This window comes from Diadema antillarum, unplaced genomic scaffold (assembly GCF_040938485.1).
Source record: "Diadema antillarum isolate AM-2024a unplaced genomic scaffold, OU_Dant_1.0 seq00000269_RagTag, whole genome shotgun sequence".
Lineage (NCBI taxonomy): Eukaryota > Metazoa > Echinodermata > Echinoidea > Diadematoida > Diadematidae > Diadema > Diadema antillarum.
The window spans coordinates 1155211-1299389 of NW_027271305.1; the positions used below are offsets into that span (position 1 = coordinate 1155211).

The 144179-nt window shown below is 38.4% G+C and overlaps 2 protein-coding genes across 2 annotated transcripts; both read left to right on the forward strand.

Annotated features, from left to right (window-relative positions):
* The first annotated feature begins 22282 nt into the window (after positions 1 to 22282).
* On the forward strand, positions 22283 to 91409 carry LOC139729900 (probable gamma-butyrobetaine dioxygenase). Its single transcript, XM_071640821.1, has 8 exons — positions 22283 to 22903; positions 26321 to 26631; positions 45189 to 45294; positions 46388 to 46590; positions 47289 to 47455; positions 48868 to 49015; positions 90381 to 90903; positions 91338 to 91409. Exons 1-8 carry the CDS (start codon positions 22283 to 22285, stop codon positions 91407 to 91409), a joined length of 2151 nt encoding a protein of 716 aa, XP_071496922.1.
* A 1045-nt stretch (positions 91410 to 92454) lies between these two features.
* On the forward strand, positions 92455 to 102290 carry LOC139729901 (gamma-butyrobetaine dioxygenase-like). The gene is made up of 5 exons (XM_071640823.1): positions 92455 to 92765; positions 98187 to 98292; positions 99748 to 99950; positions 100659 to 100855; positions 102232 to 102290. Exons 1-5 carry the CDS (start codon positions 92455 to 92457, stop codon positions 102288 to 102290), a joined length of 876 nt encoding a protein of 291 aa, XP_071496924.1.
* Positions 102291 to 144179: the final 41889 nt, after the last annotated feature.

The following is a 144179-nucleotide window of genomic DNA, read 5'->3' on the forward strand; positions in this document are numbered from 1 at the left end:
TGGCGGGTGCATGACACCCTGTAGATATGATTGGTTATGACGTGGAAGTGTCGCTGAAGTAGAGAGATGAAGGTCAGCTTAAATTGGTAAAAAGATGAAAATAATGTGCACATAATTCGAATATTGGTAGCACTGGCGTAGCCAGGGGGGGGGGGGGGGGGCGATGGGGGCGATCGCCCCCCCTAAGATTTGGACCGGGGATTTGGGAGGCGGAAAAAAAAAATGCGTGTATACTGTATATGCATGCACATGAAGCGGGTCTCCTTTGCAACCTTTCATCAAATAAGATATTTTTTTAATATTTCACTCAAAGTGTGCACCAGATCGTTGAATTTCAATTCAAAATATGCAAAATCTCTCGTGCTTGGGAGGGGGATACCCCCTCCCAAACCCTCCCCCTCTATGCCTCTTTCCCTAGCTTAGTACACTTTTTAGATTTACAAAAAATTATGAATAATTCTGAGTGCACAAGACTTATCACTTATATTCCGAAAACTCAAGGTTCCCTCATGTATAAGGGGAACGGGCCTTTTAATCGACCCTTTCCTCCCTCAGCCCCCCCCCCCCCAATCAGTTTTTGTGTGTGTGTGTGTGTGTGTGTGTGTGATTTCCCAAATGGTGATTCCATCAAAAATGCGTAGATGAGATATCTCAATTTCAACCTTAAAAAGGCAAAAGCTCGATCGGAAGGGAAGGGTGGGGATAACACTCGCCCACGCCTTCTCCCTGCTCCCCCGCCCCTCCCCCTTCCACCATGCATAGAAGTATAGACTGTTGCTACACCCAGATCGCTTTATTTCAATTCTAAAAACGCAAAAGCTCCGCGAGCGGGAGGAGGAATCCCCCTTCCTCTATATATACCTCACTAGACTTTATACATACACACAGATGGTGCACATTCGGAATAAGAGCTAAATTCCGTGATTTTATCACTTCGATGAAAAAGTATTGCACCAAAAATTTGCAACAGATCGCTGAATTTCAGGTCTGAAAACGCAAAGTCACCTTCGTGTGGGAGGGGATATGCCCCTATCTACACCCTCGTGTGCATGCTTTTTCTGTTTGACTGCTGAACAGACGGTGTTCATGATATTCAGTGTAAGAATTAATACAAGAAGATTATTTAAATGATACTATTTTATAGGCAAATTGTTCAATAATAATATACACTAAATTATACTGCAACCTTAAACAAGTGGGACTGTTTCATCACGTTAAAACACGCAAAAACATGCATCAAATTGCACCATTTGCAACATCGAAATGCAAAAAGTTCTCACCGTGGGAGGGGGGACATCCCCTCCCCTCCCCCCTCGCTCGCTCTGCTCGCTCGGGTTCAGTCGCGTTCATGATATTCAGTGAAAAGAATTGATACAAAAAGTGTATTTAAATTATACCATTATATAGGCAAATTGTTCAATGATAATCTACATCAAAATATACTGCAACCTTAAACAAGTGGGACTGTTTCAACTCGTTAAAACACGCAAAAACATGCATCAAATTGCCCCAATTGCAACATCAAAATGCAAAAAGTTCTCACCGTGGGAGGGGGACACCCCCTCCCACACCCTCCCCTCCCCCTTCACTCGCTCCACTCGCTCGGGTTCAGTCGCGTTCATGATATTCAGTGAAAAGAATTAATACAAGAAGTGTATTTAACGTATACCATTTTATAGGCAAGTTGTTCAATGATAATCTACATCAAAATATACTGCAACCTTAAACAAGTGGGACTGTTTCACGTCGATAAAACGCGCAAAAACATGCATCAAATTGCACCATTTGCAACATCGAAATGCAAAAAGTTCTCACCGTGGGAGGGGGGACACCCCCTCCCCTCCCCCCTCCCTGGCTCTGCTCGCTCGGGTTCAGTCGCGTTCATGATATTCAGTGAAAAGAATTGATACAAAAAGTGTATCTAAATTAAACCATTATATAGGCAAATTGTTCAATGATAATCTACATCAAAATATACTGCAACCTTAAACAAGTGGGACTGTTTCAACTCGTTAAAACACGCAAAAACATGCATCAAATTGCACCATTTGCAACATCAAAATGCAAAAAGTTCTCACCGTGGGAGGGGGGACACCCCCCTCCCACACCCTCCCCTCCCCCTTCACTCGCTCCACTCGCTCGGGTTCAGTCGCGTTCATGATATTCAGTGAAAAGAATTAATACAAGAAGTGTATTTAACGTATACCATTTTATAGGCAAATTGTTCAATAATAATCTACACTAAAATATACTGCAACCCTAAACAAGTGGGACTGTTTCACGTCGATAAAACGCGCAAAAACATGCATCTAATTGCACCATTTGCAATATCAAAATGCAAAAAGTTCTTACCGTGGGAGGGGGACACCCCCTCCCACACCCTCCCCTCCACTCTCGCTCGCTCCGCTCGCTCGGGTTCAGTCGCGTTCATGATATTCAGTGAAAAGAAGTAATACAAGAAGTGTATTTAAATTATACCATATTATAGGCAAATTATTCAATGATAATCTACATCAAAATATACTGCAACCTTAAACAAGTGGGACTGTTTCAACTCGTTAAAACACGCAAAAACATGCATCAAATTGCACCATTTGCAACATCAAAATACAAAAAGTTCTCACCATGGGAGGGGGACACCCCCCTCCCACACCCTCCCCTCCCCCTTCACTCGCTCCGCTCTCTCGGGTTCAGTCGCGTTCATGATATTCAGTGAAAAGAGTTAATACAAGAAGTGTATTTAACTTATAGCATTTTATATGCAAATTGTTCAATAATAATCTACATCAAAATAAACTGCTGCCTTAAACAAGTGGGACTGTTTCACGTCTATATAACGCGCAGAAACATGCATCAAATTGCACCATTTACAACATCAAAATGCAAAAAGTTCTTACCGTGGGAGGGGGGACACCCCCCTCCCACACCCTCCCCCCTCGCTCGCTCCGCTCGCTCGGGCTCGATCGCTTCGCTCCCTCGCAGACTAACCGCCCCCCCTAAGATGAAATCCTGGCTACGCCGTTGATTGGTAGTTATACACTTCATGATAATTTCGGGTTAGCACAGAACCCGGAGGTAAACGGAAGCAGTGTAATTGAAGACAAGTGTTATAACCGCGGTAAACCGTCGTGCGTGCAGGCTGGTCATCTCAGGATCAGCACTACGGTGGTGTGAACCAAAATAGTGTTGCGCTTGATAGCAGATAGTGTATTGTCAGGGATAACGAATTGATAGTGAAGCTGGTATAATTATTGTGAACAAGTGTCAAGCCAAAATTACAGGTGGAACCGGACCAAGACAGGGTCCCGTTCACATGGTTGTCGAATATAAGAGTATTGTAATTTAATTTATCTCACTCAGAATTTTGATTTTGCATTTTATGTTGGTCACAACTCCTTGATTTCAGTCCTGTAAATATTCCACAAATGCTTATATTAAATTGTACATTAAAGTGAATGGCACGAGTGTGATTGAGTATTATTTGAGTCCGCCCATGTGACAATCATCATCACAACTACCACATCATCGTCTCCATCACCATCACCTTCATCACAACTACCACCATCATCGTCTCCATCACCATCACCATCACCATCACCATCATCACAACTACCACCATCATCGTCTCCATCACCATCACCTTCATCACAACTACCACCATCATCGTCTCCATCACCATCACCATCACCATCACCATCATCACAACTACCACCATCATCGTCTCCGTCACCATCACCTTCATCACAGCCACCACCATCATCATCATAACCACCACTGAATAAGTTCAGATCTAGCACAGACTTCATTTCAACCTTTCATTCTCGTTCACTATAGGTGTTTATGTATAATGTCTGTAGGTTTGTGGGTTGACTAGCATTCCTTCGAGACTTAAACTCATATGATGCATCTCATGGGTTGTACGCGTCTTAAATGAGTGCCATTTCATGCTTGTATGTCGTCTTACCTACTATGTAACACTTCAAGATTTTAAGTTTAATATCAGTCACATGCTTTCGAAGACATCATTGCAAAATGAGCAGTTCCGCAGATAGTAACGTTACATTTAAGCAAATTTACATAATTCACTTTTACTGCTAAATCACCAGATATTTGTTCTAAGTCACAATCACGTTACAACATATTCATTCTTCCCAGGATTTTATGATATAGAAAGGAATGAATACAATTAAGCAAAAAAAAAGTTACCATGGTAACTTAAAGAGGTTGATTAGTAAAGTTATAAGATAAGGAAATGAGAAAAATGAATGTCTTAAGGCAAAAAGTTTGCTCAAATGTAAGATATTTCAAGGAAATCGTTACACTAATTTAAATGTACGATTCATGAAAAATGTTTCAGGAAATATTTCTAACAGTTCTACCCATAGTTAACTTTGTTTATTTGGTCGTATGTTTCAGCTAGATCCCAAAAGCGTACCATTTTGTCCAGAGTAACTCCAAGGTCTTTTCGCCCCTTTGTAATGGATGAAAGGGGATGGCTAGTAACCGATCAGTGGGAATCAATTGGAATGCTGAGGGATGATTGTTCCAATCCTTGTGGAATTCATCTAAGGGTACATTATATATCTACTGTTGTGTGAAATTATTTACTTCAGAATGGTGTCATATTCAAGTAATGTGCAGATTAATGCCCCGTCACTGACCAGGCATGCTAACCTGGAAACATTAAACTGCACATTACTTGAATATGAGACCATTCTGAAGCAAATAATTTTCACACAACAATATATATATAATGTACTCTTAAATAAATCCGACAAGGATTGGAACAATCATCCTCCAGCATTCCCACTGATTCCCACTGATCAGGTACTAGCCATCCCCTTTAAATATCACATGACCAACATGACCACATGACCACAAATTTTGAACTGTCTAGTTTCTACAATTCCCTTTAAATAAAATCTACACTTATTTTGTCTAAACAAAAAGAAGATCGTGCACTGTCAACAAAATTCAGAAATTGTTATCTTTGTTGAATTATTGGTGGCCGTTGGCCGCGTTAGATAGGTAGCCATGGCTTTTCTCTAGGGGGATTTTTCAGTGTTTGTATATGGCAGTTGGCCGCTATAAACAGGTGACCGCTAATGCAGGTGTTACTATACATGTACATTGTATTAGATATAAGTTTACCATGTACAATGATATATATTCCCATTACTACAGAACTATATTCTATTCGTCAGAATTCGAGTCCCTGCATGTTGATCGATATAGTATATAACATGGGCATCATAGCATGTAATCATATTCTATAATGTGAAATAATTATTATCATATCGTATATACGCTGTAACGGTAACGTGAAATATGACACAGGTATTTGAATGTATTTTGAGTGATACACAATACATTTCTGTTCACAAGATATTGTTAGTGTGACGACCTGAACACAAAATCAGATAATTCAGGGCAACAAGTTTATACCTCTGGCGCTCCGAAGAGCGTCCGGAATTCTGAGAGGAAATAATAAGAAACCTGTATCATGAGGGGAATGTTAAACATTTCTGTCATGACTTGATGATAATTTTGTTATTGTTGGCTTAAGGGTGAAAGGCAAATTGCGATTGCCTCGCCACAATCAAAGCCTATAATGATTCCTGAATAAACACTCTTAATTCTTTTTTTTTTTAGTGGGAATTTGGAAATAGAGGAGTCTTGCTGTAGTACATCAATGATTTGGTATGCCACCACCGTTGCGGAACAATTATTTAATACGAAAGAAGAAAAAAAAAAACAGCGTGAAAATCAGATAGTTTAGGGAATCAAATCTGTACCCCTGGCGCTCCGAAGAGCGTCCGGAATTCTGAGGGGAAGTAATAAGAAACATGTATCATGACAGCCTACAAATGGAATGTTAAACATTTCTGCCATGACTTGATAATAATTCTGTTAATAGATAATATGCTCATAAACGTCACAATGCAAATGGCGATTGCCTCACCACACCCAGAAGGGGTTTGGTATCTATAATGAATTCGGAATAAACACTAATAATCCTTTTCATTTACTGAGAGAGAGAAAAACAGTGAAAATGAAAAGATAATCTTGCTGGAAGAGCATTTGATACTAAGATATTTTTATTGTCACACTCAGGATCCCATCAAAACGCATGTTTTCAAGCTGCAGGTGTTTAGTTTGTCACTCTACTACCAGAAATTTATGTTGGAAATAAAATTTCATCTACAAATCGACCAATGGCCAAACCTCAGTTTACTGTCGCCTCACATCACTCTAAAGTATGTCCCGCAAAAATTACAATCAGATTTTCGCACTGACAACACCCGGTATGATTAAAATGTCTAAATGCTACTTCAAGGTCTTAAAATATAACATCTTAGCTCTATTTTGCAGAAAACTCCGATAAATTTGGTGAAGGGGTCACAGAGAAATGTGGATTGTTGTAAAGCATGTCATGAGTCTGATTCTTCCAAGTTTAGCACTTCGATGCTCTTGTGTGTGGATACAATAGACAAAACTTGGAGGGAAGAGATTCCTGACATCCTCTACAAAATTCCTCATTTCTCTTTGACCAGTGAAGCAAATCGAATGGGGTTTTCTGTAAGATGTGGGCTATGAGTTATAGTTTCATACCCTCAATTTGTATTTAGATTGATTCACTATTTTTAAAGATATCATTGCGGAGCTCTCGTATTTTTTTTTTGGGGGGGGGGACATACGGTACTGTCGCCTGGCACACTATGCACATAGAAGAATATCAACCATATTTTTGTCATTTTCATTCAAATCACATTACCATGCAAGATTTGAGGCAGCAGGCGCTTACGTTTATTTCTCTCTTGCCAGAAATACTGTGTTTGAAATCTCATTTCATTGGTTTACATACACCATTATGACCAAGCCTCACTCTACTGCCGCCTCTTTTTTTTAATCCTCAACACAATCATACACATGGGAATACAATTGATACTAAGATATTCTCCTTTTTTACATGCTCAGATCACATCACAATACATGCGTTAATGCTGCTTGTGGGTGAAATCTGTCACTCCATTACCAAATATGAGAGAAATAAAATCGTATCTGTAAATCTACCAATACGACCAAACCTCACTCTACTGGTTGCCTCACATTGCTCTGCTGTAGCCTCGTTTTTTAATCTCATTATAGAACGCACGTTGTTTAAGGAAGCCTTAACACTACTTTATCATTCGCTATTCTCAAATCTTCGAATATCAAGTAAAACCCATCTTAATTTAAGAACAAAATAAGACCGAAGCTCATTCTATTCTTGCCACACCTCGTTCTACAGTGGCCTCAATTTTCTGCCTGTATAGGTCCCTACTACTATACAATGCACGCATATTATTCCAAAATTGCACCTCAAAGGTCAGTGGCGGATGCAGAGGGGAGCGCACTGGGCGCGCGCCTCACCTCCCCCTATATTTTTAGTTAAAACAAAAGAAATAAAAAGAAAAACTGGGGGAGGGGTACGTGCGTACGCCCCCGGCTTTTTTTTTTTTGTAAAGGTGCCCCTTCTTTACGGAATTCCTGGATCCGCCCCTTATATGGCCTATATGTTTTACTGTTTTTAATGATTTTTATCTGCACGGTAGTCATGATAATTATTGAAGGACAAGTCTACCTTTATAAATATGTGAATTGAGATAGTGCAGCAATATTAGGAAAACACATGATACATGAAAGTTTGAGTAAAATCGGACAATTTGTTCAAAAGTTATGCATTTTTGAAGTTTCTGTTCCGCGATCGGTGGATGTCAAGACTACGACAGCTTGTGATGTCTATGTGTGAATGATGTAAAGAAAATAAAATAAATTCGACATATTTTCACTTTTCTAGCATAACACAAGAGCACATGACTTGCCTCTTTCAGAAGGCAGGGGAGTACTATTACCTTTAACATTATTATGTCACTTATGTCACGGAACATTATGTTCCGCTATCCCTTTTCTTCTGTTCCTTGGATCATTGCCTTGTGCACTCGAACACACTCTGCTTGGTTCTCGCTGAAACTCGAGTTCAGTCTTGCCATTCATCCCTTATATTTTAGATGATGCGAATTGGAAACTTCGCTTTCAGTTCACTAAATAACGACGAATTTTTTGAAATGTTTCATCAAGATTCAGTATCAAACACAATCAATGACTCCCAAAATGATGAGTATCCTGCTGTTTATGATTTCGATTTCTGTGAAACAGATGTAAAATTTGATGAGGATGATAATGAACGATATTTAAGCTCCAAGTGTTATACTATGAATCAATTCAAATCTTTAACCGGACTCACCGATTGTTTTTCATTATTGCATTTGAACATAAGGAGTTTGAACAAGAATTTTGATAAATTCTGTTGTTTTCTGAATAATACTCATGACATATCTTTTTCTGTAATAGGTCTAACTGAAACCTGGATTACTCAGGATTCTGCTTCCGCATATTCTCTTCCAGGCTATGATTTTATAGAGAATAGTAGACGCGATAGAATGGTCGGAGGTGTTGGTTTATACGTTAAACAAAACCTTGATTACGTTATACAAAAAGATTTAATTTGTATGAACGGAATCGTTGAATCATTATGTGTTGAAATTAAGGTCGCCCATGCCAAAAACATACCTGTATTTATAATGTATAGACCTCCTAATTGTAACACCCAAGATTTGTTGGATTATTTGCAATTTCTATTCCATAATCCAATATTTCAGAATAAAGACTGTTATATCATGGGAGATTTCAATATAGATTTATCTAAGTTTCAAACAATGAATACTGCTCAATCTTTTCTTGATATTATGATGTCCACATCTTTTTTACTCCTTATAACCAAACCAACTCGAGTAACCAATCACTCGGCAACTCTTATTGATAATATATTTTGTAATATTAACCCCTTACCGGTCTCCGGTATCATCCTTTCAGATTTATCAGATCATTATCCTATTTTAACTCACATACCCCTTCAGAAAAAAAATCACCATAAACGACCCCGTGTCAACTTTCCGGAAGGTGACACCTGGAAATATAGAGAGGTTGCAAAATGTCCTCGGTAATGTGGATTGGTCTTTTGTATATAATACCGAAAACACAAATGAGGCTTATGACTTGTTTATGAGTACTTTAATTTCGGTTATGGATAAGCATGTTCCTGTTGTTAAAAAGAAATCCAGAAATTATAAAAGATCCCCTAGACTTCCATGGGTATCTGAGTCCTTACTGCGATCAATCAATCGAAAGAATAATTTGTATTATGCTGACAAAATTAAACGTACCCAGCAATCTCATGATAAATACACTTCATAATTGTAAAAACGTCCTCACACAAACATTACGTTATGAGAAACGGAAATATTTCACCACTCAGATAAGTTTGTTTAAACATGATATCCAAAATACTTGGAAAGTTATGAATAAGGCTATCAACAAAAATAAGGACAAACCCCGTAATACATCAATCAAACATGGTGATGTATTTGTTAATGTTTCCTCAATAGTTGATATTTTCAACCAGTATTTTTCACAAATAGGAAGTAATCTTGCCCAAAATATTCCACATAGTCATCTGAATTTTCAAGATTACTTAGAAGTCCCCAATCCAAGCTCATTGTTTTTCGTGCCTTTGCATAGAAATGAATTATATAGTTCAGAATTTGAAAAATAAAAAAGCTCTGGATATGACGGCATTGATAATGTCCGTTTAAAAAGTATCATTGATTATATTGTTGATCCACTTATAATATGTATTTAATTTGTCTATAGGTAATGGTGTTGTTCCTGAGGCTACACTGTTAGAACGCTGTTTAAAATTTCGTTGTTTAAAATATTGTTGTTTAAAATTTTAAACAATGTTGTTTAAATATAGAAAATTGGAGCTTGATTGCCTTAAACAGCGGTTGTTTAAAAACAATTCGGAATGATTGTCCAAACAATTAAACATCGTTGTTTAGAAATTGATGGGCAAACGTCATGTGAGAGTCATGAACCAATCAGAGCGCCTGCATAATCCTATTGTATCCTTCGTCGCAATCGATCGGTCGCCGCCGGGCGCCGCGGCCACCTACCGCGCGACTCACACACACACACGTACATCACACGTTTATGTACGTATAGCTAGCATACAGCTCATACGCGGCTATTCATCATGATGGACGGCGGTGTCGATGACTGCAATGCAGCTATATGGAGTCACGAACATTCTCAGCAAATGGGGTCTAGCTATAGAAGAACTTTGCCAGTCATTCCAAGGTATTTATTTATTTAACTGATAGTTACATCGCTTCATGCCCATCTGTAATTTGCATGATGTATGAAGCCATAGTCACGGCTCACGCTTTGGGTTCTTGGCCGGGCTGCGCTACGCCTCGCCTTTATGCATGTAACGTTAGATCTAAGAAACTGTTAATGTACGTTAAGTTAGGTCGTCTGTACCGGTACGTACATTATGTTTTTCAACCAACTCGTGCTTGTATAAACACTTGCATAATTCAATCCTTACATACATTTTCAAAACTTCACATAAAATACGAATTTCTTTTACAAAAACTAATCTCTAAATCAGCGTACGGAATATTCCCATTGTTGACACAGTACAGTAGCCTATTCGTTGTACAGTATTCCCGGTTCTAACTTCTAAGTTGTAACAGGCACCGTATCACATCCAGGCCTGATCACATCATGCACAATTATATAGGCGCAGTGTCCGAGTTCGATGATGTAGAAATCTAACACAACTAACAAGTTAGTTAGGCATAGGGTCTAACGTGACGGTTAGGGCCTATCTAGCTAGGCAATGCTAGGGCCTAGTCAAGGGCTAGGGCCTATATTTTAGACTGCTAGTGCTAACTAAGACTAAGTTCAATTACACAATGACATGTCTCGATCATTTCCTATGAATCCTACCTCATAATTTAGAACTTATGGTCGGCTGTATGATAGCCCTACTACATCGACCACCCTCTTGTAATAGACCGACCGTGTATTAATTGGCGCACTGAACGCTTAGTACGCACTTCACTGCACGCAAAGCACATAAAAATGGATTGGCTTTGACTGTTGAGGATGGTGTGGGAAAACGCGAAAATTCACCGTTCATTAACAAAGTTAATGGTTTTAATCAAGGACAAAATTTCGAATGATTTTCACCGAATCGTAATGTAATGTCTATGGAAGTTTCTAAAAAGCTTCGTACAACACGGTGTTCAATACAACTCAGTTTGCGTGCATTGTCAATGCAAAAACAGCGGTCGATCACAATAAGGAGCGTTACCGTGGGGAGCTGAAACGAGGCCATGCAAGTTCGACGGCGATATTTTTGCACTGAAACTTCGAATCGAAGAGGGAACAAAGGCATTTGATAGCCTAGCTCTGGATTTTCTCAATCATGTAGGTCAAGTTTTTTGCATGAATTTTAGTAGTGTTAAATATTCTTATCAAGCAAATAAACATTAGGCGGTCGATGAGTAGTAGGTCCAGCCGTACAACCAAAATCTACTGTAAACATAACGAACCCCCTAAAATCCAATACTAAAGTGCAAGTTAAGTTCTGCTACTTTTGCTGGAGCAATTCATTCTTTACTGAGCATCATTGCCATCAATGATGCTCGATGAATTAAGGTCTACGTAAACTTTTAGTAGAAAAAAAGGCCTAGAACCCCTATAGAAAATGAAGATAAAGACAGAAAACAGATTGTGGTGTTTTTAACGCACAATATAGTCTATGCACCACACGTAAACTTAATGCCTGTAGTAATAATATACCACCTTAGTAGAGTTCTATTTGTTTCGTGTAGGTAGGTGGTTGGAACCAATTTTTGGCACTTTTGTCACTTTCAAATAAGTTTCTATGCAAAGATTAGGAGCTTTCTTCTCAGTCTGTCAAGATTTCCATGCCAAACGAAGCACATTGTGCAAATTCACACAAACTTGTGAGAAAAATGTAATAGAATGAACATTTTTGCAGAAGCTAATGATCATGCATAATTCACTCCATCATTTATGTTTTTGTTATTAACATGAGTATTATATTTTTTTCCATTTGGTTTATAGCATTCTGTCTGGGCCACCCTTAATATGATTACAAGTGCAATCTTGTTCCCTAATTTGTACAGATGAAGCAAGACTTCAGCCAGGAGATCATGGCTGAAGACAGGATGTTTGCAGCATGGCCATGTATGCTGACAAAGTACTCTACTATGGGGAATCAAGATGTCCATCGTAGCAAACGCTGCTTATTCGTCACACGGGTGACACCGATGGCCTTTCCCAAGGTACATTTTAAATAGTATTGCTCTGTGTAGAGATTCTAATCTACAGCCCCAGACCACCCTTTCCTTTTTTGCATTTGAGTTGAGGTGAATTTATTAACATTATGAACAAAATACTTACAGTATGAACATGACTATAAAAAAAAAAAAAATTGTTAGACCGATAAATTCATTCAATGCTTGTTAATTAATTTCTAAGACTTTTGCAAAAACTTGCAAAAACTGAAGTGGATCTGTAATTTCAAAGCCAATATCAAAGAGATCATCCGGGCTCTTGATGACTCTGCTTTGTCCATCATTCAACTTGCATGTCATGTTCCCGTATTTGGTTTTGTTGCCGATTCGACATCATGAGCTTCCTTGGCATTTATCATGCACTGATCGAGTGACACATTGCATGCCTTTAGATCTTCATTGATGTACACACTTTTCATGTTCTCTTTTCCTTTCAGACTAGAATGCCCAGAATACAGTTTGTTTCTTTTGTTTGCAATAAAGTGGACTTTGATCTGCCTGCTCTTTCCTTCTTGCCTTTTCCCCAAGATGATGATAAGATCATGAAGATGAGATGTCCTCTTTCCAAATGTCTAAGCCAACTTCCTTGGCAACATTTGACTCGCCCTCAGTAAGCTCTTCCTCTGTCTCCTCAGCCCCCTCTGGCAGGTCAGTCAGGCAGAGATTGTCCCTCCTTAGCTCATGTTGGACCTCGTCCTGCTGGAACTGAATCCTCAAGAGATGACATGTGGATTCAGAACATCTTTAATTGTGCTCATACAAACTTCTTTCGCTCCTTGTATCACATGCGGTAGTGCAGCTTTAATGACTGTAACTACAGCTTGGACAATTATTTGGGGGAGGCTGTCTCCTGCCCCTCTCTCACATTGTAGCACCCCACGGCCCCACAGTTCATGTACACTGAAACTTCTGGACGGTTTGTCCTTGCCTCCTTCATCTACCATTCCCCTTTTCTTCTCCACTGCCTGATCAACTCACATGATAATCAAGCTTTTGTCATTATAAGATAACATTAACAGAGAAGTCTTTTATGAACTATTAAAGTTTTTGCATTCTTTTTCCTACTACTTGAAATAAAAATCACTGGACCTTGAACATCCCTTGCTCTTGCTAATCTAATTAAGATATATGCATATCAACTGATCTTGCCTTATGCACTGCCAGAATATGACATGAACCTCCTGCAAAAGCCCAAATGTCATTCATATTGCAATAGTCTTTGTTAAGCACTTAACAGTAGTGCAAGATTATTCTTATTAAGGCACTGGCTGTCAACACCATTCAACTTTCTTTCATTCAAGTTCATGGTAACTCTGATTGCTGCTTTGTAGAATAGCATGATGATTATTACAACATTATAATTCTAATGCTTGGCCTTACAAGTTTGGCTCTACTCATCCACAATTACTTGCCCGTCTTGGTAGTAAATGCCGTTGCCAGAATCAGTCCCTCATTCAAAATGTGTAGTATTTTCTACAATACCCTCCAAACAACTTTAAAACAGCCCCCCCCCCCCCCCCACAGTTAGTAATCCTGGTTGCAATCAAGTACAATATAAGTACATAAGCTAGCATCTGAATATGAGCTGATACTTGTCAGCATTTCTCTTTATCAGCCTTGATTGTGTTAATATTTTTAAAGGGTATATTTGTACTTATCATTCAAAATACTCCCCCTGTGTCATACATTTTGCTCCACAGAGGAAAAAGAGACGCTTGCATTCAGCATGCTGCCGCTAGTTTGCCGAGGCTGGACTGCGAGGGTGTGGGGCAAGTGCTCCTTTCAGGAGTCGTTGGAGTTATTCTATGACTTTCAACCTGTAAGTACCTAACTGTTCGGAGGCTAATCTTCTAAAACAAGTGATGTGTTGCCCTCTTATTAAAATAATGAGATGGACTTTGACATTGCAATACAAAATATAAAAATCATCAAGCTGTGGTCCATAGTTACAGAAATTCCCAGTTTATGCTGTTTCATTTGTTAGTTTAGTCCATGGATTCTACATATTTATGCAAATTTACTATGTTGCTAATGTATGCTGTGAATCACAATAATTTTTTTTTTAATGAAAAAAAAAAAATCTTATATTACATAGTCAACATACATATTTACTTTATTTTGTGCCTGACTGCTCAATCACACACTTGTCCAATATCAATATGTCCTTTTCATTTTGATAAAAAGGGGAAAAAAATTCGCATGAAATGCAAAATTGGTCCCAAATGTCGCCAATAAGGAATATTCCATTTATCAATAAATATTGCACTTGACCTATGGTATCATTATATTCAGCAAGATGCTGGAAATATATCACATACCACTCATATACATCCAATGTGATACAGGGTGTCTCTCCCCCCCCCCCCCCCATACCAAAAAGAACAAAGACCTCGCATACTCCTTAATGTTCCTACAATGTAAGTGGACAAAGTTGTTATACTACTAGTATTGGAAAGAGTAACTTACCCAAAATAATGAAATGCAATTCAGAAGTAGTTTTTGTTTGATAATACTTTTTGCCTGGGCTTGCCAGCAATAAAATTAATTGCCTTTCAGAAGTTCCCATAGGCCACACAGTTGAAAATTCATTCAGCCAGGTCATGGTTAGCCCTTGCAAGAATAGAAAATGTAATACATGGATGTTATATACTACATAAAATACCCAATTTAGGGTATATGTTTGCAAATGAAATGTTGCAGAATTTGGCCAGGCACTTTATTATGAACTCTACCTTGAACATTGGAGAGGTGTGGGAAATATATCTGTTCTGATGGACTTCATTATACCAATGCCTCAACCCAACACTTCTGCGTAGATTATTTCAAGATTTTATCGAGATGTATATAATGCATATTTCTTTTCCACTTCCATTTCATTTTACAGGAGGGCACAGACCTGGCTTTCTACATTGGACAAATTGACAGGAAGCAGAGACCACAGCCCTTCATCTTGCTGATGGGAGGATCCTGGAAGAAGCCACTGCAAACCTTTGTCATTAGGAAGTTACACGACGCGAAGACCGAGAATACGAGGAAGCGATCACCTGTGACAGTCCCCGTACTCTGACTCCCGTCCCCATATCTATGCAGTTTCGCTTTCCTGTACAGAACGGAGGCATGAGGACAAGATCGCTGAATGGTTGGCTGACTGGCTGGCTCACTCCTGCCCAGCATCGGGACCGAACGCTATTTTGGCCAATTACCGTACTCGTTTTCCCCCGGACGGGACGTTCCTCGGATTTGATCATGTGCAGAAGCAAATTTCGCACACGACATGCTTAACTCCAGGCCGCGTTGTGCTTGCGAAAACTCCCTATTGTAGAGAGACAGGGATTCTTGTTTCCAACTTTGACAAAGGCTGTGGACTGTGCATTCAAAGTGCATTATGTCCTAGATGTAGAGTACCAGGCTCAATGTTTTGCTGCCTGGCAGTTCTTGGAGACAGTTGTGTACAAAATGCCTGGTAAAGTGACGTCCAATTCTGTGAAAGAGATCAGGACATACCTGAACTCTTCAAATCAGGAAGATTAGATGCGTAGAATGAGATTTTCATGGTCATCAGAAGTTTAATTGACAAAGTTGACTTTTAGGTCATTCGTCAAAGCAAAGGTTTGGTATCTATATTTCATTTGTTTATAACTCAGTAAGTAATGGATACATGTCACATGGAAAGATCAAAGGTCATGAGAAGATTGTTCTATTAGTGGGTAATGTTGGCCCTTGAAAACTTGTGATAAAGATGGGCTAGAAATGAATTAAAAAAGGTATTTTGCATAGTAGTCACTTAATGAAATATTGGGCAAGATCTTCACAGGTTTATACTGAAGCATGACAGTCAATTTTCAGAAATATAGCAATTGTGAAATTAAAACCTCATATCTGTTGAGCATAATGGAGGTGACACTCTGTACTGAATGTGGCCTTCATAAAATTCAAGATGAACTGTTTCGTAGAATGTATATTTCCATTATGAATTTATTTCATTGTATATAGAGTAATCTTCATTACTGCCATCTCTATCACAGGAGTGACAGAGATGATCTTTGCTGGACAGATGTGCTGTACAATGCACATCCCAGTTATGAAAAAAAAAAACTGTATGTGTTGGTAGCAGGTATGACTTCTCAAATTACACCAGTAAACAGGAGTAAGTTTCATTATAATTACAATGTACTGTATATGTTATTTGGTCTGTTCAGATATGCTGAATATAGGTATGGAGTAGAATTTTCACAAGAGATAAAACTTATTTCTTAATGTGAATGGTTTCTCCATCTGCAGTATATTTACAGTCATCATTGTACTGTCAAGGAAATATAATCTAATAACCCCTGACTTACAATTGCAGATGTTCCCCAAAAGCATTGCAACTGAAATGATTCAAAATGTTGTTACATCAAATTGAACATTGCTAAAAATGATCTAGTTAATAGAGAAGCTGTGTAGTGCAATACCTTCAGTAATATTTTCTTAGTGGGGCAACAAAGTACAGTATTGGGACAGAAAAGCAAATCCTTAGAGGGCCATTCCCTTATGCTTCGCTTATGAGATTTCCAAGCGCATGTAATAGTGACAAACACTTCAAGAACAAAGTCAGTGGTTCTAAGAAAATCAGATAATTATTCCAGGAAATAAGACTCATTCAAGATTTATCTTGTCTTATCAGGGTATGATCACTATAAAACTGGATAATGTGTCTGTAAGGTGTGCATTGGACTGTAAAAGCATTCTGAAAAATTACATTCTCTGTGTACTGTTCATTCAGTTAGCCCTTTTGGACCCATCTGAGGGCAACTGATGGTTCCCATGCACCCACACAATATGAGAAATGAAGCAACAAAATATTCAATGTGGCACAGGTATAGATAAGCTCAAGCTGAACACATCCATGTTATGCATAATAATTAATTCTTTAATTATTTCATGTTTCAAATTCAATTTGCCATTGCAGTTTAGTTGAAATATTGTGAAATGTGATTTTTACGGCATTAAGCGCCCCATTTGTATGTAAGTGGTATCAAAATGTACATTTGACAATACACTAAGCTTTAGATGAGTCGAGGTCAATTCAGCTGGGAAATCACTTAACTCAAGCATAACAAAAGCTCATGATTTTTCCTCTGCAGTCAAACTGCATATTTTTACTAAATCCGCGCAAGTCGACACGTTTGTCTCGGTTCTCGAGAACTTCGACTTATCAAAGGTTAACTGTATAAGAAGAATTGTTACTCTGTATATATTCTGAAAATGGATGAGACAATTCTTGATTGGCTCAATTTGTTATTTGTAATAAGTTTGCACATCGATGGACAGATTGACCGATTGAAGGTTTTCTAATGATACGCTGTCAGTGATGTAGACAGTGAAAATGTGCTGAAATATATAATTGGCCAAAAAAATAAACATTTGTGTTATTGTGCTTATATACAAGTGAGTTGTACAGTAATATGTGATTACGAACTGTTTAAATTCTAAACATGAATATTTAATATTTGTTTTAAACAACCCAGTTGTATAAAATTACTTTTAAACAACCCGGTTGTATAAAATGACTTTTAAACAACAGTTGTTTAGAGTTTTAAACAACTTTTTTTAAACAACTCAGTTGTATAAAATTACATTTAAACAACAGTTGTTTAGACTTTTAAACAACTTTTTTTAAACAACCCAGTTGTATAAAATGACTTTTAAACAACAGTTGTTTAAATTTTTAAACAACTTTTTTAAACAACCCCAGTTGTTTAAATTTCTTTTAAACAACAGTTGTTTAGAATTTTTAAACAACAAAGGGTTAAAACTTTAAACAACTACGTGTTGTTTAATTTTTAAACAACAGTTGAGCGATTCACCGGTTAACTTGTGGTTGTTTAAAATTTTAAACAACCTTGTTGATTTTTTTCTAACAGTGTATGAAAGTCTCCAAAGTAATTCCCGTCCATAAAAAGGGGGAAAGGGAAGATGTCTCCAATTATAGACCAATATCCCTGCTAACCTCTGTTTCGAAAATATTAGAAAGGGTTGTTTACACCAGGCTTTTGAAGTTCTTAGACACCCATAAAATTATTTCTGATTATCAATTCGGATTTCGGCAAAAGCATTGCACATCTCATGCAATCCTTACCTTCCTTGATAGGGTTTCAAAAGCGATAGACACATTTCATCATACTATTGGAGTTTTCCTGGACCTTTCCAAGGCCTTTGACACCACAGACCACAGCATACTACTTCACAAATTATCACATTATGGTATAAGAGGAAAGGCCTTGGAGTGGTTCAGGAGTTACCTTACTAATCGAAAACAGTTTGTATTTATCAACGGACATGCATCGACTACACAAAATGTTAACTGTGGTGTTCCTCAAGGAAGCTTACTAGGTCCCCTTTTATTTATTCTCTATGTTAATGATATGTTAAATTCTTCAAACATCCTCTCTTTCTTATTATTTGCGGATGATACCAATGAGTTTCTAACCGATTCTGATTCTGATCGATTAATTGATATTCTAAATAGTGAATTAATGAAGTTACTTCAGTGGATAAGAGCGAACAAATTATCAATAAATTTGCAAAAAACAAAATGAATGTTGTTCAGTAATTCGCTGGAAAATTTACCGAGAAATATTTTCTTGGAAGACACGGTCATAGAAGAAGTTTCCTCCATCAAATTCTTAGGTTTGATCCTGGACAATAAACTTACCTGGGGTTCGCATATTGATTCTGTATGTCGTGTTATTTCAAGGAATATAGGTGTTATAAACAAAGTTAAATTTTATCTTCCCAAAAATGTACTTTTTATGTTATATTCTACTTTGATACTACCTTACTTAAATTATGGGATACTCGCATGGCGAAAAACTTTTTCTACTTATACAGAAAGAATATTATTATTACAGAAAAAAGCTCTTCGTAGCATTTGTCACGAATCGTGGAGAAGTCATACTAATAATTTATTCCACGAAAATAATATTTTGAAAATTCATGATCTTTATCGTTTGCAACTAGGACAATTCCTGTATAAACTCACCAACCATTCTCTCCTCCTTGTGTTTGATTCCATGTTTTTAAAGAGTGAAACTGTTCATGCATATCCAACCCGTCAATCCCATGAATATCATTTGCCTTTGACTAGGACGGTTTTCGCAAAATCTTTATTCTCCTTTTCTGGACCAAAATTCTGGAATTCTCTGGATGATAATATAAAAGAAGCTTTAAGTTTTTATACATTTTCTTTAAAGTTAAAGAATCATCTAAAAACTTCGTACGCAGCATAATTCATTTTTCTTTTTTTACTTTTGATTTTCAAAGTTGTTGATGCTTCGTTATTCTCACTACTCTTTCTTCATCAGCGAGCCCGTGCTTCCGTGCCTCCAGTGCCCTGGTTATGACCCACCATTTTCCTCTCCTCTCCCTTCCCCCCCCCCCCCCTTGTCCACCTCGGACTTACTACCTTCTTCACTACTATATCTTTATATCTTTCTATCCTCTCATCAATTTTTCCTTACAAGAGAGCCGCCATGTGTTTGTTAATGTGCGTCCGTATGTGTGCATGTATGTGTGTATTACTCTGTCTGTCTTTTTTGTTTGTTTGTTTGTTTGTGGGGGTTTTTTGTTTTGTTTTGGTTTTTTTTTTTGCTACCGCTTAGGGAAATTTGTTGTTGTTGTTGTTGTTGTTTTTTGGCATTTTTTTTTCTCTATGAGGGGACTGCATTCTACAATCTCTGCTTTTTAGCAGTCCCCTCCATTTCCAGCAATATCGTTTATGCATTTACCATAGTGACGTGACAGTTATTTGTATCTCTGTTGATAATTTACCTATATTTTTCTTACAATGTTATTCTGTTCATCGCATTGTGGTACTGATTTCATGACTTCTGTGTATATGAGCGTTTGTTTGTATTTTTTATTTGTTTGTTTGGAAGTGAAACAAATCAACTTGAACTTAAAAGTTGAGGGAATGTGTACTTTTGTTTGTTTGTTTTTTTCAAAATATGCAGTGGTCTTCTCATCCAGCAGTGACTGCACAGGAACTGTAAAAATTCATAACTCTTGAACGGATTGTCCAAATTTTCCTCAAATTTTCACTGATCTGTTCCATTGCTGCATTATCTCAATCGCACATGTATAATATACATGTGCGATTGAGATAATGCAGCAATGGAACAGATGAAGGTGAACTTGTCCTTTTATCCCTTTCTTCGTATTCATATTTCATGCGCCATAGTCTTATAGAAGATATTTTGCCGTTGTAATCATTTCCGTTTATGCCTGTCAACTTGTATGATATATCATTAATTATAACAATTAATTCATATGAAGTAGAGTCAAGATGAACTTCCACTGTAATAAAGAAATTCTGCGTAAATAACAGATATCAGTTAGTGTACCTTATTCCCTTTTTTCCATCTTTCTTTTTCGAGCCCATCTCTACCCCCCCCCCCCCCGCCACACACACGTTTAAAAGAAAACAAAATTAAAAACGAAAACATACAGACGCAGAAAAAAAAATCCCCCATCATTCCCTTCAAACGCGACCGCGCCAGCATGCACTCAGTCGCGATTTACTTACCGATCGTGGAGGCGAGCGTAGAAGTCTCACCTCATGTATTCGATTGTTTCAGGAGATGCAGCGGCGCCAACGTGAATAACATTTGATAGATTTGATGTATGCACTTTGGTGGCGAATGAACCCTGCAAAGCATGGTCTACCGTAGTGGAACGCACAAGCATCTCGGCGATGCCGAGTATAACATCAAAGGAGAGCAGTAGTTGTCACTCCTTCTCCAACACTGTATTTACTTTTGTGTGCCCTGACCTTCATGTAGTCTCCATTCATTTCATTTTCATTTTGTGTAACGTGTACAGTACAGTGTATCCTTTGTAATGTTCATTCTGATTTTTGTTTCATGTTTGTGATGTTAATGATATGTATCCTATATTCTTTACCTGGTCGAATAGATAATGATAATAATAATAATAATAATAATAATAATAATAATAATAATAATAATAATAATAAGAATAATTAATAATAATAATAATAATAATAATAATAATAATAATAATAACAACAATAATAATAATAATAATAACACCTCCCTGCTTTCGGGAAGCGTTCTGCAGAATCAGTCAAACTTGGCAGCTGTTTTATTATGATTAACAAAACACATTGCAAAATCCTACCCTTGGCATGTCCGCCATGAATGTTGTTCGTGTGTTCTGATACAATACTAAAAGTGAAATTGCAACGAGATCAGTGATATTGACCTACTACAGCACACATATGGAATATTACAAGTTTTGTGTCACAAAATGGGAAATTACTGAAGTGGACATGCACAAAGTCTTGTCGACACGCGTATAACTGTTGTTCAATGTTGAGACATACAAGTCCTGTACATGTCATCCATCATTACTGTTCATGTTTTGTTTTGTTTTTTCGAAACAATGAGCGAAAATGGGGGAAAATACACTACAAAATCACAATCAACTTGCCAAAATACTTTTGCTTGTATAGTATGTGCATTTCACAAATGAAATTGCTTGAGCGATGTTTTCGCAATACACATAACATTCGCATATAATATTATGTGCATTTCTTGATTTAAGAGATTTATTACTTAGCTTCTGTGCATGTGGTTTTCTTCTTCTTCTTCTTCTTCTTCTTCTTCTTCTTTTTGTATTTCTCTAAGGGCCGTCTTCTTTTTATTCAAGCTGGTTTTCCGCGGTGATACTTAGATCAAAATAGGATAGCATGTTGCGGCACTTTTGGCGGAAACAGGTGCATGAATTTATTAAAGAGGGATGAATGTCCGAATGTGTAGTATAGATGCATGGTGTATACTAGTACCACCAGTACAGTACGCGCGCACTACACAGGGCACCACTGACATCCGTCATTGTATAGTCTCTTCCTCCCTCAAATTGTCAACAGACGCACACTGTGTTACTGTGGTATACTTTTCAATTGTCTTTTGCGTCAGCTTCCACACCAGCCAAACATCCTCAGCAACATGGCCGCATTTTGGGCCTCTCGAGGATTAAAGGAATCATTACGTAACATACCTGCTTTCAAGTTCTCTCGTTTTTCGTCTGCATTGAACATTCGAAGACAAAACAGTCGTTACTTGTCTTCTTCTTGGACTTCGTCCGCTACGAGCTGCGACAATCAGCCGCAGAAATGCCAAACGAGGGTCCTCAATGTTCCAAACTTTAATGGACGTCACAGAGTCGTGTCGGCTTCGCTCGCTTCGGCTTCTCAGAGTTCCTCATGGTCATCCGACGTCCCCTTCTTGACCGAGGAGGAGAAGTCGGTCCTGGACACCACTTTCGCCTCCGAAAGGCTCCTGCATCCACGATGGGGGGAATATTCTGAATTCAGGCTTGCCAATGTCGAATGGTCTGATGTTGGTGACCGGGTTGAAGTAACATGGGCACGGGATGGGCAGAGTGATGGTGAAATAGAGGTTAGCGAGGGTACCGCGAAAAACTCTTTTCCCTACAGCTGGCTGAGAGATAACTGTCGATGTAACGAATGCTTCAACAAGTCTTCCAAGTCTCGAACGGTTAATCTGCAAGGGCTCTTAGCAAGGTGTGGAGTAGAGACGGTGATGCGAAGTGAAGATGGCAAATCAGTAAGTTATCGTATCATCAACAAGTAAATTTATAAACTTAAGTCACACGGAGATGGCTCTACTACCTTACTCAAGTCTCAAGAATCCCTCTTTATAACAAGTCCAGAATTAAAGTGGAATTCCACCCCATGTCTTGATTGGTTGGAATAGATCAGGGAAGTGAAATAAGCGAAGGTCAGAATCGTAGAATTTGAAAAAAAAAAAAACATGTATAGATTTGTATAAAATCAAGTTAGAAGACTCTAAATTTCAAGGTTCAAAATTCATGACACGTCATAATTTCCGAAAGCAATATGATTATGACATTATTGACCAATCTATCTATACATTTCCCCTTGTTAGCTAACAAAGTGAACTATTGCGATCGATCATTCATCGTAAGACGCTCGTCATGTAACTTGCGTCGTGTGATGTCATTTTTTCTCCATTTTCAGCGTCTTCTTGAAAACCCCTCCCGACTGGCTCTGGCTGGGGCCCCAAATGGGCACCAAATGAAGGAATCCTAAAGAAAGAAAGGAAGAAGAAGAAGAAAAAAAAAAACCTTCTTTATCTAGAACAAGGGATAGAGCTGAGGTAGTGCTGTGAACGGGGAGGTGGCTCCCTGCCGTGAAAAATAGGCCTACATTTAACAAGTACAATGGTGACTAGCTTTAAACAAGGTGTTAAAAAACACTTTTGATCCTTAATAGTTCAAAAACTATAAATCAGATAACACTGACATTGACATGAGCAATAGCTCAATCGTGCACAATTTTGCTGGAGGTAATTTGAAAATAAATGCATGAATCAGTTTCATTAAATTCACGATTTATTTTTAAGTTAGGGTTCAGATTTTGCTCTATTTCAACCCTTTGTACAAATTTTGCACAGGGGTCAATAATGGTGAGTGTGTGGCGTATTTTGCGGTTCTGTTGCAAACATACTTCTAATTCAGCGGCTGTAGCGCTAATCATACTGCGGCGCACTAGCAGACTACGCTTCCGTGGCCGTGGCAAACAATCATGTACACTTGTGTTTTTGTTGTTTGTTTTGCTTTATGTATTGCATTGTTTTTAGGCAGACAGTACCGGAAATTATCCTCGTCCTGTGTTTGTTTTTGTTTTGACTAAATCAATAATTAAGTCATGATGATCAGCTATAACTATAATCGACTATTAAGTCTCTTTGTAAAACGGAAACTTACAGTTGATTTAAAGTTAAAGCCGACTTTAAGTTGATCAAAGTTATAGTTGATTTTGCAATCAACGCTAACTCTATCTTGAAAAAACGGGGCCCTCTGTGCAGAAGCCTGATCAGCAGAGCTCTGAAAAGATGGTATTCGTGGCATTCATACAAATTGCAAGTCGATTGTTCCGGGTCATTGTAAGTACACACTCACATACGCATCATTGGCTCCTGTTTAAAGTTCAATTTTGTACAGATGGTTCAATTGGCATAAATCTCGAGCTTAACTTTAGAATTAATCATGGAATTAATGAAACTGATTCAGGATGCTTTCCTATTCAAATCACCTCCAACTGTACACTATGCAGCTATTCTCCTCATGTCAATGACATAGCAGCGTTGATGGACTTTATCAACTTTACTATATAGTTTTCGAACTATTAACGACCAAAAGTGGGAAATGTTTTTTTTTGTGCCATACCTAGTTACTATTTTGTATTTGGTAATTTTGCTGACATCAATGTAATTCTATACTTTGAATTCCATATTTTGAACTCAAGTGAATTTATTCGAAATTTCTGCATTGAATTTGCTTTACAAATGAAATAAATCAAATTCAATCAAGGCAATTCAATTTTATTCACCCAATAAAACAATACAGAAAATTCATTGCGGGATTACTACTAATTAATAACAATAATAGTGATAATAATAACAGTAGGCCTAATACCTTCTTATTTTACGCATGTTATACCTTTAAACCTCTAAGCGCTTTGCAATCATTCTAATAATAACGCTATAGTTACAAGATACTACAAAACAAATTATATAAGAAATAAACAGTAAGTATTCAAATTGAACTCTTTTCCATTATATCTGTATACACTTGGTGGTGTCGGTGTGTAGTGCCTATTTCCATTTGTGCTTGAACCATACTCTGTGTTTCGGGAGAGTCAAAATCTACGACCGTAAAAAAAAAGTGTAACAGACGTCTGCTTGGTGTATACTTGAGATTTCGTAAGTTAGCCAATCAAATTGATAGTGCGATCATTCAATTTTGAGGGTTTGGGCCTTCTATTTTGATCAGCCGAATCTGTATTCAAATCTAATATGTTGCCATTCAAGTTAATATGTGACCCTGAACCTCAAAACAAACAAAAAGTCGCCAGACAGGAATTTTCAGTTAAGACCATATTCTGAAAGAGCAGACTTTAAGCTTTAAAATGATGTATAGCTCAAATCAAATGGACTCTCCTAACCTATCTAAATATTGGAAAGAAAGCACAAACTCAGGAAAAGTGTGAACTGAGAAAAGAGGCTCTGAAGTACAGTGTCTATTCAAGCGCTTAATCTTTACCAAACCGTGCTGGCTGTGCGATGAATGGGACAAAAAACAGGAAGTAAACCACCAGAGTAACAACAATGAAGGCATTATCAAATTAAACTGAAATTAGGCATACATCATTAACACATTCTGTCCATAATTAATGCCAACTCTCAAAGCAGTAGCACTATCCTTTCAAAAGTTATTAGAGTTGAAAGTGAAGAGTGTGGACAAGGTTTTTCAGAAATGAAAAAGGGATTCTAAAGACACACCTAATCACACTATTCTACCAAAAATGTTCGAGATAAACTGCTAAAAAACACACTTTCCTACCCGTTTTATGATACCAAATTTTAGCATGATGTAAAAGAAGACCCGCTCTTTCAGAAAATATGAAAAAGTCAAGTTCGGCTAGGTTGACCCATTTCACTTATTTTCAATCCTTACGCAAAATCAGTGTGTGCGACTTTATGTTCGTTTTGAGGTGCATGGTCACATATAGAAAGTTCTCCAACTTCGCGAAGCGTTCATTCAATATGCATTTAGCGAGAGTCAGGGAGGTATGATTCGAGTCCCGTACATGGCTGCAACGAAGGTACGCCAAATCAAGACACTTCATCTCACTCCACAGTCCTTCACAGGTATTGTGGTTGCTTACCAACAAACACGCATCACTTCCTTATAGCGGCCTCGTAAAAACAGAACAAATCAAATCAAATCAAATCAAATCAAATCAAATCATTTCGATTCAATAAAGAAAATTCCACATTTTTTAGCATAGTGAAAGAGCACTGACTTAACTCTTCCATAGGTTAGGGAGAGTTAACCTATAATAGTATCAGTATAACAAGTCGAGGATGTTGTATTTTTCACAACGAAAAATTCTCATAGACTTAAACCAGTATGCCTTTGTTAACACTGATTTCCAGATGACGATACAATGGAAGGATGGCCATGTAAGCCACTACCCAGCTACCTGGCTTCGTTGCAATGTTTTCTCCGAGTCGGACCCCGACCCCGTTGCCGACATGCCACCTCAGTTGTGGGACGCGGCCACGTGTAGGGACCGAATTCAAATCTTCGACTTCAACAACCTCCTGAGCGACGACCGTGCCCTCTTCGCACTCCTGCGCGAAGTGAAAGGACTTGGAATCGCCATCATCGAAAACGTCCCGCAAAAGGTCCGGCAGATTCATCGTTTGGCGGAGAGATGTGGCTACCTGACCCCTTCCAACTACGGGTACGCCCTTATAATAATCAGCAGGTCCATTCTGTGAAAAGTGCAATTCCGCTTCATGCATAGTAAACTTGAGTAAAAACAAGTAAGAATCAACCTGCATGTGGGACAGAGGTTAATTCATCGAATTTTAGCATGAAAAACGCACGTTCAAGTTTGATGTAATAAACGTATTCACGTTTTTGAAATCAGTATATAAATATGCAAATTTGGTAAGTTAATCTGCCATTGACCGACCATGCACGCATTTATTTTCCATTCCATTACCTTTGTTGAAACAAACCTCAGCAAAAAAAAAAAAAAAAAAAACGTGCATGTTTCACATCATAATGTGTTTGCTAATTGAGAAGTAATGACGTCGGAGTATGGGTGAAAGAGTTTTAGCAAACAAAAGATTAATCATCACCAAAAACCATGGGTTATAACGTTTTCGTTTAAACATCATTCCTCCATACCATATTGCGCATTTATAGTTACAATCAATAACACTGCTCAGCGAAACATTAGAAACTTAAAAATATTCTGAATCTTTAACAAAGTCTTGAAAATCTTGACACACTACTTTCAGTTTGTTTGTTATTCACCATTTGTTCAAATGAAATGATTATGACAAATCAAAAACAACGTTCTCAACATATAGATAAGATTACTTAAAGGGTACTACAAAATAATGAATGTAATTATACGTGTAAACGATAACATTTTTTACTCAATTAAAGACACAGGTGGAGGAGACCGTCATCAGTAAGCAGGTTGTTTGACCGGGATAACGATCTCACTTTGTAACTCTCTCTCTCTCTCTCTCTCTCTCTCTCTTGAGTCTTTTTAGCACTAAAGGAACAAAACACCTAAAGTATAGTCATATAAGTATTATACTCCTGCTAAAACACACATACATATATACACACATACACACACACACACACACACACCCACACACACACATTAACAACGTAAAGGGGTTGTATAGTATTGGTGAAGATGAGGATTGAGCTTTTAACTTTTTGCGAGACACCAAGAACCCAAAAACAAAACTATCGTCATAAAAGGTAGGGCCCACCTTGTATTGGGAATGCTCTGTTTTTGGATATCTCAGCCATTTCAAAACTAATTTTTATTAAATAAACGTTGAATTCCTTTGGGAATTATATATGCGCTTTCATATTTCATAAGAGATTTCTCATTATCTCACCAAACAAACGTTGGAAACCTGAAGTTAGGTCTCAACCAATTCTATATGCGATCCCTTTAAACCTCGAATACATAAAATATGATTAAACCAACGAGGATAACCTAAAGGGAAAATAACTAGACAGAAACGAATACGAGGAGATATAAAGGGGATACCTGAAGAAAGATAAGTTGCCAGAGAAGAAAAGGGATATTCACGGTTTATAGCTGTATTATAATCATTAAGAGGAATATTACCTTATCTGAGAATTTATTGTGAACATAGCATAAAATGAAGAATTGTGCAGTAGACAAGGTATGGTTATGATTTGTAATATGTATTATGGAACTGAATTAGTGAGCTATAATAAATTGTTATTCGGATGATACAATACGTGGAGTTTTTTAAGATGATTTTTTTGTTAAACACTTAAGAAAAACAGTGCGTCCAGGATCATCAGACAGATCCGTAGAGCTTATAATCGACTTATAATATAATGCAATGATGAACTCGGGATTTTCTCAATTATAGTAAATTGTGTAACAGGTGGGATATGAATAGATGCTGTAAGCGTATCTGTAAACATTGCAGGGAGCTGGTTACAATCATGTATACCGCAAACTCATGACCATACATACTCGGCTAGCCCGAGTATGTATTTTTATCATGACTGCTTCTATTAACACTGATTAATTCGGTGCTTGTTCAAGGGGGTATCTCACCGGGCTTCGCGACGTCTCCGCGACGTCTCCAACTATCAGTCGCAGCAGTCGCGGAGACGTCTCCAACATAAAAATGTCTTGCGGTCTCATCACGTCTCTGAGACGAGTTATGGCAGTTGTCAAAAGATTTCAAAATATGAGGGAGCCGTCGCAGGATCACCTGACTTGATCTAGGCAGGATGTCAGTACGCAGATGGTTTACGTGGTTTCTAAAGTAGGTCAAACAGCGTCAAATAAGTCGCGGAGACGTCTCCGCGACCTCTCACCAGTTTTTCTGGTCTTCAGCAGGCCTCGGCGACGTCTCTGAGACGTCTCGGGGACATCGCGGAGACATCGCGGAGACGTCTCAGCAGTCGCGGATATGATTAGTCTCCGCTACCTCTCCGCAACTCATGGAGACGTCCCGGAGACGTCGCGGAGACTTCGTGAAAAATCGAACATGTTTCAATTTCTTGCGACTAATCGGAGACTCTGTAATTTTCAGGAGACGTCTCGGAGACGTCGCGGAGACGTTTCTGCAACTAGCAAAATCTATACAGGGTGACCCAGAAAGAACGGAACGCCTAAGATCTTTAATTTCACCAATATTGTTGCAAATATGTCATTATTTTACATACTATTGGAAAGGCCATTCTTTTTCCAAGACAATGACACCAAGTTCTTTAATTTATCACACCGTCCGCCTCACATTCCACACATTGTGAACGCTACTGGTTCTATGACAAGCCGAATTGTCGCTAGTTTCGGTATCTCTGAGAGTGCAAAATGATCACATTTTGAAAATTGCAAGGGTTGATAAAAATGGTCCTAAAATCATAACGCATTAACCAAAATTCAAGAACTTGGTGTCATTGTCTTGGAAAAAGAATGGCCTTTCCAATAGTATGCAAAATAATCATATATTTGCAACAATATTGCTGAAATTAAAGATCTTAGGTGTTCCGTTCTTTTTGGGCCATCCTGTAGAGAGTCGCGAACTAGTCGCGAACTAGTTTCAAGCCCGGTTAGATACCCCCTTAAGCCAGGCTGACACTTGCACGACTTTTGGCCACGATTTTGTCGTGGCAAGTCGTGACCAAAATTTTGAACAATTCAAAATTCTCGTCCCGACATGGCACGCAGGTCACGACGGGTCTACGCACACTTCACGCCAGTTTACGACTAGTTTGCGCACTGGCACGATTCGAGTCGTGACAATGCGTGTCACAGAATCGTGCAAGTGTCAGCCTGGCTTTAACGTCGATGTGAGGCAATTGTCAGTCAGTTGCGCAGAAACAATTTATTTCATTTTTTTCTTCATTTCAATCTATTTTCATATTTATCACATATATCACAATAAAGTATATTGATACGAAAATTATACAGAACATAATTTAAGATAGAACTTCACCGGAATGTTCAAAAGTTTGTCTTGGTATAAGCACAAGGTCTGTATACATGCGAGTTAAAGCCCAAACAAAGTTTTGGTACGCCTGCAAAAGTTGTCAAATTTCGCTCCCAAATGTGAACGTATGCTTAGGAAATGTGCAGGATAACGATGTCATGACAAGATATTCGACGGGTAACGACGAAAATGCGAAATATTAACCAAAAAGGTTCAGTCTCAGTACTTACCCGAACGGGGTCAGGCTAAACTCGGACTCGGGGATAATTCGGCTTCGCTTTGACGGCGGGATGAGTTGTAATGGTTGTCCCTCTGATTGTACAGTGTTGTCCTATGGGAGCGGCCTGTATAAACTAGCGCTTCGTGTTCTGGCTACTCGCAGTTTGAAGTTTGAAGTTTGAAGTTTGAAGTTTGATTTATTACTCAACGACCCTCATGGGGTATGGGAGTACAATGTCAGTTTAAAATACACAAAATAGAAAAATTCAAATAAGAATTAACATATATACATGTATAATACAAATATATACAAGATATCAACATACTTTTCAAATATAATTTGCATAAAAGTATGTTATAAATAATATACTATACAAATGTAAATCTATCACATGAATTACGAACGATGCAGGCACTGCCTGCTGCAAATAATCATGCAAAGGGTATATAAAATAAACTAAATCAAACGAAATAATTAAGTGCAGTAATTATCTAAAAGAGGACATTATTACCTTACAAAACCTCGAAATGTTTGACAAAGTTTTTTTCTTAGTGGAATTGAACAATTGATCATATTTAAATGTGTTAGGATACTTCCTATAATATTTTTCGAGAAATCTTTTACGTTCTGTCGTAAAGAAGGGACATACAAACAAATAATGAAATTCATCACCAATATCATTTTGAGAACAATAGGTACACAAACGTTCAATTCTTGGAATGTCTTTGTAACGCCCAGACACTATTGGAAGCTTATGATTAAGGCAACGAAAACGTGTTAAAGATTTCCTATCATTTTCATTAAGACGAATCAGATACTTTTCAAAGCATAATTGCTGCTTAAAAATTCTATAAACAGTGCATTGATTGTTTAACTCAACATCACTGTGCCACTCCTGTTGACTCATATCTTTAATTTTTGTATTTATTATTCTTTTGAATGAAGATAAAGATAGATTACTTGCTTGACTCTTCCACACGTCAGAAAGGCCTAAGCTATCAAGAGTATTCTTTACTTTGAAAATCCAACCCATCTGATTTTTCCCCTTCAAAAAGGAGAAAAATTCAAAGCTATAAATGATGCTTGATAATTTAGCTGATTTCCCGTTTACAAGACGGTACCAGAACATTAGCATTCGACTAGTGACAATTTTTTCTAATTTGTAGTGCCCAAGTTCTCCGTAAGTCATGCAATTGGGAGTTCTCTTGTTCAGACCAAGCAATTCTTTACAGAACTTCAAATAAAACGTTTCAATTTGAATTACATTTTCAAAACCCCAAACCTCACATCCATATAACAGAATTGGTAATATCAATTGATTAAATAGCTCAAGTTGAATATCAACAGGTAGACAAAGAGATGCAATTTTGCTCTTCATGGAGTACATAGCTCTTTGTGCTTGAGTTACTTGTTTATTTATAGCTTTTTTGAAGCTATTGTTATAGTTGAAAATTGTTCCTAAATACACATACTCATCAATTACACTTAAAAGTTCATTGGCAAAATAAAACTTTGGAATATTTCTAACTTTTCCTCTAGAAAAAATAACAACCTTTGTCTTTGTGGTATCAACAGTAAGATGCCACAATTGGCAATAATCAGAAAGTGCGTTAAGAGCATCTTGTATATCATTCGCACTTTCAGGAAGTACAATAGTATCGTCAGCGTACAAAAGAGTGAATAAATTTATATAAACATCCATTTCATTCTCATAAAAGCAATCGTGAATTGATGTAGATAGAGAGCTCAGACAATTGTATCTCTCTTGTAAAAAAGATTCAAAATCATTCAGATACAGTGCAAATAAGATTGGAGACAAATTTTCACCTTGCCTTACTCCTACGTTACTCTGAAAAAAATCGGATTTCTTACCACCATATGAAATACAAGATTTAGCGTTGTCGTATATTTTGACTATAACACCCAATAATTTTCCATCAATCCCGTCTTTCAATAATTTAATCCAAAGCGAACTTCGATCAACTAAATCAAAAGCTTTTTTATAATCCACAAAAGCACAATACAATTTTTTCTTTTTTTGTAAATGCCAATCAATATTTGCGCGCAATGAAAAAATATGATCCATCGTAGAATAACCTGACCGGAAACCGGCTTGAACTTCACCAAGTAGATCATAAGAGTCAATGAACAAAGTAATGCGTTCATTTAGAATAGCAGTGAATAGCTTACCAACACAACTTAAGAGGGTGATACCCCTGTAGTTATCCGTAGCATCAGGTGAGCCTTTACCTTTGAACAAAGGTTTAATCAAGCCTACCACCCAGCTTGAGGGTATTATACCTGTGTCAAGCACTACATTAAACAGCTTGGTAACAAGTTTCAAAAGAGATTTAGAACTATTCTTTAACAATTCATTTAGAATCATATCATCCCCAGGAGCCTTGTCATTTTTAAGACGTTTAAGCTGCTGTATCACTTCAGACTCATCAATTCTTCGATTCAATTCATAATTCATACCAATGCCATAATCAAGTTCTACGACATCAGTATTCGAAGCTTGATTGTTTAAGCTTTTAAAGTGTTCAAAGAAATCTTCTATTGAAATGTTCGAAGGCGCTGTAGTTCCTTTTTTGTTTCTACTTATAATATTCCAGTAATCTTTGGGGTTCTTACTTTTCAAACTCCTTATGTTAGTATGTAAGTCAGCAAAGTATTTTCTTCTCTTTGATCGTACAAAGTTTTTATAACTCTTGCCAATTGTTCTCTTTTCATCCATATAATCTAATCTATTTTCTCGACATTTGTTTTTAATTTGCATGAATTTTTTCCTATATTCTTCGCACTCTTTATCAAACCATGGCTGTGAGCTAGAAAGAGTCGTTTTGCTAATAATTTATGCGATTTACTCTTCATCTCGTGCAGCATTCCAGATGAAGAAGCCGCATTAACATACACTTCTTGCAATAGATTGATCGCTTTGTCGATGTCCTCTTGACCAACATTATCAACATTTATGGATTCGATAAAGGAATCTAATTCGGATATAGCAAAAGCGTTCAAACTATTTACAAACTCAGACTTCCTATCGTTATTCCATTTATTCCTTCTTATTTTTGTGTTATAATTGTTATCATCTTTTTCGGAACTATTGGCCGTTTTGTCAACACTTTTCAAACAAGGAACAGTTGATGACGTTTTTGCATGGATTCTTAAGACGATCGGGCAATGTTTGTCGGACAAGAGTTCATCAAACATATCCACATAAAAATTACTGAGGTTCATAAATAGTTCAGATGAGGCTATTGCGTAGTCAATGGTGCTAACATCTGCACATGTAACGCTACCTTTACCTTTATCAGTAATGGTCCGAGTTGTTACAACGCGCGCATCAAAAACCTCTTTTGCGCGCATGCAAAATTAGTGTGCGCCGATCAAGCACCTCTAAAACAATCAAAGGCGCTTGATAAAAAACAACAAAAACTCCAAAGACCGCGCGTGTCAGCAACTGAGGACCGCGCGCTGTCATTTTTTGTTTTGTTTGTACAGGATTACGTTAGCACGCACTTTCCTGTCCATTCAGTTAGGCCTCATTTGGTATTATGCAGTGCCCAGTAGAATGTGGCGATCACGAACTGCGTGTGAATTGTCTGAAGTAGGGTCGAATTTTTCCCGAGACCGAGTTAGTCTGGAGCCTTCTGGAATAAAAGTCGAATTTCCTACTATTATTATTTTTCTCAAAATACTCCAAACCGACTCATTATTCCGGCAAACCGCGTCAGCCAGGTAAGTTTCTTAGTGGACTCTTTCGATATATTGCAAGAAAAAATGAAATGGTGCTAGACGGGTTCTCAAGCACTTACCGAAACTTAGTTTTCACTATAAACTGAGGTCATAATGCGAAAAATATGATGGGGCCTGCGTAAAAGCAAGCTTGTACAGAGCCGCGCAAGTCCCGTGATAAAATCAGATTAGGGTAAGTATGAGTACAGATATTTTTTTTTTAAGATCATACTATAACCGGGGGATCCGATAGAAACGAACAAAAATCAGATCAAGTGTTTCTAAATAGAATACAGAAAGGTCACATGTTGCAGCTATAACCTTTTACAAGTAAGGACATTGGGAGAACAACGACAGAGATTGTAGGGATTCAAGTGGGTGTGATGGTATAGATGATGGCGTAACAGTTTGACTTAAATACATAAATAGAAGGTGGGCTAATAAGAATAAAAAGGGTCCTAAACCATGCAGGCCGTGTGACCATGATAATAGACAGCTGCCATGCGCAAGAATTCCAACAATCGAGTGTAACAATAAGTACAGTGCTTACGCAACAGGCAGACTGATCAAAACATAATGAATGTACATGTTTAGGATCCCGTCGGACTACTAATAGAAGATAGACAAGGGGGAAATACTGAGCGACAAGTACTATACCATATGCATGTCGTAGCTGCTCAAAAGATATTGTTTTAATTTTCGTTTGGTGCAGCTTATAAGTTCCATGGGAGTTCATTCCAGTACTTAGGCTCAGCGAACATAATGTTGTTTTTTTCGTAAAAAATTGTTCGGGTACGTGGAAAGTGATACGCATAACGTTGGATAATCATGAACTGCATAGTTTCTTGTAAACATTTGGGAAAATACATATGGTAATTGGCCAATTGAAACATGAATAGACAAACGTTGCAACAAAAAAAAAACTCAGGAATTTTCTAAATTTTATTACTCACAAAAAGTTCATACGTGTAGGATAAGTATCCAGCCTGGTTTACAATTCTTATAGCGCGTTTTTGCACAATAAATAGCGAATCGATAAGGTTTTTAGAAGCATTTCCCCACGCCAGAATCCCAAAATTAAGATAAGGGGATATCAAAGTTGAATATGTACTCTGTAGAATATTACATGGAAAATAATATAAAACTAAGTTTGTTTAGAACCCCTGTATTTCCAGCAATAATTCTACTTTATAACCAACATGGGTTCTCAAAGAAAAATCAAATTCAAAAATCTTGTACTATTGACCTGTGACACATCGTATGTTGTAAATTGGTCTTGACAGAGATAGGTAGCACAGGTGGGGAATTACTAAACAAGATATAATGAGTTTTTTTCATGTTTAAGGAGAGTTTGTTTGCAAAAATTCAAGATTGAATAGGGGCCTACAACTATGTTTGCACTTGAACATTGCGGTTTTGCCTTTTGACGTTTGCGGTTTAAGATATGTTTACTGTTAATGTGAGATTTTGATGAGCCTTTCTGGCTTTGTTTCGCGTATGGAAAAGATTTTTTTCTGTAAACAAAGCCAATGTCAGTTTGAATCGGAATAAACCGGTTCTATACATGTGTATCTGAATACAGTATTTTTTTCCCTACGTCCTTGTAATTAAGCATTTCATTGACCTGCTCCCTCTGACTTCACAATGAGTAGGAATTCACGTGTATGGCATGTATGGAATTGTTGGTAGGCGGGGATATACATGTAGATTCCTGCAAGATTTGTGGTTGCCAAGGGTAACCTTTGTGAACAAAGCATGCATAAAATCTGAATACATTACAGAACCGGTCTGTTGTGCTTGGGTATACCCGCTTTTCTCTCGCTCGCCCTCAGTCCGTCTCTCACCTGGGTGCCACAATTCGCATTCATGAATCTTGTTAAGAGAATTTGTGATCGAAATATTTGTGTTGATATCTCCGTCTAGATATTACATTAAACCTGTTTATATGTAATATCTACAGCCAGCATGCATTCGATGTCAATAGCAATTTGAAATGATGGTCTAAGAGAGGATCGGAGGTCAATTCCCAGTTGGTCCGCACTTCACTCGATTCAAAGCGACATGATTGTTCAGCTTGCCCAACATAGCAATTCATGGAATTCGTATTCAAATCAAAGAATGGACCTCTGCATCGACCAGGTGACCAGAATGGTTCGTCAATCAACACTCAGGGGAGCATTCATTTCATTGTTTTGTATCAAGTGCATCACAACAAACTTTTTCTTTTAACATTGCCAAATGCCAGACTCGCTGTCAGGTGGATGTACTGGTAAGCACCATCTAAAGGGATGACATGAATAATTATAACATCACAGATGCTTATCTCACTTAGTCCATGGGCCAAGACCCGAAAAATGGGTTATTGGTACCACCTGAGGTGGCAAAACCTTTTTGGTGTCATTTTGTTTGTCGGGCATAGATATGCTTATCAAGCTATGATAGCATTTCTAAATGAGTAGCTTAGTCATAATAAATGAATGTTTAACCAATTTGGTCTCGCTATTATATCTCTATATTTCTGAATCGAAACTAACCGCTATACAAAGAAGAGCACTTCTTCTGGATGTCCACAGGTGTTCTGTTGTAAACCCGGTGCACTTAGTCTTTATTCAAAGCAGCGAAGGGAATATCCAAAGGGTTATGATGTCCACAGCTGTCACGCGGTGCGCTTAGTCTTTATTCAAGACAACGAAGGGAATATCCAAAGCTTATGATACAGTGTATATCCCTTTATCTAAAATTAACAACAACGACAACAACAAAGAACAATTCCTCGTGAATTTCGCCGTATTTTTTCAATTATTCATCATTTTCCGGTGAAAATGCTACGGTGAAAACGCTAATATCACGCCAATTATCGCTTTATTTCCATCCAACAGTGAAAGATAATGCAAAAACAATGTACCGGCACACTACAATATACATTATGATAAATAATATTGTAAATGAACAGAGTGATTTTTGTTTAAAACTGATGTATTCGTTGAGAGGGTATGAGTTGAGTTTGAGTTTATTTTATTTCACCACGGGTCACTCACTTCAGCCAATGGCTGTTCTTCTGTGAGTCCGCGAAGTAAAAAATATACAATTACAAAATACAACATTTTATACATAGTATAGGAAACGTTAAAAAAGAACAACAAAAATCAAAAACAAACAGACACACAAAAACAAATGATACAAAATCATGCATATTACATAAAGAAAATGGGAATTAAGATACTGAAAAAAAAAATGATTGATGCACAATAGGGAGCTTTAGATTTTAGACGCGCGGACGTTTAAAGGAAAAAAAAACATGTTCTGAGCGTGCGCAGTAGCGCGCGTAAAGTCAATCTATTTTTAGCTTGCGTCGCCTGAGTTTTTCACTACGCGTACTGGGCTATTTTCACGTCCGCACAGTTTGCGACGTAGAGAGCTTCTTCATGCACTGATCATATGGGGGCGCGATTTTATTTTTTATACGTTGCGTCCCAGCGTAATCTAAAGCTACTTTTCCACACGATGCAGGGAGAGGAGAACGTCCAGTGCAAGCGTCAGCTCAAACGTCCGCGCGTCAAAATCTAAAGCTCCGTGATGTTACAGTTCAATGCAAACAATTACTACGTATACAATTTATCCACCTTATTCTTAAATATAATAATAATAATAATAAGGGACATTTATATTGCGCAGCTACTATAATAATATACTCTACTGCGCATTACAAAATGACATGCATACAAGAAATTCAAACAGAAAATACATTACTTCAAGAGATGACTTTTTAATATAGAAAGAGATACACTTTGCTTCACATCATCTGATGAATTATGCCATAGTTTAGCGCCTCGATATGTTACACTACGTTTCTTGAAATTACTTCTTGGGTGTGGAACATCTAGTTTCATTATTCCTTTTCTCAGTATATAAGTAGTCTGCTTAAATGGAAATAAATTACATAATTGTTACAACGGGTTACAAATAAACTGAATTAATAACAGCGGGTTGAATTGACTTATGTGTTAGCTTATCCACTGCAGGTCTCCAACCGCCCAAGGTGCATCTTCTCCGCGCACATCCATGGCCATGGATGACGCGCTGTGCGCTGCCTGGCAACGCAGTATGATGCGCGTTGCCAGGATGAGGGATCTATCCACTACAATATAATTTGTGGCATGGTATGGTAGGTGTTCAACCCACCGACCGGGTCCATAACGACCGACCACGCATTATAATGGCATTGCGCGTACAGACAGAAAATGTACGCATGGGACTACGCGCAACGGTGTTCGATTCTTCACTGGGCTACGCTACCGAGTAAAATGTGGCGAAAACAACTAAGTATTCCCTCTAAATTACCGAAATTTAGCAAAATCGAATAAGGTTTATCGTGTAACTACATATAACTAGGCCTACCTTTGCTGACTCGTTGTTAGATGTAGAGTATCCTTCCGTAATAAATTTGACGATTTTGACCGCAAAATTGTCACCGCCGCTTGTACGATCGTGCACACACGTTACACATACACATGACAAACATTTTGTCGCCCGCTACGACCGTACGAGTTGATGCAGAAACGAGAAATGAATGTGAAAAAACAAACCGACTCATCTAATTTATTTCAATTACGATGAAAAGTTTCCTAATAAAAATCAAGTCAAATTCATCAAACAGTCCTTCAAAAGTAATATCGAAGGATTCAAAATATATTCAAATATTATTGGGGAAAAAATGACGGCTAGAAAAAAAACAGCGGCCTGTCGAAAAAACGCATTTAAGTGCCCTTTATGCGTATTGTCAGGGTGGTCGGTAGAAATGAGCAGGGCAACTGAGTGCGGAAAAAATGACACCCCACGCGTTCGAAGCCGCCATCTAACAGCGCGTACCTCAGATCGCATTTTCAGTGCGCGCTTGAGAATCCGCAGTATTTTCTCCACACGTGAGTAAAATTTCAGGCAAATTGTGAGATTTTTCACGTTTCTATTGATAGAAAAACGTTAGGTGTCCGGTATTATGAACACCCAACCATACTATTTACAATTCTATACATTACATACAATAACTGTTTATCACTTCTTTCAGTAAATGTATCAATCTTTAACTTTAAATTTTGTCTGTATCAAATCAAATAATGCTTCACTTGAAAATCTCCCATTTTACATTCATAGAAACTCTTAGTGCCCTATTTAATAATTTCTGAATTTTATCAATGCGTATTTTCCCCGCGTTTCCCCAAATTATAATACAGTAATCAATTCTACTTTGAATAATGATTTTATGAAAAATCAATGCCATTTGCTCTGTTATACAGGGTCGAATTCTTTTTAACAAGTATAAAAGAGTTTGTAATTTTCTATGCAATGAATCGATTTGATTTGTCCACTCTAGATATTGATCAATTTGCACACCCAGATACTTACAATTTGAAACACGAATTATAGGGTAGCATAAATACAGTATAGATAATCCCTTTTACTAGGAACTTTAGATATGATAACGGTACATTGTTTTGTTTTGTTTTTCTTTTTAGCAGTGTTTACCAGAATATTGTTAATCAGGCAAAAACAATAAACAAACAAAAAAAAAAAAAAACACACACAGACACGGAAACAATTGTCACATAATAAACTAGTCCATGGGCCAAGACCCGAAAAATGGGTTATTGGTACCACCTGAGGTGGCAAGTTCTATATGTTGTGCATTTTGAAATGGCATATATCTATCTAGGATTATATTTTGCTATGATAGCATTTCGAGAGTAGTAGCTTAGTCATAGATTTCAGCCATTAACCCGACCAAAACCAAATATTTTTGACGCTCTTTCACCAAAGACAGGTCGAGTGTGACCTTTGATAATTTCAAGGTTTTTAAACCAATTCCTCTGAAATTTGGCACACTATATTCAGCATATGATGCTCTAAAAAAGGACACCATCAAAATTTCACCGGTTATATTAAAACAGAAGCACAGTGAAAAGTAACAACTCACCTTGATCTCCGGGACGACTTCCATTCGTACTTCCAGCTGGTGATGGAGTTGCGTGGCATCAGATCTCTCTTTCTTTCTTCTCACCCCCTTCTTTTGTCTCTTTGACCTTTTCATTGTCCTGTCAATGTGTTCTTAATTTCTGCTACAATACTGCGTCTTTACATTATGTGACTATTGTTTCCGTGTCTGTGTGTGTGTATGTGTGTGTGTGTGTGTGTGTTTTGCCTGATTAACAACAATATTCTGGTAAACACTGCTCAAAAGAAAAACAAACAAAACAATGTACCGTTATCATATCTAAAGTTCCTAATAAAAGGGATTATCTATACTGTTTTTATTTTTTTTTTTTTGTATTTCTGGATTTTATTGATCAGATCGAAGAACATCGTGCTTTTTCACAGGGTATATGACAAATACATTTTTGAAATCACAAAGCAAAAGTTTGATGGCATTCAATGATAGTAAAACTACCAGGCGTCTGATCCTTTTTTGGACTATAGTCTCTAATACACGTTAACACCAATAGTTCTAGAATCGTATACACAGAAAACGAGGGGAAAAAAATAGGCTTCAATGGAAACACCAAATATTACCAAAGACCAGACAAAACAAAACCAAAGGCGTAAGAACACACACTACAATCTTAAAAAAAAAAACAAAACAAAACAAAACAAAAAACAAAACAAAGGTACTATTCACCTAGCTCATTTATGCACTCTCCGTAACTTCCTTTGTACGATAACATTATTATACACCCAGCCCTGGGCTGAAGATGCGAAGTCTCCTGTCCTTTCTCCCGGCATGGGGGGGGGGGGGGGGGTATTCGACGCAGCAAATCTTTGAGGTGATAATGCAGGACAGAACAATTGTTTCATGAACATAAAATACCGTGAATGCCATGACAAGAGAGAGAGATAGATAGAGAGAGAGAGAGAGAGAGGGAGTGAATTAGAAAAAGTACTGTTTTTATACTACCCTCTCAACAAATACATCAGTTTTAAACAAAAATCACTCTGTTCATTTAGCGCATTAGCGTTTTCACCGTAGCGTTTTCACCGGAAAATGATGAATAATTGAAAAATACGGCAAAATCCACGAGGAACTGCTTTTTCTTTTTTGTTTTTAGATAAAGGGATATACACTGTATCATAAGTTTGGGATATTCTCTTCGCCGTCTTGAATAAAAACTAAGGGCTGTGGACATCATAACCTTTGGATATTCCCTTCGCTGCCTTGAATAAAGACTAAGCTCACCGCGTTTACCACAGAACACCTGTGGACATACAGAAGACAGTGCTCTCTTTGTATACCGGTTAGTCTCGATTCAGAAGTATAGGAATATAACAACGAGACCAAATTGGTTAAAAATTCATCCATTATGACTAAGCTACTCATTTAGAAATGCTATCATAGCTTGATAAGCATATCTATGCCCGACAAACAAAATGACACCCAAAAGATTTTGCCACCTCAGGTGGTACCAATATCTGGCCTGGTCCATGGACAAAGACCCCGTTTACAGTGCGGGATTGGGCCGAGCCGCGGCCGAGCCCGGCCTCAATTGCGGGGCCGAGCCCCGCAATTCTGTCCGTTTACACTGCTGGGCTCGGCACTGGCTTTTCATTCAAACCTTTCAAAATTTTGTCGTAGTGGCGCTTTGCTTGTAAACAAACGCAATTTGGTACAGTCTGGTTTTCAGACTCTTTGCCACGTGGATTCCGTGGCGACGAACTCGCAGTTCGGGCAAAGGCTTTTGCCGAAGGAAAAATCCTGTGCAGGACAAAACCACCTTAAACTATACTTGTTTTCGACGTTGAGGGGGTTAATCTGAATAGCGAAATAGTACGGGCAAAGGGTCTGGAAGCCAGACTAAAATTGGCCGCGCATTTGGCCCAGTTTGCGTTGACACTGAGACCCCGTTTACAGTGCGAGGCTCGGCCGCGGTTCGGCCGCTGCCGAGCCCGCCTTCAATTTAGTGTAAACGAGCAAAAGGCCAAATGCGGGACCAAAATTTGCTTCGCATTTGGCCACGCTCTGGAGGTGGTCTCGGCCTTTTCTCAGCGTAAACGCAAATTGGGCCAAATGCGCGGCCAATTTTAGTGTGGCTTCCAAACCCTCTGCCCGTACTATTTCGTTTTTCAGGATATCAACCCCCTCAACGTCGAAAATTAGTATAGTTTAAGATGGTTTTGTCCTGCAAAGGATTTTTCCTTCGGCAAAGGCCTTTGCCCGAATAATGGGCATTCAGTTGGCAAAGGGTCTGAAAACCAGACTGTACCAAATTGCGTTTGTTTACAAGCAGAGCGCCACTACGACAAAATATTGAAAGCTTTGAATTAAAAGCGCGGCCGAGTCCGGCAGTGTAAACGGACAAAATTGCGGGGCTCGGCCCCGCAATTGAGGCTGGGCTCGGCCGCGGCTCGGCCCAGCCCCGCACTGTAAACGGGGACTGAGAAAAGGCCGGGCTCCAGAGCGTGGCGAAATGCGCGGCCAATTTTGGCCCCGCATTTGGTCTTTTGGGCGTTTACACTGAAATGAAGGAGGGCTCGGCCGCGGCCGAGCCGCGGCCCAGCCCCGCACTGTAAACGGGGTCAAAAGCTACCCTGACACTTGCACGAATTTTGGCTTGCGCCCTGCACCGCATTATGGCGTGCCAGTACGTGGGATTTTGTGGTGCGCAGGCCGAGTTTAGTCATTTCGAATTTACGAATAGTTCAAGAAATGAGTATTCTCAATGAAACTCAGTGATACGTCATGTTTACGACACATTTACGCATTATTTAAGTATTCGTATTCGTTGCCAGGACACCATTTGCAGCATATTTGTCCTTTCATTTTCTAGATCATAAAACTTGCTTCCATTTCCAAGTACATGATTGTATCTAATGATAATAAGAAATTCGACAACATCAAAGAAACATTAAGAAAATGTTTATAATGTAGTGACTATAGGGCTCATTGTTTTTGAGCAACTCCAAATCTTAAAAGGAGAAGGACGCCTGAGAAATGAAGGTGGGTAAAGTTGCAATGATGTTTGCGGGGATGTTTGTTATTCCGAAGATAAGCAAGTCTAAAAATGAAATACGTGCGTTATTCCGAAGATTCGGTAATCCTAATATGAAATAGCATAAAATTGCATCAATTGTCCTGAGTTTTCCTCATTCTAAAGTCTCGTTAATCCGACAATGAAAACGGTTCGTTAACCGAAGGTCATTTAATAATCTGTTAACAATTACTGTTTCTGTTGAGTAGTTATATTCCAGTGGGAAGGGGCTGATCCATCATGACTATATAGGGGAACATGCAGGATCCTTTCAAAAGTAACGATCAATAGGCCCTACATAAATGTGTAATTTTTGGAGGGAAGTCTGCCTTTGAGTTTATTGTTGTTTCGTACAAAAACAATAGTGTGAATCATCCCGATGATAATGTAAGAGAGGAGAAGATGTTATTTTTGTTCATTAGAATTCAGTTATTACAAATTAACATCCCAGGTCGCAAAACAAAATGTGTTTGTATGTTTGTATATATATACATATATGTGTGTGTGCATGTTTTCATTCACTTTTCAAATGCTTAATATCATACTTTATCTAAAAATCTAATGATATCACCGTACTTTGTCACTAATAGAAGTTTTTTTTTTTCACCATAAGAATTGTCAAATGTATGTCATTATCCAGTTTTCAGAATGAACGAACCCTGCATCATTAGGATAAACAAACATTCCGAATATCTACAAAACTACGGTATAACAAAGTGTAATCCTATATTGTTAAGCCCAAACTTGAGTTCACAATCTGGCCTTAGTTTATACATCCTAATCAATTCTTTGCCCTCTTTTTTAACACAATGTGTTTGGAAAAATTCAACAAACAACATTATCGTGTATCCCGAAATGTCCTTCTTTGACCCACCAACTGTCTTCCTTCCCTTGTCTTTGGCCTTTGAACAACTGGTCTTGGACTGCAGAGGTTCTGTCAGAGGATGAGCTGGTTGTTGCCATGATACGAACAGATTGTTATTAATCTGTATTGTGACGACTGCTCTTTATCACTTAAAGGAAAACAGAGTTATAAAAAAAAAAAATTATAAATTCTGAAAGTTTCGGTGCCGCCATCTTTGGACGAGGAGACTATCACAGTTCATATCACATGCATCAATACGGATAACAATATAGAAAACAGGAAGAAAATTCCACATATTTCACTTTTTAGCATTATGAAGAGCATTCTGGCTTACTTCTTTTCAAAAAGTAGAGGAAATAATGTTACCCTTAACCAATGTCAGTAGCTGGTCGATTAAACGTGTACTTTCCAAGAAAAATTAAACCTTTTTCATTAACCCACTGTATAATAGCCTCCTTGTCCAGCAATTACTGCATCGAAATTAAAAAAAAAAATCATGACTTTTGAATTGACAGCCGATTTCCTCAAACTTTGGCTGATATGATCTGTTGATACTGCTACTTTCACTCAATCCAAATTCACATTTGGGTTTTGGTTTCCTTTAACGCGCTTATCATGCGTAGACTATGCGATTGGCATGCGAAAACTATGCGGGAGTATGCGCATTTTACGCGCAAAGAACACGCAAGTTAGTCGTGAACTACTTGCGAATTGGTCGTGATTTATTCGTGACCTGCGTGTCACTAGGTTGATGGGCACGCATTAGTAAGCACTGGTTCGGCTAGTTTGGGCATAGGTTGTGCGTAGTTCAAGAAGGGTTCGCGAAACTTGACTAAACATTTTGTCGTGCCAAAATTTTGAACAGTTCGTAAAATTTTCACGCATTGACGGCATTGGCCAGCATTCTCCCGCAGGTTGCCACGAGTGTTTCTCGCATTGGCACGAAATGATACGTGACAATGCTGAAACCATGCGCAAACCCAAATTCGTGCAAGTGTCAGGGTAGCTTAAGTAGGCGTTTTCACATCAGCCCGATAAAATTCCAAGCTCGAGATATTTCTCGAGATCGCAAATTAGCGCGCTATTTCATTCCATATTCACATCAGCCCGAACATAATCAATTAATTATCCTGCTATTTCGGAAATTTCCCGAGTTGGACTCGAGAAATTTTCTCGATCAATTAGCGCGCTAATTTGTATTCACATTATCAAATAGCGCGCTATTTCGTGATCGGGTTAATTTCCCAAGTCAGAAAATAGCGCGCTATTTCGAAATATCGGGCTGATGTGAAAACGCCTAGTGAATATGAAAACCAACCGGTATCTCAGTACAAATTACCTTTTTCTGCTCATGTGCAGACTGGAGTCCCGAACTTGCTTATTTATTCTGCTATTTGCACAAAAAAGGTGGGGTGTTTTTTTTTTCTCAATGTACACGTACAGGGAGACGTTTCACGTGAAGGCAAAGGTGGACCCGAGTAACATAGCCTACACCTCGAGCTTCCTGAGCAGTCACACCGACCTGACGTATTTCAACGACACATACGATGTGAGTGTCAGCGACTGCATTTTTATTTATAAGAAGAAATGAGAGTATGGTGAGGCAAACTCTACCCCCCCCCCCTTTTCTCTCTCTCTCTCTCTCTCTCTCTCTCTCTCTCTTTATACAAGAAGGGAAATAAAAGAGTAATAAAGGAACAGGGAGGGGGGGGGCTTATGAGATATCAGTCGGAGCGTGATTCTGTTTTGTTTGTGGAATGTCCATGATAGTAGATACTTGATTCGTATCACCACGGACCTACTACACACATGGATTATGAGCGAATGCCTTTCTTTCATCCCATCATCACTGCAGCCACCTAAATATCTGCATCTTGACGAGTACATTCAGATGTTTGGAAAATTTTGATTACCGTAGGCTATATCATACATATTATCATATAATTATTATTACATTAGTTAGATTGGTAATCGTACATTGTCACTGACATAAAAAAAAAAGATGTTTCCCTCATTTTGTTTTGTTTTGTTTGTTTGTGGTTTGTTTGCTTGTTAGTGTGTTTGGGGTTTTTTTTTTTTTTTTTTTGGTTTTTTTTTTTTTTTTTTTGTTTTGTTTTTGTTTTTGTTTTTTGTTTTTTTTTTGGGGGGGGGGGGGGGCTGCAGTGCCTTTTCACATTCCACCGCAATTGAATATATATTCATGATGGGGAGCAGCAAACCTCAAAACTTGACAAATTTTTGGCCACAGAATTGGTAATTACTGAAGTGGACACATAATGGACACGGTAACGTCGCGTAATGTTAACAAATACATGGTCATGTCGTCTATCGCTACTGTCCATATTCATACTCTGAAACAATGTTCGAAAAATGGGACAAATTAAATTACAAATCACAATTAGCCTGACAATATATTTGCTTTCGTATATTTCACCTTGTTTTGTTTTGTTTTTTGTTTTTTGTTTGTTTTCGTCCATGCTGGTGTCGGCGGTTATGATGGGATAAAAGCATCAAAATACAGATCACTAAGATGATGTCATCCCCTCTAGTTTCTAAGATGTTGCTTGCCCATGGCTGTGTCTAAGCTTTTGCGGATTTTAACCACGACATTCGCTGACATTAGCAACGTCTTGTCTCCGCAGATCCAGATGTTACATTGCATTGCCCAGGCGGACGGTGAAGGAGGTGAGAACATGCTCGTCGACGGGTTCAAGATTGCCAACGACCTCCGGCAGAGCGCTCCCAAACTGTTCGACATCCTCACGACAGAAGTGCTAGAGTACCACGATGTTGGGCGCGACGCTGTGGGCGACTTTTTCCAACATTCACGAGTCCGAACCATAAGGTATAGGCCTACATATCTTAAAAGTTGTCGTTGTTGCCGTTGTTGGTATTGTCGTTGTTTTGTTGTTTTTGTTGTTTCATTTGTTGTTGACTTTTAAAGGACAATTTCGTGAATATTACCATTACTCTAAACATCGCACATTACGCGCTTGCCATGGTTGCCAAGTCATATACGATATTATTGTTATTTGTTCTTAAAAGACAGTACAACGTGGTAAACGATTATAAATGTTTTGAAGTCCTAACTATTGGCAATGAATAAAAAGGGAGACAAAACGGGGAGGTTAAATGATTAAGAATCAACAAATAGATTTCCGTTTTAATATTTGTTTTCTTGGGTACATGGATTAATTAAGATCTTTGATACTCTGGAAGGACTTTACAAAATGATTTGTACCAATAACTTTTTGTGTTTATGTTGGAAAAAAGCCCAAGGCAACATCAATAGCGCAATGTAACAAAAAAAGTAGAAGAATACACCAGTTATAAAATGATTCAATGACACTTGCAGTTATATTTAACCTTTTCTATGCCAACGATTCAAATGTGCACAAATCTCACAAATAAATCTGTGGACAGGTATAAATGTGGCACACAGAGGATATATTCTTGTCAACGTTGATAAAGATGATAGAAACAAGATGACCCTCGATCCTCCAGATAATCTGTAATGACCTCTTTTTTACGATTTGGACAAAGACTAAATGACAAGGGCGTTGTCGACAAGATCATATTCAGTGACCACGGGCGGAGTGCAATGCTCCGCATGGACGTGGACAACGTCGTCGCGACGTACGAGGCTCTGGCTTGCTTTGCGGACCTTTTGTATGACCCCGTCAATGTCTTCCGGTATAGGATGAGAGGTGGTAAGTGTCCTTGTGCCACGCGCATTCCAGGTAATTTACTCACGCATTGGTGTCCTCGGGTCTGTTACACTTGGTCATAAAATCAATCCTAAATTCAATTGCGATTGATCTTCCGGACAGTTTTGAGATCAATCAATCCTTATGTATTCGTAATTGTTTCAATAAGCCAGATGGGAACAATATCCTGCGCCCACCTTGCCGCGTTCTGGAATACATCTTGAACGTCGATAAATCCATCACAGCTAGATTTGATCTGAATCTGTCCTAACTTTAGGCTCATTTTTTTTTCCCCGCTGGATGTAAGTCTTGATGTTAGTGAAATAGCTCCCAGGAGCATCAGAGTGGTCTCTGTGCTTCTCACTGATGTATGGTCAAAGGAAACATAATGATACAGCAGAAGAGACCTTATCATACTCCTCATGCTGTGGAAAGACGGTGTAGATGACATTAAGAGAGCCGTGATAAAGAAATTTATTGAAATGGTACAATTACAATATGATGATGATGATAATGGTTAGAAATATATGCGACGCGGTCGTTCAAAGACGACGACTGCTTTGGCCGTTCTCCTCTCTCCCTGCGTCATGTTACAAAGTAGCTTTATTACGCTAGGATGCAGCCTATAAAAATTAGTAAAATGGCGCCCCCATATAAGATCAGTGCATCAATTACTGGTAGCTCTCTGCGGACGGGTGTGAATTCGAGCGGACGCAAAACGGCCCAGAAACAGTGCCCAGAACCGACCGTGCGCGTGCAAACTCAGACGATTTGAGAGGTCGATTTTTATGCAAATTTGCGCATGCGCAGAACACTTTTTTTTCTGATCGTAAACGTCCACGAAAATCTAAAGCTCCCTTATTATAATCTACTCAATATACTTATATATAGATGATGACTGGCGGGGGAGGGAACATACCGAATGTTCTACCCGAAGGGTTTGAAAGGAGGTTATACAATACATGTAGGGGCCTAAGTCCCGAGACGAAGTCGAGGGACTTATAGCCTCCCGAAATAGCATTTCAAACCCTGAAGGTAGAACGTTTGGTTTAACTTTGGTACATGTTCCCGACAACAAAAGTCACCATCTGTTATATTATATGGGTTAGTCAAATGTATAGGCAAGTTTATCCTATCGATTGCGTGAAAAAATGATCGTATCAATCGTTTTGTATCGTTTGTCATTTGTTTGATACGTGAAAATGTTTTACCATGGGAGAACATTACAAAAATGTTCTGCCCATGGGCAAACATAACCAATGTGCCTCCATCGCGTGACTGTGTTTAGCCAAATACTAACCGGTATTTGACTAATCCATTTAATATAATCATCTGTCTATCTGTATACCCATCTGCCTTTTAAGTGCACCTCTCTCCTGGTCTCTCGTATTGCACTCTCTCTTGACCCCCTACAGGTGACATTGTCGTACGGGACAACCATCGGGTGTTGCATGGTCGGGAGGCTTTCACCTTGAAACCCGGCTCTTCTCGCCACTTGGAGGGAGGTTTTTTAGACTGGGATGCCGTCTTGTCAAAGATAAGAGTCCTAGGACAAAGCGTCGAGTAAAATACGTGGTTTATGGCACCTTTTTCTTTGAGATGGGAAAAGTGTGGTGTACCTGTATATAGTTGGTGGCCCGGATACAACAGGCTTCCTCCGGGGGGTGGACTCGTTTTATAGCGAGCTTATGAACGCAAGAAGTGTGTGTGTGTGTGTGTGTGTGTGTGTGTGTGTGTGTGTGTGTGTACGTGTGTTTGTATGTGTGTGTGTGCGTGTGTGTGAGTGTGTGTGTGGTGTTGGTCCGTGAGAGGACCATTACAGCTTGAATGAGACATATTGTAGATGAATGGAAGCGGGTCATATCATATACTCGGCGATGCGAAATGATGAATAAATATTTCCATCTATTTGCACGTATTATAAACTGATGTAAATTCTGATTCATCCAGGTAGCATTCACTTGAAGAAAGAAGAATTTAATCTGGACTCACTGTTTAATTCAGAGAAAGGTTTCACGTCCGATCTTAGACTCTCCATCGGCTCGGTCGTCTGGTGTGATGGCGGAAAGCCCACCGTCTGCGCCGATGGGTAGCGTTCTCGGAATTTAACAGCGAGTCCAGATACAGTGCTTTAAGTTTTGTTTCTTTACTAATTACAAATACGTGTGACTACATTATTAACTTTTGGAAATGAAATAAACGAAATTATATAAAATGAAAATGATCTAAATAAAATCAAAGAAATTATTCGCATTACTGACACCTTTGTTACAATACCATGAACCAATATTTGTTTAATACCTTGGCACAAATAAAAATCCTTGTTTTTATTTTATTTCTTTAGTTTTTGTGGGTATGTGAGTATATTGGGCAGGGTATAGCCTCCCTCTTCCTGTCGGGTCGCATTATTTCCTCGATTGAGGAAACAATGCTCTGTGGTAGGTATATCATGGACGAGAAGTAATGTCCTTGCCGTCCCTGAAACTTCACAAGCCTAGGCCCAAATCATGTGATATTGGCACCGTTTTCTGCGGACTCAGCATTATTTGGTTGGTAGCATGGTTAGTTTTCCTTTTGGTATGGTCTTCACATCAATGTTACTGTAATGTGGTTATCATTATGCATTTACTCACACGCTGTTTATCATTACGTACACATTATTTCATCTTCACATTGCTTGGTCGTGAATGTACTCGCTCATATTTAAGTTCACGTAACATACGTGTTTTAACGAGGTCATGTATCTACAATTTATCAGGCTGCATGCGAGTTAAGTTTTGTTTAGGGATGTATGCTGAACGAATTCGGTTGATGGTTTGTTTGTTTGTTTGTTTTTTGTTTTCACATTCAGATTCAGATTCAGATTCAGATTCATTTATTGTCCATATAGGAAATTCTTCTTGTTGGCATATGGGCATACATATAGGAATATCTGCATACATACATACATACGTACATTCATGTACATGTACACATATAAATAAATACAATTTTCAATATATACACAAACATACAAGCATAATTTATACTCACAATACAGTAAACACATACATCATTACAAATTCATAATTCATCACAATTCATTATTGTTACCGATCAACAACAAAACAAGAGCTTAAAAAACGTGAAGCCCGTCCTTTCCGAGGGAGTGCATATTTTACGTAACCTTTGAACACCCACACATACACACACTCGCACGTACTCCAAAGGATGACACTTCGCGTCGCGCCATTTATGACACATGTACATCACATACAGGTGAAGGCAAACAAACGCATGCGCGCACTCACGAACACAATGTACACACACACACACACACACACACCGTTTGATCAGTCACACCATAACTACTGCAATTATACACATAAGACTGTCAGGAGAGTTTACGTATCCTACATCATGCTCTGACGTCATGCACCATTGAGCATAACGCACCAAAACGTTTTGTCTTTTGCTTTTGCTTTTTGATCGGACCTGAAATGAAGTGATTTGGTAAGTCAAGTGAGGAGCGAAAATTGTTTTAGACAAGATATTCCACTTTTAAAAAACTTAATGCAGAAAAAAAAAATGAATGGATGGAGAAGTATCCTCATCAAAAATGTGTTGAATTGGGATATTGTGTCTGTGTTAAAGATAGCTTGAAAATGCAAGACGTTTTAGTCGGTATGTTTGTTTGTTTGTTTGTTTGTTTGTTTGTTTGTTTGTTTGTTTGTTTCAAGCTTTACATTGCGAAAGAAATAACAACATTCAAACACCAGTCTGGTGCCGTGTGATTTTGTCTCTCGTTTTTATGCAATACATGTGGTACTGTTCTGTCCTGGAAAAAATGGGCTGTAAAGATGTGATTACAAAAACATGAAAGGGTAATTCCACGCTATGACAATGAGCTCACATTGGTTTCTTTAACATTGTATTTCTTGATGGTTCTGAATGGTTTGGGCAGTTACTTTGAACAATACTGTATTCTCGCCTGTAAATCCGTCCCTATATGTCGAACTCGTATACCTTATAGGCCTAGGTGAAATATTCCCATATTTTCCTGATTTTGCAGCAGTGTATATTGTCGGGGGATGGGGGCTGTTATGTGCCCTAGGGGGGTGGGTTGGTTTAGATACCCGAGAGTACTCAAATGAGCGTACCAGTTGACCTGCAGTAATATGCACGTTTATTACCGAAGTAATAAAACAAACAAGAAACCCTGCAAAGAACAAGCAGAGAAAAAACCAACATCATAACACACTTCGTATATGCCATGATAACATCAGCAATGCGTTAGCTTGTTACACTTGGTTCTAACACAATCACAAAAACTCTCAGTTGTTTATCTCAGTCCACGAGAGTTACTGTAAGACTGTAATTAAAACTGTAACTCAATATGCATAGCTCTTCCTCACTATCAGTGATCTATAATAATTCCCATCATGGTTTACAATACCACTGAATCGTACACCATAACTGCTTTATGTTGCATCATCAGTGTCAAATGCATATCAACTCCTTCAAATGAAATGAAAAGTTGAACTACAGCTGTATCACTTCCAAAACATTATCAACTGCTTTCATTTCTTCAGTAGCCTTGTTTAGCATAATCCATACCAAAACTTCTAGTCTGCCAAGTTACACATCACATACTAGCATTATATCATACTAATAATTTGTGTATGAAAACATAAAACAAACTTATTCTCCTCCTACAGATGTTAACCGTTATCAAATCATTATAGAGTCACCTCATTCTCTCAATAAAACCTACACTTGGTTTCAATATACTGGAACCCACATTATTACTGACTAGTAAGCTTAAACGCAACTTGCACAGTCAACAACAAAGTGTAATAATGGACAACATGTTCCACTCCATGAACTTGCATAAATGTGTAAGGAAATTGAAACATATTTATACCCAAAGTCAAACGTCACTTGTCTTCTGAACAGGTCACAACAGCTATCAGCCTCGTGCGATAAGCTGTCTCCTCACTGCTGATACACAGCGGAAGTTATCCTAAATAAAAGAAACATACACACACGAATGGTCCTTATCATGGTGATTTTCAAACCATAGCATTCACACCGCTGTATGTCATCTCATACAACATGGTTCTAAGATTAAATGGCAAATAAGCAACTATGCTCCCAAATGGATAGTGCCTCAACAGGTGGGCAGTTTCATACACATACCGATACCATGGGTCAATGGCTAAGAGGACAATGACTCCGTTCACCTCAACATTTCATCTACTCTATAAAGCCGTAATATGCATTCACATTACTTTTAAACTTCACACACAGTAAGCATAATGCATACATAAATCATGTACCCAACAAAAATATCATTCAAAAAACGAAATACCAGCCTACTTACAGCAGATTTCCTCCACGTGACCTGTGATTGCCTCTCCCCTTCTCTGCAGAGCAAGGTGCAATGCCCCAGACCACCGGAACTGTTTGGCTCAACACTTTCTGTGACTGATCACTCACCAAAATATCACTCCTCCTTCCAGTAAAAATCATATTCCTGGTTATTATTTTCATATTCTGAATAACCTTAACTATAATTTACAAAGCACATGCTCATTCTTTTCTCTCCCATAGCATATCTAACCCTCAACATTAATCAACAAACAGAACTATATTTTGTAACACGTGCAAGTACACATGCCCCAAAGTGGTGAAGTGAAACTAGCTGGGGAGTTAGTAGCATGGGATGGCATTCCCATGGCAACTGTATGCTGCCACTGGCTAGTCCTTATCTCTCTCCAAAAACAACAGAGTGTTTGTTTCCCTGTGTGGCACTCGGTAATAAACCCTATAGGCAAACCGAGCCTGTGCAATATAATACACTTTCTCATCACAAAATTCTGTCCTCTGACATCATCAATGGACCTAGTGGGGATATACAATGTAGTGTATTTTGATGAAAGACAGGCTGAAATCATTATTATGCGCAAGGTATGCTAAGCTCGATTTATGATAAACCTATACGTTCTATAACATAAGATAATTTGTGTTATCATGATGTAAAAACTTACATTTTATGTTAAGAATTTGACGCCTTTTTGTTCAATATGCATGCCATATCAAATACAGCTGTAGGGGGAATTAAAATGCCAGAGTAATCGCAACTCTGGCAATGTAATGATTAAACGAAAATTTCGTGATTGCACGCTTGGAAACCTCTTATTTTGTTGCATGGAAACCTCTTACTTTGTTTTTGTCTAATAATTAGACATGTCATTCCGGAAGAGGTGGGTGACATTCAACTGTGCGTGTTTTCATGTTTCCTGATTATGTGCTATCATGCTCAATTCGATGACCGTGACTTTTATTATTAGCGCCAATTTCATTATTAGCGCCAATTGTTAAATGGACTTTGAATTCATTCTGAAATTTGCTGAGTCAGCGAAACTCACACACACCATCAAAGGGACTATGAAATGCACATACAAGTTGACTTCTATTGATAAATAATTCCCTAAATATCACTTATATGGCCAAATAAATATCCAAGTCAAATTATTTCTTATAATAGTTCTACTATTTTTCTTTAGATTATTTGGATACGCCGGAAAAAAAGCACGTTAGAACAATATTTTGTTATCATCTGTTGATCATTGTTACTGTATAAATCCCAATGATAAACAAATGACAATGAAATGTACGTAGGGGGCTTACCTTTCCCGAGAATAATAATATCTTGCACGTTTACTTTAAAACAAGTACTGTAAGCAATATGCTTTTAGTGTCTTCCTATGTATCAATGATCAAATGCTCCAACGGTGTAAACGATATGCTTTTAGTAACTGTATCAATGATCAAATGCTCCAACGGTGTAAAAGATATGCTTTTAGTATCTACGTATATCAAATGCTCCAATGGAATATAAATGCTATATATAATAGGCACTACGCCATATTGGTAATGGTGGTGCTATTTTGTTTTGTTTTGCTTCAATTTTTGAAATATCTATGGCCTATAATCCTTGCTTTTCGGTGAATTACTCTTTTCCATCGCCGTACGATTATCTATGTTTGCTTTTGTTAAGATTGCAAAATGGGAATTGTTCTTTATTTCCCGCTGAATTATTATCTATACACATATTGGCACAATACATAATGATTTGTACTGTTTAATTGTTTAACAACTGAATTGATGAATATTATTATCACTTTGTATTTTGTATTTCCTTTGGGAATAAAGTATGGTGAATTGAAATGAATTGAATTGATTTGATTTTTGTTTCTATGTAACTAATCATGATTGACAAATGACATTGCATGGAGACATAACAGTCCATAAGTAATCTGAAGAAAAATATTAGAAAATTATCAAAAAATTTGGTAAATAATTAGATACCACTTTGACCACACATGAAATGATGAGAATTTATGAATCATTATGTTGAAAAGTCAACACGCATTTCTATTGCATTATCACTTTAATCCTAATAAGAAAGAAACATACATGCAAACATGTGTAATTATATATATATATATTATGTATATATACTAACAAAAAAAAAGAAAGTAAACACTTTTCAAGTTAACATAATTTTCTCATTGAATATTTTGCTAAGAAATTAATGTACACTGTATTTATACACCATATTGAAGGTAATTTAATGGGCTATCAACCTGCTAGGCCAGTGGAAAGGGAAACTTACGCATGAATGAACACAATCGTTTTTTCTTCCACGGCACGAAGGTAAATACAATGTATTGCAAAAATGAACAAGTTGTTATCCATGCGTAAGTAATCTTCCAAATAACAATGAGAACAAAGGACAAATTTATCAAAGTAAGAAACATTTATTGATTTGCGAAAATAAACTTATTATGATTTCTTTGATTTCTTCGTACCCATAAAGACAAAGAAAGGCTAAAGATAATAGAGGAAAATGGAAAATCTGTCAAATCCAAATTCAAATAACAAGAGAGAAGAACCAGTATTGACCATAATGGTACAAATTTAAGTTATTTTAAATTAGGAAACTTGAAAGTAATATGGGGTTCTTGAATTTGACTGATGAATTCTTTAATTCCTAGATTAAAACGATGAAATAAAGAAATGTTGTCCATTAAGTCACCTTTTGGCTACACTCCCCTTGTCATTTGAAGTTGGAATTGACAGAAAATTCTGATTTTCCCCTTCAGTTCCCCATTTTGTTTTTGTTTGAGGTTATAAAGCGACGCAGGATAGCGAAAGCTTTACTCTTGCTATTTCGTTCATGTCTATCATTGTATTAATCTGGTCTTTTGTTATCATTGTTATCTCGGAGGGCATTTGCACATGAATGACATGTCGATTTTTGCAATTTTTACTTTTGTGCTTTGGAGAACAAAAGCGAATGCGTTCACTCATGTGTAAAGTTTCCCTTTGTACTGACCTGCCACCAGAATATAGAAAATTAAAGTACCTATGATATGGTATAAGATACATTGATTTTTTATCTAAATCTACTACAGGCCCGTAGCCAGGATTTTTCAAGGGGGCTGCGGTCACTAAAAAAACGGACCTTCGGTACCAATACCAATGATGACACACACACACACACACACACACACACACACACACACACAATTATATATATATATATATATATATATATATATATATATATATATTCTTTGGACGACCGAACTACAAAAGTTGTATAAGAATTTGCGCAAATTGTGAATTTTGACTGTTTTAATGACGTTTTAAAGTCTCGAGGAAATTTGTATTTTTGTCTGTTGCATGCAATCACGTTACGGTATTTCATCTAGGAAATAGTAAAAACTCATTTTGCCAGGAAGTTGCAAAGTTTAATTGTGTTCGAGACTCTGCGCGCGTAGCGCGCCGCAAAATTGAGAATAGTGATTTTCTTGGTGTTGTTTTAACTTTTATTTTTTCCATTGTATACCCGCGTTAGCAGGCCTGAAGCCAGGATTTTTAAAGGAAGGGGGGATTGCGTTAATTAACAAAACGGTCCTTTGATACTGTCCCGGGAGGGGTAGCGACAATTAAAAGGTGGACACCATGCTCATACATGGACTTTCAAAATGGCCCCTAAACGAGTAATGATCATATGATTTTTTCGGGCCTTAAAAACAAGTATTCCTTAAATGTTTCCTGCACCCTAAAGAAGTACTTCATCATGATTGAACAATATACCATTTTCCCAAATTTCGGCCTTTTTGATACCCTTTGATTATATACGCTCGTACATCACACTTTCCATCTAATCCGTGAGAAAAAAAAAACGACCCCTATTACGCGTTTTCTTTAGCGAGTATGGTCACGGTGTCCACCTTTCAGTTGGAGTTTTCCATCCCATTGGATGCTGTTTGGAAGATGAAACATTCACTTTACTATACAGTATATCAGCCGTTGGTATGCGAGTTTGTCAAAAACGAAAATATGTAAATAAGAAAATTTTTAAAACAAAATGAATTGTAAATGTGAACCATTTATATTTTGCCTCCTTGTGGTAGGATATTTCCAGCATTTCCGAACTTTCAAATAATCATTTTAGATTTAATAATTATTAAAGGTAGTAGATCCGATTCGCAAACATCTCCAATATCAGTCAAATGTCATATTAACCATCATGCTAAGAAGGTTTTCTTTGTGAAATTTGGAGGTCAGTGAAATTCAAAAATTAAACATCCGTTAGCCATTGGAAGAAGTTGAGTGCAAATTCAGACCTCAGGCTTAATGCTCAGATGTTTTCCTATTTGATTTGATCTGTCTTACTGTGCACACTAAGATAGGGCCTACATACTGGAATGGTTATTTCTTATTTATTAAATTATAGTGGCATATTTGGTTACTAGCTGTCTCTAGGCATTTTCGAATTTGGGCTGCAAAGAGATCCACTACCTTTAAGTTAGAAGAGAGATAAGTAAATAATGATGAAATAAACAAACAAACAAGAATGAGTTTCTTTTGTAATACTATCTGACAAACTTTTTACTTTACCATTTTACTTCATAGCTCAGCACTTTCCATTCTCTCTCATACCCTCTTACCCATTACATTTAAATGAAATACAACTAAAATGAGTTTGCGTGCCTGCATAATACTCTTTGGAAATTATAAGTGAAAATGTTCTTAGGTTTTGGCTCACTTTAAAATGAGAACCAATAGAACTGTCACAACATGAGAAAATGTATAAGTAATAATCAACACTACATTTCCGAATTTGGCCTGCAAAGAAATCCGCTACCTGTAAGTTAGGAAAGAGATTAGTAAATAATGATAAAATAAACAACAAAAAAGAATGAGTTTCTACCGCCGTATCCAGAACAGAGCCTGAAACGGTGCAGGCTCAAGAAATCGTTTGTACTAATACGTCTTGAAGTACTGTGTGATACTGTTGACTCAGACTTCTACAAAGCTGTAAGTGAGAATTTTAACCCAATCCGGCTCATTACCTGTGTTTTTTATGAAAAATATGAATAAGTGTGTGTTTAAAAGCATTAGATTATACACGGAGATCGTACAGTTACTTGATAGATGATCTTTTCTCGAATGTTGGTACTAGCAAAAGGGCTAGAAAAAGCAGCTATTATAATTCGTTAGGCATGCATAATGGCCCAATGAGTGTTACAAGAGAACTGGAGTAAGACAGGCCTTTCATTTTGTTTTGTCTCTCCTGATCGTTCGTAAGAAATGCTAATTCATGACCACCTTTTCACAATTTGATTGGAGCATGCATTCATAATGGAAAATAGTTGACATAATAATCTATCCCCAGACATTATCATGCCAACATGTACTTATATATACATGTACTATATCTTTGTGAGACGTAGATATAAAATGTCTCAGGTTTTCGCTTATAGTAATTTCGAGGAAATTTCTTTAATTTTTATCACATATGTAAACTTGAGGCTATTAGATTTTCATCCACTTACCTCTGTTCCTGTGAAAAAATGCAAGTGTCAACCTCAATGTCATCCACGAATCGCACGTACTCGGGCGGCCAGTGGAAAAAAAAAACACCGGTCACACGCGCCAAGGGCCATGGCATGCAGTGCCAATATAATAATAGCTCGCACAAATTGATACATAACATTTGTGTTTGTGTGCATGGGGACGATCCGATGGTTCATACAACAAAAGGGTTTCGTACAATTATTTTTAACATTGTTAAACGTACTCTTCCACATTTACGTAGCATATAATGTGTCTTTATATTTATTTGGATTGTTATCTTGAGAATTGCTAAAAACCGTTATTATGAAAAAGTGGACCTTTCAGAATTGGGGGGGGGGGTGCGTACGCACCCGACACACCCCCCCCCCCCCCCCCCTGGCTACGGGCCTGTACTATGACAAATATGAACTTGAGGTTGGGGAACCAGATTGTTGATTACTCCTAAGCTGTCCTTTGCTCTGCTATGGAAGCTTGAAAATGCCATCCAGATGTCTTTGATTATCAACCCGTCATGTCGACATCCAGTAGGGCACATGATCCAATGACAAGATCTCGGATCTTGTCATCTCGACATCCAGTAGAAGACTGAGCTGATCAGATGAGAAGATCGTAGATCCCGTCATGTCTGCATCGTGTATATAGAATGAATAATCAGATGGCAAGATCCGGGATATATCCTGTTAAAGGGGAATTAACCTCATATATTATACATGTGGATTGAGTGGGGGCGCTGTGGCATAGTGGATAAGACTCCCGACTCCTAATCGGAGGACCCGAGTTCCATTCTCGCCCTGTGCTTACGTCCTTGGACAAGATGTTTTTACCCACTATGTCCCTCTTGACCGAGGTGTATAAATGGGTACCTGGCAACGCTGGGGGGTAATAATAATGGCAGGGCCCTCTGGTAGAGCAGTGGCAACACTGAAGAGGCTACCCTGGATAAATAAGATCTTATTATTATTATTATTATTATTATTATTATTATTATTATCATCATCATCATCATCATCATCATTATCAATTCAGCAGTAATTAGTAGAACACATCAGTGAAAGTTTGAGGAAAATGGGACAATCCGTTGAAAAATTATGAATTTTTGGAATTTTCGTGACGAGACCACTGGATAAGAAGACTGCTACATATCATGACATCACATATGGACTATGATATCAGAAAAAAATATAAAGGAAATTGCACAAAATATAATTTCATATAAAAAGTACACATTCCCTGGACTTTTTACTGACATGTCGTATGTTAAAGGGATCGTACAGTTCTGGTTGAGACCTAATTTCAGGTTTCTAACATTTTTAGGTGAGATAATGAGAAATCTCATATGAAATATGAAAGAGCATGCAATTTTGTGAGGAATTCAACGTTTCAATTTGATAAAAATTGGTTTTGAAATGGCTGAGATATCCAAAAAAGAACGATTCTAATAAAGTGTGGGACCCACACTTTGTAACGATCGCTTTGTTTTACTTTGTTTTTGGATGTTTCAGTTATTCCAAACCCGATTTTCATCAAATAAACTTTGAATTCCTCTTAAAATGGTATGCTCTGTGCTATATCATAAGTGTTTTCTTGGTATCTTGCAAAAATTCGAAAGCCTATTTCTCATCTCAACCAAAACTGTACTATCCCTTTAAGGGAAATATTATTCCCCCTGCTTTCTGAAAGAAGTAAGTCTAATGCTCTTTCCTTATGCTAGAAAAGTTTAAAAAAAAAGCTTCTGATCCAGTGGTCTCATCGCCAAAACTTCAAAAAATTATAACTTTTGAAAGGATTGTCCGATTTTCCTCAAACTTTCATTGATGTATTCTACTACAATGATATTGCTCCATTCACTCAATCAACATGTTTTTTTTTTAGGTTATTTCTCCTTAAGAGACATTCAGATGACTATATTACATAGGTCTCGGATATTTTCATATCTACATCTACTATCCAAAAGTAAAAGGTATGTATAGACGTCACGTCACGGGACTGACATCCAGGAGTCATACATAGTCATACAGCCCACGAGCTACACAGACACTTGGCGAACAAGGCCCACGAGCTCGATATAAAGAAGCATTGGCCCACGCACTATACGGTCCACCTGCTCGATATTAGGCAAGTAAGGCCCATGAGTACGATATTATGCAAATAATAAGGCTATACGAGTCCAACACTAAAGAGGCAAAAGGGAGTTGCAAGAGACCTCTCGTTGGCCTTGTACATTTGTTTGTTTGTTTGTTTGTTTGTTTGTTTTTAGTTTTTTAGACTCTTGTTTGCCTAGCGTCGAGATTGTGGGTCTTTCTTGCATAGTGTGGAGCTCATTGGCTGCATAACTCGTGGGCTTTATGACCCAGACCCTTTTTCAATGTCGAGTTCGTGGGTCTAATGACTCGTGGATGTCGAGCTCGTTGACATTGATCTAAGATCTGGTCATCTAATCATCTCTTCTAAGGGATGTAGAAATGACGAGATTGACTTAAGTCATCTAGCAGTGTCTAATCATCTTCTCTGATATGTGGTTTTGAATAAAGATAAATGCACGGATTTGACAATTTCCAGGAAAAGAAGAAAGATGCTACACGTGTATCATCTAAACTACGCCCGTCTCGGATATGTTGAAGCCGTGAAGTACTCGGATGTAACCATCACTTCTGATTTGAAGAGCACCCAACACATCAACGATACTGTCAATAAAGCCAATAATGTCCTTGCATTTCTAAGACGCAATCACATAAAATCCTCTTATGTCAAAGCCACAGCTTACAAAACGTTGGTTCGACCAACTGTAGAGTATGCTTCCTCAGTTTGGGACCCATCTTCCAAGAACCTTATCCACAAAGTGAAAATGGTCCTGAGAAGAGCTGCGAGATTCACTCTGAATCGCTACCATAATACCTCAAGTGTCACTAAAATGCTGCAAGAACTTGGACCACTCTGGAATAGCGCAGAGAAAATGACAGGCTAACCATGATGTACAAAATACACAATCTTACTCATCTTTCGGCGCAGGACTAAATACTATCATACAAATTACTCAGTTGGCGAGAGTCACCCAAAGACATTCCTCTTAGATACCATACTCGAGAACTGAATTGCATCGCCAATCGTTCTTTCCGAGAACCGTAAGAAGCTGCAATTCCCTGTCGTCAGAAATTGTTGCAACGCCATCTGCGGGAGCACTCCCTAACCGACTAACGGTTGATCACAGTGACTGGTCTTTGTTCTTTGTGCTTGTAAACCTCCGTAAATAAATTGTATTATATGTAAATAACATAGTCTGCAAGAATCTACAGCTTAATGAAGGAGAACCATAACTAGAAGTAGAAGACATGACGAATCTTTGTCATCTGATCATCTGTTGTAAAGGATCAATATGACGAGATCCCAGATGTAGTCATCTAATCATCTATTCTACAGAGTGTAGACATGAAGAGATCCAAGATATTGTCAACTAATCATCTTTCCTATACAGAATATTGACATTCTGTATGTTGACAAGATCTAAGATCCTGTCACCTAGTCATCCGTTCTACAGGATGTCGACATGACTAGATCCACGATAGATTTTGTCATCTAATCATCTATTCTACAGGATGTCAAGAAGACAAGATCCGAGGTACAAAGTTCCTGGATTTAACTTTATGAAGAAAAATTATTGAATGTTATGCAAATGAGAGATATATTTCTGCTGTGTCGGGTACTTTTAACAAGTTCAATTCAAAATGGCAATCCAATTTGTGTGTGTGTGTGTGTGTGTGTGTGTGTGTGTGTGTGTGTAAATGATAACGAGAGAAATATAAAAAAAAAAACCCGAGATTATGGCTGAAGATTATGAGTTGCACTATGCTGACATTGAGACAATAAAATGGTCCATCAAGGAATAAAAATTTTGGAAAAGAGAGAGAGAGAGAGAGAGGGAGGGAGGGAGAGAGAGGGAGAACTGTCTCACGTCCATCAGTATTCAGGCACCGACCGTCTCAGTTCAGCACTCTCAGTCCGCAGAGGATCCTCACTCCTATTGTTCTTTTTTGAGGATCGCTATTGTTCTCTAGGGGATTATCTATTGTTTTCCGCGAGTGATCCTCAAAAATTTCCCTCCAAATGGTATCGAAATGACCCTCATACACTATTAACTAGCTTTGGTGTTTTGGGTAGCTTGTTTGTACTTTTTCCATTGCAAAAGAAGTTAGTCACTACTCCTTTCAAATCACTCAGGAGGCAAAAAATAAACAAACAAGCAAACAAACAAACAAACAGACCAAAGCAAACCAAACAGCTATAATGGGGGGGGGGCACTTTCGGGCTACAGTCTGAGGCTCCCTACAGGATAAAATAAATGGCTTTGGTATATTGGATATTTCTGACAGGTGCTATACTTCCATTGCAAAAGAAATTAGCCTTGACCCTTTTCAGCTGAATTTAATCAATGTGTGTGTGTAGGGGGTGGGGGGGGGGGGAGGGGGCACTTTGGAGCTACTGTCTGGGGCCCCGTGCAGGATGAAATATCTGGCTTTGGTATTTTGGATATCCGATTGGTACTACTTGCATTGCAAAAGAAATTAGCCGTGACCCTTTTCGGTTGAATGAAACTAATGTGTGTGTGTGTTTGTGTCTGTGTGTGTGTGTGTGTGTGTGTGTGTGTGTGTGCAGGGGGGGGGGGGACACTTTTGGGCTACTGTCTGGGGCCCCGTACAGGATAAAATAACCGACTTTAGTGTTTTCGATATCTCTGATGGGTACTTTTTCCATCGCAAGACAAATTAGCCGTGACCTTTTTCAGCTGAATGAAACTAATGTGTGTGTGTAGGGGAGGGGGGGGGGGGGGGCACTTTGGGGCTACTGTCTGGGGCCCCGTACATGATGAAATAGCTGGCATTGGTGTTTTGGATATCTCTGATGGGTACTACTTCCATTGCAAAAGAAATTAGCCGTGACCCTTTTCAGCTGAATAACACCATATGGGTGGGGCCCTTTGGGGCTACTGTCTGGGGCCCCGTACAGGATAAAATTGCTGGCATTGCTGTTTTCATGATAAGTACACCCCAAGGAACAATACCCACCAACTTTTGTCCGTGACCCCCTTCGGCTGAATAAATCCATTTTTCGGGGCCCCTTTTTGTGGCCCCTAGGCTTAAGGTACAGGATGTGACTTGCCAGCAATTCATTTTATTGACCTTTGGCCACATCCTTATATGATGAGACCATCAAAAGTGTGACCCTTTTCAGCTGAATAAATCCTCTGGGCCCCCGGTCTAGTTACAGCGCGTAATAATCTTGCATCTAACTGCGCGAAGTGAGCCAACTTTACACTTTAATTCTCCTGCTGAACTTGCGAAAGTTGCTGGGTGAACTTCTCACTGACGTCACAGTTGCTATGGTGAACTTCGCAGTGGCAGTACATTTGCGAAGTTGGACTGGCAATGTGAATGGGCCTATTGTGTACGGTACGATACGCTTTAGTTCAGTTCGCTTTGGTTCGCTTTAGAGCGCTCGAACGCACCCATAGACTCGATTAAACATAATCATCTCTGAGCAAAGCTCCTGACCTTGCTTACTGCATGGTACAAGTATCTTGCGTCTGTCTTGTTTTGCCATTAGTACAAATAGGTGTACGATGAAGAGTATGCTCAGCGTTCGACAAACATTATACACATCAGCACTATATCGTACTAAATACGGAATAACAATAATTAATTTTGTTATATCCGACTTTGCTGTCCACAAAGGTGGGTTCCACATAATGTGATTCTTGTAGGGCATGCCTCCCACACACCATGCACTTTAGAATACATTGTATATCATAAGGAACCTGTCTTTGTTCTCCGAAATATGAAAACAACAGAGGCGTTCTCCTTGAGAGGTATGTCAAAGGTCATAGCTATCACACCGCGTTATGCCCTTAGAAAACATCATTATGAAACATGTACGCCTTAGTTCTCCTTTAATACGGATTCTTAGGAGAACAAAGGCGGTTTTATATCTATGTATTTCAAATGGCATGCCTACCACACACCGTGTCCTTCGCCATTGTTCTCACGCTGATAATAAAGTAACGCTATGGGAGAACAAATAATGTGGGTTCAGTTTTATGAATTTCAATTAATGGGCATGAAGTGCAGGAAGTAGTTCTAATAACAATGATCGAATACACGTTCAGACCGTGATCCTTAAATTCGAGGATAAGCTAACTTCAAAGATAAGCTCTAGGGGCTCTATGGGCTCTATGGGCTCTATAAGCTCTATATCGTTACGAAATCGACTGTGCGATACTAAGTTGGTCCCCCATAGAGCTTATCCTCGAAGTTAATAGCTTTTCCTCGAGTTTAAGGATGACCGTCTGAACGTAACTAATGCGGTAGAAATACAATGATCTTAGAACAGTCGTTAATAAACATTTATGAATGCACCACACACCCATATTATGTATGTGTACACTGTAAAAAATGCGACATGCGACATGTTTATGAACTAAACACAGTGTTAAAAATCTAAACACTTTGTCTAACATCTAAACACCCGGTGTGTATAGCACGTGTAAAGTATTGAGAGTTAAAGTGTTTAGCTTGGAGTGTTTAGTTGGAGTGTTTATTCTGGTCACGCTATGTTAATCTCAATATGTCCATATATATATTAGTGGAGCGGCATAGCTTGAAAAATTAGAGGAATTGTGCATTTTATGATAAAAGCACCAAATTTCGCACACATGTTGACTATGACATTTGAAATAAATTCAGATATTGGCCATCGTAAATAGCGCCCTCAGCGGCCATGGCAGCCATTTTTCAAAATGGCCGCCATAAATGCCATTTTTCGTAAAAATTTACAAATTTCAGAAGGGAGAATCAATAAGATTTAGCAAACGGGTGGGAAATACCATTCAAAATAAATTTAGATATTGGGCCACCGCAAATTGCGCCCTCAACGGCCATGGCGGCCATTTTTCAAAATGGCCGCCATAAATGCCATTTTTTGCGAAAAATTAAAAATTTCAGAAGGGAAAATCAGCAAGATTTTGCAAAAGAGTGGGAAATAATATTCAAAATGAATTCAGATATTGGGCCATCGTGAATAGCGCCCTCAACGGCCATAGCAGCCCCTTTTTTTCAAAATGGCCGCCATGAATGCCATTTTTCGTAAAAATTTACAAATTTCAGAAGGGAAAATCAATAAGATTTTGCAAACATGTCGGAAATAGTATTCAAAATAAATTCAGATATTGGGCCATCGCAAATTGCGCCCTCAACGGCCATGGCAGCCATTTTTTTCAAAATGGCCGCCATAAATGCCAGTTTTCGTAAAATTTTACAAATTTCAGAAGGGAAAATCAATAAGATTTTGCAAACGAGTGGGATATAACATTTAAAATAAATTTAGATGTTGGGCCATCGCAATTGCGCCCTCAACGCCAATGGCGGCCATGTGTAAAATTGGCTGCCATAAATACCACTTTTTTCTCTGAATTTACTTATTCTAGAAGGAAAAGTCAATAAGATCTTGCAATCAATTAAAACATGTTGTTTGAAATATATCTTGCGCTTATTTATTACATTATTGTAAATAGCGCCCTCAATGGCCATTGCAGCCATTTTTCAAATTGGCCATCATGGATTCCATTATTTTTTATTTCCTTATTTCACAAAAAGGCAAAGTCAATAAGATTTTGCACACAATTTGAAAATTATGTTTGAAATAAATATTTGTATTAGATTATTATAATACTGCCCTCAACGGCCATGGCAGCCATATTCCAAAATGGCTGCCATTGTCATAATCATTTTGTTTTTAAAAAATGGTAATTTCAGAAAGAAAAGTCAACAAATGTGTACATAAATTGAAAAATCATGCTAAAAATCAAACAATATATCTAGATTGCATTAACTCTACAAATTGTTCCTTCGCAAATTTTCAAGAAGAAAAAAAAATGCTAATAACGGTAATTGCAGCCATTTTCCAAAATGGCTGTCATAGATGCCATTTTTCTTTTATGAAGATGTCCTAATGCCGGAAGAAGAAAATAAACGGGTTTTTTTTGTGCAAGTTGACAATTGCATACAAAGAAGTTTAGACATTGAGCCATCATAAGCTGTGTTCTCAATGGTTATTTCAGCTATTTGTCAAATTGGCTACAATACACTCTTCTTTTTTTTGTCTTGAAAATTTGCTTAACTTCAGAAGGAAAAGACAGTAGAATACTCACAGAGACATTAAAGAATCTAAAATATGACGTGTATCTATTCTAAAATGTAACTTCCTAAATATTTTAAAGACAGATACGAAAAAATGGCCTTTCACTTTATGAAAAAAGTTAATTTACTTGCTGTGCTTCCATAAAAACACATACCTTTGATATCCATACTGTTAGCCATCACACGCGAAATACTGCAATTAGAACCAAACTGAAAACATGAATTTAGAACTAACCCATCAATGAAACCTTTTTTTAAATTTAAATTTCTTTGAACATCAGATTGCATTAGATATAATGGCTGTTTAGCAGTATGCTATCGCTTTCTCCTTCTGGAAAAAGCAAGGAGTGTGTGGAAGCCGTTTTGACAAAGAGCTGCCATAGCCGTTGGGGACGATGTTTAAATGGTGGCTCAATATCTTCATTTCAAATTCAAATTCAAACTTGAATTTATTTGAATGTCTTTTGTCAATTTGCACAAGAAATTGTATTGACTTCTTCTGGCATTATCATATTTTTAAGAAATAAATAGCATCTATACTGGCCATTTGGAAAATGGCTGCCATGGTAGTTGATGGTGCCATTTGTAATGACCTCATATATTATTTTCTTTTGAATATGATTTTCAACATATGTACAAATTTCATTGATTTTCTCTCTGAAATTAGCAAAGACAAAAAGAAAGAAGCAGACATCCATGGCGGTCAGCATGTCTAAGAAGACCTTATACTTAAATTTATTTTTGAGTATAATTTTCAACTTGTTTGCAAAGTCTTGACTTTTCCTTCTGACATCAGCAAATTTTTGCCCAAAAAAGGGGGGGGGGGCATCCATGGCAGCTATTTTGAAACTTGGCTGCTATGGCTGTTGAGGGTGCACTTTTGGATGGCCTATTATCAAATTCAGTTTCAATGTAATTTTTCACCTTTGTGGAAATTCTGATTGACGTCTGCAACACTTTACGAAAAAGGACATTCATGGTGGCCATTTTGAAAAATGGCTGGAATGGCCATTGAGGGGGAAATTTGCAATGGCCCAATAAGTTTACTTTTGAATGTAATTTCCCACCTGTTTGCAAAATCTCGTTGGCTTTCCCTTCTGATTTTAGTAAATCTTTTTGAAAATATAGCATTTATGGCGGCCATTTTGAAAAATGGCTCTCATGACCGTTGAGGGCGCAATTTCCGATGGCCCAATATCGAGATTTATTTTAAATGTCATTTCCCATTTATAACCAAAATTTCATTGACTTTTCCTTTTGAAATTAGCATTTTTTTAAATGAAAAAGTGGCACTTATGGTGCCCATTTATGGTGCCATAGCCACTGAGAGCACAATTTTCAATTGCCCAGTATCTGGATTTAGATTGGATGTAATTTCCCGCTTGTTTGCAAAAAAGAAAAAAAAATGGCTTTCCCTTCTGAAATTTGCATTCTTTAACATAAAAAGGCATTTATGGCCGCCATTTTGAAAAAATGGCTACCATGGCCGTTGAGGGCGCAATTTCCGATGGCCCAATATCTAGATTTATTTTGAATGTAATTAACATTTATGAGCAAAATCTTATTAACTTTTCCCACCTGAAATTTGCAAAATCATCGAAAAAGTGGCACATAAGACAGCCATTTTGAAAAATGTCTGTCATGGACGTTGAGGGCGCCATTAACAATGGCCAAATATTTAAATTCATTTTGAATGTAATTTCCCACTTGTTTGCAAAATCTTACTGGCTTTCCCTTCTGAAGTTAACAAATATTTTGAAAAAATGACATTTATGGCGGCCATTTTGAAAAATGGCTGCCATGGCCGTTGAGGGCGCTATTTCCGATGGCCCGATATCTAGATTTATTCTGAATGTAATTTCCCATTTGTAACCAAAATCTTATTTACTTTTCTCTCCTAAACTTAGCAAATTTTACGAAAACATGGCATTTATGGCAGCCATTTTGAAAAATGGCTTCCATGGACGTTGAGGGCGCTATTTACGATGGCCCAATATCTAAATATAATCTGAACGTGGTTGTCAACCTGTGTACGAAATTTGGTGCTTTTATCACAAAATGCACAATTGTTCGGCTATGCCGCTCCACTATATGGAGAAGTGTTAGAAATGGTGTGTAAATTGCAATTTCTAGATTCCTTTTATCACGAGAAAGTGGAAACTGTTACGACATCAAGATGCACTATGAAATAATTCATGTTTTAGGCCTTTCATGGAAATGCCTAATCAATAAGGAAAAGTATAACCTAAAAATATGTAATACAACTGTAATAAATTCATATTTTGGTTTCTCATGTACAGTCCTATATTTTAACTGCTAGAAAAAAAATGGGAGTTGCCTTTGTTAATGATTTCGTTCATGGTTTAGGGCATTACTCAAATGTTTGTTGGTTAGGCCTAAACACTGCTACTGTCAGGGTAAATAGACGCGTTTACATTTAGAACGCCTCGTAAACACGTTCTAAACACCGCACATGTTTAACATAAACACTGTGATACTCGTACTCTACAAGTCAGCAGCGCATGTTACATGACGGCCGCGGCCACAACGCACGCAGTAATATGCCCTGTGCGTGCGCTGCTAGCGCACACTCGTGCTATGCATAATTATGACCATAATCAATGCACAATTGGCGGGAAAGGAGATGTGCGCGTACGTATAACCTATACGGATGGATCTGTCTGATTGGCTGGCTGGTGCTGCCCTAGCAGCGTGATGTGCGTAGGCCTACAGTGCAGTGTGCGCATTCGTTTTAGGCTTGGTACATCGTCCACTACACTGTACTTTACGACTCGATCGACTGCACTGACTGTTGTACTGGAGCGGATCTAGCTAAGATGGCGTCGAAGCGAAGTTCTAGCCTGGCCGGCCTGCATGAAAGCGGTAAGTCTGCAAAGCTGCTAAGTCGGTGAATAACAAGATTTATTGCAAAATTGCCCTCGTTTAGTGTAAAACTGTTGTAGGCGTAGAAATAGGCTACGCCCTTAAAGATTTTGCTCGTTTGTTTTAGTTTTCTATTTCTAAATCTAACGTTAGAACGGGGAACTCTCTAACTGTAACGTGTTAGTGTTAACGTTTACAATAGGCCTACACTCTACAGATTACCGGTACCGTAGTTATAGGTAAACTCGGCCTAGCGGGTAAACTCACTTTAATTTTACGAAGTTATGAAGTATCTTTCATGTGAATGACGATGGGTTAGTGACTATATTTTGAGTGAAATTCAGTTTTGTTCCCTGTAAATTCTTCGTAACTCAACAGGTGGTGAAAATTGAATGTAAAGCCCATTAGGATGTCTTGGAAAGGGATGCCGATGGCACCAAAGTGGGTGACGATGATGTCCTGACCACTGTATAAATTCTGCAAGACATTACCTCTGCTGGCAGAGAACGAGGCATGGTGCAGTCAGCAGAGTAAATCAACTGGGGATAGTACATCACTGTATACTACCCATGTGGAAAGTGGAAATCAAGTAAGTACAAATTGTACTCAAAATTGCAAAGCCAAATCAATGAATATTATGTACTTAAAGGGCATGTAAATGAGTTTCTATAAAATGCAGATTTTAGATGCTTTAAGTTCTTTTGTTTGTTTGTTTGTTTGTTGTTGTTGTTGTTTTTGTTTTTTTTTTTGGGGGGGGGGGGGAGGGGGAGATTACCTACTCCCGACTCCCGAATCCAATCCATTAGCTAAAATGTGAAAATCTTCACCCAAGAGACAAAGGATACAGTAATGGTCGTAACTCTGCTTGATAATGATGGTGAATAAGAAAGAAGCAATAACAACAACAAAGACTTGAATTATTTCCAGAAAATTCAGCAAAGTACATTGTAAGTAAAAACTGACGCAAGACACTAAGTGCTAATGTGATGAAGGGATTCTGTCATTCCTTTTAATTTGAACGTGCTTATGGATTCAGTCAACTTCTTTGCTATCCATTCATTTTCAGAATCTATGGGAGCAGTTACGTCCATTGTATTGCAAAGCCAACTGATTTGTTTTCCTTGCGTAATCATTTCTTTTTACCAGCACCAGTACGTCATGGAAGAATTGATCAGGGATCACGCCAAACCTGTCTGGATTAGAATGAAAGATGCATGCGCTTACTTCTATACAACCCGTCTAAAAGTGCAAACATCTGAGGATTACAAGGACATCGCAAGATATACTGATATACAGTATATCTATATAGGCCTACATGCCATATGAAGGAAATGAACCATGGATAATAATTTTGAATGTTAATAATCTTTTTCCCGCTAGCCATGTGATGTCTCACATCGTCAAGATGCACTACAGGCCTATTAGGAGGCATCCTACCTGTTAGAGCAACCTTTTTACTTTCGTAAAGTTGTAATTTTATCTAATATGTAAAGACACTTGCTCGAAATCGTTTTGCACTATTAAGAAAAACAGTTTTATTCACTTCATTTTATTCATCAACCAATGTCCTTGTAATTCACTGTTAAGATATTACTCAAGAACTTTGTTGGATTGGCTTTCTGTTGTATTCTTGTGCAAAAAGGAATATTGAGAAATCAAAACAAATCAAATCAAAATATCAGCCATTTCATTTGTTTTCCCTCAGGTGCTTCCAATACAATCAGCAGATATTGGACGCAAATAAGAGGCCAGTAGTTGCATTTGTTTGGAATTCTTTACAATTTTCTTGTAGACCTGATAGGAAATGCAGTATTCGGTAGTTAATATTTTCTTTCTGAGATATTCTTGAAATCGGTCACATGGAGAGAGGTATTAGAAATGTAGTACAACATGTATCGAGAATAGGGAGGAGTCTTGCAACTGACTGACAAATTGACAAGGGAGGAGTCTTGCTGATCACCTCGCGTGTTCATGACAGCCTTGCATACCCTCCCGCCTCCAGTTGTAATGCATTATTTTTTCTTTGTTCATATCCTCTTGTCTTTACCAAAAATTCTGCTGTGTCGAGATTGAAAGTAGCCCTCCATACCATGATTATGTGGAGTATGATGAGACTGATTAGACTCTAATAGACTATTAATGTAAACCCATTGAGTTTGACTTCTTTCTCCAAGGTTCTAGCAAGGTAGGAATTTTTTTCTCACTCACCCCTTGAAATGCACTAACATTCTCATATTTCTCTCAAAATAGCAAAAGTGAAAAAATCCATACAGTACTGTTAGCCTACATGTACTTTCAGTGATCGTCGCAGTGAAAAGAATAATATCATGTATGTATTCAAGTTCCATTATTGGTACTGATCCACAGGCAAAATACAGTGAAAACATTTTTTTTTTTTTGTCTCTTTATGATGGAGTGCATCATCTACACTCCCTGATCAGTACCAATACGACCATAGCGTTGTGCATGGTATAATTTGCCGTGAGCCTAATCTGGTTCGGGTACATCCCAAAGCACTTTGCCAATAATTGATGCAATCTTCAAGGTCGGCATGGATTTGTTCACAGACTGCAGTTATGTTCCTAGAGGTGTTACATACATGTCAAGCTTCCGAAGCGTTGCGAGCTGCAATTCACAATCAACAAGTTTATTAGTTTGTTTTACAATACTAAGAATTAGTTCTGAATACAGTAGAAAGACGGCAAATCTTGAAAGTAGGCCAAGAATTACACGTGACTGAAAAGTAATTGTTAAATGCAATATTTTTTTTTCTCCAAAATGAGTTGTGTGCCATTTCCTGCATAAACAAACTTTACTGTGTGTATAGGAGAGAATTTCATTTACGTCTTTGTGCACAGGCCAGTGACTCCCAGGTATCTTGCATTTAACTTAGTATGGTGTCGTATAGCAAAACATGGCAATATTTAAAGGGGAAATCCAGTCCAAATACAAGTTAGTCTGATAAGAAAGAGTAAAATATTAAGAGTTTATTGGTAAAATTTGATCGAAATCGGATGTAAAATAAGGAAGTTATGACATTTTGAAGTTTCTCTAATTTTTGAGGAAACAGTTCTTGAATGGTTGATATAAATATGCAAATGGCAACGTGGGCATGTCATTCCCTCACAACTTACTTAATTTCAAGTTTTTCATTCAAACGCAATTATTCCCGAGGCTCAAGTCCTGATATATCTAACTGATCACTTTTCTGAAGTTATTCAACCAGCAATACCTTAATGTTTCACATTTCATTAACATAAACATTGAATTTCATCATTTTTTTTTGTACACGATCAATGGAAAATTGTGAGGTTATGGCATGGTCAACTCACTCATTTGCATATTCATATCCACTTTTAACTGCTTTGCAGAAATTAGCAAAACTTCAAAATTTTATAACTTCCTTATTTTTCATCCGATTTCATTCAAATTTTTACTGTTAAACTTGTAAGATTTTACTCTTTTTTATCAGACTATATTTCATTTATTGGACTCGATTTCCCCTTTAAAGGATTGTAACTTATTATTCATCAGATATTGCCCAAGCTTTGACTGATGTTTTGATAACTTGCATTCAGAGAATTGCCTTTGACTCAATTTGTAGCCAAAATGTTTGTGAAAGCTAACCCAGGTCTTCCCTGGTATTACTCTCTAAAAAAAAATCGAGTGAAAATTTTCACTCTAAAAAGAGTGAATACAAAAAAGAGTGAATTTCGAGTGAAATTGGAGTGAATTTTGAGTGAAAATGCTCATTTTCACTCATTTTGGAGTGACGTCAGGGATCACTCGAAGATTTTGGAGTGATCCCTGACGTCACTCCAAAATGAGTGAAAATGAGCATTTTCACTCAAAATTCACTCCAATTTCACTCGAAATTCACTCTTTTTGTATTCACTCTTTTTAGAGTGAAAATTTTCACTCGATTTTTTTTTAGAGAGTATGCGATATAAGTGTGCTGATGATTTGGTATATACTGGGTAGATTCTATATAATGTTATGCGTTTATCTCATTCCATGCAAAAAAAAAATGGAAACAATCCACTTTACATTAATAAATACATGGGAATTAACATGCATGATATGTCTCATTTAAACACGTAGAAATTAGCATGTATGAATGTATGATGTGTAAACATGTCTCATATAAAACACGTGGAAATTTCCATGTATGATGTGTAAACATGTCTCATATAAACACTCAGCATGTATAAGGTGTAAACATGTATCATATAAACACTGAGAAATTGCGATGTTTAATATGTAAACATGTCACATGTTTAGTGTATGCAATTTTGTGATCGATCTAAAAATCAGGCATGTGTTCTGAGAATAAACACTAAGATGGCAAATAAACATGTCGCAGTGTTTTTAATCTGTCACAGCGAATAAACATGTCGCAGTGTTTATATCGTAAACAGTGCGTCATGTTTATTTTTTGGTTCAGTGTTTAGATCTTAAACATTGTGGGTGATTATGTGACTGTGCGGTGTTTAGTATTTAAACACTGTGAGTGATTATGGTGTAAACGTTTGGTGTTTAGGCTATAAACAGAGCAGGTGTTTAGTTTTTAAACATCAGAACCGTTTAAAACATAAACATGTGTGTGTGATAAACACCTAGGGTGTGCTGAAAATAAACACAGCATGTGTTTAGTTCCTAAACATGTTTAAAATATAAACGCGTCGCAGTGTTTTTAAACTGTCACAGAAAAGTGTTTAGTTAGGTGTTTAGAAACTAAACAAATTTTTTACAGTGTATATCCTTACTCTTAATTGCATTCTATCCTCTTCAAAACACACATTAACATACATTTGTCAGCCCAAAGAACATACTTGTACAGTTTCATACAAAAAAAAAAGCACGAACACATTCTAGCTGGTCCCTTTCACCATATTCGCTTGAGCAGGGTTCCCACTTAGCCGAGTTAAGCAGCGTTTACACTTTGGCGAGTTGACATGGCGAGCTATGGCGAGTTCAGGCGAGTTGCCAAAATGAGGCACTCGCGATAACTCGCGTGAAGCTCACCATGTAACTCGGGATAACTCGCGACAACTCGGCATGGCTCGGCGGAGCTCGTTCAAGCTCGGGACAACTCTCCTTGAAGTCGTGAGCAGTCCCAAAATTTTTGAACATGTTCAAAATTTTTGCTAACTCGCTGTAACTCGTGCTGAACTCAGCTAGACTCGTTATATACTCGCGGTACTCGCAATAACTCGAAAGAAGCTCGAGATAAACTCGTAATAACTCGTAACAACTCGCCATATTTGAGTATACGCGAGTGCATTCCGAGTTTACTAGAGCGAGATACGAGCACTGCGATCGTATTACGAGTAAAGGAGAGGTGCCCGCGAGATTAGCGCGAGTTCAGATCGAGCACCCCGAGTTACAGCGAGTTTCGTATGAGTTTAGTCAGATTGCGTTGCAAGTGCACATTGACATGCCAGCTGAATAATAAATATCCAGTGTTCTATATTTGTCCATATATATCTTAAAATGAGAGCACATTTTAATCGACCCACGTATGTACACGTACTTTTAAAACGGCCATTGTCACTGTAATATTACAACTAGCAAAAATAGGAGAGGAATATGCCCCGACCCAAGAGATCCAAGAGTTGTGGCCATTCAGGTAGTTAAACACCGAAAGAATAATGTCATTCAAACAAGGGTAGAAGTAGAAGAAGTGCAGGAAGAGAGAATAGAGACGGAAGAGGAGATCAATGACGAGCAGAGACAGGTAAAAGAACAAGACAACAAAATAGACCAGGTCCAAGCTCAAACTACTGAGCATCAGGCCTCGCCTGTCGAACTGGTTGGGGAAAATGAACCCAGTCCTCCACTCGCAAGGTTCTCCGTCTGGCACCCCAGGGAAGACGGAAAAAAAAAGAACAAAGAAGTCCACCCCAAACAAGAAGTCCACCCCTGAGAAGTCCACCCCGAAGAGACGAAAAACACCTTACTGCATACACATTCACTGAAGAGCAAGAAGTAGAATTAGCAGAGTGGTACAGAGATCACGATTGTCTGTATAACAAGCGACTAAAGTCATACAAGGATACTGCAAAGAAGACAAGGCTAATCGAAGAGAAGGCCAAAGAGTACGATCCGGTGTGCTCCGGTAAGTGAAGGTGAATATTAATATCTATTAATTAGGGGGGCCCTCTATTTCGCTAAATATATTTTTTTGAATTCATTACCATGATTACTACTATGATTATGATTGCCATGATTATCGAAAATCCTGTAAACAACTGACAACATGACATGCATAATATTTAGTCCTGAAAATTTTTACCCCCACATTTCGTTTATCCCGTTAGCTAGCTATATACTTCACTGTATGAGAAACAAGAATTTAATAAAGTTGTGTGTTTCTTTCCATTAATTTATGTGATCTAAATTCCCAGTGTTCGATTTTCTTTTCAGTTGAACAGCTGAACCATTTCCTCAAGTCTATGAGGACACAGTACAGCCGTCTGACGAACCCAAAGTCTGGAAAGGGGACCAGAGACACACCTTACAGTGAGAGAGATCAGTGGATTCTCAATACATTCCGCGTCCTGGAGGGACATATTATGATGAAAGGGAGAACATTGGGAAGGGTAAATATGCATTTGATTTTATTAAGATCTGTAATAAGCTACCTTTAAACAAAATATAGAAATCGCCATCGTGTGTCTTTCTTGTAAAAGATGTTGATCGAGTGATTTATTTTTTTGCAGACCTCTAAAGGACAAATAGCATCCCAACCAAGAGAAGACGAATTAAATACTCTTCCCCCGACCCGGATACTGAGACTGATGGGCATGATGACAGCAGTGAGAATGACCAGACCATTCAAGAAGCTGATGACCCCCAGCAGAACATGAAGCTGGTTCCTCTTACACCAACTTATCACACTGTAAAAACATCGGTGTTAGATTTAATACCACGGGTGTTAAATCTAACACCGATCAAACTTCAATAGAGGACCACACCCACAGGTGTAGAAAATGCACTGTGATGGTGTTGAAAAGTGTTCACCTGACACTTCGTGGTGTTAATTTGACACTGTACCTGGTGTTATTTTGACACTGTACCTGGTGTTATTTTGACACTGTACCGGTGTTAATTCAGAAATGACACCACATGGTGTTGATTTGATATTTGTTGGTGTTAATATCAATGGTTTAACACCCGTCCAGCTTCAATAAGAGACCACACCAGCTGGTGTTACTGTGGTGTAAATTTATTTTCACATTTTTTCAAAAATCTAGTATTTTAATGTAAAATTCATGATCGTCTTGTTTAAATTAAAGATCAGCAAGAAGTGCAGTTACTAAGAAACTCTTCAAAAAACAGTTTAAAATTTGGAAATGACACCCGGAGGTGAATAATTTAACACAATAAATGAGCACCGAAAGTTTAACACCAGCTCGGTGTTCACTATATAACACCGGACTTTTTGCAGCGCAATTGTTGGCAAGGGCAAGGGCAAAATGAAAGGGAGGTGTACAACCCCCAACGTGGCCTCTGAAGAAGCCAAGGACAGAGAACTGCTGGAAAAGATGAATGTGAATTGTTGTAAAGAAATGACAGTACGGATCGAGTAATACATGTATTTTATGAACATTTATTTTTTAATACAAGTACATGCACGAATAACAAAAATGACTAATCCACCATATTGTTAGAGGGTAAAACTCCGTTCGTGTGTTTATCATGATAACGCCATGATATAAAACCGGTGAAAAGGATACTCAACACGTACATTAAGGCCACTGCAACATTGTGGTTGATCGATTTTTAAAAATATGCTTAAAATGAGCTGCATGGCCTGTCTAATTATGTTCAGATTGATTAAAACAACCAAGAATATGAAAATAACGAACGACACACATTCACTACCAAGATGTTTATAATTTTTTTTATTATTATCTACTACAATAATAATTCCAGAACAGTGGGGTGAAGTTTTAGGTTTTCACCTTTTGAAGCACTAAATGATTCCTGTGAAGCATGATTTTTTCAAAGGTTAAGTTTTACATCCCAACATATATTCTGAAAACATGTAAGGACATGCAGCCCAGATTTTTTTTTTTTAATGAAAATTGTAATTATCATCTGCTAGAACAATAATTCCAGTACAGTTGTCTATGAGGTGAAGTTTTAGGTTTTCACTCTGGAAGGACAGAGTGCTTACTGTGAAGCATAATTATGTTTAATGTTAACTTTTACATCCAAACATATATTCTGAAAGCACTTTGACATGCAGCTCATTTTTTTAACTGAACATAATGTTAAATACATGTATTACCTCTAACATCAAAACAAGAGATTAAACACGTAAATTGCGATTTGGACATTTCATCTCGACCATACAGAAACCTTATTTGTTTGAGTTAACTCCGTCAAAGTAAAATTATACGCATGCTTTCACGATAGGCATTTCTTTAAATTTACATTTTCGTCAACCAGTTGTATCCGAGTAATTGAAGTATTTAATCTCAATGTTATAAAGGAGTTACTTAATTTTAACATGTGAATTTCAAACTGTTCTCAATTTTGCTGATATTGTAGTTTTGTATATATTCACCTACATAATTATGTTTGAATTAATATGGCAGATGTTAAGGAATAAATGTTCGCAAGTACATTTTAACACTCGATATTAAAACAAGCTTTGAACACTAAGTGTTGCAGTGAACAAAAATTTTGATCAGGCATTGTCCCATACACTTACATGAATTAAAAGAACGCTCAAAATTATTACTAAAATTATTCAGTTCTTGGGGGTTTTCTGGGATACATTAATAGGTGATTAAACATTATAATGAACATTGTTCTGTATTAAAGAAAAGGAACAGTAAAGTGTTACATTACTGTCATTAATCTCATGATCTCAAAATATGTTTTATTACGTGTGCAGAACATTTTGGTTATCTGTGATTTTTTTTTCAGTACTCTCGAGATAATTTCCATATACCGTATATATAATCCTGGTTAACTGCTCACTAACTTACTAGTTTTGTGTAACATGGTGAAATATAAACGATGTACCCTTATGAGTATTGAAGTGACTGGTATCCTTTTATTATGTTGTAGCTCCTCCAGCGAGCAGATGAGGTCAGAGATCTACGAAGGTCTTCTTTCGCCTTGTCATCTCCCCCCGCAAGACCGTCCAGGTCTTCACCAGCTAACTCCGCCATCAGCGTCTCATAGTGTCCGTACTTTGGCCTCCTCAACAACCAGGGTCTTGTCCAAAACCCCCTTTGAAGCATTTTGGTCCGCTCTTGAGCATCTCTTTTTCTGCGGCGCCTCCTTGACAACAGGGTCGCACCAATCGTGCAGAAGATTAGGGTCTCTTCTTCAAGCAGAGCGAAAATGCTTCTGGCATCCATCTTTGAGCGCCAAAAATGTGCATTTCCCGCCCCTCGATCGTATAAAACTCTTATTACTCGTAATAAAATCTTGACAACTCGTTTAAAGCTCGCTTTAAGTCGTATAAAGGTCACTGCAACTCATACTAAGCTCGGTATGTCTCGTTTCGAGCTCGGTTCACTCGTACAGCGAGCGTAGTGATCTCGGCGTTGAGTCTTATACCACTCATACAAATTCCAGAAAAAAAATTACATTTCGCGCGAGTTTGTGCGAGTTAACGCGAGTTGGAGCTCGCACAGCTCGCGCACGACTCGCGACTCCAACTCGCCAAAGTGTAAACGTTGCTTTACAGAGCCGAGCTTTGGCGAGTTGTGGCGAGTTGGCTCAAAGGGGCACTCGCGATAACTCGCGTAAAGCTCTTCATGTAACTCGGGATAACTGGCGACAACTCGCGTAACTCGTAGTGAATCTGCAAAACTCCCCGTGGACTCGCAATAACTCGTGCTAAACTTTTTTAAAGTCGTAATATAGTTATCGTATATACTACTCGTAACAAACTCTCAATACTCGGACGAAGCTCGCGATGAACTCTTCGTAACTCGCCACCTTCAAGTATATACGCGAGTTCTGCTCGAGTTTTGAAGAGTGCGGTACGAGCACTTCGACCCTACTACCAGTATGTGGAAGGGGGAGTTGCCCTAGAGCTAAGCGTGAGTTTAGATCGAGCTCTGCGACTGACAACGAGTATTGTATTAGCTTACCATTGCACTGACTCATTAATAATGAATTATTCACATTTTCCCAGCGTTTTCATGACAAGAGACATTCATTAAACCCTACACGCACGTGCACGTGCACAAATACGCCATTGCCATTACATTTCTAGAACTACGTACAAATCAAGACAAAAAAAAACATGCCTCGGCTGAAGAAATCCAAGAAAAAACCGGAGAAGAAAAAGGAGATCAATCAAGCAATGGTAGAAGAAGAGGTATGATAGAAGAGCAGAAAGAGACAGTAGAAACAGAAGAGATCATCCGTGATGAGCTACAGAGGGAGTCAGAAGACCAAGCCTCTGAACAATTAGGCCTTAAGGACCAGAGCCCCATTTCATACTCTCTAAACAAATCGAGTGAAAATATTCACTCTCAAAGGAGTGAATACAAAAAAGAGTGAATTTAAAGTGAAATTGGAGTGAATTTTGAGTGAAAATGTTCATTTTCATTGAGAGTGACCTCAGGGATCACTCCAAAATCTTCGAATATTAATTCCTGAGGTCACTCCAAAATAAGTGAAAATGATATTTTCACTCAAAATTCACTCAAATTTCACTCTAAATTCACTTTTTTTATTCACTCCTTCAAGAGTGAATATTTTCACGCGATCTTTTTAGAGAGTAGAAGATGTTAGGATATAGCAACTCTTGCTGGAATAGCAACTTCCAATAGCAACAGCCAATCAGCAAACTGGATTCTTCTCGTTTCCATGACGATTGTCATTCCAGCAAGACTTACTATCGTATAAACTTTTTTATGAAATGTGGTCCAAATTGGAGGAAAGACCCCACTGGAGGCCAAACCGAAGGGATTGCGTGAACTCACAACGGGCTCGTAACGGACTCGTAACAAGCTCTCTATAACTCGATGAAAGCTCGGTTTAAGTCGTACTCAGGTCATCACAACTCACACCGAGATCGGTGTGACTCGTTGCACGCTCGAATCACTCGTATAGCTATCGTAGTAAACTCGATGTTGCCTCGTAGATCACTCATGCGCAGCTCTTTAAAATTGACAAATTTCACGCGAGTTCAAGCTCGCGCAGCTCGGCACAACTCGAGACTCCAACTCGGCTAAGAGGCAACCTTGCTTTGGTTCCCCTCTGTGGCTTTGTAGCCCTGTGTCATATAATCTACGTGGGTTTGTTTTTGTTGTTTTTTTAGACAAATAATTAATGTATACGAAACTCTGAGATAACAACTTGGTGAGTCATAAATACAAGGTAGGCATACCGTCTGATACTTAACGGTGCGCTCGCCGCGCAGATCGGTTCCGTTCGGACGTTGGGAACATGACATGGGTCCACACAATGGCGACTTCGTGAATACTGCATGGGTCCCTTTCCCTTTAATCCAAGTAGACTCATGTCATCCCCGCACCCATTTTATTATTCACCAATTCATCCCCTCTTTCAAGAACCATTTTTTTTTTTCTATTTGATGAAACCTCATAAATGTTCTATTCTGGTAGGCAAATAAGGCCAAGGTCGAGTGAGAAAAAAATGTCCCTCTTTCTCTCTCCCAATCCCACTTGAGAGGTGAGATTTCCCAATCTCTTATATTCCTCGCTTCCTTGTGCGATGAAAGCTCACTCAAAGTGCTCTGAAGTGGAGCAAGAGGTTTACAGAATGTGTGTTCATAGAGATTCTCAAAAGTGAGAGAGTGCTTCGGCTAGTGTTATCCTTGAAAAAAAATAATTAAAAATAGAAAACATTAAAATCGAGAGGTATGGGAAGGAAGCTGACAGCACTACTCTTTCCAGACCATCAATGCTGAAAAGGATGAAAGTGACATCGAAAGTGGCTTTGTTGGCCATTTTCATGCTGTTTTAGTATTTATTAGTCCATCAATGAAGTGGTGGATGACTTTGGCTTGTGTTATTGATTAGTCACGCCCCCACCTTTACACATATATTTTCAATGGCATTTTTTTTTTTGATCTGGCAGTGGAAGGAATAAAAGCAAGACATTGCAATGGAAACCTTTGGTGTTAACAAGAATTTATCATGATCAATTGCCTCATCAACCATCTGAGGCCATTCTGTTTATGCTATGATGAATATGCCTGGACAGGGAGGACGATTTCTTTTTTCAAAACAGAATCCATTATCATCATCATCGTCGTTATCATCATTATTATCATCACCTCCACCACCATCATCATCGAGGGTGCATTTTCTTCACCACCATCGTCACTACTATCACCATCACCGTACCGTGCTGTACCGAGCCAAAAGTGGACCACTTCGCGATGTGCTCCAAAAGCGTACCAAAAGCGTACCAAACATTTGTTGTAAAGCATGCGCGTATCATGCGCATACGTCACAATGCAGAGACATCATTAACTCTTTGTTCGGGGCAGTAGTTCAAGCGCCAGGTTGATGACATTCTTGCTACAAAAATGCGTGACCTTTTCTAAAAATAACTTGTGAGGTGTTCCTCAGTTAAAGTTAAAGTGAAGTCCATGTCATTTTCTTCAAACTTTCCATACCGTAACTTTGACCCATCCGAAGCCCAAATATGTAAATAAAACCATAGGTTCATGTGCTTGTTTTTCTTCTACGGGACTTTGAACAATATGGCTAATCTGCCGTCCTGTACCAAAATGATAGCGTTACAGGATCAAGACCATGATTGGCAACAAAACTGCAATGACAAACTTAAATCCCCATAATTCTTTCAAAACCCACGTTATTTTCTCCAAATTTCAAAGAATTGCAGAAAAGGGTACCCAAAACGAGGAAAAGGTTTTAAAGTTAGGGTTTACACTCTCATTCTTGAGCAAGTAGCGCCCTCACACGGCAGAAAACACCGAAATCTCTCAAATCCTTCTCATCGACGTTTTCTGTTAGGGGTGACCAAAAGGACAAGGTTCATAAAAGTTTGCTGTATACATTCAAAACCCATTCCATTTTTACGAAACTTGACCAAATTGTAGAAGAAGGCTTACTAATTCCAGAAAAGCAATAAAAAGTGGGGTCCATGTGATTGTTTTTTGTGCTAGCAGCGCCCCCATGCGACATATATAATCGTAAGTCCCAATAAAATCTGGTCAGGAACCTATGCAGGGATGCCCTGACAGGATGGGTCATAAAACTTATGCTGTACATTCAAAACCCATGTCAATTTCGCGAAACTTGACCAAATTGTAGAAAGAGGCTTACTAATTCCAGAAAAACAATCAAAAGTGGGGGTTCGAGTGCTCGTTTTTGTGTTAGCAGCGCCCCCATGCGACATATATCATCGTAAGTCCCCCAAATCTGGTCAGGAACCTATGCGGGGATACCCTGACAGGGTGGGTTCAAAAAACGTATGCTGTACATTCCAATCCCATGTCAATTTCGCGAAACTTGACAAAAATTTAGAAAGAGGCTTACTAATTCCAGAAAAAAAAAATCAAAAGTGGGGGCTCATGTGCTCGTTTTTGTGCTAACAGCCCCCCCATGCAACATATATCATCGTAAGTCCCCAAAATCTGGTCAGGAACCTATGCAGGGATGCTCTGACAGGGTGGGTTCATAAAACCTATGCTGTACATTCAAAACCCATGTCAATTTCGCGAAACTTGACCAAATTGTAGAAAGAGGGTTACTAATTCCAGAAAAACAATCAAAAGTGGGGGTTCATGCGCTCGTTTTTGTGCTTACAGCGCCCCAATGCGACATATATCATCGTAAGTTCCCAAAATGTGGTCAGGAACCTATGCAAGGATGCCCTGGCAGGATGCGATCATAAATCTCACACTGTACATATACAAAACCCATGTCATTTTCACGAAACTTGACCAAATGTAGAAGATTCATGCATCCTAGCAGGGTATATCCCTGCATTGGTTTCTGACCATATTTGGGGGTCTTACGATGATTTCTGTCGCAAGGAGGCTCTGCTAGCACAAAAACGAGCACATGAGCTCCCTCCCCCAATTTTTACAACTGTTCTACATTAAATAACCCTTCTTCTACAATAAAGTTTCGTAAAAATGACATGGGTTTTGTATGTACAGTATAGGGCTTTTTACACTTGTAAATTTTTGCTTAGCCCCGGACCAACGGTGGGGCTAAGGGACCGCTGAACTTTGCGTAGTACGAACAGATTGCAACGCGTACAGTCGGCACGAGATGTACATATCTATAGTTCACAACACGCAATTTACAAACAACTGCAACAACCACCACATGCAATCTACAATCAACGTCATTATATTAAGATTTGTTTTTCCTTTGGAGGGCCGTTTTTCTGGAATAAGTAAGCCTTCTTCTACATTCTTTTTTCCAAAACAAAAAATTCAAAAAACGTGTCACAATTACAGTGGTATGGTGGAAAAATATTCAGAAAGGAAGGTCCACGTGCGTTTTTGTTATTATTTCCCTTACACAGCCATAATGATATCATGTGGACGCAAGCATGGAAAACTCCAAATTGACATGCTTGTTTGTTTGTTTCACCCACTTGCTGTAACCATGTGCAAAAAGTTATAATGGAGGAAGAAGAATAAATATAAGGAAATGGAAGTTTTGGCATAAGTCTGACGGCCCTCCAAAGGAAAAACAAATCTTAATATAATGACGTTGATTGTAGATTGCATGTGGGGGTTGTTGCAGTTGTTTGTAAATTGCGTGTTGTGAACTATATGGATATGTACCTTGAGTACCCCCTCCCCCCCCCCGAAAAAAGAAAAATAATTCTTTGATTCTCCTTTTGTTACACCAGATTTGGAAATCAAACATTAATATCTGAATGGTGAAAGTGATAAATACATATTTGGTAATACTTTCGTGACCTTGTATTCTGTAACCAAAAATAAAAGAAAAAACAATATTTTGTATTAGTAATGACAAGTTCAGATCTAATTTACATTTTAACAGAGATATTCAGATTGTTTAGTTGTTAGACCTAAAGATGAAATGTGTGTCATATTTTTGTTGTTCGGTTGTTGTTGTTGTTGTTGTTGTTGTTGTTGTTGTTGTTGTTGTTTTTAACACATATAGTCTAGTACATTAGTAGTCCCCGACTAGGGCCTATAGGCCCTAGGTACCTTATAGCACTCGATTTGACCATGTTAGTGAATAGATAATGAACTGCACGTCACAAAAAAAGATCTATATATGGATTGAAAATGGAAACAGCTCAGTCGCCTCTATGCACATAAGAAGAATAACTATATTTGTCATTTTCATTCAAATCACTTTACCACGCAAGATTTGAGGAAGCAGACGCTTAGTTTGTTTCTCTATTGCCAGAAATACTTTGAATAGTCTGTTTGAAATCTCACTTCATTGGTATACATCACACCATTATGACCAAACCTCACTCTACTGCCACCTCTCTTTTTTTTAATCCTCAACACATACACATGGGAATACAATTAATACTAAGATATTCTCATTCTACATGCTCAGATCACATCACAATGCATACGTTAATGCTGCTTTGGGTGAATTCTGTCACTCTATTACCAAATATCTATAAGAGAAATAAAATCGTATCTGTAAATCTACCAATACGACCAAACCTCACTCTACTGGTTGCCTCACATCGCTCTGCTGTAGCCTCGTTTTTTAATCTCATTATAGAACGCACGTTGTTTAAGGAAGAATAACAGCGTTAACACTACTTTATCATTCGCTATTCTCAAATCTTCGAATATCAAGTAAAACCCATCTTGATTTTAGAACAAAATAAGATCGAACCTCATTCTATTCTTGCCTCACCTCGTTCTACGGTGGCCCCAATTTTCTGCCTGTATAAGGCCCCTACTACTACTACTACAATGCACGCATATTATTCCAAAATTGCACCTCAATCAACAGGTTCTAAGGCAGTGGCGGATCCAGAGGGGAGCGCACCGGGCGCGCGCCTCACCTCCCCCTTTATTTTTTACTTAAAACAAAAGAAATAACAAGAAAAACTGATGGGGAGGGGTACGTGCGTGCGCCCCCTTTAATTTTGTAAAGGTGCCCCTTCTTTACGGAATTGCTGGATCCGGCCTTGATAAGGCCTATATGCACTGGCGTAGCCAGGGGGGGGGGGGGGGGGCGATGGGGGCGATCGCCCCCCCCCCCCCCCCCCTAAGATTTGGACCGGGGATTTGGGAGGCGGAAAAAAAAATGCGTGTATACTGTATGCATGCACATGAAGCGGGTCTCCTTTGCAACCTTTCATCAAATAAGATATTTTTTTGAATATTTCACTCAAAGTGTGCACCAGATCGTTGAATTTCAATTCAAAATATGCAAAATCTCTCGTGCTTGGGAGGGGGTATCCCCCTCCCAAACCCTCCCCCTCTGTGCCTCTTTCCCTAGCTTAGTACACTTTTTAGCTTTACAAAAAAAAATATGAATAATTCTGCTGAGTGCACAAGACTTATCACTTATATTCCGAAAACTGAAGGTTCCCTCATGTATAGGGGGAATTTCCCCTTTTAATCGACCCTTTCCTCCCTCAGTCCCCCCCCCCCCATCAGTAGGTTTTTTTTTGTGTGATTTCCCAAATGTTGATTCCATCAAATATGCGTATACGAGATATCTCAATTTCAACCTTAAAAAGGCAAAAGCTCCATCGGAAGGGAAGGGTGGAGATAACACTCGCCCACGCCTTCACCCTGCTCACCCGCCCCTCCCCCCCCCCTTCAACCATGCATAGAAGTATAGACTGTGGCTATACCCATCAGATCGCTTTATTTCAATTCTAAAAACGGGGGAAACCCCCTTCCCCTAAGCTCTACCTCACTAGACTTTATACATACACACAGGTGGTGCACATTCGGAATAAGAGCTAAATTCCGTGATTTTAACACTTCGATGGAAAAGTATTGCACCAAAAATTTGCACCAGATCGCTGAATTTCAGGTCTGAAAACGCAAAATCACCTTCGTGTGGGAGGGGATATGCCCCTATTTACACCCTCGCGTGCATGCTTTTTCTGTTTGATTGCTGAACAGACAGCGTTCATGATATTCAGTGTAAGAATAATACAAAAAGATTATTTAAATAATACCATTTTATAGGCAAATTGTTCAATAATAATCTACACTAATATATACTGCAACCTTAAACAAGTGGGACTGTTTCAACTCGTTAAAACACGCAAAAACATGCATCAAATTGCACCATTTGCAACATCAAAATGCAAAAAGTTCTCACCGTGGGAGGGGGGACACCCCCCTCCCACACCCTCCCCTCCCCCTTCGCTCGCTCCGCTCGCTCGGGTTCAGTCGCGTTCATGATATTCAGTGAAAAGAATTAATACAAGAAGATTATTTAAATGATACCATTTTATAGGTAAATTGTTCAATGATAATCTACATCAAAATATACTGCTACCTTAAACAAGTGTTACTGTTTCACGTCGATAAAACGCGCAAAAACATGCATCAAATTGCACCATTTGCAACATCGAAATGCAAAAAGTTCTTACCGTGGGAGGAGGGACACCCCCTCCCACACCCTCCCCTCCCTCCTCGCTCGCTTCGCTCACTCGGGTTCAGTCGCGTTCATGATATTCAGTGAAAATAATTAATACAAGAAGTGTATTTAACTCTTACCATATTATAGGCAAATTGTTCAATGATAATCTACATCATATACTGCAACCTTAAACAAGTGGGACTGTTTCAACTCGTTCAAACAACGAAAAACATGCATCAAATTGCACCATTTGCAACATCAAAATGCAAAAAGTTCTCACCGTGGGAGGGGGACACCCCCTCCCACACCCTTCCCTCCCCCTTCGTTCGCTCCGCTCGCTCGAGTTCAGTAGCGTTTATGATATTCAGTGAAAAGAATTAATACAAGAAGTGTATTTAGATTATACCATTTCATAGGCAGATAGTTAAATAATAATCTACACTAAAATATACTGCCACCTTAAACAAGTGGGACTGTTTCACGTCGATAAAACGCGCAAAAACATGCATCAAATTGCACCATTTGCAACATCAAAATGCAAAAAGTTCTCACACCCTCCCCTCCCCCTCCGGCGCTCGCTCCGCTCGCTCGGGTTCAGTCGCGTTCATGATATTCAGTGAAAAGAATTGATACAAGAAGTGTATATACATTATACCATTTTATAGGCAAATTGTTAAATAATAATCTACACTAAAATATACTGCTACCTTAAACAAGTGGCACTGTTTCACGTCGATAAAACGCGCAAAAACATGCATCAAATTGCACCATTTGCAACATCAAAATGCAAAAAGTTCTCACCGTCGGAGGGGGGACACCCCCCTCCCACACCCTCCCCCCCCCCCCCCTCGCTCGCTCCGCTCGCTCGGGCTCGGTCGCTTCGCTCCCTCGCTGACTAACCGCCCCCCCCCCTAAGATGAAATCCTGGCTACGCCGTTGCCTATATGTTTTACTATTTTTAATGCTTTTTATCTGGACGATAGTCATGATAATTATTAAAGGACAAGTCTACCTTTATAAATATGTGAATTGAGATAGTGCAGCAATATTAGGAGAACACATGATACCTGAAAGTTTGAGTAAAATCGGACAATTTGTTCAAAAGTTATGCATTTTTGAAGTTTCTGTTCCGCGATCGGTGGATGTCAAGATTACGACAGCTTGTGATGTCTATTATGTGTGAATGATGTAAAGAAAATAAAGAAAATTCAACATATTTTCACTTTTCTAGCATAACACAAGAGCACATGACTTGCCTCTTTCAGAAGGCAGGGGGAGTACTATTACCTTTAACATTATTGTGTCACTTAAAAGTTGAGGGAATGTGTACTTTTGGTTTTTTTTTTCAAAATATGCAGTGGTCTTCGCATCCAGCAGTGACTGCACAGGAACTGTAAAAATTCATAACTCTTGAACGGATTGTCCAAATTTTCCTCAAATTTTCACTGATCTGTTCCATTGCTGCATTATCTCAATCGCACATGTATGATATACATGTGCGATTGAGATAATGCAGCAATGGAACAGATGAAGGTGAACTTGTCCTTTTATCCCTTTCTTCGTATTCATATTTTATGCGCCATAGTCTTATAGAAGATATTTTGCCGTTGTAATCATTTCCGTTTATGCCTGTCAACTTGTATGATATATCATTAATTATAACAATTAATTCATATGAAGTAGAGTCAAGATGAACTTCCACTGTAATAAAGAAATTCTGCGTAAATAACAGATATCAGTGAGTGTACCTTATTCCCTTTTTTCCATCTTTCTTTTTCGAGCCCATCTCTACCCCCCCCCCCCGCCACACACACGTTTAAAAGAAAACAAAATTTAAAACGAAAACATACAGACGCAGAAAAAAAAAATCCCCAATCATTCCCTTCAAACGCGACCGCGCCAGCGTGCACTCAGTCGCGATTTACTTACCGATCGTGGAGGCGAGCGTAGAAGTCTCACCTCATGTATTCGATTGTTTCAGGAGATGCAGCTGCGCCAACTTGAATAACATTTGATAGATTTGATGTATGCACTTTGGTGGCGAATGAACCCTGCAAAGCATCGTCTACCGTAGTGGAACGCACAAACATCTCGGCGATGCCGAGTATAACATCAAAGGAGAGCAGTAGTTGTCACTCCTTCTCCAACACTGTATTTACTTTTGTGTGCCCTGACCCTCATGTAGTCTCCATTCATTTCATTTTCATTTTGTGTAACGTGTACAGTACAGTGTATCCTTTGTAATGTTCATTCTGATTTTTGTTTCATGTTTGTGATGTTAATGATATGTATCCTATATTCTTTACCTGGTCGAATAGATAATAATAATAATAATAATGATAATAATAATAATAATAATAATACTAATGATAATAATAATAATAATGATAATAATAATAATAACACTCTCTGCTTTCGGGAAGCGGTCTGCAGAATCAGTCAAACTTGGCAGCTGTTTTATTATGATTAACAAAACACATTGCAAAATCCTAACCTTGGCATGTCCGCCATGAATGTTGTTCGTGTGTTCTGATACAATACTAAAAGTGAAATTGCAACGAGATCAGTGATATGGACCTACGACAGCACACACATGGAATATTACAAGTTTTGTGTCACAAAATTGGAAATTACTGAAGTGGACATGCACTAAGTCTTGTCGACACGCGTATAACTGTTGTTCAATGTTGAGACATACAAGTCCTATACACGTCATGTCATCCATCATTACTGTTCATGTTTTGTTTTGTTTTTTCGAAACAATGAGCGAAAATGGGGGAAAATACACTACAAAATCACAATCAACTTGCCAAAATACTTTTGCTTGTATAGTATGGGCATTTCTCAAATGAAATTGCTTGAGCGATGTTTTCACAACACACATAACATTTGCATATAATATCATATGCATTTCTTGATTTAAGAGATTTATTACTTAGCTTCTGCGCATGCAGTTTTCTTCTTTTTTTTGTATTTCTCTAATGGCCGTCTTCTTTTTATTCAAGCTGGTTTTCCGCGGTGATACTTAGAACAAAATAGGATAGCATGTTGCGGCACTTTTGGCGGAAACAGGTGCATGAATTTATTAAAGAGGGATGAATGTCCGAATGTGTAGTATAGGTGCATGGTGTATACTAGTACCACCAGTACAGTACGCGCGCACTACACAGGGCACCACTGACATCCGTCATTGTATAGTCTCTTCCTCCCTCAAATTGTCAACAGACGCACACTGTGTTACTGTGGTATACTTTTCAATTGTCTTTTGCGTCAGCTTCCACACCAGCCAAACATCCTCAGCAACATGGCCGCATTTTGGGCCTCTCGAGGATTAAAGGAATCATTACGTAACATACCTGCTTTCAAGTTCTCTCGTTTTTCGTCTGCATTGAACATTCGAAGACAAAACAGTCGTTACTTGTCTTCTTCTTGGGCTTCGTCCGCTACGAGCTGCGACAGTCAGCCGCAGAAATGCCAAACGAGGGTCCTCAATGTTCCAAACTTTAATGGACGTCACAGAGTCGTGTCGGCTTCGCTCGCTTCGGCTTCTCAGAGTTCCTCATGGTCATCCGACGTCCCCTTCTTGACCGAGGAGGAGAAGTCGGTCCTGGACACCACTTTCGCCTCCGAAAGGCTCCTGCATCCACGATGGGGAGAATATTCTGAATTCAGGCTTGCCAATGTCGAATGGTCTGATGTTGGTGACCGGGTTGAAGTAACATGGGCACGGGATGGGAAGAGTGATGGTGAAATAGAGGTTAGCGAGGGTACCGCGAAAAACTCTTTTCCCTACAGCTGGCTGAGAGATAACTGTCGATGTAACGAATGCTTCGACAAGTCTTCCAAGTCTCGAACGGTTAATCTGCATGGGCTCTTAGCGAGGTGTGGAGTAGAGACGGTGAGGCGAAGTGAAGATGGCAAATCTGTAAGTTATCGTATCATCAACAAGTAAATTTATAAACTTAAGTCACACGGAGATGGCTCTACTACCTTACTCAAGTCTCAAGAATCCATCTTTATAACAAGTCCAGAATTAAAGTGGAATTCCACCCCATGTCTTGATTGGTTGGAATAGATCAGGGAAGTGAAATCAGTGAAGGTCAAAATCGTAGAATTTGAAAAAAAAAAACATGTATAGATTTGTATAAAATCAAGTTAGAAGACTCTAAATTTCAAGGTTCAAAATTCATGACACGTCATAATCTCCGAAAGCAATATGATTATGATATTATTGACCAATCTATCTATACATTTCCCCTTATTAGCTAGCAAAGTGAACTATTGCGATCGATCGTTCATCGTAAGACGCTCGTCATGTAACTTGCGTCGTGTGATGTCATTTTTTTTTTCCATTTTCAGCGTCTCCTTGGAAACCCCTCCCGACTGGCTCTGGCTGGGGCCCCAAATGGGCACCAAATGAAGGAATCCTAAGGAAAGAAAGGAAGAAGAAGAAAAAGAAAAAAAACCTTCTTTATCTAGAACAAGGGATAGAGCTGAGGTAGTGCTGTGAACGGGGAGGTGGCTCCCTGCCGTGAAAAATAAGCCTACATTTAAGAAGTACAATGGTGATTAGCTTTATACAAGGTGTTTAAAAAAACACTTTTGATCCTTTATAGTTCAAAAACTATAAATCAGATAACACTGACATTGACATTAGCAATAGCTCAATCGTGTACAATTTTGCTGGAGGTAATTTGAAAAGCATGAATCAGTTTCAGCGGCTGTAGCGTTAATCATACTGCGGCGCACTAGCAGACTCCGCTTGAACCGTGGCCGTGGCAAACAATCATGTACACCTGTGTTTTTGTTGTTTGTTTTGCTTTATGTATTGTATTGTTTTTAGGCAGACAGTACCGGAAACCAGCCTCGTCCTGTCTTTGTTTTGTTTTGACTAAATCAATAATTAAGTAATGATGATTAGCTATAACTATAATCGACTATTAAGTCTCTTCGTAAAACGGAAACTTAAAGTTGATTTAAAGTTAAAGTCGACTTTAAGTTGATCAAAGTTATAGTTGATTTCACAATCGACGCTAACTTTATCCTGATAAAACGGGGCCCTCTGTGCAGAAGCCTGATCAGCAGAGCTCTGAAAAGATGGTACAATGTATCCCTTTCATGCCACATATGATGCAAGAGCCACTTTGTGCTGCTATCTGTACACACCAAACTTAAGTATACTGGCACACTATGAATACGTATATAATTATAAAGAGAGCTTATATCAAAATGTTGAAATGATGCTGGCTTTGTTAGCAATTACTCCCTGTAAATGGAATAATTACAGGTATTGTAAGGTTGCTGTCATACAAAACTGAGATTTGAATAGAATTTCAGCATGCCAGTAGCCCTTTACCATACCAGTATGTTGGAAAGTAGAAAGTCGCAGAAACTTGCCTACGATGCACCATTTTCCTATTTTTGAGCCATGAGGCTGTTTAGTTAGTACTGGCAGATGAATAATAATGATTTCCAGATGACGATACAATGGAAGGATGGCCATGTAAGCCACTACCCAGCTACCTGGCTTCGCTGCAATGTTTTCTCCGAGTCGGACCCCGACCCCGTTGCCGACATGCCACCTCAGTTGTGGGACGCGGCCACGTGTCGGGACCGAATTCAAATCTTCGACTTCAACAACCTCCTGAGCGACGACCGTGCCTTCTTCGCACTCCTGCGCGAAGTGAAAGGACTTGGAATCGCCATCATCGAAAACGTCCCGCAAAAGGTCCGGCAGATTCATCGTTTGGCGGAGAGATGTGGCTACCTAACTCCTTGCAACTACGGGTACGCCCTTATAATAATCAGCGGGTCAATTCTGTGAAAAGTGCAATTCCGCTTCATGCATAGTAATCTTGAGTAAAGACAATTAAGAATCAACCTGTGATGTGGTACAGAAGTTAATTCATCGATTTTTTTGCATGAAAAACGCACTTTCAAGTTTGATGTAATAAACGTATTCACGTTTTTGAAATCAGTTTATAAATATGCAAATTTGGTAAGTTAATCTGCCATTGACCGGCCATGCACACATTTATTTTCCATTCCATTCCCTATGTTGAAACAAACCTCAGAAAAAAAACGTGCATGTTTCACATCATAATGTGTTTGCTAATTGAGAAATAATAACGTCGGGGTATGGGGAAAGAGTTTTAGCAAACAAAAGATTAATCATCACCAAAAACCATGGGTTATAACGTTTTCGTTTAAACATCATTCCTCCGTACCATATTGCGCATTTATAGTTACAATCAATAACGCCGCTCAGCGAAACATTAGAAACTTACAAATATTCTGAATCTTTAACAAAGTCTTGAAAATCTTGACAAACTACTTTCAGTTTGTTTGTTTTTCACCATTTGTTCAAATGAAATGATTATGACAAATCAAAAACAACGTTCTCAACATATAAATGAGATTACTTTAAAATAAGGGTACTATGAAATAATGAATGTAATTATACGTGTTAAACGAATATGCAAATTTGGTAAGTTAATCTGCCATTGACCGGCCATGCACACATTTATTTTCCATTCCATTCCCATGTGTTGAAACAAACCTCAGAAAAAAAAATCAACGTGCATGTTTCACATCATAATGTGTTTGCTAATTGAGAAATAATGACGTCGGAGTATGGGGGAAAGAGTTTTAGCAAACAAAAGATTAATCATCACCAAAAACCATGGGTTATAACGTTTTCGTTTAAACATCATTCCTCCATACCATATTGCGCATTTATAGTTACAATCAATAACACTGCTCAGCGAAACATAAGAAACGTTAAAATATTCTGAATCTTTAACAAAGTCTTGAAAATCTTGACAAACTACTTTCAGTTTGTTTGTTATTCACCATCTGTTCAAATGAAATGATTATGACAGATAAAAAACAACGTTCTCAACATATAAATAAGATTGCTTAAAGGGTACTATGAAATAATGAATGTAATTATACGTGTAAACGATAACAGTTTTAACTCATTTGAAGACACAGGTGGAGGAGACCGTCATCAGTAAGCAAGTTGTTTGACCGGGATAACGGCCTCACTTTGTTAAAACGCACCGCGTTTACAACAGAACACCTGTGGACATACAGAAGACAGTGCTCTCTTTGTATAGCGGTTAGTCTCGATTCAGAAGTATAGGAATATAACAACGAGACCAAATTGGTTAAAAATTCATTTATTATGACTAAGCTACTCGTTTAGAAGTGATAAGCATATCTATGCCCGACAAACAAAATGACACCAAAAAGGTTTTACCACCTCAGGTGGTACCAATATCTGGCCTGGCCCATGGACAAAGACCCCGTTTACAGTGCGGTACGGCCGTGGCCGAGCCCGCCTTCATTTCAGTAAACGCGCAAAAGGCCAAATGCGGGGCCAAAATTGGTCGCGCATTGGGCCACGCATTTGGCCGGCCTTTTCTCAGCGTAAACGCAAACAGGGCCAAACGCGCGGCCGATTTTAGTGTGGCTTCCAAACCCTCTGCCCGTACTATTTCGTTATTCAGGATATCAACCCCTTTAACGTCGAAAATTAGTATAGTTTAAGGGGTTTTGTCCTGCAAAGGATTTTTCCTTCGGCAAAGGCCTTTGCCCGAATGAACGGAATTCAGTTGGCAAAGGGTCTGAAAACCAGATTATACCAAATTGCGTTTGTTTACAAGTAGAGCGCCACTACGACAAAATATTGAAAGGTTTGACTTAAAAGCGCGGCCGAGTCCGGCAGTGTATTGCGGGGCTCGGCCCCGCAATTGAGGCTGGGCTCGGCCGCGGCTCAGCCCAGCCCCGCACTGTAAACGGGGTCTGAGAAAAGGCCGGGCTCCAGAGCGTGGCCAAATGCGCGGCCAATTTTGGCCCCGCATTTAGTCTTTTGGGCGTTTACACTGAAATGAAGGAGAGCTCGGCCGCGGCCCAGCCGCGGCCCAGCCGCGGCCCAGCCCCGCACTGTAAACGCGGTCAAAAGCTACCCTGACACTTGCATGAATTTTGGCTTGCGACCTGCACCGCATTATGGCGTGTCAGTACGTGGTATTTTGTGGCGTGCAGGCCGAGTTTAGTCATTTCGAATTTACGAATAGTTCAAGAATTAATGAGTATTATCAATGAAACTCAATGATACGTCATGTTTACCACACATTTACGCAATATTTACGTATTCGTATTCGTTGCCAGTACACCACTTGCAGTATATATTTGTCCTTTCATTTTCTAGATCATAAAACTTGCTTCCACTTCCAAGTACATGATTGTATCTAATGATAATAAGAAACATCAAAGAAACATTAAGAAAATGTTTATAATGTAGTGACTGTAGGGCTCATTGTTTTGGAGCAACACCAAATCTTAAAAGGAGAAGGACGCCTGAGAAAATGAAGGTGGGTAAAGTTGCAATGATGTTTGCCGGCATGTTTGTTATTCCGAAGATAAGCAAGTCTAAAAATGAAATACGTGCGTTATTCCGAAGATTCGGTAATCCTAACATGACATAGCATAAAATCGCAACAATTGTCGCGTTGTCCTGAGTTTTCCTCATTCGAAAGTCTCGTTAATCCGACAATGAAAAAGGTTCGTTAACCGAAGGTCATTTAATAATCTGTTAACAATGACTGTTTCTGTTGAGTAGTTATATAAGAGTGGGAAGGGGCTGATCCGTCATGACTATATAGGGGAGCATGCAGGATCCTTTCAAAAGTAACGATCATAGGCCCTACATAAATGTGTAATTTTTGGAGGGGAGTCTGCCTTTGAGTTTATTGTTGTTTCGTACAAAAACAATAGTGTGAATCATCCCGATGATAATGTAAGAGAGGAGGAGATGTTATTTTTGTTCATTATAATTCAGTTATTACAAATTAACATCCCAGGTCGCAAAACAAAATGTGTTTGTATGTTTGTATTTATGTTTCAACATTACATAACATATGTATATCGTATATATATGTATATACGTATATATATATATGTATATATATATATATATATATATATATATATACTCTCTAAAAAAATCGAGTGAAAATTTTCACTCTAAAAAGAGTGAATACAAAAAAGAGTGAATTTCGAGTGAAATTGGAGTGAATTTTGAGTGAAAATGCTCATTTTCACTCATTTTGGAGTGACGTCAGGATCACTCCAAAATCTTCGAGTGATCCCTGACGTCACTCCAAAATGAGTGAAAATGAGCATTTTCACTCAAAATTTACTCCAATTTCACTCGAAATTCACTCTTTTGTATTCACTCTTTTTAGAGTGAAAATTTTCACTCGATTTTTTTAGAGAGTATATATATATGTGTGTGTATGTGTGTGTGTGTGTGTGTGCGTGTGTGTGTTCATGTTTTCATTCACTTTTCAAATGCTTAATATCATACTTTATCTACAAATCTAATGATACCATCGTACTTTGTCACTAAAAGAAGGTTGTTTGTTTTTTTCATCATAAGAATTGTCAAATGTATGTCATTATCCATTTTCGTCTTAAATAAGGAACATTGTGGATCTCCAGTTTTCAGAATGAACGAGCCCTGCATCAATAGGATAAACAAACATTCGGATTATCTACAAAACTACGGCATAACAAAGTGTAATCCTATATTGGTAAGCCCAAACTTGAGTTCACAATCTGGCCTTCGTTTATACACCTTAATCGATTCTTTGCCCTCTTTTTTAACACAATGTGTTTGAAAAAATTCAACAAACAACATTATCGTGTATCCCGAAATGGCCTTCCTTGACCCACCAACTGTCTTCCTTCCCTTGTCTTTGGCCTTTGAACAACTGGTCTTGGACTGCAGAGGTTCTGTCAGAGGATGAGCTGGTTGTTGTGATGCCATGATACGAACAGATTTTTATTAATCTGTATTGTGACGACTGCTCTTGATCACTTAAAGGAAAACAGAGATATAAATATATATATATAAATATACAAAAATATATATATAAATTCTTAAAGTTTCAGTGCCGCCATCTTTGGACGAGGAGACTACCACAGTTCATATCACATGCATCATTATGGATAACAATATAGAAAACAGGAAGAAAATTCCACATATTTTCACTTTTTAGCATTATGAAGAGCATTCTGGCTTACCTCTTTTCAGAAAGTAGAGGAAATAATGTTACCCTTAACCAATGTCAGTAGCTGGTCGATTAAACGTGCACTTTCCAAGAAAAATGAAACCTTTTTCATTAACTGTATGGTAGCCTCCTTATCCAGCAATTACTGCATCGAAAAAAAATCATGACTTTTGAATTTACAGCCGATTTCCTAAAACTTTAGCTGATATGATCTGTTAATACCGCTGCTTTCACTCAATCCAAATTCACATTTGGGTTTTGGTTTCCTTTAACGCGCTTATCATGCGTAGACTGTGCGATTGACATGCGAAAACTATGCGGGAGTATGCGCATTTTATGGGAAAGGACACGCAAGTTAGTCGTGAACTAGGGGTCGTGATTTATTCGTGACCTGCGTGCCACTAGGTTGATGGGCACGCATTAGTACGTACTGGTTCGGCTAGTTTGGGCATATGTTGTGCATAGTTCAAGAAGGGTTCGCGAAACTTGACCAAACATTTTGTCGTACCAAAATTTTGAACAATTCGAAAATTTTTCACGCATTGACGGCATTGGCCAGGATTCTCCTGCAGGTTGTCACGAGTGTTTCTCGCATTGGCACGAAATGATACGTGACAATGCTGAAACCATGCCAAAACCCAAATTCGTGCAATTGTCAGGGTAGCTTAAGTAGGCGTTTTCATATCAGCCCGATAAGATTCCAAGCTCGAGATATTTTTCGCCATCGCAAATTAGCGCGCTTTTTCATTTCATATTCACATCAGCCCGAACATAATCAAATAGCGCGCTAGTTCGCATTAATTATCCTGCTATTTCGGAAATTTCCCGAGTTGGACGCGAGAAATTTTCTCGATCAATTAGCGCGCTAATTTGTCTTCACATTATCAAATAGCGCGCTATTTCGTGATCGGGTTAATTTCCCAAGTCAGAAAATAGCGCGCTATTTCGAAACATCGGGCTGATGTGAAAACGCCTATAGTGAATAATGAAAACCAACCGGTATCTCAGTACAAATGACCTTTTTCTGCCCCTGTGCAGACTGGAGTCCCGAACTTGTTTAATTTTTCTGCTATTTGCATTAAAAAGGTGGGATGTTTTTTGTTTTTTTTTTCTCAATGTACACGTACAGGGAGGCGTTTCAGGTGAAGGCAAAGGTGGACCCGAGTAGCATAGCCGACACGTCGAGCTACCTGAGCGTTCACACCGACCTGACGTATTTCAATGACACACTCGATGTGAGTGTCAGCAACTGCATTTTTATTTATAAGAAGGAATGAGTGTATCGTGAGGCAAACTCTACCCCCCTTTCTCTCTTTCTTTCTCTCTCTCTCTCTCTCTCCCCTCTCTTTCTCTCTCTCTCTTTATACAAGAAGGGAGATAAAAGAGTGATAAAGGAACAGGGAGGGAAGGGGAGGCTTATGAGATATCAGTCGGAGCGTGATTCGGTTTTGTTTTTGGAATGTCCATGATAGTAGATACTTGATTCGTATCACCACGGACCTACTACACACATGGATTATGAGCGAATGCCTTTCTTTCATCCCATCATCACTGCAGCCACCTAAATATCTGCATCTTGACGAGTACATTCAGATGTTTGGATAATTTTGATTACCGTATATCATATACATATTATCATATAATTATTATTATATTAGTTAGATTGGTAATCGTACATTGTCACTGACATAAAAAAAAATGTTTCCCTCATTTTGTTTTGTTTTGTTTTTTGGGTTTGTTTGTTTGTGTGTTGTTGTTGTTGTTTTTTTTTTGTTTTTTGTTTTGTTTTGGTTTTTTTTTTTGGGGGGGGGGGCTGCAGTGCCTTTTCATATTCCTCCGCAATTGAATAATACTGTATACATTCATGATGGGGAGCAGCAAACCTCAAAACTTGACAAATGTTTGGCCACAGAATTGGTAATTACTGAAGTGGACACATAATGGACACGGTAACGTCGCGTAATATGAACACATACAGGGTCATGTCGTCTATCGCTACTGTCCATATTTACTCTGAAACAATGTGCGAAAAATGGGACAAATTAGATTACAAATCACAATTAGCCTGACAATGTATTTGCTTTCGTATATTTCTCCTTGGTTTTTTTTTTGTCCATGCTGGTTGTCGGCGGTTATGATGGGATCAAAGCATCAAAATACAGATCACTAAGATGATGCCATCCCCTCTAATCTATAAGATGTTGCTTGCCCTTAACAATGCTTAATATCATTTTTATCTCTTAAATATATTTGTTCTTTTACTGAAAGATATTATACTTGATATATTTTGAATTGTTGCAGTCATGAATTTAACACTTGAAATGCTCAAAATATTCATCTCCCATTAGACCGGATTTCAAAAAACACAACATTTCATATTCAACAAGCCTCTTGATGCTTTTATTTTTTTTTAATGATCCCCTGTTTAAGACGTAGTAAAATTATTTTTAAATTTGTAAAATATTGCACAATGTCTCAAAACTACACGAAGCTCTGCATCTGTGTCGGCTGCATGTCCTGCATAAAATAAAACTACTAATAATGATAATTATAATAATAATGATAAGTAATAATAATAAGCTACTTGTAGGTTTTCGGAATTCGTATCACGAGATTGCATGGCTGTGTCTAAGCTTTTGCGGATTGTAACTATGACATTCACTGACATTAGCAACGTCTTGTCTCCGCAGGTCCTGATGTTACATTGCATTGCCCAGGCGGACGGTGAAGGAGGTGAGAACATGCTCGTCGACGGGTTCAAGATCGCCAACGATCTCCGGCAGAGCGCTCCCAAACTGTTCGACATCCTCACGACAGAAGTGCTAGAGTACCACGATCACGGGCACGACGCTGTGGGCGACTTTTTCCAACATTCACGAGTCCGAACCATAAGGTATAGGCCTACATATCTTAAAAGTTGTCGTTGTTGCCGCTGTTGCCGTTGTTAGTATTGTCGTTGTTTTTATTGTTTCATCTGTTGTTGACTTTTAAAGGACAATTTCGTGAATCTTACTATTACTGTAAACATCGCACATTACGCGCTTGCCATGGTTGCCAAGTCATATACGATATTATTGGTATTTGTTCTTAAAAGACAGTACAACGTGGTAAACGATGATCATTATTGTAATGTTTTGAAGTCCTAACTATTGGCAATGAATAAAAAGGGAGACAAAACGGGGAGGTTAAATGATTAAGAATCAACAAACAGATTTCCGTTTTTGATATTTGTTTTCTTGGGTTCATAGATTAATTAAGACCTTTGATACTCTCTACTGTACAAAATGATCTCTACCAATATCTTTTTGTGTTTATGTTCGGAAAAAAAAAAGCCTAAGGCAACATCAATAGCGCAATGTAACAAAAAAGTAGAAGACTACACCAGTTATAAAATGATTCAATGACACTTGCAGTTATATTTAACCTTTTCTATGCCAACGAGTCAAATGTGCACAAATCTCACAAATAAATCTGTGGACAGGTATAAATGTGGCACACAGAGTATATATTCTTGTCAACGTTGATAAAGATGATAGAAACAAGATGACCCTCGATCCTCCAGATAATCTGTAATGACCTCTTTTTTACGATTTGGACAAAGACTAAATGACAAGGGCGTTGTCAACAAGATCATATTCAGTGACCACGGGCGGAGTGCAATGTTCTGCATGGACGTGGACAACGTCGTCGCGACGTACGAGGCTCTGGCTTGCTTTGCGGACCTTTTGCATGACCCCATCAATGTCTTCCGGTATAGGATGAGAGGTGGTAAGTGTCCTTCTGCCAAGCGCATTCCAGGTAATTTACTCACGCATTGGTCTCCTCGGGTCTGTTACACTTGGTCATAAAATCAATCCTAAATTTAATTGCGATTAATCTTCAGGACAGTTATGAGATCAATCAGTCCTCATGTATTCGTAATTGTTTCAATAAGCCAGATGGGAACAATATCTTGCGCCCACCTTGCCGCGTTCCGGAATACATCTTGAATGTCGATGCATCCATCACAGCTAGATTTGATCTGAATCTGTCCTAACTTTAGGCTCATTTTTTTCCCGCTGGATGTAAGTCTCGATGTTAGTGAAATAGCGCCCATGCAGGGACATCAGACTGGTCTCTGTGCTTCTCACTGATGTATGGTCAAAGGAAACATAATGATACAGCAGAAGAGACCTTACCATACTCCTCATGCTGTGGAAAGATGGTGTAGATGACATTAAGAGAGCCGTGATAAAGAAATCCATTGAAATGGTACAATTTCAATATGATGATGATGATAATGGTTAGTAATATATGCGACGCGGTCGTTCAAAGACGACGACTGCTTTGGTCGTTCTCCTCTCTCCCTCCGTCGTGTTACAAAGTAGGTTTATTACGCGAGGATGCAGCCTATGAAAATTAGTAAAATGGCGCCCCCATATATTATGATCAGTTCATCAATTACTGGTAGCTCTCTGCGGTGTGAATTCGAGCGGACGCAAAACGGCCCAGAAACAGTGCCCAGAACCGACCGCGGGCGTGCAAACTCAGACGATTTGAGAGGTCGATTTTTATGCAAATTTGCGCATGTGCAGAATACCTCTTTCCTGATCGTCCACGTGCACGAAAATCTAAAGCTCCCTTATTATAGTCTTCTTTCATCTACTCAATATACTATAGATGATGACTGTCGGGGGAGGGAACATACCGAATGTCCCACCCGAAGGGTTTGAAAGGAGGTTATACATGTAATTCCCGAGACGAAGTCGAGGGACTTATAACCTCCCGAAATAGCATTTCAAACCCTGAAGGTGGAACGTTTGGTTTAACTTTGGTACATGTTCCCGACATCAAAAGTCCCCGTCTGTTATATTATATGAGTTAGTCAAATGTATAGGCAAATTTATCCTATCGATTGCGTGAAAAAATGATCGTATCAATCGTTCCGTATCGTTTGTCATTTGTTTGATACGTGAAAATGTTTTACCATGGGAGAACATTACAAAAATGTTCTGCCCATGAGCGAACATAACCAATGTGCCTCCATCACGTGACTGTGTTTAGCCAATCACTAACCGGTATTTGACTAACTCATTTAATATAATCATCTGTCTATCTGTATATCTGCCTTTTAAGTGCCCCTCTCTCCTTCTTAGTCTCTCGATCGTACACGCACTCTCTCTTGACCCCTACAGGTGACATTCTCGTACTGGACAACCATCGGGTGTTGCATGGTCGGAGGCTTTCACCATGAAATCCGGCTCTTCCCGCCACTTGGAGGGAGGTTATTTAGACTGGGAATCCGTCATGTCAAAGATCAGAGTCCTGGGACAGAACTTCGAGTAAAATGCGTCGTATGTCACATTTTTCTTTGAGATGGGAAAAGTGTGCTGTACCTGTATATAGTTGGTGGCCCGGATACAACAGGCTTCCTGCGAGGGGGGGGGGGGGGGGGGGTGGACTCCTTTAATAGCGAACTTATGAACGCAAGAAGTGTGTGTGTGTGTATGCGTGTGTGTGTGTGTGTGTGCACTTACCCATGGTGTAATACGAGGACACACATACGAACTATTCATTTAAACCGAGGACACACAGAGAACCGAGGACGTCCTCTGTACGCAGACCATTCCAAACAGTGTGCTTTTACACGTAGGGGTACATGTTTGTAGGTCCTCGATTAGCATTACTGTAGTAAGTCCACGGTTGGATGGTAATACATGTATTATACGAATGAGTCCTCGGTTGGCAAGAGTCCTATACTGACACACAGGTCCTCAGTTATGTGGTAAATTCTTATGCAGTGTTTAAATTTTTGTTTCTTTACTAATTACAAATACGTGTTTCAATGGACGACATTATTAACTTTTGGAAATGAAATAAACGAAATTGATCTAAATAAAATCAAAGAAATCATTCGCATTACTGACACCTTTGTTACAATACCATGAACCAATGTTTGTTTAATATATTGGCACAAAGAAAAATCCTTGTTTTTATTCTATTTCTTCAGTTTTTGTGGGTATGTGAGTATACTGGGCAGGGTGAAGCCTCCCTCTTATTGTGGTGTCGCATCATTTCCTCGTTTGAGGAAATGATGCTCTGTGGTAGGAATATCATGGACATGAAGTAATGTTCTTGCCGTCCCTGAAGCTTCACAAGCCTAGGCCAAAATCATGTGATACTGGTACCATTTTCTGCCGACTCAGCGTTATTTGGTTGGTAGCATGGTTACTCCTCTAAGAAAAAATAGAGTGAAAATTTTCACTCTAAAAAGAGTGAATACAAAAAAGAGTGAATTTCGAGTGAAATTGGAGTGAATTTTGAGTGAAAAATGCTCATTTTTCACTCATTTTGGAGTGACGTCAGGGAATCACTCCAAAATCTTCGAGTCGATCCCTGAGGTCACTCCAAAATGAGTTGAAAATGAGCATTTTCACTCAAAATTCACTCCAATTTCACTCGAAATTGCACTCTTTTTGGTATTCACTCTTTTTAGAGTGAAAATTTTCACTCGATTTTTTTTTAGAGAGTAGGTTTTCCTTTTGGTATGGTCTTCACATCAATGTTACTGTAATTGGTTTATCATTATGCATCCTACTCACACGCTGCTTATCATTACGTACACATTTTAATCTTCAGATTGTATGGTCGTGAATGTACGTGATCGTTTTTTTAACGAGGTAATATATCTACAATATATCAGGCTGCATGCGAGTTAAGTTTTATTTTGGGATGTATGCTGAACGAATTCGGTTGATGGTTTGTTTGTTTGTTTGTTTGTTTTCAGATTCAGATTCATTTATTGTCATATAGGAAATTCTTCTTGTTGGCATATGGGCATACACATAGGAATATCTGCATATATACATACATACGTACATTCATGTACATGTACACATATAAATAGATACAATTTTCAATATATACACAAACATACAAATTAAGCATAATTCATACTCACAATACAGTAAACACATACATCATTACAAATCTATAATTCACCACAATTCATTATTATTACCGATCAACAACAAAACAAGAGCTTAGAAAACGTGAAGCCCGTCCTTTCCGAGGGACTGCATATTTTACGTAACCTTTGCACACCACACCCACACATACTCGCACGTACTCCGAAGGATAACACTTCGCGTCGCGCCATTTATGACACATGTAGGCCTACATCATATACATGTGACGGCAAACAAACGCATTCGCGCACTCACAAACACAATGCATACCCCCTCCCCCCCCCCCCCCCCCCCCCCACACACACGCCTTTTGATCAGTCACGCCATAACTACTGCAATTATACACATAAGACTGTCAGGAGTGTTTACGTATCCTACATCATGCTCTGACGTCATGCACCATTGAGCATAAAGCACCAAAATGTTTTGTCTTTTGCTTTTTCTTTTTGATCGGACCTGAAATGAAGTGATGTGATAAGTCAAGTGAGGAGCGAAAATCATTTTAGACAAGATATTCCACAGTCAAGAAACTTAGTGCAGAAAAAAAAATGAATGAATGAAAAAGTATCCTCATCAAAATTTGTTGGATTGGGACATTGTGTCTGTGTTAGACATAGCTTGAAAATGCAAGACGTTTTAGTCGTTGTGTTTGTTTGCTTGTTTCAAGCTTTACATTGCGAAAGGAAGAACAAGATTCAGACACCTACCTGTGCCGAGTGATCTTGCCTCTCGTTCTTATGCAATAGATGTAGGCATGGGCGTAAATCCGGGGGGGGGGGGGGGGTGGGGGGATATATCCCCCCTGAAATGGAGGAGGGCCGGGGATGGCCTGCACAATCGTCCCCCCCCCCCCCCCGAAATTTGAGAAAAAATGGAGAAGTTAAATAGCATAGGCTTACATGTAAACACGCTATGAAGCGAGCAACTCGGGACCATCACAAATTATGTACGAAAACAAACAAAAAATAACAAAAACTCTACCGCCATAATTGACCCCCCCCCCCTCCATTTCCTGAATCATCCCTGAAACGATGATGACTCTGATACATCTATGGGCATACCCAGGGATGATCAGGGGCGTCGTCGAATTTATCTGGGGGGGGGGGGGCAAAGAGGCATTGGAATTGCCCGCCCCTACGGAAATGTTGGGGGCAGACAAATCATTTGTCCCCCAAGCAATTCCCGAGATTACCAATTATGCTCCGGATCGCTGAATTGCAATCATAAATATGCAAAAGCTCCGCTACTGGGTCCCTTTCGATAGACTTTGTACACTTTTGAAATTGACGTTTTATTTCCTTATCTCTATCAAAGAGTGTGCAGCAGATCTTTCACTTACTTTCGGACTGTACACTGCCCAAATTTTCAAGCTCGCTCGCTTCAATCGCTCGCATTTCGCCATGCCATTCTCCTGATGTTGCTGCTAGTAATTGCCAGCAGTTGCGCTCGGTGCGCCCAACCCACCTTAAAAAGGACAAGTTCACCTTCATAAACATAAGGATTGAGAGAATGCAACAATATTAGTAGAACACATCAGTGAAAGTTTGAGGAAAATTGGACAATCGATGCGAAAGTTATGAATTTTTAAAATTTTTGTGTTGGAACCGCTGGATGAGGAGACTACTACAGCTCTTGTGAGTCATATGCGTACAACAGTATAAAGAAAATGTAAAGAAAATTCAACATATTTTCACTTTTTTCGTATAATAAAAGAGCACTTGACTTGCCTCTTTCTAAAGGCAGGGGGAATAATATTATCCATAACATTTGTCGGTAACGAGTCGGGGGAATGCGTACTTTTTTCAAAAAATGAAATTTTGTGAAATTCTCTTTATATTTTCCTTATATTGTTGTACGCATGTGACATCTAAGTTATTCACACACTGCAGTAGTCTTTTCATCCAACGGTTACTGCACAAAAACTTCAAAAATTCATAACTTTTGAACGGATTGTCCGATTTCCCTCAAACTTCCAATGATGTGTTCTACTAATATTGCTACATTCTCTCAATCCTTATGTTTATGAAGGTGAACTTGTCCTTTAATTTCCATAGCGAAAAAATATAGCTACAAACGGCCGTTTTTGAACTGCACAATATCCAAATTTTCAGCCTCGCTTGCTTTGCTCGCTCGCATTCAATCGTCATGCCATACTTCTGATGTTGCTTCAGGGTAATCGCCAGCAGTTGCGCCCGGTGCGCCTCCCCCCCACCCCTTAATTTTCAAAGCGAAAAAAAAAATATAGCTACAAACGGCAGTTTGGGGACTGTAAAATATCAAAATTTTCAAGCTCACTCGCATTTAATCTTTATGTCATTCTCCTGATGTTGCTGCCAGTAATTGGCAGCAGTTGCTCTCTGTGCGCCTCCACCCCCCTCAATTTCAAAGCAAAAAATACAGCTACAAACAGCCGTTTTTGGACTCTACAATGTCAAAATTTTCAAGCTCGCTTGCTTCGCTCGTTCGCATTTAATCGTCATGCCATTCTCCTGATGTTGCTGCCAGTAATTGCCAGCAGTTGTGCCCGTGCGCCCCCCCCCCTTAATTTTCAAAGCGAAAAAATATAGCTACAAACTGCAGTTTTTAGACTGTAAAATGTCAAAATTTTCAAGCTCGCTGGCTTCGCTCGCTCCCATTTAATCGTTATGTCATTCTCCTGATGTTACTGCCAGTAATTGCAAGCAGTTGCGCCCGGTGCGCCCCACCCCCCTTAATTTCCTTGGCGAAAAATGAAGAGTTTGCTCGCAAAAACCGATAAGTCCATTTTTGAGGATTTTGAAGTACGGTCTCTGTCATAAGTACAAAATAATACCTTTTAAATGATATATTGGCCACTACATGTGACCGTGCATTACAAAACGAACAAAACAAACAGAGCTCGAACTTATGCTGGGAAACAGTCTTTTTCATACACCGGAGCACTCGAATGGAACAGTCTACCAATAAACTTAAGGCATGCCCCATCTACACATTCATTCTCAGCCCAATTTTGGAGGGCACTCCACTGTGCCCAAGTATAGTTCTGTTCTTCTTCTTCTGTTTTTTTTTTTTTGTTTGTTTTTTTGGTTTTTTTTAGGTAGGGGAAATTCAAGGATATGAGGATGTAATGTGTTACATAATATTTGTTAAATTTTGAGTTTAATATAATATATTAGTATATAGTATGTTACGATATATACAGATTTGATACTGCAAACTTTATTTTGATGTTGGTATTGTATAATTATCTTGTGTCTACTTGTATGTATGTGTTCATGCAGGGCCTCCAAGAACAACAGTGTTTAACCCACTGATGGAGCCACCCTGTGAAAATAAAACATATAAATAAATAAATAAATAAATAAAAGTCGCACCCAGTGATTTTGTGTGAGTACTGAAAATATGTGAAATGGGTCAACCTAGCCAATCTTGAGTTTTTCATATTTTCTGAAAGAGCAAGTCTTCTTCTACATTATGTTAAAGTTTGGGATCAAGAAAGAAACAGGAAACTGTGTTTTTCGCAGATTTTCTCTAACACTTTATTGTTGAACAGTGTGATTAGATGTTTCTTATAGAGTCCCCTTTTCATTTTTTAAAAACCATGTACACACTCTTCACTTTCAACTGTAATAACTTTTGAAAGGATGCTGCTACTGCTTTATTGATCATGGACAAACTGTGTCGATAAAGCATGACTAATTTAAGCTTAATTTAATAATTCCTTCACTATTATTGCTCCAGTGGTTAAACACCTTGTTTTTTTGTCCCATTCATGGCACAGCTATTGTGGCTTGGAAAGATTAAGCACTTGAATAGACTCTTAACTTCAGAGCGTCTTTTCTCAGTTCACACTTTTCCAGAGTGTGTGCATTCTTTCCAACATTTAGATAGGTTAGGAGAGTCCATTTGAATTGAGTTATACATCATTTTAAAGCTTAGAGTCTGCTCTTTTAGAATCTGCCCTTAACCCAAAATCCAAGTTTGGGGCGACTTTTTGTTTGTTTTGTGGTGCAGGGTCACATATAAAGGTACATTTTTGAAGCTATGGTTAAAAGAAGCAGAAATTTTCTTATTATTTTCTTTATTTTTTTCACCTTAAATTGCAAATATCTCCATTTGACAAATATGGACTTATCGGTTTTTGCGAACAAACACTTCAAATATAGCTACAAACGGCCTTTTTTGGACTGTCGATGTCAAAATTTATAATCGCGCTCATGATTTTCAGTGTAAGAATTAATACAAGAAGTTTATCTAAATGATTATAGGCAAAATTGTTCAATAATAATCTACATGAAATGTACTGCTACCTTAAACATGTTGAACTGTTTCAAGTCGATAAAACACGCAACAAAATGCACCAAATTGCATTGCATTGCATCGCATTGCTCCCTCGCATCTAACCGCTCCCCCTAAGATCAAATCCTGGCTACACCGGTGATAGACCCCACTATTTTGTAGGCCTTCACAGTGATGTCGCACAGGCGGAGCGAGAACTGAAATACTACGATGTAGTCATTCAATTATCTATGAATATTTCTTTTTCTTACTTGTTTTTTGATAGGAAAAGAATCCCAAATTTCACCAAAAGTGTGCACCAGATCGCTGAATTTCAGGTCTGAAAATGCCAAATTTTCCTCGTATGGGAGGGGGATACCCCCCTCCCCCCTCCCCCCTCCCCCCTCCCCCCGCTAGGCCGCTCCTCTCCCTCGCACAGATATTCAAACTCAAAGTCCCTCCCCCACCCCATCATTAAAACGGAACGATGCCCCTGGTATGATTGCTTTATTGACTTAAATCAAGAAAATTAGAGAATATAATTAATAGCTACAGGATACGTTATTACGTACAAAGAAATGGATATCCATACTAGCATTTTATTGAATTTATTTGGCCAATACTCAGGACTGCGCTGCGTTTTTTAAAGGGGGGGGGGTGTCAAAATCGCCTGTCAGTCAAGAAGAAAGAACATCAAAAGACAAGAGAAACAACAACAAAAAGTCTTCATACTTATAGAGTCTGATTTTCCACCAGAAGTCGGCTGACAACCAAAAAACAAACAAACAAACAAACAAACAAACAAAAACAAGAACAAAAAGTCTTCCTATTTTTGCTGCCACTTCCCTCCCACTTTGCATGGAAAAGAGTGGGACATTTAATCCCTGTAAAGTATGTGTGTGTGTGGGGGGGGGGGTCCGGTTATGGGCTTGTAATCGTGGTGATGGTGACTATCGCCGATCATTCCCCCCCCCCCCCCCCCCCCCTGCACCCACTCCTCAGTACGGATTTACGCCGTTGGATGTAGTACTGTTCTGTCCTGGACAAATGGGATGTAAAAATATCATTACATAAAGGGGTAATTCCACACGATGACAATGAGCTCACATTGGATACTTTAACATTGTATTTCTTGATGGTTCTGAATGGTTTGGGCACATACTTTGAACAATACTGCATTCTCGCCTGTAACTCCGTCCCTATATGTCGAACTCGTATACTTTATAGGTGAAATATTCCGATATTTTCCTGATTTTGCAGCAGTGTATATCAATGGACCTAGTGGGAATATACAATGTAGTGTAATTTGATGAAAGACAGGCTTAAATCATTATATGCGCAAGGTATACTAAGCTCGATTTATGATAAACCTATACGTTCTATAACATAAGATAATTTGTGTTATCATGATGTCAAAACTTACATTTTATGTTAAGAATTTGACGCCTTTTTATTCAATATGCATGCCATATCAAATACAGCTGTACCAGGGGGAATTAAAATGCCAGAGTAATTGCAACTCTGGCAATGTAATGATTAAACGGAAATTTCGTGATTGCACGCATGGAAACCTCTTACTTTGTTTTTGTCTAATAATTAGACTTGTCATTCCGGAAGAGGTGGGTGATATTCAACTGTGCGTGTTTTCATGTTTCTAATTATATATGTGCTATCATGCTCAATTCGATGACCGTGACTTTTATTATTAGCGCCAATTTCATTATTAGCGCCAATTGTTAAATGGACTTTGAATTCATTCTGAAATTTGCTGAGTCGGCGAAACTCACACACACACCATCAAAGGGACTATGAAATGCACATACAAGTTGACTTCTATTGATAAATAATTCCCTAAATATCACTTATATGGCCAAATAAATATCCAAGTCAAATTATTTCTTATAATAGTTCTACTATTTTTCTTTAGATTATTCGGATACGCCGGAAAAAAAGCACGTTAGAACAATATTTTGTCATCATCTGTTGATCATTGTTACTGTATAAATCCCAATGATAAACAAATGACAATGAAATGTACGTAGGGGGCTTACCTTTCCCGAGAATAATAATATCTTGCACGTTTACTTTAAAACAAGTACTGTAAGCAATATGCTTTTAGTGTCTTCCTATGTATCAATGATCAAATGCTCCAACGGTGTAAACGATATGCTTTTAGTAACTGTATCAATGATCAAATGCTCCAACGGTGTAAAAGATATGCTTTTAGTATCTACGTATATCAAATGCTCCAATGGAATATAAATGCTATATATAATAGGCACTACGCCATATTGGTAATGGTGGTGGTATTTTGTTTTGTTTTGCTTCAATTTTTGAAATATCTATGGCCTATAATCCTTGCTTTTCGGTGAATTACTCTTTTCCATCGCCGTACGATTATCTATATGTTTGCTTTTGTTAAGATTGCAAAATGGGAATTGTTTTTTTTTTCCCCGCTGAATTATTATCTATACACATATTGGCACAATACGTAATGATTTGTACTGTTTAATTGTTTAACAACTGAATTGATGAATATTATTATCACTTCGTATTTTGTATTTCCTTTGGGAATAAAGTATGGTAAATTGAAATGAATTGAATTGAATTGATTTGATTTTTGTTTCTATGTAACTAATCATGATTGACAAATGACATTGCATGGAGACATAACAGTCCATAAGTAATCTGAAGAAAAATATTAGAAAATTATCAAAAAATTTGGTAAATAATTAGATACCACTTTGACCACACATGAAATGATGAGAATATTATGAATCATTATGTTGAAAAGTCAACATGCATTTCTATTGCATTATCACTTTAATCCGAATAAGAAAGATACATACATGCAAACATGTATAATTATATATATATATATATATATATATATATATATATATATATTATTTATATATACTAACAAAAAAAGAAAGTAACACTTTTCAAGTTAATATTATTTTCTCATTGAATATTTTGCTAAGAAATTAATGTACACTGTATTTATACACCATATTGAAGGTAATTTAATGGGCTATCAACCTGCTAGGCCAGTGGAAAGGGAAACTTACGCATGAATGAACACAATCGTTTTTTCTTCCACGGCACGAAGGTAAATACAATGTATTGCAAAAATGAACAAGTTGTTATCCATGCGTAAGTAATCTTCCAAATAACAATGAGAACAAAGGACAAATTTATCAAAGTAAGAAACATTAATTGATTTGCGAAAATAAACTTATTATGATTTCTTTGATTTCTTCGTACCCATAAAGACAAAGAAAGGCTAAAGATGATAGAGGAAAATGGAAAATCTGTCAAATCCAAATTCAAATGACAAGAGAGAAGAACCAGTATTAACCATAATGGTACAAATTTAAGTTATTTTGAATTAGGAAACTTGAAAGTAATATTGGGTTCTTGAATTTGACTGATGAATTCTTGAATTCCTAAATTAAAACGATGAAATAAAGAAATGTTGTCCATTAAGTCACCTTTTGGCTACACTCCCCTTGTCATTTGAAGTTGGAATTGACAGAAAATTCTTATATTCCCCTTCAGTTTCCCATTTTGTTTTTGTGTGAGGTTATAAAGCGATGCAGGATAGCGAAAGCTTTACTCTTGTTATTTCGTTCATGTCTATCATTGTATTAATCTGGTCTTTTGTTACCATTGTTATCTCGGAGGGCATTTGCACATGAATGACATGTCGATTTTTGCAATTTTTACTTTTGTGCTTTGGAGGACAAAAGCGAATGCGTTCACTCATGTGTAAAGTTTCCCTTTGTACTGATCTACCACCAGAAAAATTGAAGTACCTTTGATATGGTATAAGATATATTGATTTTTTATCTAAATCTTCTATGGCGAATATGAACTTGAGGTTGGGGAACCAGTTGGTTGATTACTCCTAAGCTGTCCTTTGCTCTGCTATGGAAGCTTGAAAGTGCCATCAAGATGTCTATGATTATCAATCCGTCATGTCGACATCCAGTAGGGCAGATGATCCAATGACAAGATCTCGGATCTTGTCATCTCGACATCCAGTAGAAGACTGAGCTGATCAGATGAGAAGATCGTAGATCCCGTCATGTCTGCATCGTGTAGAATGAATAATCAGATGGCAAGATCGGGGGCCCTCTGGTAGAGCAGTGGCAACACTGAAGAGGCTACCCTGGATAAGTAAGACCTTATTATTATTATTATTATTATCATTATTATTATTATTATTATTATCATTATTATCATCATCATTATCAATTCAGCAATATTCAAAATGGGGCTTCGCATAGTAGTATACAGGATCATGACAGATTTAGTATCGTAGGTAAATATCAACTTAAAATCCAGAAATTTCTTCAAATTTGAAGACTTACAAGTTAAGTTAAAGTATTGAAAACAGGCTTCGGGCAACGTTTGGTTTTGCCAATAGTCCCTTTTTGTTCGAATTGATGACTGAATGTGACTCGGTCGAGAGGACCTTGGGAGAGCTACACTGAATTGACGGCCAGCGCATGCGCACACAGACATCTTATCCGTTCATGAATTTGAAATTTGTGCGCATGTGATGTGTGCGCATGCGCTGGCCGTAGTATTCAGTGTATGTAGCTCTCCCAAGAAATACATAAGAAATTCATAAAACAATAAAATACATAAGAAATTGATTTTGATACCAATTTTTTTTCAAGTACATTGTTAGGAATGTTACAAAGAATGTTTTCACCAAAAATTAGGATTCTAGGAGCTTTAATTTCTGATTTAGAGCAAAATGTATGATTTTATGCATATATTAGCATAATTAATTATTATGACGAAAATTTCCATTTCTTTTTGTATACCTTGGTAGATTACGCCACAGGTAATGCACGTGCCAAATTTCATGGCGATTGCGCTATCGACGGCTGAGATCTCAGGGGGGGAGGGGGGTTGAATCAACCCCTCCCCGGCCACAGAACACCCAAAAAAGCCCGGCCTGGTTAGGGTTAAGGTCTGTTCTTTTAGAATATGGTCTTAACTGAAAAATCATGTCCGGCGACTTTTTGTTTGTTTTGTGGTGCAGGGTCACAAATATACAAAATGTGAACAATGGTTATAATTAACTGAATTGTTTCTATAGCGTAAACTGTTTACAGTTATCTCTTTTAAAACTGACCTACACACACATCAAATGTGATAACTCGCACATTTTTCAAATCACTGCTCCCAATGGTAAACGATGCCTTCAAGCTTCCATACTCTGGATCTTCAACATAATCGCCAGCCCCGGGGCCGAAGACCCTCAATTCTGGGGTTTACCTGATGCTCACCCTAATATGAGAGCATGATTATTTTAAGAGATAAATCGTGATATAAATCAGAATCTAGTTGGTGACTGAATCGTATATAGTTTGGTCAATGCAAGAAAACTAAACAAAGTGCTAAGTGTTAACCTTTCCAACAACTAACGTGTCCAAAATTTACCACAGTTTGTAAGCTGAACTTTCTAATTGCATAACGTCTGTAAAATTCTAAACACCAATAATTTATGTCACGTTGATCTTTTATCTTCTCCTCTCATGACTTTTCCTTTCGCGCCGCTTTCATAATTATGGAACATCATCTCTAGCATTGCTATATTCTTCCTTTGTTGAACATGATCATGAAAGTGTCATATTTGTCATATTGTTGACATAGTTGCCAGAGTTTGATGGTCTTTGATGTTTGATGGAAGGGCAGCTAACAGAGGTGTGGAAGTGGTGCGTAGTCCCATATCTCACCCCAATTTCTTCTTCTTCTTCTTTTCTTCTTCTCCTTCTTCGTCATCATCATCATCATCATTATCAGATCTTTTCGTCATTTGGATATGGGATGGAAAGAATTGGGCCTTATTCAGGGATAAAACAATTGCTGGCAAGTATCTTCTTCAGTGAAAGCACGCGCTTTAGCAATTGCTACAGGCGGCCTGTCACAGGCCTTCATTATACAGCCCATCTAGTATTTATATTTGTGTAATAATTCTAATTCTTCATAAAATCGCAATTGAAAATACTTTATATACTCATTATATATTTTGGAAGAGTAATATAAGATATTTTGAGTTTTCTTGTTATTTTTTTAGTTCAAGGAATCATTTTATTTTGAATAAAAAAGTAATATATACAATTAGTTCTTGTCTCAAGTCTAAATTCCATGCACCTTGTTGCAATTACCTCGCAGTTGCCCATGGATACGATGCATAAGTAATTAGCTGTTACGGAGACGTACTACCCTACTGCTCCTGTTAGATTGTAATTGAGAGCGATTGTGATTTTATCGGTGGCGTTTATGGTTTTATAACCCTACCCAATTAAAAAAAAAAGACAAATTCAAACATCATAATCAGTTCATGATGAAAGAAGAATTATAACAATGGAGACATATTTGACTAAACAAAATGTTTATATATTCATATTAAATTGCAGATTAAACCTGCATTGCAGATATTGCACGGTATATTATTGGTTTGTGTGGTTAACAACTGTCATCAGTGGTGTCAGGGGTAATATATGCCACACTTAGGCTTATATATCTAAAACACATTTCCACTCTCCGTCTTAATTCGTTTGAGATCAATTACAATTTTGACGATTTTTTAAATTGATGAGAAAAAAATATTTTCACTTTGCTTAAGCATAGGCCCTAAGATTTTTAAAATTATCATTAGAGATGTTTAATTTAAAGAGGTTGGTAGTTTGTACTGTTACAGAAACAGTTATCTCAACAAAAAGTAACACAGGCATATTTCAAAGAATAATTATTTTAATTTAACAAAATTTTTTCCTCAAATACACATTGGTTTGATTTATTTGCCGGTGTTATATCAACACCAAATAACTGCTAAATTACAATTTGCATGGCCATGAAGGTTAAAATATTGACATTGGTCCAGCAAATTTAAATTTCTTGTAATTGCTGTTGAAATGGTGTTGCTATTGCAGTTCCATATTGTTCAAGTTGGAGAATATGACCCCGTTTACAGTGCGGGGCTGGGCCGCGGCTCGGTCGTGGCCGAGCCCACCTTCATTTCAGTGTAAACGCGCAAAAGGCCAAAAGCCTTGCTAATAGAATTGCAGTTGTTGAGGGCTGTGGGAGAGGGAGGAGTGGGCTTTCTAACGAGTAACATCAATATGTCTGCTTTCGTGTTAAAGATTTCAAACATTAGGTATACACTCATGAATAATATTAATAAGAACCCCTTTCTGAGAGTAATAAGGTTCTGCGGATCTTACTCATATCCTCATTTCACAATTCAATTTGAAGACTTGGTCACCCTTCAATTTCACTCTAATGATTACTTACGGTATTTTTTTTTCTGCATCATTTCAATTATGGCCTTTTATCATATGGCTACACAAGAGTTTAAGTTAGGTTCTGTCCAAAGCTATGAAATATCATAGTTCATGTCAAATTTATTCCATTTTTTATTTTTTTTATTTTTACAGGCGCTAAGAGGAAAGGTCCTCACCGACTGGTCATATTTGCGGAATTCGATATGTTTGCGTTCGCTTTAATGACAGCCAAAGGAGCTAGATAGGATTATGGGTAATGCCCTTTCAAAGAGTTTTCAAGGTTTGATTATTGGATAATTATTTTCATCTTCATCTGCAAGGAATGCGATGAAAACATACTTATATGAGAAATAGAATCCTACTGCTGCCTAATACATTAATAGTTTAGCAATAAGGGGGGTGGGGGGCTACTCTCTATATTACCAGCCTCCTTGACGTTGCCACTAAAAAGAGAAGTGTTTTTATTTTTCTGTTGCACTTCAGGGATCTTCAATTACAATAGATTTTCATAATCCAGATTTAAATTCAATAGAATAATAATTATTAAGATCGATCCTAATCTGGATGGAAAAAAAAAGAATCATTCTGTCGTGTTATAAGAGAGTTTTTAGTAGATCATGTTTGCATTGTTGTTGTTGTTTACTTCCATCTGTGAAGACGGCCGGATATCCCATATTCATCTACACTAAGCTGGTCTTCCATGGGGTCCATGGGTCAATTTGCTATGGGTCAATTCGCTATTTCTTAACTTGTGTAAGAAAGCTCGATTCTAAAGTCCTTATAGGAAATTTTTATGTGCCATCACAGCTAAATATGCCGTTTAGAGAATATGACGGTCCTGGTGACGCCATTTAGGGAACGAGCATATTTCACAGGTGCCACAGTGACACCATTTTACGGGGTACAGATTAGATATGCTATAGTACAACTTTCATGACACCGTCTAGGGTCTATTAAGATTCGATCAAAAGTGCTTGGACGCGAATGGTTATGATATCACAAGACTTTATATAAGTTGGTATCTCGTTGGTTTGAAGACTATAGGTTGCAACTCTAGTCCCCGCAACATCTCTACAACGCACGTCTCCTCGAGACGAGCCCAATCTCTAGGAGTCGCAGGAGAATCGAACACTTTCGATTTTTGCAGAGACTATTTCCGGCTTCCAGCTTGTCTCGGAGACGCCTCCGCGAAGTCTCCATCACTGTGGCCATGTCGTGGGGACTTAATTTGTCTGCAACTCTTCGAGATGCCCCGTATCTTGTGGAGACCAGTAATAACGTAATGGCGACGAGATGGAGAAGTCACTGAGAAGAGACGTCTCTGACAAGTCCCTTTATACGACTGCAAAAGCCGTGCCGACATCCCCGTGACTTCCAAGCAAATAAGTTGTCCCTTTGTTTGAAGACGTCTCGGACGTCGCCCTGGAAATCGCGTTAGTTGCGACAGCAAAAATATTTTTTTTCCGAGACGCTGACATTGCGACAATGTCACCTCCCGTCAGCTTAGGCCCTCGATCCCCCCCCCCCCCCAATTTAAGTTCGCAGCAATATCAAACTACTGATCATGGCTCGTCTGACACCTCCTCTACATTGTGCATTTTCACCTCCACTCATTCATTCATTCATTCATTCCATTCATTCATTCATTCATTCATTCATTCATTCATTCATTCATTCATTCATTCATTCATTCATTCATTCATTCATTTCATTCATTTTTTTTTTCATTTCCATTTTTCCACCTCCCAATGCATGCCTTGAAACAGCTGTAGTGCAGAGGAATGAAATTTGGTACTGAAGCATTGCGGAGAGTGGCTGATAGTAATTGTCATGTACCTGTGCCATCTTTACTCCAACCCTTTCCCTGAAGTCAAGGATCACATCATGACCCATGCTTTCCAGTAGAAACTCGCTTGTAGCAGCACTCATCTTCGAAATGTTGATACAGCGCCGCTTGAGCAGATAGGGTGGTTTCTGATGATCTGCTCCCACGTTATGACGAGATGATGCCTACCCGCGTTGACGCTGGCTGCACCATAAACCTTTTTTGCTCATCAGCCCTTGCTGCACGTGAGCACGATTATTAAAGTGTTCTACCCGTTGCATGTGAACGGACTCGATACCGTCGAGCTCAGGTCCAGGATGAAATCTGTGTAGTTAATGTATTAGTGAGCTCTGGTTTGTTGACCCATACTCCTTTTTGCAGTCTCGAATCAGGTGCTCAGGATGAGTTTTCCGTCCCATTTATTCTTGGATATCTGTGCGCTGATAAAATCATGAGGGCAGTTCTTTATTTGTCAATTTTATTTTTCAGGTTTGAGTGGTGCCATCACCATCTCTTGTCAGAGGACTGCACATTGTTGCTGCACAAAAGTGTTATTATCTTCTTTTATTCTATTATTTTCTTTAGGATCAGCATCCCATACAACATCAATATGTGTTAAGTTTCCCTAGTCATTAGTCTTAAGTAAAGAAACGATTTCGTTTGATTAAAAAAAAATAAAAAAGATAAGAAAAAACCTGAAGCTGGATTGTCTTCACCTACTTTGATAAGATACTGCCATTAAAGGACTCTGATAAGCCCCTAGAATGCTGGTCTGACCTGGATAGAGGAGCTCGATTCCCTGCGATCTAAGCTTAAATAATAAGAAACCTGTATCATGAGTGGAATGTTAAACATTTCTGTCATGACTTGATGATAATTCTGTTATTGTTGGCTTCAGGGTCAAAAGCAAATGGCAATAGTTTCGCCACACCCAAAGCCTATAATGATTCGTGAATAAACACTCTTTGATTCCTGTATTTTAAGTGGGAAAATGAAAATAAAGGAGTCTAGCTGTAGTACATCAATGAGTTGGGATGCCAACACTGTTGTGGAACAACCATTTAGAAGAAGAATAAAAAACCAGATAGTTTTGGGAAACAAATCTATACCTCTGCCGCTCCGAAGAGCGTCTGGAATTCTGAGAGGAAATAATAAGCAACCTGTGTCATGACAGCCTACAAATGGAATGTTAAACATTTCTGTCATAACTAGGAAGGGGTTGGGTGTCTGTAATGAATTCAGAGTAAACACTATTAGTATCATCTTTTTAACTGAAAATCATCAGTTTACTGTCGCCTCACATCACTCTACTGTCACCTAGTTTTTTTAATCTACACACTGTACACATGAGAAGAATAGTCATCTTTGTCATTTTCATTCAAATCACATCATCGTTCATGATTTGAGGCAGCTCTTGTTTGCTTTTCTGTTGCCAGACAAAATACTAAGTGTGTTAGAAATATGATTTCATTGGTATACATACAACATTATGACCAAAACTTACTCTACTCCAGAGTATTTTTTTATAATCTTCAACACATACACATGGGAATATAATAGATACTAAGATATAATGCTCAGATCACATCGTAATACATGCGATACAATACAATACAATCTACCAATACGACCAAACTTCAGTCTACTGGTTGCCTCACATCGCTCTGCTTTATAGCTTCGATTTTTAATCTCATTTACAGAACGCATGTTGTTTAGGGAAGAATAGCAGCGTTCAATGTCACTCGCTTTTCTCAAATTTAATCTTAATTTAAGAACAAACTAAGACCGAAGCTCATTCTATTCTTGCCTCACTTCATTCTACAGTGGCCTCAATTTTCTGCCTGTATGGGCCCCTACTACTACTACTACAATGCACGCATATTATTCCAAAATTGCACCTAACACGAACGATATATTATTCAGTCAACAGGTTATGACGCAGTGGCGGATCCAGAGGGGAGCGCACAGGGCGCGCTCCTCACCTCCCCCTTTATCTTCAGTTAAAACCAAAGAAATAAAAGGAAAAATGGGGGAGGGATGCGTGCGCCGCTTTAATTTTGTAAAGGCGCCTCTTCTTCACAGAATTCCTGGATCCGCCCCTGATAAGACCTACATGTTTTACTGTTTTTAATGATTTTTATCTGCACTATGTATAATCATGCATTATCTCCATCGCACATGAAGGTTTTCTTCGTATTCGTATTTCATGCGCCATAGTCCTACAGAAGAAATTATGCTGTGGCAATAATTTTTATTTATGCCTGTCGTAAAGTTGTATGATACGTCTTTAATTACAACAATTGATTCATATGAAGTAGGGTCATGATGAACTTCCACTGTAAAAAAAAGAAATTCTACGTAAATGGCAAATATCACTGAGTGTACCTTAGTCCTTTTTTTTCCATCTTTCTTTTTAGAGCTCACCTCTACCCCCCCCCCCCCCGCCTTTAAAAGAAAACAAAATCAAAAGAAAACATACAGACGAAGAAAAAAAATCCCCCATCATTACCTTCAAATGCGACCGCGCCACCGTGTGCACTCAGTCGCGATTTACTTACTGATAGTGGAGGCAAGTCCTTATACCTCATGTATTCATTATTGAGGGGTTCGGTGCAATGTAGTGCTACCCCACACTTTTGTCAAATATGAGTTACATGCATTTTCATAATCCTTATCCTTCACTCTAACCTTCGTGAAAATATCATATTTGAATTCAACCAATTAGATGGTAAAAAATGCATGCTTTCATGTTTTATTAATGTACAATGTATGAACTTTCCAAATATTCAACAGCGATTATCTCTAAATGACTATTGTGTGGGTTAGCAATATATTGCACCGACCCCCTCTATTGTTTCAGGAGTTGCAGCGAAGCCAACTTGAATAATATTTGATAGACTTAAAATATGCCCTTTGGTGGCGAATGAACCATGCAAAACATTGTCTACAGTAGCATGACTTAAGGAGAGCAGCATAGTTGTCTCCCCTTCTCTGATACCTCCCTGCTTTCGGGAAACGTTCTGCAGAATCAGTAAAATTGGCAGCTCTGTTTTATTATGATTAACAAAAGACCTTGCAAAATCTCTCTTTAAAGGGGCATTCCAGACAATAGCATAACTATTTTCATAGTTTCACATCATGTAGTACATAAATCGACAGCTCCATATATAGATTTGTGGAATTTATTGTGGTCCTTCAACAGAGAAACAATACTCTGAAAAATCTTAAACAAATTACACTGAACAGTGTTGATGACATCACAGGAGCCTCACATAGTTCAGAAGTGTACCAGTGTAATTCCATTACAATACAACTTGCTTAACAAGTTCGCCTGTGTAGAATGTATGCATGCCATCTTCTTATATTCTGCTTCCTTGAGCTCCAACTCATGCATTCTTATGGTGAGGCTTCCATGTCATCATCCTTGTTCATTGCAATTTGTTATAAATTTCGAAAACGTTCTTGTTCCTAAACCAAATCACTATGAATTCTGAAACTCTGTAGTTGGTATAACTAATTTATTCAGTGGCGGATCCAGAGGGGGGCGGAAGCGGCGCACGCCCCCCCCCCCCTTTAATTTTTGTTAAAAACAAAGAAAATAAATAGAAAAGAATGAAATGAAACCCGGAAGTGGCACCAAAAAATATTAGTCACGCCCCCCCCCCCCCTTTACAGAATTCCTGGATCCGCCCCTGTTTATTGTTGTTCAAATGCAAAAGTCTGAAAATCATCCGGTTTCCTTTAAGCTGCTCCCTAACCTTGGCATGTCCGCCATGAATGTTGTTTTCGTGCTCTGATGCAATACTGAAAATTAAATTGCAACGAGATCGGTGATATGAACCTGCGACACATTAACGGAGAAATTTCTTTGATACCATCATAACCGTGCATCGTCATTGACTGCTGAAGAACGTTTCCCTCATTTCGGTCTTACTTGGCTAAGGAGCCTTTTCAAACTCATATGCCACTGAATATTAAAGCACCACTGATGGGGATCAAGCAGCAAACCTCAAAATATGAAAAGTTTTAACGTGTGCGTCACCAAATGGGTAATTACTGAAGTGGACACTTTACACGCGTATACAGTTGTTCAATGTTGACAACATACAAGTCCTATACATGTCATCCTCACTGTCCATGTTTTTTTCGAAACAATGAGCAAAAATGGGGGGAAATACACTACAAAATCACAATCAACTGCCCAAAATACGTTTACTCGCAGAGTATGTGCATTTCACAAATGAAATTGCTTGGGAGGTGATTTCCCAATACACTCATTTGCATATTCATTTTTGTTGATTTAAGAGATTTATTAGCTTCTGCTTATGTTCTTTGTGTGTGTGTGTGTGTGTGTGTGTGTGTGTGTGTGTGTGAGTGTGTGTTTATTTATGGGCCGTCTTCGTTTTATCCAAGGTGATTTTCGGCAGCAATGATGAGATCAAAATAGGACAGCATGTTTAAAATGTTTTGTTGCACTTTTGACAGAAAAGGCTGCATGAATTTATTGAAGAGAGAAGAATATCCAAATGCGTAATAGTAGGTCCATGGTGTACTAGTACCACGAGTACAGTACGCGCGCACTACGCAGGGCACCACTGACACCCGTCGTCATTGCGTCTTCATAAAAATAAGGCCCATTCTCATTCAGCGTGTTTCTACAGAACCCCAAATTCCGGGTCTATCGGATTGTATCCGATAGAGGGGCCTGTTTCAGATTCAGATTCCGATACCGATTCCGATTATCTTAAACGTCTCATGAGGTAGTTCTTTCCGGGTCAGTTTCCCGTTTCAGCGCTGTAGAAACATGCCAGGTTCAATAATCGGATACTGACCCGGAAGACAATCACCAGTGACATAAAAGTGGCCATGACTTTTCATGTTTTGCTGCTAGTAATTCTAGTTGGCTGTCCCTACACATCCGACACCCTAACCTATCAATAGTCACAATTTGCCTGAGATTTGACTCACTTGTAAAGAAAATGCTCTGAATTTAAAAATAAAGAAAAAACGCGAACAGGGGTGTCGAAACTGTTATTTTTACACAGTTGCGCTGTAATTTTAAAACCAAGGCAATACACCTAGAAGTAGAACTACATTCTATTGACAACACGTGTGAGATGCACATAGGCCCTCATGCTTTTATTTTAGGCTAGACAGTTTCTGGTTCGGAAATGACAAATAGTCTAGCAAACTAGGGTTTGTTTTACGAACTTTTGCCGTTATTCCAAAGGTTCGTTATTAATAAGGTTCGTTAATCCGACAAAGAAATATGGTTCTGGCATTACGACGGTTCGTTAGTCCGAAAATGAAAGGAAATTCAAACATTTATTTATCGGAACATTAAAAGCACGTTTTCTTAATCCAAAAGTGAAAAAGGTGAGTCCACTAGGGGTGTAGAGGTAGGGTGCCTATACTAACTACGACCAGCAGCCCCATACGCATAGCGTAATGAGGATGCGCACTGTAGCATTCAGGATCATGACAGAGTAGTAAAGCGGAGAAATATCAACTTAAAATCGAAAAATTTCTTCAATTTGAAAACTTACCAGTAAAGTCGAAGTATTGACAACAGGGTTCGTGCAACGATTAGTTCTGCCAATAGTCCCTTTCTGTTCGAATTGATGACTTAATGTGACTCGGTAGACAGGAACCTGGGAGAACTACGCTGAATTGACGGCCAGCGCATGCGCATAGAGACATCTTATCCAGTCAATGGATTTAGGTTTCAACTCTCAACTTTCAACTTTCAACTTTATTTTTCATTTCCATCAAATAAACAGGAGAAATTATATACAATGCATAAACAAAACGAATTTATAGTAATTTCAATAAACGTACATCAACAAGATACATGTGATGATGAGTAACAACATAATTGCATTTATAAGGTATATGCATATTACACGGATGGTAATGGAAATGGAGGGTCCCACTAAAAAGCGGCCGAGCTTGTACGATATGGGACCCTCAGAAATGCTTAAAAAACCTAATAATGACTTCATGAAACTACAAACAAATACATGAAACAAAAATAAAAGAAAAGGGTTTGTGCGCATGTGATGTATATCTATTCTTCTTCCTCCATTATAATTTTCTGCACATGGTTACAGCAAGTGGGTAAAACAAACAAACACACACGCATGTTAATGTGGAGTTTTCCACACTTGCGTCCACATGATATCACTATGGTTGCGTAAGGGAAATAACAAAAACGCACATGGACCTTAATTTCTGAATATTTTTCCACCATATCACTGCAATTGTGACACGTTTTTTTTTTTTTTGAAAAAGAAAGAAAAAAAAAAAGAAAATGGAGTTTTGAGTGAACCGCATGAGATTCATGCATCCTAGCAACGTATATCCCTGCATTGGTTCTGACCAGATTTGGGGGTCTTACGATGATTTCTGTCGCAAGGAGGCTCTGCTAGCACAAAAGAGAGCACATGAAGCCCCCATTTTTACAATTGCTCTGCATTAGGTAACCCTTTTTCTACAATTTGACAAAGTTTCGTAAAAATGGCATGGGTTTTGAATGTACAGCATGACATTCATGAACCCCACCTAATCAGGGCACACACGATAGGTTTATAACCAGATTTGGGGGTCCTAGGATGATTTCTATCATATGGGGGTGCTCCCAGCACAAAAACTAGCACATGAACCCCCACTTTTTATTGTTTTTCTGGAATAAGTAAGGCTTCTTCTACAAGTTGGTCAAGTTTCGTAAAAATGATATTGGTTTTGAATATACAGCATAAGTTTTATGAACTTTGACCTTTATCTCACCCTTAACAGAAAACGTCAATGAGAAGGATTTGACAGATTTCGGTGTTTTCTGCCGCGTGAGGGCGCTGCTTGCTCAAGAATGAGAATGCAAACCCTAACTTTAAAACCTTTTCCTCGTTTTGGGTACCTTTTTCTGCAATTCTTGCAAATTTGGAGAAAATAACGTGGATTTTGAAAGAATTAGGTGGATTTAAGTTTGTCATTGCAGATTTTGTTGCCGATCATGGTCTTGATCCTGTAACGCTATCATTTTGGTACAAAACGGCAGATTAGTCATATTCTGAATATTACATGAATATTACGTGAATATTATATGGGTCCCTTTCCCTTTAACCCAACTAGACTCATGTCTTCCCAGCACCCATTTTCTTATCCACCAATTCATCCCCTCTTTCAAGAACCCTTTCTTTTTTTCTATATGATGATACCTCATCAATGTTCTATTCTGATAGACAAATGTATAAGGCCAAGGTCGTGTGAAAAAAATGCCCCTCTCTTCTCTCTCCCAACCCCACTTGTGAGGTGAGGTTTCCCAATTTCTTATATTGCTTGCTTCCTTTTGCGAGGAAAGCTCACTCAAAGTGCTCTGCAGTTGAGCAAGTGGCTTACAGAATGTGTGTTCATAGAGATTCTCCAAAGTGACAGAGTGCTTTGTCTAGTATTATCCTTAAAAAGATGAAATAAAAAATAGAAAACAATTAAAAAAAACGAGAGGAAAGGGGAAGGAAGCTGACTCACTACTCTTTCCAGACAATCAATTGTGAAGAGGATGAAAGTGACAGTGAAAGGGACTTGATGGACCATTTCTCTGCTGTTTTGATATCTATAAGTCCATCAATGAAATGATGGATGACTTTGGCTTTTGTTATTGATTAGTCACGCCCTCAAGTTTACACATATTTTTTCAATGACATTTTTTTTTTTAAATTTGGCAGTGGAAGGAATAAAAGTAAGGCATTGCAATGGATCCTTTGGTGTTTACAAGAATTTATCATGATTGATTTCCTCACCAACCACTGAAGCCATTCTGTTTATTTTATGATTATATACTTGGCCAGGGAGGACGATTTCCTTTTTTAAACAGTATTACCATCATCATCATCATCACCACCTCCACCACCATCATCATCACCAGGTGATCACAGTACACTTTCTTCACCACCATAACCATCGCCATTATCACCAACATCGTCAATACCATCACAATCACCATCACCACCACCACCACCATCACCATCACCATCACCATCACCATCACCATCACCATCACCATCACCATCATCATCATGCACCACCACCATCACCATTACCAGCACCAGCACCATCACCATCACAATCATCACCACCACTATCACCATCACCATATCACCATCACCATCACCAGCACCAGCACCAGCATTATCACCATCACAATCATCATCACCACTGTCACCATCACCATCATCATCACCATCACCATCACCATTACCATCACCATCACCAGCACTATCACCATCACCATCACAATCATCACCACCACCATCACCATCACCGTCACCGTCACCGTCACCGTTACCGTCACCGTCACCATCACCATCACCATCACCATCACCATCACTAGCATCATTACCATCACCATCACCATCACCGTCGCCATCACCATCACCATCACCAGCACCAGCACCAGCACCATCACCATCACCACCACCATCACCAGCACCAGCGCCAGCACCATCACCGTCATCATCACCACCATATCACCAGCACCATCACCAGCACCATCACCATTACCAGCACCATCACCATTACCATCACCATCACCATCACCATCACCGTCACCACCACCAGCACCAGCACCAGCGCCAGCACCATCACCGTCACCATCACCACCAAATCACCAGCACCATCACCATCACCAGCACCAGCACCACCACCAGCACCACCACCTTCATCACAACCACCACCATCATCATAACCACCACTGAATAAGTTCAGATCTGACACAGACTTCATTTCAACCCTTTCATTCTCCTTCATTATAGGTGTTTATGTATAATGTCTGTAGGTTTGTGGGTTGACTAGCATTCCTTAGAGACTTAAACTCATATGATGCATCTCATGGGTTGTACGCGTCTTTAATGAGTGTCCATCATGCTTGTATGTCGTCTTACCTACTTCGTCACACTTCAAGACTTTAAGTTTAATATCGGTCACATGCTTTCGAAGACATCGTTGCAAATGATATGGACAGATGAGCTGATAGTAACGTTACATTTAAGCAAATTTACATAATTCACTTTTACTGCTAAATCACCACCTATTCGTTTTAGGTAACAGTCACATTACAACATATTCATTCTTCCCAGGCTTTTATGATATAGAAAGGAATGAATACAATTAAGCAAAAAAACTGAGTTGCCATGGTAATTTAAAGAGGTCAGTTAGTAAAGTTATAACAAAGGAAATGAGAAAAATAAATGTCTGAAGGCAAAAAGTTTGTTCAAATGTAATATACGGTATTTCGATGAAATCGTATATTAATCTAAATATACAATGTCATGAAAAATGTTCCAGGAAATATTTTTAACAGTTCGACCCACACACTAAGAAATCAGGGTTCAATTTGGGGTTGAATTTGACCCAATCAGCACCCTTGCGTGGACTAGGGTTGAATATTTAACTTCTATGGGTGCTATTTACTCCGAATGGGGTTCACATTTGAGAAAGTTTAATTTTTGAACGTCTCCAAATAGAAGAGTTAGTCTGCTACAAAAACCTCGATCATAGTGTTGCGTTCAAACATGTTATGATTTGTAATGCAGTATCAGTAGTGATTTGAATTGTGGATGATGTTCATCTTTAAGATTGCAAATCAATCAATATAAAGATGTTTGTTGGTGTTTGATAAAATGAAATAGCATTTTTTGTTCGTGCCAGTTTCATAAACAGTACATGAGCAAAGACTAACACGCCAATCCCGGAAATTAACCAATCACTCACATCAGAGAAGACGATCGAGGCATACAGCGAGCTAGCTACTGTACAGTATGTGTATACGTGTCACAAAGCAAAGCGTCGCGACAGTTCACTTCCATTTCGTTCTAGAACTCCCGTGCAATTGAATTGAAGCGGGGCTTTTTCGTTGCAAGACTTGCTGATTTATACAAGACTAAGGTGAGTAAATGATCACTTTGTAAATCATGACATATTTGGGTTGCTTCTGTACGGCTAGATCCTTCAATTCTTCGGTAATAGGCCTAATTTCAATCGTTTGTCGTGCCGTTCTTTGTGACCACGTTCACGCGTGTATTAATACACTGTACATGCAAAATCATATGACCTATTAAAATGGGAAGTAATACGGGCCTCTTTACGGGTACTACTGCTTGCTACTGCCATTTAGTAGAGTTACGAAGTTTCACGCATTCTGAGTGAGACTATCGACAAGAAATAAGGCAAAACAGTTTGCATTGTTTAATTTAATGGTAGTTTAATGTATAGTGATTTGTGATACTGTTTCGTCTTCTATTGCATGTGCTTATATGAGACAGTCTACAGAGTCAGTAGGCTATTAACTGCTGCGACCTGCCCGAACTCGAAGCGTTCGGGCTCCCACAGTGTACAACTGTGTATGGGACTAAGACTCGATCGCGCACTGTCACTAGTCATATCTGCATGCCCCTGATACAGTCTGCATGATAAGCTGTGTGAGAGTCGCGGTCGGCGGTGACACACATGATACGGATACCGGTGATTGAAACACTGAATGAGAGAATGTGCATCAAACTGTACTAAGGCAGAGGAGGTAAAGCTAGTAATCATCAGTGTGAAAGAAATTCCTTCTTACTTGGGTTTGGTTGCACAGTGCCGCAGTCAGTACGAAGTACCACAGTAGTGCAGACTGAGTACAGTAAAATCCTATACTGGTATAATAAAGTTTCTTGTACGGTATATAGTGGCCAACTAGCTAGACTAAAAGGTTTAGCTGTGTCAGTGTGGCAAGGGTGTGAAGCTGATGATACCGGTACTGATTATCAAAAAAAAACAACAAACAAACAAACAAAACGAAAAGATATTTCAAGTAGATCTACAGTACATGTATAAACTTTATGGCCCAAACTTTATATCTATGGACATGGTGAACAACAGTCGATCATAATTATACTGATTTCGAAGTGAAAATACAAGTTGCCAGCAGCGTTGTACGTCATGTAGCAGACTAGTACATTGTATTAAGTGTGAGCAATCTATATGGGTCAGAATTTTGAACGATGTACAATTGAGCCAAAACAAGGCAAAATTTAAAAAGTAGGAAATTCTCCAAATCATTCATCTTACCTGAAAGAGTATAACTCAAGCTTTAATATGAACCCAATTATACTAGGATTTTCCCAGAGGAACAAGTTTTTATTCACCGCTGAAGTTTACCATGTCCAGAGCAGCGAACGTCCGTGAGGAATAGTACTGCACATACATTTGAATACCATTTAACATAGTTTCCAAAGATCTGATTCAGTTCAAAATCCTAACGAAATATCTTATGGGACATGTGTACGTGATTGCAGAACGTTAAGCTTGTACTCTTAACCTGTACGTAATGGTAGACAACTGATGATTTAACTAAATTCGTCATTTCTGTGAAAATATTGCTCTTCCGCTAAACACTTTCTCCACTTTACGCGCATTTTACTGAAACTCAATATTTTCACCTCTTATTTCACTATCCTATACTTTAATCCTCACTCCCAAATAATAATATACCTTTTTAAGATGTATCTCATCTTGGCAGTCTCTATAACCCAACAAACATAGCATAGTTTTCATCACGGAGGTTCGCATGTAGCTCACGGACGTTCGGAACAAACAAGATATTGAACAATGCAGCTCTCTTGAGTTGGAAACGCGTTCTACTCACAACAAACAGCAATTTCATGTCTGGAACAAACTCCTCTGCAAAATCCTGAATAGATATTACCAATTCTCAATTATATAAGCTTGTTTATCTTCTCATACTGAGAAATCAAAGAAAACTATTTTTCCATCTCTCGTAAATGAACGTACAAACGTACGTGTAATCTCAGTCACGTAGTCCATCCTTGAGAACTAATATATTTATCAAAATTTCGCTATCATGAAGTAAATATTCTGGTCCAAAACTTCAATAAAGTCTACAATGCAAAATTTGCTTTTTATATAACGAACATGGTCACAGCTAAAATTATGACAAAGAATTAATATAGAAAAACAACAGAAATGTGCTCCGTTATAGAAATACGAAGTTTAGCTGGGGAGGGCAAACGAATACGTTAGGAAGAAATCCCTCAGTGTTTGCTCCTTGTGTTACACACTGTTACCGAGAAAAAATTTGTGTTATTATATTAGTCAGAAATGATAATAGGTTCGATACTGCGAAGTTTCGTCATAACAAGACACAATAAGTCCATATATCTTGGATGGATGTTTGTGACTTCGATATCATACAATATGGTTTGTTATAACAAACCTTTTGTAGCGCGTCATTTCGGAGGCTCGTTATTCATACAGTTTGCCAATACAAAAATTGATAGAGTTCGTATGATTATGAAGCTTTTTATTCGGTAAATGATAGGAATCTCCGAAGGTTATCCGAAAGGCTTATTAATTGGAACATGAAAACTTATGTTCGCTTATCCAAATGTGGAGAAACAAGTTAACAACTGAAATCCTCCAATTTCAAAACCTCATAATAACCGTTTTCACCTAAACGAATATCAGGCCCATTCCACTTTTAGGAGAACGGACCTAAAAATAATGATCCTTAATATCTATTTTTCGAAGAACATTTCTAATAACAAACCTCCTGAATTAACTACAATTTTTTTTTCATTTTGGAATAACAAACCTTTGGACATCGGAGTAACGAATCTTTGGAAGAGCGAACGTATCAAAGTGCAGCCTTAAACCTATTCTTAATCCTTACTTTTTTTAACATGTGTTTTCAAAGTAAGCACAAAAGCACAAAGAAACTGACGAGCTCTCTGTCTCTTAAATGTAAAATGAAAAAAAAAATCTTGGAAAAAATTACAAATGAATATTGCTTTTCATTGATGAGTATAAAACAACACCATGTGATGATAAGCGGAGGATTTGTGTGTTTTCATCAGACAATAATTGTATACTGCATGATTTTTGTTCGCTTGTGACGGCATTTCGATGAATAAAAAACATAAACAAACAAACAAAAACTTCTCCAGAGGAATTTGGTATAACAGGAGTGCGCTGGGAATTCTTTTCTCTGTGTGTTGGAGCTCGATCCCTTCTCTGTTTCTCAGTCATTTTCATTCAACTGCTTCCACGTCCTTTTGAAACTTTTCCGTTTCTTATTCAACACATGCTCATTACAAACTTCTTCCGTCATTATCCTGGATGTGATTGCGTAGCACTTTTCGGATTTGTTTTGGTTTGTTTTGTTTTGTTTTTGTTTTCTGTTTGGTCACAGCATGTTCAGGCTATTGAGCGAATGAGAGAAAAATCGTCATGAAGAGAAAAATAAGAATGAATTAAGGCATTTAATATCATGACAATTACAGCGAACGTCCGTTATGGAGACCAAAACTGGATGTGTTCTGTTTGAGACGGCAGCTACCATACACAAAAGATAAACACTTAGCGCACCTGTCACTAAAAAGTGGCACTGATCCTCTTTCTCCTACTATGTAATCCATTGACTTATTCAACCAACGAACATCCGTGAAAAAAACGTTTTCCGTTTGTTATTACAGGTAAATTGAGTGCTGAACGCTATTCACTTTCGGGTATGAGCGGCTCGGTGATTTGGCAATATTTTCAACTAACTTTAATCTTATGTGCAGTGATATATTTGTAATTGTCAGAAATTTCCTTTCTCGGACAGAACGTCCGTGAGCGAAACTTTCAGAACCTGTAACAGTACAAATTGTCTCCAGAACCTCATTAGAAAGAAATTTAAACGCACAGAAATTACAGATTACGCAAAATTCCATTTCCCATAACTTTGTTTTTAAGTGTTTAGCTGTTTTTGTATAATTAGAGGGAAAACAAGTGTAAAATTGTGAGTAAATTTTCAATTGTTTGTTCATCATGATCACATAACGCCTTAAAAATTCTGAAACTACTGCTCTAAACTCATTGTTTACTTTGTAAAACTTTATTTGTCGCTATTCGAGCCAAAAGTTTTAAAGAATACAGGACACTTTCGGGACAAGTTATCCCTATCGGAGGGATTTCATACGTCACGGACGTTCTCTGGAATTATCACGGACGTTCGTTCTACTACTAGGGTCATGTTCCAGGACGGATAACTAATCGGCAGAGAGTACCTAGCCTTCCTAACTCTTTCAAAAATTTGAAAAGGTATTGTCAATGCAAATTATAAGAAATTTGACATCCTTACAACATATGTATTGCTCGGAGGGGGATCAGGAGGTGAATTTTCAGAGAAAATATAAATTATTTGCTTGGTTTTTGGTGAATTGCGTGGTCCAAAAACTGCGGACGAACCTCAGTCCGCTCCAAAAATGGCATGCAGCTCCTCGGCAAGAGAGCCAAAAGTAAAATGCACCTTCGCCATCAAAGCAAGATGGTGTCCCACTCGAAAACGTTTTAATCATCACGGACGTTCTTTTTTTTCTTGGAGGTTCGTCTAAAAATACAATTTCGGTTCCTATTTGACAAAGGATGGACAGAAACTCAAAACAAACATATTATCGTGTTGCTAGATCTTAGTTGATTACGACTCAGAACAATATCGCCAATAACGTTTCATGGGCTACGATCTTTTATAGAAAATAGCGGAAGCACGTCCGTGAGGAAAACTGAGTATAATTTTGCATAATAGAATATTACGTCCCACGTACAGCCAGCAGACGTACAATTTTTGCAGGATATCTTCATTAGGTGGAACACCAAATTTTCGTATACGTTACAGTTGGGACAACAAAGTAGAATTTGCAGCAGCGATAGAAATAAAAGCATCACGGACGTTCGTCTGTTTAGGACTTTGATATTTTAATTGTTCTCTGTAATTTTGTACGTGCTCATAAAGTTCTTATAATTTTGTGGTACATACCCATGATATGTCAGATCCTGAACATGGTCAGATATTAGATGCCACGTACCATTAAAAATGCACATCATTAGTTTGAAAAACAAAAATTACTGTAAAAATAGCGTTTTTACCGTATTTTTACGCTTTAAGTCCTTGTGAAATGAAAAATATCAGGCAAAAGTCAACCAAACCATATATTTCCTGAAAGGAAATTTACCAATCTTTGAGATGACATGAAAAAATCTGGTTTCTTAGATCATCCTGGCGTGTTCTAAGGGAAAGAATATCATAAGGTACGAAAATTGGCAATTGTACATCGTTCAAAATTCTCACCCATATAATAGCCTATTGACATCACCATGCGCTGTGCAGACATCATTCATCTACATATTAAACTGGTGGGTGGTGGTAAATTTGAGGTTACAATTGGTACCCGTACCGGTACAACAAATGTACGTTACTCAGACCCTTACGCTTTGTATCGCATTGACGGCACTGTTACCTGCAGATTTGTTATAGGGCCTACTGCACATGAACAGTTCAATATAAATTCAAATTTCTGTGTTACCATTGCAAGTTTCTTTGTTTTTCCCCTTTCTTTCTTTCTTTCTTCAGGTCAAAGGTGTTTGAAGCATCCTTGTCCTTACAGCAAATGAAGGATGTTGTTTGTTTCATTATGGACTATGCTGCGCTGAACTGCATCCTACTCCCTGGGAGTATTCTAGGTATGAAACCTGATGTCAAAGCTTCTTCTCTACTTGTGACACCAAGGCAAAGGTGAGTTTTCTCTGCAGGCCAGGAAAATGCACTTTTGCTCCCTTTGATATAAAAACTGTTTTCTTATGAATGTTGCAAATGCAGCATTAATTATCTGTAAGAGTTGCAAAGATCGAATGGTTAATCTTGTAAGATTAATTGCAGTATGCCATGCAGAGTCTTTGTATCACTGTTGGCGGAAGGTTTTCAAAAGTGGGGGGGGGGGGGCACTTCCTAGTTTCATGAGCTAACAAGCAAAAAAAAAAAGGCCTTGAATGCAACTTCTGGTGACACTTCCAGGTTTCAGCTTACAAGCAAAAAAATAAAACAAAACAAAACAAAAAAGTATTCAGCGCAAAAACAGATCCTTATGGTGCTCACACTTCCAGGTTTTTATCTACATGTATTTCTTTCTAGTGCCACTTACACACTTTCGGGTAAAGAAAGTTGGGGGGGGGATGGGGACCCGAAGTGGGGACAATTATAATGTTTTCCTTTGTATTGTGCCGAAAAATTAGGGGCCCGAGTCCCCCTGGTTCCTGTGGCCATGTATATAGCATCCAATTCTTTCTTGCACAGCTCTACATTACTGTTGTTTTTTAGTTGGATTATCAAAGATGACATACCATGTATTCGGTTTACTTTTGTACATGTGCTTAATAGATTTAACGCAGGAATCGCAACACTACAACGTCAAGGAAGAAAGAAACCTTGCCAACATTTCGCAAAGTCCGGAAAAGTCTGCTGCCATATGTCGCTGCCACCTAACCTGCAACTGACCTGTACTGGATCTGCCAAAGAACAATACTGTGAGTTGATCACGAGACTGCTGTGCCTCATTTTTTTTTTTTTTTTGCATTGTATGTTCAGATGTATTATTTATGGAACTCTTTAATGCATCAGTCTTTATACATACACACAGTGCACTCCTGTTCTGATAAATAACGTTACAACAAAATTGAAATTGAGGCCATAATGTTATTGGCTCTACATTTGTTGCTTTATTGTTTACTTGTTTGGTTGCAACAAAACTTTGATAAAACGAAAGAAAACTGTAGGCCCTGAGGACCTCATTATAACAGGAGTCCAGTGTATACTGGGCCAAATACGCTGTACCGAATTGCTGATGCAGTCACTGCATCAACATAAAAGGAGGATGATCCTGGACAAGACGTTTGTCCCAGTACTAGTATACGATTGGACTGGTCATCTCTCTTCTCTCAATCAACAGTTGTTCCCAGTTCAAGGTTAATCTGCATTTTTGCATTGAATGTGAAAACTCAGTACATGATCAGTATGACCTTTTTCATGGAGAGGGTTGATGGCCCTCAAAAGTAATTTTGACTTCACCTGTTCTTCATTGGCATATATTTCATCCAGATGGCAGAGCATTTTCAAATTTTCAGTGTAGAGTGTATGGTCTACTCTCTAAAAAAAATCGAGTGAAAATTTTCACTCTAAAAAGAGTGAATACAAAAACGAGTGAATTTCGAGTGAAATTGGAGTGAATTATGAGTGAAAATGCTCATTTTCACTCATTTTGGAGTGACGTCAGGGATCACTCGAAGATTTTGGAGTGATCCCTGACGTCACTCCAAAATGAGTGAAAATGAGCATTTTCACTCAAAATTCATTCCAATTTCACTCGAAATTCACTCTTTTTTGTATTCACTCTTTTTAGAGTGAAAATTTTCACTCGATTTTTTTTAGAGAGTATTAAAGTTCTAGAATTACATTGTACATGTAGTATAGCATTGTTTTGAGATTGTTACCCTACAATCAAATTTAAGCTTAAGAGGGTGTGTAGAGTGTGTTGTACTTGTGATTTGTCAGGAAAGTGCAACCCATAGAAATGTTCAATTTGGTGTTTTCCTTCCTCCCAGAAATTAATCTTCTCAATAAATGTATGATATATTGTACATTTTTGCATCACTATACAGAGGAGAGTGTAACACTTTTGTTGTTGTTGTTGTTTTCCCCCAGGTATTCTCCATGACTGAGGCACCTTCTTCAGCTGTCTTCGTGGAATGAATCGCTACAACTTCACTCAGTTCTACAGATGCATCCATGATGAAACCTTTGTCCAGGGCAATCAACTACAGTCTGAAACAGTCTTCATAAAATCAGTGTAGTATACTGGCAGGTAATATTGTATTGTGAAGAACACTTCATCGAATGATTTTAAAGAAATCACTGTAGAGTTACAACCCTGTGGCTACTTGTATCGTGATGAGTTACTTGTATCTGCTTTGCATTGTGTATCGTCCTCTGCCTAAATGACTAAAACACTAAAAAAAAATGTATTGTTTTGTATGCTGACACTTTGTACAGTACTATCATCCTCGAGGTTGTTATAGAAATTCTTGCAGCTAGAGCAGTTTGGTTTTCTTGTCATTCTTGCTTATGAATATAAGCTGCATTTTGATGTTTTGGGTGGAAGATGAATTTTAGCCTTGAGCCAGCACTGAGAATTACACTGTAGTACAGTGGTATCATTCAAGCTTTCTGTATAAAGCTGGACAATTCCTGTACCTTCCTGTTTTATGCCTCTCCTATCCTGCCTATGCTATCCTACTACAGTAAACCTCGGATAAGTCGACGTCGAGTGAGTCGAAAATCACTTAACTCGAAGCAAAATAAAAAGTCCCGATTTTTCCCTATGTATTTTCTCTAAGAAATATTTGGATAAGCCGAAGTACGAGAGTCGAATTTCGGCTGTGTCGAAGTAAAACAGTCAGTCCCTTTTGTACAAAATACACGTAGTTTACATCACTTGAGCCGAAGAAGATTTGTCTGGCATTCTCATTACATTTAGAGGAGAACAAAATAATCGGCATGTCGCAGAACCCCGTCCCTGGCCTGCTGCAGGTAAGCATGCACACTCACCGTACCGCTCTGCACGCATGTCGAATACATACACATGTATGTATACACACAGCACATCGATCCATGTACTTTATCCATACACACAGCACATCCATACTTTATCCATGTCAAGCCAGAACTCCTTGGTCAACCAATCGCTGCTTTAATATTTTAGTGACAGGCCAAGTGGGTGGAGCTTGTTTGTGCGTGCCCGGCTGGCTGTACAGTTTTGTTCAATGGAGGTAGGATGGGCCTGGGAGAGTGTTTGTCTCAGGGTAGGTTGACAGAGATGGCTACCTATGTTGCACCATAGACATAGCACATGCACATTGCCACATTAGCGCAGACATTCTCAGCGAACTACGTTTAACTACTAGGTACTAGTATTGATACAAATTCCATGTTCAATTTTAGAACAAAATAAGAACATTATCTTCAAGAACAGACAAATTTGAATGCAAACACACACAAGCACGCACACACACACACACACATGCATGCAAATGTCCTATACTACATGTACATAACTGTGAGTCGAAAAAAAATCGACTCTCGCGAGAGTCGAATTTCACTTAAGTCGACGCATTTTTGTCAGTCCCGAGAGCTTCGACTCATGCGAGGTTTACTGTATTATCTCTGAGTGTTCCTCTCTCTTCTATCATATCTCGTACAATGTGATTCTAGTTACAAATGCCATCCCTATATCGATGGAATAGACATATCCCCATACTTTGGGTTAATTGGATGCTGTTAGAGGAAGGAGGGGGGGGGGTCCTTTTTCCTTTTTTGCTTGTCACAATTTGCATGTGTGTGTGTATTAGTGGTGTTGATTATTTATTTTATTGCAGTTTCAGGAAACTTGGTATCCTTCTTTTCCTTCTGTTATGTAACAGGTGAGGATACTAACCTTTACAATTATAGTATGTAAACATTAGCCATGTAAAGATGTGTTCACGGAAATCCTACCAATATTTGTGTACTGTGCTTTGATTACTTGTTAATGATCCTTCTTTTTTGAAGGTCTCTAGATATTAATCTTTAATTTATGAAGTATTTTCATTCATTTGCATATACATGTAGCTGGAAAGTATTGTGGCCATTTTGTTTCCTTCTATGCATGTGGAAACTAACCATGAAGGTTTTGTAATGTAGGAACCTACATGTATACCTTTTATTCAACTATTTTATTTTTTTACCTGAATTCACTGTGTTGTAACTGCTTGCAAATGCAACATCTGGAATTAACAGCTCTGCTTTCTTTAGATGATAAAAGTGTACTTTTTGCACAATGCACATGGATTGCAAATGTTTCATTTTTTTTTTTCTGCTGGGAGAGATTTTTATGTTTATTTTTTGTCATAAAGAAATTCTTATAGGGAATTGAAATGATGTAATGATAATATAATTACAGATGTTTGATACATTTTTTTTTCCATCAGGGAATACTGTTTTCCCTTATTTACAAAATTTAAATATACATTGTATTCCATTACTATATGAGTATATGTTATGTACATGTATTGTATTTAACTTTCTTAATTGTACATGTATTACATTATAATGCAAAAACTTGATTTGACTTAATTCTTTGTTTTGAATGATGAAAACCTAGCCTATGAAATTAATACATGTGCATTTTTGTGTGAATGCAGAAATGCATCCATCTTGACAAATGAAAGTGACAAGTTTGTATATACCAAATGATGAACTGTACTTAGATAATGTACGAAAATGGGGAATTTCTCTTTATTTAATATCCCTCGTTTTTTATCATCCCAAGACTTTATTAACAAACATGAAATGTAATCATCTGTGATGCAGATATGTTTTAATTTCTCTGTGCAAAGTGTGTGCCAAACATGAAGTATGAGCAGCATGTACAATGAATTGGTGGTGGCATTGTTAAGGAGTATGTGTTGGCATTGCTAAGGAGTATGTGTTTGATTGAACAACTCTGAACACTGTGCTGTACTTTGAGCTTGAACATCTCCATTATTTCAGCATGATATATAATATATATAATAAATATACATATTGTATGTAATATTGTATATAATATATATATATATACAGCTGTATATATATATGTATATATATATATGTGTGTCTATTTAATACATGCATGTATTCAAAATTGAACCCTTTGCGGTCCATCTACGCTCCCTGGTTTTTATTTTTCCTCCTTAATTGGTTACATTTATACTTTATATATATATATATATATATATATATATATATATATGTAACCCATTAAGGAGGAAAAATAAAAACCAGGAAGCGTAGATGCACCGCAAAGGGTTCAATTTTGATATCTGAAAAGTTCAAGAATTGACCCTTTTGGGTGGAAGAATGAACCTTTTTACAACCTTGAGGTTGAACAATGTATCCTTCAGAGGTTCAATTTTTAACCTGCCTGGGTGCAAAAAATAAACCTTGAGGTTCAGTTTTGAACTCAGAGGGTTCATTTTTATGATTTTCAATTTTCAATTTTCAATTTTTCAATTTTGAACCCCATAAAAATAAACCTTGAGGTTCAGTTTTGAATTCAGAGGGTTCATTTTTATGGGGTTCAAAATTGAACCCTAGACAGGGGTTCAAATTTTGAGGGAAAAGGGGTGCTGCTATTGCATCACGCCTAGAGGTTCAATTTTGAACCCTGATTTCTTAGTGTGCATAGTTAATTTCATTTGCTTGATCGTATGTTTCAAGTAGACCTCAAAACGTTACATTTTGTCAAGAGTAACTACAAAGGTCATTTCGCCCCTCTGTAATAGATTAGATATCATATGACCTCTGAATTTTTTTGAATGTGGATCTTTTATCTTTTTCCCTTTCGCAAAATTGTAGACAAAATAATAAAAGGAATTCACTGTAATTTCAACTTTATTTTATTAGACTGTCTACATTCCCATGTGCACATTTCCAACATTGTCCAATGATGGTTTTAGATCTCGCCGAAAAAAAAAGGTCAATGAAAATGAAAATTTCAAAGACTGTTATGATATTTGAACATGAGGTGATACCTTTATGGTCGGTATCGCGTCTGCCTCACGATCCTAAAGGCCCGGGTTCGAACTCGAGTCTGGACTGAGCAATGTTGTGTGTAAGCATGCAGTCCCCTCTAGCAAGAGGCAAAACACCCTGTCCTTCGGATAGGACATAAAATGGAGGTCCCGTGTATGAGAGAGTAACAACTCATGCACGTAAAAGATCCCGCTTCATTCATTCATCGCAAAGAGCAGGGTGTTTAACCCGGTTAAGTGGTCCCACCTCACATCCAACTGGACTCCATGGAAGACCAGCTTAACATAGCTGAATATGGGCTATCCAGCCATCTTCATAGATGGAAAATGAACAAACAAACAAACAAAAACAAAACCTACATTAAAAAAAAAACCGACATAATGACTCACAGTTCTTTTATTGATAATTATGATGTCCGGTTAGTACGAAATTGCCCATGTGATCATGAGTAGATATAGACCCTATAAATTACTGTATGCCAATGTAAGGATAAATGTCTTCAAACTGTGTAATCGAAATCGCATTCATAAACTCATATAGATTATATGACCGGAGTCAATTTGCAAGATAAACCGAAAATTCATAGGAAGTGCGGGTAAACGTGGTATACTGCGACATGGATTTTGGAGATGGGCCCGAGCGTTAATTGTCCCGTGATAACGAACCTGTAACATAATTATAGAGTACTAGTATACTCTCCCCTGCAACCTGCCAACGTTACCCGTCCGTCTGCATACCCCTGTACATAGTTGCCCGTAACCGCGAAAAAACATTCCCTTAGCTCAGGTGCTCACATGCCTTACATCTAATTTACATCTACTTTTCATCGTAGAAACATACATTCAGACATTCACTACTCCCAAATCACCGCAAGAGTATTGACAGAACGCCATTACAATACGGTACAGAAGATGGTTCTTCGCAACCGCGTATACTAAACATGGAGTCTCCAATATCCGGCCAAATCCCGTATCCGGATTAGCGCCGGTCCCGACATGTCCGGATAGGAGAAGTCGCACTGAATGTCAAATATTATCTGAATGTTCTGGAAGAAATCAGTCATGGAAAGTTCTCTTTTTTTCTGCCGAAATAATGTCGTCTCATTGTTAATCTTGTGATGATGCATACAGTAAGGCCTCCGAATTTAATGAACATTTTGCGCGTGTCACTATGAATCTGTTAAATGAACATCAGTTTGGGAAAATTGAAGTAGGTATTATTAGTTGAGAAATAGTATACAAATGATGCACAGGATAGAGTGCGTTAGTGTAGGCGTATAGTGCACTCGAGGGTATTTACAATTGTGAAACATGCACGAGGCGAAGCCGAGTGCATGTTGCAGTACATTGTAAATACCCGAGTGAGCTACGCCTCCACTAACGCCACGAAATAATCCTGTGCATCATTTGTTTTATAAAATGGGTCGAAAATTCGAAAACTAACAGCATTTTTCAGCGTTTTTCACGTACCTTTGTGGGTCAAGACGTCCGAAGATGTTCGTCCCAAACATTTACGCACGTCGCACTCGGAAATCCCGCACATACAGTATAGACGTCTAAGTATAATGGGGGGGGGGGGGTTTCCGGACACTTAAGTTCCCGCATGAAAACTTACTTATTTTACATAGAATATGGTAAACCTTAAAGACTTGATATAGACTCCTCATATAGGCCTACTAGACAACATACTCTGAAAACGGCGTGACAATTAACCTGCTAAATCGTTGGATTTGCCCTTCAAAGTGACTCCATGTACGCGTACGGTCCCACAACGCTTGGTCTACTGTACTGTACAAAGTGTAGAGTACTAGTATACGTACGCCGCGCCACACATGTTATGCACAAGGGAAGAAAGGCCGGCTGGCCGGCAGCCCGAACTAGAAGTTGTTTACAGGATTGACAGCGCGTATGCATGCAATTCATCAAAGGAGCCGCCGCGCGCACAGACGATCGGCAATAGGATTCAAAACGCAGTGCAATGGGACTAAAATAAAGGAAGCACATGTGACTCATTTCAGCGCTTCCTATTGGCTACATTCTTGAACTCATTTTATAATATACAAATGATGCACAGGGTAGAGTGCGTTAGTGGAGGCGTATAGTGCACTCGAGGGTATTTACAATTGTGAAACATGCACTACATTGTAAATACCCGAGAGTGAGCTATACGCCTCCACTAACGCCACGAAATAATCCTGTGCATCATTTGTTTTATAAAATGGGTCGAAAATTCGAAAACTAACTGCATTTTTCAGCGTTTTTCACGTACCTTTGTGGGTCAAGACGTCCGAAGATGTTCGTCCCGAACATTTACACACGTCGCACTCGGAAATCCCGCACATATAAGTATGATGGGGGGTTGGGTTTCCGGACACTTAAGTTCCCGCATGAAAACTTACTTATTTTACATAGAATATGCACCCTTTACCTTAAAGACTTGATATAGACTCCTCATATAGGCCTACTAGACAACATACTCTGAAAACGGCGTGAGAATGAACCTGCTAAATCGTTGGATTTGCCCTTCAAAGCGACTCCATGTACGCGTCCGGTCCCACAACGCTTGGTCTACTGTACACTGTATATGTACGTATGATACGTACGCCACCAGTGGCGTATCTAGGGGGGGGCAAGGGGGGCACGTGCCCCGGGCGCCACTCCTTGGGGGCGCAAAAAAAAAAACGAAGAAGAAGAAAAAAAAACGAAGAAGAAGAAAAAAAAAACGAAGAAAAAAAGAAAAAAAAAAGAAAAAAGAAAAGAAGAAGAAGAAGAAGAAACTCACCGGAAGGGGGGGGGGGCAGAAAACCAAATCAAAAAAAGATAAAAACAAAACATAACGATGACTCGGACAAAATGACAATGTTTATTGTGTTCACACAAGAATTCCATGTTATGTAAGCTGAAATACAATTTTCGGCTCGCTCGCTGCGCTCGCTCTCTAAATTTTATATAGAAGAAGAAGGTAAGAACAAAATGTGATGATGAAGCGGACAAAATGACAATTTCTATTGTGTTCACACATGTCATTTTATATTTAGCAGGCAAAATGTTTCACTGAGCAGCGGCTGCAATTTCTTTCGTTCTGAAGCGATCGCCAATTGGATCAAAAGAAGGCGCCAACGGTTTCGAACATACGGGGGGGGGGGCGCCGAAAAAATCAAACAAGATAAGAACAAAACGTAATGATGACGTGGAAATATACAAATTTCGGCTCACTCGCTCGTACTAATTTAGAGTATTTCTTCAAGCCCTCAGTTTGTTGGTAAAAATCGTTATCTATAAGGCCGTCACTATATCTTGATTAGAATTGTAAGATTTGATAAGCAAAAAATGACAAGAGTTCCATGTTTTGTAAGCTGAAATACAAAAATTTTCGGCTCGCTCGCTGCGCTCGCTCGCCAAAATTTATCAAAACAAAAAGGAGATAAGAACAAAACGTGATGATGACGCGGAAATATACAAATTTCGGCTCACTCGCTCGTACTAATTCAGAGTATTTTTTCAAGTCTTCAGTTTGTTGGTAAAAATTGTTATCTATAAGACCGTCACTATACATTGTATCTTGATTAGAATTGTAAGATTTGATAAGCAAAAAATGACAAGAGTTCCATGTTTTGTAAGCTGAAATACAAAAATTTTCGGCTCGCTCGCTGCGCTCGCTCGCCAAAATTTATCAAAACAAAAAGGAGATAAGAACAAAACGTGATGATGACGCGGAAATATACAAATTTCGGCTCACTCGCTCGTACTAATTCAGAGTATTTTTTCAAGTCTTCAGTTTGTTGGTAAAAATTGTTATCTATAAGACCGTCACTATACATTGTATCTTGATTAGAATTGTAAGATTTGATAAGCAAAAAATGACAAGAGTTCCATGTTTTGTAAGCTGAAATACAAAAATTTTCGGCTCGCTCGCTGCGCTCGCTCGCCAAAATTTATCAAAATTAAAAAGGAGATAAGAACAAAACGTGATGATGACGCGGAAATATACAAATTTCGGCTCACTCGCGCGTACATGGGGGGGGGGGGGCATTTCATGAAGCAATTCGTCAGATATTTCGTCTGACAAACTGTTAAAAGCTACGGAAATCCTTGCTTCTGATTGGCTGAAAGCAAATTTTGTCCGACAAGTTGTCGGACAAAATGCTTCATGAAATGCCCCTCTGATTTAGAATATTTTTTAAAGTACTCAGTTTGTTGGTATAGATAAATCGTTATCTATAAGGCCGTCACTATCTTGATTAGAATTGTAAGATTTGGTAAGCAAAAAATGACAAGAATTCCATGTTTTGTCAGCTGAAATACACAAATTTTTGGCTCGCTCGCTGCGCTCGCTCGCCAAAATTTATCAAAATTCATTACATTTAAATCACCCTCAAAAGACCCCTTTTAAGGGCTTGAAAAGCATATCATGTGGACTTTGCTTAAAGTCCCTACCGGGATGGGGTTGGGGTTGAACAATAGTCTTTTTCAGAAATTAGGGGCGCAATTTTCGCGCTTGCCCCGGGCGCCGTTTTCCCTAGATACGCCACTGTACGCCACACATGTTATGCACAAGGGAAGAAAGGCCGGCCGGCGGCCGGCAGCCCGAACTAGAAGTTGTTTATAGGATTGACAGCGTGTATGCATGCAATTCAAAGGAGCAGCCGCGCGCACAGACGATCGGCAATAGGATTTAACACGCAGTGCAATGGGACTGAGTAACCAAAGCACATGTGACTCATTTCAGCGCTTCCTATTGGCTACATTCTTGAATCCATTTTATAATGTCTTATGATAATACGGACACATTTACAGTTGTATCTGAAGCTCGGGTTACGAACGAAATCAACAAACTGAAAATTAAAATATCGACTGGAATCGATGGTGTATCGGTTGAGATTTTGAAAGCATGTGCTGACATATTGAATAAGTGTCACGTATTTGATAGATAAATATGTTACTGAAGGAGTTGTTCCAGAGTCATGGAAAATAGCCAAGGTAATTCATATTATATAAAAAAGGGGATAAATCGAACCCTGAATTACAGGCCAATTTCCCTGCTGCCTTGTGCCTCGAAAATATTCGAGCGCATAGTTTTGTTGATGCATGCTAAACGTGAACAATGTCAGTGCAATCTGGATTCAGGGAAAAATCATTCCACTGTGACTGCCCTTGCAAAGGTAACTGATAAAAAGGAATAATGGCTTTTCACCATGGATGAAGGTGAATACACGGGGGCAATATTCGTCGACCTACGGAAAGCGTTTTACAATGTCGATCACAAAAGCTTTAGAAAGTTGTCGAGTATTGGCATAAATGGAGGTACACTT

What these genes read in the sequence shown, in the direction of transcription:
- LOC139729901 (XM_071640823.1), top strand. Translation starts at nt 92,455, where the DNA reads ATGACGATACAATGGAAGGATGGCCATGTAAGCCACTACCCAGCTACC. An exon ending in CTAACTCCTTGCAACTACGG is followed by an intron (nt 92,766 to 98,186) that starts GTACGCCCTTAT and finishes GTACACGTACAG; the next exon opens with GGAGGCGTTTCAGGTGAAGG. An exon ending in TTCTGCCAAGCGCATTCCAG is followed by an intron (nt 100,856 to 102,231) that starts GTAATTTACTCA and finishes TGACCCCTACAG; the next exon opens with GTGACATTCTCGTACTGGAC.
- LOC139729900 (XM_071640821.1), top strand. Translation starts at nt 22,283, where the DNA reads ATGGCCGCATTTTGGGCCTCTCGAGGATTAAAGGAATCATTACGTAAC. An exon ending in CCGGTATAGGATGAGAGGTG is followed by an intron (nt 47,456 to 48,867) that starts GTAAGTGTCCTT and finishes GACCCCCTACAG; the next exon opens with GTGACATTGTCGTACGGGAC. An exon ending in GTCCTAGGACAAAGCGTCGA is followed by an intron (nt 49,016 to 90,380) that starts GTAAAATACGTG and finishes GAACATTCGAAG; the next exon opens with ACAAAACAGTCGTTACTTGT.